Below are 144,179 nucleotides of genomic sequence, written 5' to 3' on the forward strand. Positions count from 1 at the left end.
TCTGGGTTGAAAAAAATAAAACCTCCAACTCGTTTGACGTGTTCTGGTATAATTTCTTTGCAATGGTTATTTTAAATTTACAATATTTTGCCTAAGTGTTTTTAGAATAAAAGGAGTCAAAATACATAACGGAGTGACTATGTTGTTCAGAAGCATACCATATATGTAGTAAAACTTTATGAGGAACAATTTTGTGGAACATTTTAACTCGTTAGTTTTTTCCCGAAAGGATCGTTTTGTCCCCCTTTTTCGAAAGTCCTAATAAAATGGCCTGATGAGCGATGGTTAAAGTGTTTTAGAAAATTTTTTGAAACAAAATTTCACTATGAGTCCCTCAGACAAAATCTTTGCAGAAAAAAATCCTTGTGTCCATAGAAAATAAAATACAAACAAAAATAGGAAAAAGAAAATAAAAAAACCATCATCCCCTTGAAATATGCAAAAAAATTCGTATTCTCTACAGTACACAAGATATATTGTCCATAAATGTATATAACTGTAAATTATTCCAATTAAAAAAGCAGTGCAGTAGAGGGGAAAACGTACCGGATATAATTCTTTCGAAAATTTGTTGGTGGAGTTATGCATGCTTTACGATAATGATCATGAAGAAGATAAAGATGAAGATGAAGTTGAAGATGAAGATGAAGATGAAGATGAAGATGAAGAAGATGGTCAAGAAGGAGTAGTAGAGGCAACGTTAGAATCACACGTGGATATTATGTATGACTCAGTGGATGGATGTGTATTTGTTGATGATGACCGAACGATGACTGAGTTACGGTGGGATTAGCCATGCCGTACTGCTGATGAAGTTCATGAGGTTTTTAATATCAATGCCATTTATATCAGCAAGCGTAGCAAAGAGATGAGATCTAAGATATTTAAATCGTAGCCCCGCGAAAGCAGGCGAGTTGAGGAGAAGGTTCTGAAATGATTTCATCTCATCCTCCGTGCATGTTACCTGACGCTAAAACGATGCGAAGTGATGCCGAGTTCACAGCATGATGTCTCGCGGTTAATGGTCTGTAAGCGCACCCACGAAACTCGAGAGCTAACATTTTTTAACCTCAGGAGATGTTTCGAGCGCCACCGATCCACTCAGGGCCAGAAAGATTTGGCGACCATACAAGTTTGAGTACTTGCCCGGTGCTCGTCGAGTTAATGCGAGGCCCACATCTCCAGAAGCGGACCGGAGGTAGTCAACGGGATTTAAATCCTCTTTTTTCGCGGGGAAGTTACCTCACAGGTCCCCTGTCTAGCCAGCTCATCCGCTGTTTCCTGCAAAGTCGCAGTGACCAGGTATCCAAATGATGACAGTTTTAAAGTATTCGAATGCGGTCGAAAGTGAAGTCAGGCATCCCCCAACCAGTTTCAAGTGCACCATCATCGAGCTCAAGGCCCTGATTGGCTGTTGATTTTACTGTGTTTTGCGTTTTGGGCGCAAAATGCATATAAAAGGCAGTCCTCGTACTTATTATTTCCTTTTTGTGACAGCAAGTTTAACGAAAAGCTATACTTTTTTAACAAAATATAAATATTTTAATAATTTTTTACTGTAATAATGTAAATAATAACTTTACGTTTAATAAAGAAAATATTTATAAGTTTGTGCTTCATTAAAATTCAATAAAAATAACTAAATAAAATGTATTAAATATAAGTTAATTGAATTAAATAGGCCATACCAGTTTTGCTTAATGTCCCCACTGGGGTTGTAAAAAAATAGAAATATTACAATGAAATAAAACATACATATACAAGGTGTCACAAAATTAATTAATTTATTGGAGAATTCATTATTTCTATAAATGGCGTCGTGTATCAATCATATTGGACTCTTGTAACTAGACTTCAGCAATTTATAAACAGACAAGCAATGGAGCGCGTAAAGGTCAAAATAAAGATTTCCATCCCTCAAACTCATTTTTGTTTTTATTTAGTAAAAAATTGTTAACATAATTGGGTGATTAATTTTGTGCCACCTTGTATTTTGAGTCTCCGCATAGTCCAATTAATCATTGTGTACACATGTATGTACATATATTTCCTATCAATTACTTCTCACTGGCATAATAACTTTTGTACGAATAGTTTTTTTCTTTCTTTTTATTTAGATACACACTGCTAAGCAACATTAATTATTGTATTGTAGTATAATTACTATCATTGGAAGCAATCAATGTCTGTATCAATCAATATTCACCTAATTACACGTACATATATTTTCCTAATAAATACACACTCATCAAAACGTTTAATTTTATATATTGTACATAATTCAATACTTTCATTAGCAATGCTTTTGTTGAACTTCTTAGAAAATTTAATTCGTATCGGGTGTTTTTTTAAGAGCTTGAGAATTTAAAATGATAATGCGAAAAAAATATTGTTAGAAAAAAATATTGTAGATAATTTTATTTTTGAAATATGATATCCCGCATGTGTTCGCCGCGGCTATGAGTTACAAAGCCCGTTCGATCAGTCTAATTCTTTACTACTTTTTCCAATAAATCGGAATAATAAATCTAAATGAGCCCAATCAGCAAAAATGCGACTCAAACGATAGACATTCGGCTCCAGTTATTGCACGAACTGTATTTGATTGGCAAGTAAGCTAAGATCTTTACGTAGAATTTTCCTTGTAGTCGAAAGACAAAAGCCTAAGAGTGGAAAATGACGACTAATCGACATTTCGGCGTCTTCTTCAACACTTCGCTCTATGAACTTCGTGAACAGATTTTTTTAAGTAAAGGTGCAGACCCAATGCAGGCTGGTTTTGCATGCTTGGCTTCGGTAACTGTCAAAAATGAATAGAACAATACTGAAATATATGGGATGAGACCAAATGGAAGCTTTGCTTGAAGCGCTTGAAGTACAGCGAAGTTTGAAATAGCTCAATGTTCTATTTGCAGCGCTTTTGGCATTAGGAATTGAACACCTCTGTATGTCATTTAATTTGATTTGGTTTAGCTTCTTTTGTGAATTTTATGTTGCAGACAGAGTGGAAGCGAAGCCGAAGATGAAAATAAAGACGTTTCGTGACGGGTAGTAACTCGAGTAGTAGTCAAAAAAAAATTTTAGTTGGAGTAGTAATAAAGAACTTGAAATCGGCCGGATCGCTAATTCGGAGATTATTCACGTGTACGAAATTTAACGGGTAACAGGCGAATGATAAAGCGAAAACAACAAGGGATAGGAACTCTTGAAAATGCAGACTAGCGACACTGGAAAGATCTAAAGAAATGTTTAGTTTATACAAATAATGACGTAATTAGTGCAGCTGTTACTTGCCCTAAATCTTTCCCTATGATCAGAAAGTACCGGAAATGTTTAATTTAAACGAACCGCGCACGTGGGAACCGGTCCATATTTTTTCTTGTGTTGGTAGGACTATAAGATACATATCTGCCAATTTTTAGCGCCATCGGATCATTAGTGTCTGCCTGGCCGACCGGAAATGTGGGCATCTTGGATTTTGCATTATGATAACACGCCATCGCACCGAGCTCAAGTTGTGCCGGATTATTTGACCAAACACCAAGTAAATACCATCGTGCAAGCACCGTATTTACCTGATAGGCCCCGTGCGACTTTGTTTTGTTTCCCATGTTGAAGTTACCACTTCGTAGAAGGAGATTTCAGTCGGTAGAGGAGATCAAAGAGAATGCGTGGAAGGAGCTGAAGGCCATCCCTTCGTCGGCCTACCAGGAGTGCATGGAGGAATGTGTTAAAGTTGGCACAAGTGTGTTTCTTCAGACGGGTCATATTTTGAAGGAGATAAAAAAAAATTTGCTTTAAATTTAACTCAGTTTTGTTTTATTTAAACATTCCCGGTACTTTTAGATCATAGGGTATATAAAAAAGGAAAAAGGTTGAAAATCACTGTGATTGAAGTCTTATTTTATACATTTTTGCTATTAAAATAAAAACTCCCAATATGTTTTCCCAGCTTCTATTTTACGCGTTATTGAATTTGGCTAACATCTCTGCTTCCTTTTTCCTTTTACGAATTATCCGATTGCGATGACAGCGGTCAAAGCGTTCATTTGGCCATACAAGTTTTCAAAGCCAAGCAAAACAAGTACGAGTACAGCAAGCAAAACCAGCCACCAAAAGGAGAGCAACTTGAATTTCTATAATTTGGAAGCGTTGGTCTGGCCATTACCATTTGTTTGCCATTATCAGCTATCAAACCATAGTTATCAATATGGATAGTTCTTAAGCAGCTAAAAAAAATCCCGATACATATGTTTGTACATACATATTTAATGTATAATAATGATTTTTATGCTTTTTTTTTGAGCTTCTTTCTAATACTTGCATGTTTCTTTAAAACTCAAACCAACATAGCCGTTAAATAATCAGCTGAGAACATGAAACATATAGCTGTTAAATAAATTATTAAAGTCTAAAATTACTTAACGAATATACATAGAAATAATACTTATTTACTGTAAAATACAACAGATTCGCACACAATTGTGCTCAAATATGCACGCACATATGAGTATGTAAGTATAATGGATGTTAACACACTTTCTTCAGTACCTGTATCTATTCGACAGCGTGTATGCGAGTATAAAACTTGATGTATGTATTTACATTGTACGAATTGTGGTCATTTTCACACACATGCGCATATATATATTTGAATGTATTATTTCATATTTTTGCCAACAATTTGTAGTTGTTTTCTTTTATACTTTTCTATATAAATATTTTCTTATTCTTTTATATTCCATTATGTTCCTAACATTTTTCTAGTTTTTCCGATGTGGAATTTTTTATTTATTCATGACTTGGTTTCATTCTCTTACAACAAAGATATGTTTAACATGCATGTACGATATACGTATGTATGTGTTTTATTTTTCAATCATTCATTTTGAATGTGAAAGCATTTTGCTATGATTTTGTTATACCTTTCACGCAATAAGTAGCTTAGTTTATTTAAAAGAAATTCAAGCTTTGTTCAAAAATTAGATCCGCCAGAAAATTAACAAATTCAAAAGATCACAATACGAGTTTTTCGGGCATCAATAAGAAGTAAAAGTTGCAATATAATCGTTTTGAAACTGTGTAGTCCGGTTGATAGCTACAAGGTGGCACAAAATGAATCACCTTATCGGAAGATTTATAATTTTAGTAAATGGCGTCGTACGTCATTCATATTTGACACTTGTGAATTAGGCAGCTGCAGTATACAAACAGACTAGCAATGGAGCACGTAAAAGTCAAAATAAAGATTTCCATCGCTTAAAATATTTTTTTTTCGTTTAGTAAAAAAGTTATTTAAAAACAAATTTTTTTATTAACGGTCCTTACACATTTGTTCGAAGCGTTGTAACAATTGCCGCTAATAATACAATATATACGTTGATAATTTATCATAATGGATGATTAATATTGCGCCACTTTGCACAACTACTGCAATATTTAAGAATGCAGAATACAAAGCAAAATTCAAATGCTGTGCAATATCAAACGTTATATACCCAAAACAAGTTTTCAATGAAATATTGTATTAAGTAAAGAGATAAAATTGTAGAAGAACTACATTTCTAACTTATAGATTTTTTTTATGTGTAGTAGCAAGCAAAACTGAGTGCAATACATAAGGGCATGAGGCATCCGCGTGGACACAGATCAAGAATGTCAGAAAAGACTTGGCTATTGGTCAATGATCGTTCCGAATTGAAAGCTCAATTGACTACCGCTGCAGCTGCACACCAAAGAAGGAAGCTGCTATCTCTATAACGTGAGTGCACGATGATCTTCTTTTAATATTTTTTTATTATATATACATTTTTTTTTTGGTAATATTGTTTATTCTTTAACCAAAACTATGTAAATTAAGCTTTCCCACTTTTTAACAAATTTTGAAAGATGCAACAAATTTTCATCTATATTTTAAATTTTTTAATTTGAATTTTTTGAAAATCGTCTAGTATGCATTTTTATACGTCATTGAAACGTTTTATTCTTTTTAATAAAAAAATACTAATATATATAAAGGGATTGCACAACAAAGTGATAGTTTTAGGCGGCTAAAAAATCCTGTCGATTATTGATTATGAAAAAAATTATTTGGTGACTACGCTTGTGACTTTTTTAATATAACAAGCGCAATTTATAAAAAATGGAGTTGATTATTTGTAATTTATTTTTGGAAACGGTCGCGCGCATTTTCTTCTAAGCAGAAAATATATTATTAAAAATCCAAGTGATTTTTTCACCGCCTAAAATGTGCACCTTATTCCCCCAAATTTCAATGCTCTTTAAAAATGCATACTCGAAAACTCAGATTAAAAAGTTTAAAATGTGGGTGAAGATTTATTGAATTTTCTTAAATTTTTCTTACAGTTTGAAGGTTGGATTTATATAGGTTTGATTAAAGAATGAACGATGTTTAAACAGAAGCAAAACAAAAATAAAAAAAAAAAAATTACATAACCATATTATAACTCGAAACACACGTAAATATTGAAAAAAAAAAATGTTTCATGCGCAGTACTGTACATACTTGGAGTTGTTTTTAACTTTTATTATTTCCAAATAATGGAAATACTTATTTCGTTTGTTACAAAAATTTGTATTTGCGCTAAAAATTGAATAAAAAAATTGGTTTCTGCATAAAAATTCTGCCACATAAACTCCACACACAATAATGCTCCATATTTTTGGAAAAATGCTCTCCGCGCCTGAAGGTATCTTAGAAAATTATTATACAATAATAATTTTTTTTGTATTGTTTTTTATTACAGCTTTCACTGATAGCTAACTCGTTTTGTGTGGTTCCCAAAGTTGAGTTGATTCCGTTCTGAAAGAGAGTTTATGAGCTTTGATACAACAACAATACCATACGATTTTGACAATTACATAACATTATAGAGGGAAGAAAAGAGATTCATGAGAGTGGGTATTTTTCGAAGAAAATACAAGAAAAGCTAATAAGCGACCGAGTATAAAAAGTGTATTCCCAGCTTGGTAAAAAGGCTGCGGTACCACGAAGTATTTCGAAATATAATTCAGACTCGTTTGATAAATGCTTTTAAATAATTATCATAAATAGATTTTGTTTTCTGCAGAAATGACAAAAATTTTAGGAAAAACAAAAATTAGTGTACAAATTAATAAGTGAAATAATTTCAATTTGCATTTGCATTCAATATCTATCAAGGACATAGAACATAAAAATAATAGCCTAATTCTTTTTAACAGCTGTAACTAATAATTTAAATTTTTTTTTTTGTTTGGTATCATTTATTCATTTTTTTTATTTAATTAACAATTTATTGGTACAATGAGTTCATAAACTAGAAGTGTATGAATATCCGTAAAACAAGTGGACAAAGAATGATAATACAATGGGACTGTATACTAAACTAGGATATAAGAAGATGGCAATACGCATATTGCAATATTGTGTATAAGTTAACGAAAAAATTAATACAGTAGTTGCTCTTACTACGAATTGAAGCTAGAACTGAGCTCCAGATACGGGTAGTCTTGACGAGAAACAGTCTTGTAGAGGGTAGATAATTGCATTTAGGTACAGCATCCAAACGCACTTGCAAACGATAAAAGCATTTTGTATACCAATTGGTAGTGTGGAATAGAGATCTATCGAAACCTTTGCTGGACTTTGCGTCCGACACCCGGTTTCAATGCAACTCTCCATCGAACCAAAATGGCTCTACCGGCGCTTGTATGTTAATCCATAACAACACTAAATTCCCGAAGGCCGTTTTCGCGAACCGATCCGAGCGTACTCCGAGATCTCCTGTTCTCCATGGCACCGGTCAGTCAGGGTAAAAAATACCTCATACACGGGATAAAAAATACAACCCTTAATAACAGAACTAATATCAACTAACACAACTACTAATAAACTGAATGCCTAAAATATATTCGCCATCTAAACACTTCACGCGCGTACTGATCTAACATTTCAACATTCCGACATGTGGAGAATACACCACTCACATAATATCGTTTATTGGTCCAATTAGTTGCCACACCCGTACGATTCCTAATGTCTGAGAACATATATGGTATATGTATATATATACATCTAATTGGCGCATACACCCTTTTTGGGTGTTTGGCCGTGCTCCTCTACCTATTTCTGGTGTGCGGCTTGATGTTGTTCCACAAATGGAGGGGCCTACAGTTTCATGCTGACTCCAAATGGCAGACATTTTTTTTATGTGGAGCTTTTTCATGACAGAAATACACTCGGAGGTTTGCCATTGCCTGCCGAGGGGCGGCCGCTTTTAGAAAAAACTATTTCTTCATTTTGGTGTTTCACCGAGATTGGAATCTACGTTCTCTATGAATTCCGAATGATAGTCCCGCACCAACCCATTCGGCTACGGCGGCTGCAAATAAATAGAATATCAATTTTGTGAGCTTATTGAGTATCCATTCGACTGTAGACTAACATAGTTCGGGATAATGGATTCTTGGCAATATAACTTGTATGGCAAGTTTTCGTCTAATACCAATTGGTAAGCAACAAAAAATGTCTAAGTTTCTTATAAAAAGTTTCCTGGTAAACGCTCCGTTGTACGTGAAATAAAAACAAAGAAAAAATTAACTAACAAATACAGACCTCGTCTTCAATCATACCCCAATGTATTGGTCTCTACTCATGTCGCCGTTGCGTGTCTTTTTAAGGTTGAAAAGGAAAACACCGAACCAGCTTATTTAAGAGCGACCTAAAGGATATTTCACAGCATATTTACATGTATAAAAAGAATATTTATTTATATTTAATATAACTTTATTACTGAAATCAATGCCACTTTTTAAATGAATTCAAATATTTGGAGAATATTGAACTACAAGTATAGACAGAATTTAAAATAAAGTTTAATTAAAAAAAACTCCTATAAGGACAGCATATCACAGATATAAAAGCAAGGACTGGCAGGTAAGATGCAATTTTTAATGTTACACCCAACTCCGTAAAAAGTGTTGATTTTGCTTACTCAAAAACAAAAATACAAAACACTGTCCGGCTTTATGAATCAGCTGACTTCTAAGTATACGAATACTCGCCAATAACAAATTAATTCGCGCGTGTAGTATAATAATAAAACCATATACTTGTAAATAAATATATAAAACCCAAACTGCAGCGAAATAGCAACTGATACGTTGAATGAACAAGTTTGAATTAATAGACCTGTTATTTATTACGAGCGAACTTCCGTCGTGAACGGAACTCCCGTCACGAATTCGGTAGATATGCATTGAAATAGTAATTTCCTAGTTAGTTATTTTGAAAAGATAATTAAATAAAAGGACGATATACATATAAAAAGATATTAAAATGGATTACATTGCTGCATTAGCTTTATTGGCAGAAGAGAACTTTTCATTGATTTTTATTAATTTGGAAGATCACGCGTAAGTCGTTATAAAAACATAACAATATCCAATTCACGTTTTTTTTTGTTTGTTTAATTGTAGGTTTAAACCCGTATTTAATCTGGTGGGTGATGCAGTTGGTCCCAACCATAAAAGTGGTGACGGCACTTCCCTCGCTGTGAGTACTCTGCGATTTCTAGCAGAGGTAGAAATTAATCTCATAATTTCTTTTTTGTGGCGTGCTGCTTGATGTTGTTCCACAAATGAAGGAATCTACAGTTTAAAGCCTAGTCCGAACGGCAAATGATTTTTTAAAATCAGCTTTTTTATGGCAGAAACACACTCGGAGGTTTGCCATTGTCTGCCAAGGAGCACTTCTTCTATCATTTTGCTGTTTCATGCAAGGAGATTCGAACTTACTCACTCCCGAATGGTAGTCACGCACCAACCTATTCAGCTACGGCGGCTATTCTGACCCTAGCCAGCCGCGTATTAGTCAACCTCTCGTATTGATAGCGGTGTGGAGGTGACCGCGACTTATTAAGAAATTTAATAACATAAATTGCTTAGAGGCAAAAAACCGTCAACGTAAAACCGTCACGGATATGGAAACTATGTAGGCATTTTGTGATCACGTCGTAATTGATAATAGTATTTTTTCGACGTCGACACGTTGAGATTTCCGACGGAATTAATAATCGACCTATAAATTCACCAAACATGCGCTGATCAAAAGGATATGTCAAATTATATACGAGTATGTATCTATTTTTAACTGGCACACATATAATTTAATAATATTATTCTTTTAAGTAATCAGCTAATTTTCAGGCCAATCAACGCCCCTGACAAATCTTGGCAAGGGAGAGAAATTGCCTCCCTTGTCTTACCTTGGTGTGGCATTTTAACTTATTTTAGAAGCGAACACGAAAAAAGGAGAGAACAATAAAAAAGTAATATTATTTCACAGTAACGAAATCGGCACAAGGAAACTAAGAAATTACTACAGCGTGGAGAAACAATGAAATATTCTTAACATAGAGCGCACAGGTGTGGTTTACTGATGGGTCCAAAATGGAAGTCGGTAGTGCCGGGGCTGGAGTTGTCAGACCACATTTCAAAAAAGCAATTGCAATGGGAAAACTCACTTCCAGCTTCAAAAGTGCTTTTCTGCGTAAGCAGGAACAACGAGGCCTCCTTACTGGAGGGCATGCAGCAACCGAAAAGATTTATAGATCCAGAACGGATAGAGGCAGAAGCAATCCTTAACCTAAGCAGAAAGGGCATAAAACTGTACACTGAACTACTAACAGGGCACTGTAAACTTAATTATCACATGAAAAAGAAGGTGCGATAGAAATCAGTTCCTGTATACTCTGCAAAGAGGCACAAAAAACAACAGAACACGTTCTATGCCCAGCAGTGGCACGACGCAGACCAGGGAAATGGGGCTATAGCTCCAAACCTCCTGGTAGAAATTAAGCCTACTGCAGTTTTAGGATTTATTTGTAGCCTAAAACTGTTCGAGTAGGCTACATGGCTGCACAATAGATGTATTCAGGCCGCAGTGTACAAACAGCCAATCAATAATAATAAATAAATAAATAAGAAATTACTAAGGTATTGCTAAGGATATCAACCTTGATTCAAGATAATAGGAAGATGAATTCTTCGCTCATGCACTTTCATGACATTTCTATATATATAAAAAATAAGCCGAAAAAAAGTGTGCGTTTGTCCGTGGTAATCTCAGCAACGCGTGTAAGGAACACAATGAAAGTTTCACTCATTGTTGGTGTTGCTTTGGCAAGATATCTGTGAAGTTTGGTTGAAATCCAATAACGCGTGTGTGTGCGGTGCGTCGGTTAAATGAGTGTGTTTTTGCTATTTGCCGCACGTATTTTTTGTACCGCACATAGCATTCTTTAGAATTGAATACATTTTGGTCGTATGTGTCTGGGGCGATTATTATGAAATTTGGTATATATATATATTTTTCCACCGAGAAGGTTAGTATAATATGCTTATTGATTCCACTCGCCACCAGGTGGCGCTGCCGAAGGCCAAAACGAGGACCCGGGTAACCCTAGGATGTGTTTTTACATTGTGGGTATCAAACCAAAACTACTGATGAGTGCTTTAATACAGAGTATTTTTTAGATCTCTGAGTGACCAGGGTCTCGAGATATAGCCGAAAAGGTGGACCAAGGTACCCTTGGATGTGTTTGTACAATATGGGTATCAGATGGAAGCTGTTGATGAAAGCTTTTAAGTGAAGTAATTTTTACTGCCCGTTTCCGGGATAAAGAAAGGAGATGGAGCTGGAGATGGAAGAGGAAAAGGAATAGCTACAGGAAGAGGAAGAGGAAGACCACTTATTATTAAAAATTAAAAAAAAAATTCTAAAAAAATTTTAAAATGTTACATATACGCTTATTATATAAACGTTAAACTGAAGTCAGTTATACTGAAAAATTCATTGTATCATTTCCGGCGTGATTGGTGATCGTTTCCTTAATTTTTTGCAGAAAGGTTATGCTAATATGAGATATTACCTATATCATTCATATATTTACGTATTACCTGTGTACTCACAAATATACGGTTGAAGCAAATATATGTCAGTTTTTTTACTTCGCCTGGAAAAGTTTATATAAATTTAAGAAGAGTAAATAGAACTTTTTTTATATCAGACTCCACGTAAAAAAGTCATTTGCACCTGAACACATAGCTGGGTTAAAGCGGAGGGGAATAGAACAGTTCTCTTCTCCTCCTCCACTTTTTCGTACACATGCTAAGCTTGAAAATAGGAGCACCGATTATTATGTTGAGAAACATAAATCAACCACGACTATGTAATGGCACTCGATTAACAGTTAAGAGATTGATGAGTAACGTCATTGAAGCTTTATGTTTCATGCCCAAGAGTTGGTAAGCCATCGGTATTGTTCATTTATTCAACAACGCATGGAAAAACGAAGAATATTGTATACCAAAGAGCATTACAATAAAAAAAGTAATAAAGTAAATCACATCAAACGTTTTTTAATTGCTACTACTATTCAAAACTTCTTTCATTACTATTCATTCGCGAGAATTTTTACAAAAAACACACAGTATTTTTTGGCTTAATTTAATTAATTAATCTAGATTTTTTTAAAGACGGAACGGGCGGGTTTTCGCTAGTAGATGTATAAAAGGGAGGTTGTATCATCTACTTGTGATTGGGCATACAAATTTAATTTTGCAACAGCTTAAATGACTTTTTTTATAAGAGTACAGTAAAATCACATTCCGTTGGAAAAATGATATTCAAATATATACATGAGACGACTTTTTACAGTTAAGCTTAATAGATTTTCAGAAATACGTACATATTTATTTATATTATATACATACGTGCGAGCACTACTTTTTCTGTACCTACATATGTACATACATAGTTAAATACAAGAATTTTTGCAGGTAATTATTTTATATATTACTTATATTTCAAGGCTTTATCAATTCTGTGGGATTGTCGCGATGTTTTGTAGCTTAAACTGCTGTCTCGTATTCTCGTGAGCTCACTGTGAGCTCCAATACTCATTTCAAATTTACTTAAGCTACTTTTGTTTTTCCTTCTTTTTTTGTTTTGCTTATGACTTACATCTTACCTACTTAATTAATTTATAATTTCCTATTAGCTAAGCTCTAATAGAATAACAGCTACAGGCTTACCTAGGTACTTATTTCTAATAACAAACTACATACATACATACTAGCACATACATATACAAGTATATAATATTTATTATTGTTTATTTTTCGAGCTCCTTTGGTTGCTATTTTTGTTTGGCTGAGTTGACTGGGTTGCTGGCTTTCATCCCTCACATGTACAGGTTCGTACTTTTTATTTCATTTTATTGGATTTGTTCCTTCATCGCCTCTATATCACCATGAACAGGAATGTTTGCTATTGCTAATACTTGTGCTTGAATATTTCTCTTTTGTTTAATTTTGATAGAGCGTTTGCAGCTGATTCGATGACGATGTGGCATATTGACGTGTACGTATAATGTTCATATGTATTTCAGAGGAGGCGGTCGAATTGATGTATGGCGGTAAGTCAGCGCCCGCGCTGACATGACAATTTATGAGGTCGTATGGACAGCAGGACTGCAAAAAACAACAAAGTATTAGAGTACCAAGTGACATTATTTAAAGAGAGCTAAGGCAGGACTGGCGATTGTATGCCAGTAGGTTACCACACTTGTGTTGGTGTCTTACAAGTAAAGGTACACGCATACAAAGCGTAGTATCCCTGCAGGGAAATCCCAAATTTATGAGTCAAAATATTGATGTTGAGCTGTGAGTAACTAATATCATTTCGTACTGATGTTACTTGTAGAGATTGCGCTCTTTAGTGTTTGAACGCGTCAAAGCCACAAAAGGAATGCAAACAAATGCAATTATCTAACATGAGAACCATAATGTCATGTAGTGGCTCTTTTCACATCACCATCACATAAAGGGTATTTCAAAAGTGACGCCTCCTTGCCAGTAGTGAATAATTCCTAGACGGTGCAGATGTACAATTTTAACCATGGACACATAGACGATACCACGCGTTAAGATTGTTGAAAATTATTATGAAAATGGTGGATCTTTAAGAGCAACATATCGCAACATATCGCAACATATCGCAACATATCGCAAAATTCGTGATTTTGTTTGGTGCAAATAATTGTCCGAATAAGTCGAGAATGTAAAGTTTGGTGAAAAAATTTGAAGAAACTGGTTTTGTCGAGAAAAGAAAAAGTACTGGAGGACCAAAAACTGGACTTTCTGTTGTTGCTGCTGCTACTGTAGCGTAAATTCTTGCTGAACAACCTTCAACATCGATATCTCGACGTTGTCAGCATTCATGAATCGACTGTTTGTCGAATTTGACCTGTAGACTTGATCTTGGTGAACATTTGTATAAATGATGTGATTTTTAACAAATACTTGGTAATAGCCGTATTTTGAATAGGAATGATGAAACTGGAAAGAATCTCAACTTTTATATGCTTTATTTTAAAGCAATAGGCACCTTCAATTCGCCACTTCTCTTCTTGCTATCTCTGGGCCGAAATTTTTGGTAGCTCTTTTCCAGCGCTACCAAGATATGGTTATTTATACCAATTGCTGCATCTATTCGTCACTTGTTAACGATTGGCGAAACGAAGAGACATATTATCTGGGCGCGTCTTTGGAAAGACCTTTGTCAAATAGCACGTCAAGAAAAGCAGCGGTGGCAATTTACATTTTCTAATATATCACTGCAAACATCTCCTTATGCTTATATGGAAAATTTAAAGAATGCGAACTGGTCATTGTTTTTAACCCACTAGGGGCGCAAAAATTTCGTACTAGCGGATTTCCCTGCAGGGTATTTATAGAAATTTCATCGGATACTTGTAAGTAAATATTTAGACTTTTATTATGTGTAATAAATCAACATCGAATATTAAATGTACACAAGAATTATATTTTACTGAAGCAGTCGAAACAAACACGTAAGCACATATGTTATATACACACTTGCATGTAGACAACACACATATAAATATTAAAGTAAACTTTGAAAGGATGTATAGAGTAGAATAAAATACAGAAATGCGTCGTTTCCCTTACATATTGTTGGAATTAAGCATAAAATCGAAAGATAAAAAGTTTGACTTGAAAACTATTGAAAGTAACACACATTTATAAATACATACATATGTAAATAAATGTATATTTGCTTGCACATACCCAGCAAACATTTAAGTTTGATATACAAGTAAAATAATATAGAATAATTTGAAATCAAAGCAGTTTCCCAAATGTTAAGCGCTAAAAACGATTTGATGCCGGTTACAATATCCGCAAAAAAATAAGAGTTCGTTCTCCAAGTGAGAAAATTGTTGTTTCTTAGATCTTTCTCAAAGGTTACACTAGAAGAATACGATGATTGCTGTTTAGGGTATCTACAAGACTCATCCCAAACGTTAACGACCATGCATGGTAGTCGAATTCTAGTGGAAAAAGTTTTTCAATTTTTTAAGACTTATTTTACTTGAATTACTTATTAATGGATCTCAAATATATTCAATTCCTGTCTTCAGTGACCCATGATGCAATTCAGCGTGCGTGTAGTGCACTCGTTTTTGATACCTATCTTCCACTTGTTCCCATTGTATTATTGACTCTTTTTTATGAGAAGTTTTATGAGAACCATATAAAAAAGTACTGTGAGAGAGTTAAAATCTTCTTCCAAAATTGTATACAGAAAATTTGATTAGGGTCAGGCCTCCTTATAAAAAAAAGATAAATAATAAGTTAAAAAACGTCTACCGATGATAGAAGATGAGATACCAACTTTTGTAATTGGCTTGGCTGTGGCTCCAAAATGGCTATACCGCTGTGAGTATTATTTGTCAAATGTTCTCACATGTGGAACAATTCATAAAAAAAATATATCGCGACGAAAAAATTTTAAAAATGAATTTTAATAACTGATAAACTAATCAAATTATGAGTATAATTTTCGATCTAAGAATGATGTGAGAATAATCTTAGATATCGAAAAGCGAAACCGATTTATTTCGAAAGTTTCTTAAATTTTGTGTGCTGGGTATTGGATGTCCTAGACCGCCCACTTTCAGCTTAGCGCCATTTTATTTCATGTACGCTCATTTCGTTCGTTGTTTTTTGTGCAAATCTTCAGGTTAACGCAAGAAGCGAAAAGCGAAAATTTACTACTGTAATTGTAAGAGTTTGTGCAGATAGTTCGAAAATGCCGCGACGATGTGAGCTAGTGAGAGGTTCATGCAAGTTTACGTACTAAGATTTTTTTGCTTTAGTTTTTGAAATAAAATAATCCAAAAACCATTACTGAGCTGAAAAAAAAAATTTTAACGCACTACTTGCGAGTTAAGCATAGTACTAAGTCCGCGTTTCACGTGAAATGGCTGTCAAAATACATACAAATTGCATTGCCTTGAAATATGCGTGAATTTTCATATGTATGTATCTCACACCAAAGTAATACTCAGTTCACGCCATGAAAAAACTGCGCAACATGCCGGCAACATTTTTTCAAACCTATTTAAAATGCATTTAAAATTGAGTGAACACTGACAGTTCATTTGCGATTGAATTGTCTGAGTTCGAATACTCCGAAAATATGGCATTTTTAAGCGAAACGTCTTTGCAAAGAGTGTAAGTAGATATTCTTAATTTTTTTTCTTGCTAGCAACATTTCACAGCAAGCCAAGTGCATGTTGCTGGAGAAATTTATTACGGCTGAGAAGTTAGTACTAGACTTTAGTGTAGACATCATGCCAAAATCTCACCGAACAATCGGATATTATATTTTATACATAACCACCAAAAATAATTTTTTTTAATAAATACTTCTTCTTCTTAATTGGCGCGATAACCGCTTACGCTATTTTGGCCAAGTTTAACAAAATACTGTAAGGTCTCGCTTTATGCGGTGGATACGCTCTACAGAAAAGTGCATATAAAAAATTCGCATTAAAAAGACTTTATTTGCCTTGAAAAAGCAAGGATACGTTCCATAATTTTCTAAAATCGCATAAAACCAAAACAACGAGTGAAAATTAACATAAAACCACATAAAAAAGTTTGCAGAATTCAAAAGAAATAGATTACTTTGACCTTTGCACGTTGGCAACGGCGAATATCGCAGACGATGGAACGATGAGCTGTATGAGCTTTACGACGACATAGGCATAGCGCAGCGAATAAAGATCCAGCGGCTTCGTTGGCTGGGTCATGTCGTCCGAATGGATACAAACGCTCCGGCTTTGAAAGTATTCGATGCGGTACCAGCTGGTGGTAGCAGAGGAAGAGGAAGGCCTCCTCTGCGTTGGAAAGATCAGGTGGAGAAGGACTTGGCTTCACTTGGTGTGTCCAATTGGCGCCGGTTAGCACGAGAAAGAAACGACTGGCGCGCTTTGTTAATCTCGGCCAAAATCGCGTAAGCGGTTATCGCGCCAATTAAGAAGAAGAAGATTACTTCGAATGTCCGAAAGAAATTCATATATGTAGAAGCTTTAACATGTGTTCAAACTTAGTTCTACATTTTTTAATCATTACCGCTATCTGATAATGGTTTGCATTATCGCTATCTGATAGTAGTTCCAAATCACCTTCGTCATCAGAGGAGACTGAATTTGCAATATCTATTTGCGGTAAGGGCGATGGATTTTCACAAACTTCATTCTCTTTCTTTTTTGACAATGTATTCAGTAATTAAGCTTTGCGATGAAGAAATTTTTGGATGAAATACAAACCGCATAACTTCAAAAATCGTATAAAAATAATCCGCTTAAAACGAGGCCGTACAGTACGAACAATAAATACTGCATTTATTAAAAAGAGGCGGTCATAATGGACAAGATATAGAAAACTTCTGTGTATCCAAATACACTTGTGCTCACTTACTTAAGTCCCTTTCACATAGTTCACTGTATATAAAAAATCTTATAAATCTAAGTTCCAAACATTGTTCAAAATTCCCAAAAATATACAATAACAAATTTCTAAAAATTTTTACCAACATTTTCAACTTTTTAAGCAGAGTCTTTAAAAAACTTCTGGGCATGCAGTTTTATAGCCCCTTCAATTTTACTGTAAGTTTGAAAGAGCTCGAACATCGCCTTAAGTTTTGAAAATTTTGTTTCACACGAAATTTTTTCCTATGAAACATACAATAAAAAAACTTTTAGGAAAAGATGTTTGCATAATTATGTGAGTGCAAGTGTACGTTATGTATCTCCCCTTATACTAATTGACACATAAATGTTAACGAATGTGCTTAAAATACAAAAAGCAAAAAACGACAATCAATGCAAAGCAAACAGCATTACGGCAGACACACATACATATTGTACATTCAAGTATATAGGAAATATGCAGTTACAAGAAAATTTGATATGCTTATGTAAAGGTGGTTTAGGGTTTTAAGGCTAAGGTGAGAGTAAAAATAAAAGGACGAGTAGTATTGAAGAGTATTAAATATTTCTGTTTGAAATTAAACACGTATTTGTAGGTATGAAATATGTTTTAAATTGTTTGCATACCCATCCATTCATTTGAAAAGTTTAGTTGTTGTGTTTAGCATTTGGATGGTGTGAGACAACGTATCAGAAATGTGAATGCCAGCTGCGTGTTAGAAAATTTTGATGAGTTTAGACTTCTGATATTTTTTGTTTAAGATATTTTTTTTAATTTTATATATGTATATTATGTATGTATATGTATTTTTATTAAGGATTTTGTTGCATTTCTATTAAGGATTTTATTCTAAGTAGTGCGCAAGCAATGAAATTTCAAGTACACTTTCAATTTGATAAACCAAAATTCAAGAAAGTAGCCATGTTCGGTTCGGGTTTCGACTAAATACTTTTCAAAAGAGCGAATAATACCTCATGCTAAATAAATATTTTTTTTTGCATTTTTGTAAGAAAATTTCTTACAGAATTTAATACAAAAGGGCCTTTCAAAAGTGACGCCTAGATGTCAGTAGCGCATAATTCCTAGACGGTGCCTTTTTGGTCTCTTCTTTGACATTTGTTAAGTAGATATATGTAGAATTTCACACGATAGAACGCGTTAAAATTATTAAAACTTATTATAGAAATAGTAGATCTTTAAGAACAAAAAATCGCGCAAAAAATTGCAAAATTCGTGATTTTTTTGGTGAAAAGAATCGTCCGAATGAGTCGACAATTCAAAAGTTGGTGAAAAAATTTAAAGAAACTGGTTTTGTCGAGAAAAGAAAAAGGACCAGCAGAACAAAAGCTGCACGTTCTGTTGAGAATATTGCTGCTGCTATAGCGTAAAGTGCTGCTGAAAAACTTCCAACATCGATATCTCGACGTTCTCAACAATCGAATGTTTGACGGATTTTAAACAAAGATTTGCATTTCACATAATGGTGTCATAAACTGGCCACCTAAATCATGCGATCTAACTCCTCTAACTCTTTTTGTGATGCATAAACCCATACAACAATTGGATCGAGATTGCGATAATGAGTGAACGAATCCTACAAAATTTTAATTCTCGTATGACAGCCTGGAAACGTGCTCATGGTGGACATTTAAACATTTGATTCATTATCATTTAATCATTTGATGTTATTTTTCACTCATAATTGTTAAGTGCCGTATTTTGAATATAAATAGTGAAAGCTAAAAGCTCTAAATTTTTACAAGTTTAATTTTTTAACAACATCTAGGCGCGTCTTTTCAAAGACTATTTATACTCGTACCACTGCGAAATAAACGGAATGAATGGAATTTTTATAATATGTACCAATAATTATCACAAATCTATCATTATTATCTAAATATTTTACGTCACCATCGACCTTTAATATCCGACGCCAGCAATTTATGCTCTACTCCTACTCGACCAACATATCTAAAATTAACTTTTTCAAACCGAATAACTTTTTACATTAATACTGACATGCTGCTCCAATTGAAGAATTATCTTCATATTACCATTGTTCATATAAGTTATAATAGGTGGTTTAGATTCGCCACTGCTCTGCTCGCTTGATGAAAAATTTGCCTGTGAAAGCAACAACAAAGTTATCGAACAAGATTGGCCGCTAGCAAGTATGGTTATACTTCATAAAACTGGCATAGCTCACTATTTTACAAACAAATGCAATTTTAGGCAGGTTTATTCCAGCGTTACCAAAATATGTTCATTTATACCAGTTGCTTCTTCAATTCACCTCTTGCTAACGCTTGGCGAAAAGGAGAGGCCCTATACCTCATGAAACTGGTATAACTCTTTATTTTAAATGCTGCCAACTCACTTCCAAAAAAGTTTCATTCGGCCACAGTTTGCTGTTTCAACTTGTCGAATTCTCAACTCCGTTGTTTGCTATTGTTTTAGTTTTTAGTCTGCAGTCAACACCAACATTGGGAAGAGCGGGAACACAAACGGTGTTCGCAGAACACGAGCATCACAAGTAACGAGTTGAAGCAACGAACGTGTATTTGTAGTAGTATTATTTATTGCTAATAAAAGTAAAATATACAAAATTTTGATAATTACCTATTCTAGTATAAAGAAAATAAATAAATATTTAGAACAATTTATCGACAATGGCATGAACCGTCTGTCGATTTATTTATCGTGTTAAACAATTATTTGGTTTTCGGTTTATAAAACCAGTTAAACTCTTCTATTAAGTAATCTCTGTATATGAAGGCATATTTAATAAAACGCAAAAGTTTATCCCGATGATCATTTTCCTCATTGAGAATCTCAATCAGTTGTGGATCATTCAGAGCAAATCTTCCGAAAATAAGCTTTTCTATATTCTCTTAATATTGGGCAGCGCACCAGGAAATGTGCTATGTTTTCAAGCTCGCCGAAATTATGCATGATATCTTCTGTTGTTATCTAAAATTACCATATCACCTCTAGCACTAATTATCCACATGCTTGATTCTAACTCATATTTTTTTTTAATAAACCTACTAGTACTTAAGGATTTTTGTTCATTCACCCTTGTCATGTGTGGTGTTATAAACGAGGTCTTACTAATACTCTTCAATTGCTTCCAAACAAAAATCGCCTTCAAAATAGGCTCCATTCGAAGTAATACACATATGCCAACGATTAGTCCAGTCATCGAAGCACCTTTTAAAAGCGTTTGAAAAGATCTTCTTCAGCACCTTCAGCGAATTCTCCTCATTGGCCTCTATCGACTCAAAGCGGCGTACGCGGAGTGGCAATTTAAGTTTTGGGAAGAGGAAAAAGTCACAGGGGCTAAATCCGGAGAATACGGTGGTTGTTCGATGATATTTGTCGATTTGTCGAGTTTTTGGTCAGAAAAGTGTTCCCAATATGAGCCTTGTGAGATAGTGCGTTATCATGGTGCAAGATCCATGAGTTTTCTTCCCACACATTGAGCTGTTTCCTATGCACATTCTCCCTCAAACGTCACATAACTTCAAAATAATATTCTTTATTTACTGTAGAATCATTTGGAATGAACTCCGAGTTCATAACACCATGATAATCAAAGAAAACGAGTAGCACCACTTTTGACTGACTTTTACATGATCTTTTGGGTTTCGGCTCATGTGGATAGCGCCATTCAGCCGCCTGTTGACTTCTTTGCATGCCAAATTTATGCCCCGTCTCATCACTTGTTCTGATGCGCTGGATAAATCTTGGGTCCGAATTCATTTGCTCAAGCATGTCTTCAGCCACCTTCTCCCTATGAATTTTTTGAAAGAAATTCAACGAGTCGAGCAAACACGCGTTTCATGCGCAATTGGTGGTGTAACATGTTAGGAATTGAATCGTGATACACGCTAAGATCACGAGCTACCTCCCTCATACTTAAATGATGGTTTTCCAGCACCATTTCCTTGACTTTGTCGACGTTTTCATCCGTTGAAGCCGTTGATGGGCGATCAGATCGGAGCAAAACTTCTACGAATTCTCGGCCCTCTGCAAAAGTCTAATACCACTCGTAGACCCGTGTTTTTAATAAAGCACACTCGCCATAGGCTTTCTGCAACATTTTCAACGATTTTTTGTTCGATATTTTTATCCATAGCGAAAATCGCAGAGCACACCTGCGGTTGACTGATATAATTAAATGCCAAAAACAAGCTAATTGACAGATCACACTCAAACTCTGCGACACTATAGACAGTTGTACTAACATTCCAGCAAAAAAAAATTTAGACAATTCCCGATATTCTTTGGACAGAATGTATTTATTCAATTACCGTTAAAACATTATTCATAATTATATTTCTAATAGATAAATAAATCAAATTTTTTACTAAGGATCTTATAGATTTATTTAAAGGCCAGCCATCATTGTGGAAAAATAAGAGCGACCAATATAAAGACAGAAATATTAAATTAAAACCATGGAAATTTTTAAAAATAGTATAATATATAAAAAAAAAAATAATATAATTAAAAAAAAATAAAAAAGTAGACAAAAGCGTTAATATAGAAAGTGGGAACAAATCTTTCTCTCCCCTTTCTTTTTAATTACAAATAAATACCATACATGACAACAATTTTTTTCCTGCATTCCATATTCACGCAGCAACGAAAAGCATGGAAATAAAATCGACAACAAATCCCCAGGCGTGTGGCGATTGCTTCGATTTGTTTTCCGTCTGTGGCCAATATAAGGAGCGAAATTCTTCTGTTGGTTTATAATTTGTTTTATAATGCAATTAAAAAGAAAAAGAAGTGAGAATCCGGGGATACTCTAAAATAGAGCTGTGCATTTCATATACACTTGAGCCAACATTTTTTCTTTTTTTCATACGTATACGACTGCGTACTTTCACTAATGCCCTAGCATACTTTATAAAGCGGTGAAGCGAACGCTTATTAGCCAAAAAATCGCCGAACACGCAAAATATGATACTTGTCCTTTTTATGCCTCTCTAAACAAGCTAAGCAAGCTATTGTATATTGCTAAAACAATGAACATATCTTCGAGACGAGTGTAGCAACATAAACAAAAAATTTGCAAAATTTGAAAATTCGCCTTTTTGCTTGAACACACCTCGATAATTACGTACGAGTATATAATTCAAAAAATAATAATAATTTAATTACCTCAAAAATGATCTTTTTTAGTATAATTTCAAACTTTTACTTTTTTACGTTCGCTTATTTACTTTATACGCTTTTCTGGAGTTTTTTGTTTGGAAATAATTGCAAGAAGACCTAGAAAACAGCCTACATCTCGAAAACGGGTCTTTGAGAAAATAAATGAAACTTGTTTTCGTGTCCAGCGACCCAAAATTATGTGTTAACGAGGTACCAATTTTTAAGAAAATACATAATTGTTACTAGTGTAATTTGAAGATATTCCCTTGCTCAGATTTACAGAATTTTTTTGATCAAACAAAATATCTACTAGGTGGCAGCTTGATTTTATGCCTGTGTGGCTAGTATTGTTCAGTGGTTAGAAACATCAGAGTTGTAGAAAAATTACAGATCAATGGGTACAAATTAAAGCAAACAAAGTAGAGCATAGAGTGCGGAATAATATATTTATATGTGAATGTAGTAGGAAAATTTGTCATTCCGTGGTGAGGTCAAAATGTTTGTTATTGTATCATAGTATAGAGAAAAGAGTTTAAAGAATTTCAGTTTTGTTCCAAACACTTCTGTTGTTCTAGAAACAAGCAAAAAATATTACTATCTAAAAATTGTCTAATAGTTTATACAAAATTAAAGCAATGAAATTAAAAACTAAGCGCTACTACTATTTCAAGGAAAAGCATTGCATTCCAACTGTAAGGCCTACAATTTATGCATTCAAATGCTTTCACACTATATTGTTATTCCTTGCATGACTAGAAGAATGCCGTTAAGTGGTGCACTGGTCTAAAAATCAATATTTACAATATTTTCAATCACAAGCATTGCCTACTGAGCGTTCAAGTATGATATACCTATGTATGTGTATGTAAAAGTTCATTCGTATTCAATACGCACCATTTGTCGATTTGAAATTTCATTACTTGACGATACTTATTGGAGCGTACAAGAAAATGCAATTTTATACTTTTTAATGTCATATAAATATATAGATATTTCTTTATAAATAAAATTTGTATTCCAATTATGTAAAACCAATTATTTTGCTAAAATGTGGAAACGTATTTTTTAGAGTATTCATAAATTTATTGTTTTTGGTGTGTATAGATAGTGTATTTATACAACTACTGTTATAATACATTTTTGCGTATAATATTTTAGTTAACGATTTCTGGTTATTTGAAATGGAGTGATTTGGCTAGTGATGGACTTTCTCCTGGGTATTGCGCCATCCCAAGTGCGAGACTTTCATAAAATAGTGAAATAGGCTCTGAAATACGAGGGGTGCCTTTTATATGTCGGGATTTGGCAACCCTGGTGTTGCAATCTGGCAACTGACAGCTGGATCGCAAAGTTTGACACATTTTGGCTTTTACGTACTCAGAACGTTTTGAAATACCAGTGCTATTTGTGTTGTTTACAGTAACTTAAAAGATTCATCTCGGTCCAAAAAAGGAATTCAATCGTCCACATTTTCGTGCGATTATTTTTTACAACTTTCGACGTGGATTAACTCAGCAACATTGCATGGATGAACTTAATTCATTTTTTGGCAATGAAGCTCCATCAAGGACCAGTGTTTATCGATGGTATGGTGAATTCAATCGTGGTCGTAGTTCACTCCAAGACGAATTTCGTGAAGGTCGTCCAAAATCAGTTGTTGTTCCGAAAACCATTGATGCTGTGCGCGAACTGATATTGCAAGATCGTCATGTGACCTATCGTGAGATTGAGACACTCTTAGTCATTAGTGGGACCAGCATACATTCAATATTGCATAAACATTTGACTGTCCCACACATTTTGTCAATCGCTCAAAAAAAGGCTCGTGTCGATTGGTCGAAGGAAATGCTCAAAAAATACGATCGCGGGGCTTCGAAACACGTCTACGACATCGTGACAGGCGATGAATCATGGATTTACGCGTATGAGCCCGAAAGTAAACATCAGTCGACTGTATGGGTGTTTCAAGATGAGCCAAATCCAACAAAAGTTGTTCGCGCACGAAGCACTTCCAAGCAAATGGTCGCCTGTTTTTTCGGAAAACCTGGACATGTCCCAACCGTACCACTAGAACAACGCAGAACAGTAAATTCTGAGAGGTACACAACCATTTGATTGCCAGTTGTCTTCCAAGAAATTAGGAAAACCAATCGCCAAAGACGGACCACTCTTCACCAGGACAATGCAAGCTCTCACACATCGGCTCAAACAACTGGATTTTTGAGCACCCAAAACATCGAATTAATGGGTCATGCGCCGTATAGTCCTGACTTGGCACCGAATGACTTCTTTTTATTCCCGTACGTAAAAAACAAACTGAGAGGTCAACGTTTTTCGACACCTGAAGAAGCGGTTGCGGCATTCAGAATGCATGTTTTGGAGGTACCTCATTCAGAGTGGCAAAAGTGCTTCAACAATTGGTTCAAACGCATGCAAAAGTGTCTAGATCTTCATGGAGAATATTTTGAAAAACAATAAAGTGATTTTCGATGATTAAAATTTGTTTTTGTTCTCTAATCCCGAAATATAAAAGGCACCCCTCGTAGCAGCACTATATTAAAAGTCATTGAAGAAGTGACTCTCAAAGGAAGACTTCCGCATATCTAGAAGCACTCCAAATTAAATGAAGCAAGTAGCTTTAAGATACCTTATTGAGAGCTGCTTGCTAACTCTATACATACTAAATTTTTCCTTTTTCAAGATGAGCATACTAAGAGTTCTGGTATTGCTTATACGAGGGTTTGCAAAGAGTCAAATATTTTGTGCTGGATACTTTAGAAGTAGCAACTGTAGCAGTTTCACAAAATTAGACCTGACAGGCGGAAGTGAGCCTCTAGTTAATGCAATATAAAACAGAGGCAGTGTTAATAAGCAGCAGAAATCGTCTCAAAAACTGATCACAAATATGTGGGTATTATGTTTGATTGTATTGAGTATGTCGTAGAGAAAGCTGAAAAAGTGGCAGCCGCGCTATCTCGGCTCACGGGGAACTCAGAAGACCCCAGACAGCAATACAGGTTGTACACAAGCGTGGTAAGAAGTGTTCTTCTGTATGGTGAACCTATCTTCTCCGTTGCTATGATAAAATCTCATACGCACGCGAAATGAGGTCCTTGTACCGGCGGTATAAAAATATGTAATATTTGTGCTTTCCCCAATTGACACTTTGGTGAGGGAAATGGCTGAATCCTCAAAAAATAGGTAGGCAGGTAGGTAGGTCTGGTGGCTGCCAAAAATGGCACACTTAGACCTATCATAGGTCCATTGTGATACCACTAGAACTTTTTCCCTATACTATGGGATCCCTTTAAAACCATCCTGTGGCTTTTATAAAAGAGCTTAACTCCGTTAATTTAAGATGCGCAATGTCCGCTACATCTGTTACCAAACGTGTGAAGTCTTCTTCTAGCTAATCTTTCACACTCACAAAGGAGGTGTTTAATAGTTTCTACTTCTTCTGTATTGTAGCAGTTTGAACAATAATCATAGTATGGAACTCCCAGCCTTCTTGCATGGTTACCTATTGACCAGTTGTTACACCTACCAATGACCAGTTATTACACCGATCAATGTTCTTGTATTCTCTCTATTGAATTTTAGCAGGCATTGAGATTTATTGGTATTTAATGCATCTGTAGACGGAGACATGTAAAATTTTGATTACTAAATATGTTCAGATCTGGTTGTATGAAAGTACACAGCAATTAAAAGGCATAGAAAGAATATATATACAGGGTGGTGCATAGAGTGGTTTATTTCCCAAAATTCAAAAACTAAAAAAATAAATTTGTTTCGGTATATTATTGGTTTATTCAAAAGAGCAAACATTCCCATTATTTATGGCACACGATTTCATTAATGTAGCAGCCTCAGCTGGCTTCCCCTTAGCAGCATATTAACCGAGTTTTCCAGGACCTTGCTGATAATTTCTTGCTCTACCCCATGGGCAAGTCACCTTAAGGGACTGAACAGTTAGTGGATATTCGCATAACATTGGTGGTTTACAGTATTCCACAAAAAAATCTAACGGCGAGCTCAGCTCCGTGTTGACCAATTGATATCCCCGAGACGGCTGATGACACGATTACCGAGCTTATTGCCCAAGAGATCAATTGCAGCATGGTACGCCCTGTCTTAAATTTTCTGTCTCAAAAAACACGGTTATCATGCCTTGGTAGGGCTCGGTGTTGACCGAAATAGCGTTTCCAGCAGCATTAAAAAAAGGTCATTGATGCCATCGCTTCAAAATTTACATCAAACTGTTACTCTTTGAGGATTCATTGGCTTGTTGATGACCACTTACGGGTTTCCGATTCTGAGAGGAAAATGCGCTTCGTTAGAATAGATGGTTTTCACTTATTTTCAATAAACGTACTGTTGGGTCCAGACAACATTGATTCTGGAAATAAGTTTGCAATATTTCCCAACTCTGCTCAAGCGTAAAACGATTAATTTCGTTCCGCGGATATATGATATTGACTTGATATGATATTGAATTGACTTGACTGCCAAAATAGCATAAATATATGGACCACCCTATATATGTGTGAAAGAAGTGGGAGTTGTAATGGCAGTAGTGAGTTTTAAGTAAAGTTTGAGTAAAGTTTTTAGAAGAAGCCGTGTTAATTATAAACTTTTCTTCTTGTATTTAAATCAAAAAGTGCATTTTGTCCTGACAAGCAGCAAGCGGCAAATAATTACACTGCAAACTAAAAAAAAACATGAAATTCTCAACTTACCTTCAATGTTTTCTTAAAAGCGCCGCGAAAATCACGATTGAAGTAAGCGTAAATGATGGGATTCAAGGCTGAATTAAAGTAGCCAATCCAAAAGAGTAGACCAACAACAATGCGTGGTGTGGTGCAGCTATTGCAAAGTGTGGACGTTAAATACCTGAAAATGGAAAAATAGAAAAAAATCGCAACAAAAAAAAGTATAATAAATCAAAATTTATTTATTAATAACTAGTAGATGGACGAGCTACTAATACTTTAAAACGGATGTATGTTACTAAAGCCGGAAGAAGGCGAAATGGCGAAGGCTATGATGATGAGAAGTGGGTGAATGGGCGCGTATTAAGCAGAGTATTTAAAGTTGAAGTAAATATTCAGCATTAAGGGTAGAAAGTATTTATATATATGTATATGTATGTAAAATGGGTTAGTTGTGTTGTTGTATAAATATATGAAGCATGCTTATATATATTATATTATATATTTATACGTATATAATCTTTTTGTTTCACTTACCATAGGAAGAAAGGCGCCCAGCATAGTAGAAACGCGCTCATTATAATTCCAAGCGTGCGTGCGGCTTTACGCTCTCTACGCATTGTTGTTATGGTGGACTGTTCGACTTGAATGCTAGGACGCGGTTTGGGTATTTGGCTAATCTGCAAATGTTTGTCCAGTAGCAGGGCCGCGACTTTGGATCTGAAAGCAGAAAATGGTAATAAAAAGATATTAATAGAAAGGGAATTCCGATAGTGTAGAAATTCAATTACGCATGGCCAACAACTGTTTTTCTTGGGGGTTAGATACAGAGAGTAAGACTCAGTAGTGTAAAAAATGAAATCAACAAAATGAAGTAAGGAAAAGTATGTATGTATAAGCACTCCTATAGTTAAGTAATTAAAGGCAACCAAAAATTATCACTGTAAATATATAGGCGGTGTATGAGCAAATGAAATATAGACTACACCAAAGAGCTTAAACACTGAACTTTGTCTAGGGCGCACGAAATTTTCAATTTTTTTATATACGGCTAAGTTTTCATCTAAGAATTTATGCGCATTTGTATAAAGGAGTTTTCACCTTTGTTCTTTAATTAAGTGTGTAGCACTGTAGAAATTGTAGTCAAATGTTCTCGTACTTCCAAAATACTCGGAATGCTTAAAAATCCGAAAAATTTAAATAAGCACAGATAGAGAATACAATTGTAAGAGTTTTCCAAAAAACAGGTGTTATTTAAATATATAAAAGGCTATCGAGAGATGATTAACGATTTTTATGTCCGGAATTGGATGGTATTGATCTGGACAACGTTTATTTTCAACAAGACGACGCTACGTGCTACACAAGCAACGAAACCATTGATCTTTTACCGGAAAAGTTTCCGTACCGTGTTATCTCTCGAAGAGGTGATCACAATTGGCCACCGAGGTCTTGTGATTTAACCCATTGTGACTTTTTTCTTTGGGGCCACGGGAAAGAGAGCCCAGGGCCGATTTAAGACCTTCAAGATGGAATTCGTGAGGCTATCGAGGACATAGGGCAGCCACTTTGCAATTCGGTTATGGAAAATTTCATGAAAAGGATATTGTTCTGCAAGCGTGGTCGTGGTGATCATTTGCCTGATGTTATTTTCCACTATTAACGGCATACCTTCCTCTCTATAATGAAATAAACATCCGATCATTTATATTAAAGAATAGCATTTTTCTTTGAATATCAAAATAACACCTCTTATTGGAAAACCCTATAGTTCGCATCGCAGTAATTTAGTGTTTTCATTTCCGCTTTCATTTCATTTATTTCAAGTCTAAAACATAATTATAGCTTTTACAGATCACCTAGAGCTACTATGTGCTTAATTTACTACAGATAGTTCAATAAATAAATAAAAAAAAACGGTAAGGAATTGATAGAGGTCATTCTTTGACACCGAAATGTCAAGCGGAATAGAACTTAAGATCCCATTAAATTATCTGATATGCTACTTGTGACTTCTACCTATTCGGAAAAATGCATTTGCCCATGAAAGTAAAACGTTTTGCGTCCTTTCTGAAAAGGTAGTAAAAAATTGAAAAAGGGTCGATATGAGTAGAATAATTGATGTTATATTATGAATGGTATTTAATTATTCATATTTTCAACTATTCCCGAGGATTTGTCCAAATTCAATTTCAAATTCAATTTCAGCAACTTTCGGTACATTTTACAAAAGCTTTGACAACCTATTTCTTAAAAACGACTATGTAGGTTCCCACAAAAGAAATATTTTTCCGATTCTCAGAAGGTCTATGTATGTTAATCCATGTACGAAATTTGGATATTTACTGTGCCACAACGTCCCAAGCGCAATGAATTGTTTTGGCCTCTTAACTTTTTAATCTGCCCCTCCGAAAGTATTTAGCTGACGTTGGATTTGAATTTATTCAGTTTCCGAAGTCGTTTCTTAAGACGAGTCAATTCTTGTTCCAGATGAAGTATTCCACAATCAGTATGTGATCTAAATCAAAATCCGTTTAAATAAAACCACTATATAGGATATATAAGAAAAGAGTTATAAAAAAGCGCCCACTAAAGGATGGGTCGTCTCGGGCTCATTCTAGCCATTTCAAATTTTGATAGGCATCGAAAGAGCATCACTAGACAACTTCGTCCTCTTCCGACCTCGAAATCCGTTGTCGAAAAGTGATGCAGCAAACATTTTCGCCTGGTTTCAATGAAGTGCCACACGGTTCAACCCAATCTTTTCTTTTCATGTTGTCTTTTGGAACATGAACAAACTTAACGCCCTCTTTTGCTCACGTTTTGTGGCACAACAAAAACAGTATTGCCTGACACGCTTGAACTCGACAATATGCGTCAATCCGTGCGTAGGAGAGGCAGCCCGTGAACTTCCATAAACTATTGTGCATAAAATATTGAAGAAGGATCTTAGACTTCAGTCTTCAAAATTGAAATCGTACAAGCGTTTTAGCTTAACGAACACAATTTGCGTGAAAATTTCTGTGAAACAATGTTGAAGCAATTTCTTACGGTAAGCACAAACTTTGGGGGGACGAAGTCCATTTTTATAAATGGGACACCTAAGTGACAGAACTAGTGGGTTCGAGACGTCAACAGCCACTTCACAGTCCCCTGATAAGCCTTTTCAGTGATTTTTAAGATTTAGTAAAGTAAACTCCATGAAGCAAGCCTAGCAACCATCTCCGCATTAAAAGAAAATATCTTTCGCGATTTTAGTGGCATCCCAACATCACTTCTTCAGCGAGTGTCACGGAGTATGGAGAATCAGAGTATCAGATTCCAAGAGTCTATTTGACGTGACGGTCAATATTTAGAGGAAATAATTAAAAAAATGAGATCCGAACTTGTCTTCTTTGTAATAGTTATTGGAATAAACTTTTATCACTAGCAATTATTTTTAAAAGACACTTAACATCTGTAAAGGAAACATACATGCATATATAATTAAGATAGGGGAGAGATACATATAAAATTAAGAAAAAAGGGTGCAGCTATAAATGATAAATATATTTTGAAAATGAAGTATTTAAGAAAAGGATTCACAGGAAATTTTAGCAATATTTATTATTATTATTATTTATTAGATATATCAAAATGCTTATATCTAAATATAAAGGAGTACTAGCTGCCAGGGCTTACGACTCTTTCTTTAAGAATATAATACCTGAGTTGATTTAGTTCTAATTATGGAGTTTAAATAATCTTTATTGACTTACATTGATTCAGAAAGTTATAAATTTTATGAATGTTTTCAGAGGAAGTTTTTTCAAGAAGTGCGGAGGGTTTAATGTCGCCAAATATTTTGATCCTGTGGCTTCGGAGATTGTGGCATTCATCTAGTAAGTGGTCGACCGTGGAAAGTGATCCACACCAAGGACATGTGTTTTTGGGTTTCCCTGTGAGGAGGTGTTCGTGTGTCAAGAGGATGTGCCCAATGCGTAACCGTATAAAGGTAGTGGTTTGGCTCCGAGTGTTATTATTTGGAAAGTGGGGCTTTTGTCCTGATGGGTTAAATTTGCTGTACCAGGATGGAAATTTAGCAATATTTATATTATCATTTTGGCATCCAAAACGGATGCATTGATTTTGTATTATTTCTTCCTTAGAAATGAATTTCCCGTCTGAATTTCATTTTCAAGCCTGAAACTTCAATTTCGTAATTTCCGATACACACGGCTGATTAAGAAAAAATTAAAAAAAAAGCCTAATAGCACGAGTCTCATCACGAGTGGTCAGCTATTCTTGTTTACAATCGTAATAGAACGTGCCGCAAAATTAATGACTTATCATTAATCATTCAATTTTGTGTTTGAATAACTTTTTTAATAAATACAAAAAAAAATATTTTGAGTACTGGAAACCTTTATTTTGACTTTTACGCTCTCCATTACTTGTCCGTTTGTATACTGCAGCTGTATTTGCGCCACCTTGTACAATCGCCCACGTAATCTGTTATAAGTAAATCATTTATTGTATTCTTCTTACCTGTAAACGAGTCGTTCCTGGCGAACAGCCTCTTGATAAATGCGGTAATACATAAAAACCATAACGAAACCGGGTATCCAGAAGCTCATTGATGAACTAACAATAGCGTACGCTTTATTAACTTTGAATTCACAAATCTGCAAAGGAAGGAAGAAAAATCGGATTTAAAAGAAATCATTACCACAAAATACACTAAAAACACGGCAAAAAGAAAATGTATAAAAATGCAAAAAAAGCAAAAAACATTAATCAAAGTTTTAATCACGACCCCCTTAAATAATTAAAATGGTAATTCAAATGGAGGGCACTTAATTAAAAGTTCCCTATCAACACTTACCCACACTAACCACCCACCTTAAGAATAAAAATCAAAACCTCCTAAACAAATATTAGTAGGTAATTGAAAGTGAATGAAGAAAAAGCAGAGAAAGATTCGCAGTGCTATAAAAAAATGCGTAAAATTTTCAAAGTTGGCATTGGCTGACACAGCATGTTGTGAAAACGACTCTGACCATTGCAAGCGTGGACAGTCGATTTTAATTACTTTCAAGATGTTCCGTAAAGTTTGAGTTGCATTAAGCGCTGAACTTGTGGTTGGCTGTGATTTTGGGTTAACAAGTTTTCTTAAATGCGGCACCACTTGCGCGCTTTCGCCCGTTTGTTGTTCATACCTCCATTCTCTATTTGAAGGCGTTTGAATGAATTAAGGCGAGCTGATTTGTTAAAATGGACAGATTATTTAATTTCTTCAACGGCGCTGCTTTGTGTGTTTTATTTACTTTTATGTTTTTCTGTTTTTGGTTTTTTGTAGTTATTATTTTAGCCCAGTACACTAAATTGCTTGTAAATACTCGAAGTGAATACTAAAACTCAGAGAGAGAGCGAGCGTTTAATCCATAGGTGGCGTGAGTCTCATCTCTTCACTATTTATTTGTCTTTCTTTGCTGATTTTAGTCTTCAACAAATTTTAGTTTCAAAATAATTGTAAAAGAATTTTCAAATATAGGACTATGAATAAGTTCGTGCGGTTTTTTTTCGAAATTTGAAACTGTATTGACGTAAAATGGTTACAAATTTAATATTCAAAATATTGTCCATCGCTTACTACTACTTTTTCCCATCTTTCTGGCAATTCACGGATTCCCTTTGTGAAAAATTCGGTCGGTTTTGCCGCAATCCACGAATCGATCCATTTTTTGACTTCATCGTAATTACGGAAGTGCTGGTCAGCCAGGCCATGTTGCATCGATCGGAAGAGATAGTAATCGGATGGCGCAAGGTCTGGACTATACGGCGGGTGGGGTAGGACATCCCATTTGAGCGTTTCTAAGTATGTTTTGACCACTTGTGCAACATGTGGCCGAGCATTGTCATGTTGCAAAATAACTTTGTCGTGTCTATCGGCGTATTGCGGCCGTTTTTCTCGCAGTGCTCGGCTCAAACGCATCAATTGTCGTCGGTAGACATCCCCCGTAATCGTTTCATTCGGTTTCAGTAGCTCATAATACACAACACCCAGCTGGTCCCACCAGATACACAGCATAACCTTCAGGCCATGAATATTCTGCGCCGACGTCGATGTTGAAGCATGGCCAGGGTATCCATACGTTGCCCGACGTTTTGGATTGTCGTAATGGACCCACTTTTCATCGCCAGTCACAATTCGATGCAAAAAACCCTTTCTTTTGTGCCGTTGAAGCAGTTGTTCGCATGCCATAAAACGGCGTTCAACGTCTCTTGGCTTCAATTCATACGGCACCCAATGGCCTACCTTTCGGATCATTCCCATGGCTTTTAAACGTTTGGAAATGGTTGATTGATCAACTCCCAAAGTTTTTGCAACCTCTTCTTGCGTTTGAGCCGGATCTTGATCGAGCAATTCCTCCAATTCGGTATCCATGAACTTTGGCGGCGCACCCTCGCGTTCTTCGTCTTCCAAGCCAAAATCACCACTTTTAAAGCGTGCAAACCACTTCTGGCACGTTCGCTCAGATAGAGCATGCTCACCATAAACTTCCACCAAGATACGATGACTTTCGGCTGCTTTTTTCTTCATATTAAAATAATGAAGAAGAATTCCCCGCAAAAACACATTATTTGGCACGAAATTCGACATTTTCAAGTGTGGTAAAAATATTGTTGTTTACGCTTCAAATAAAAAACTTATACTGACGTTTGTGCCTTACGACAGTAGCTCTCCAATGAATGTTTGGAAATGTGGATCGATGGAATAATAATCAAGTTACGCCATCTGTTGTAAAACCGTAACGAACTTATTCATAGTCCTATAAAAAAAACGAAATAAATATAAATACTTATATAAATCAAGGCACATTCAACTTGTCGATTCAGTAGAGCAGCTGACTTCATTTTATCTATTAACTAGCAACCCGCCCAGCTTCGCACGGGTATAAAATATATACCCTATGTCACTCACTGAAAAAATGATTAAAATCGATCCAGTAGTTTTGGCTTATTCATTACTGCCCGTGGCCCGCACGCGTTAAATTTGGAGTAAAACAATTCCCCTTTCTTTATAGCATGAAGATTTCCTGCTATCTTTGGGATATCTAAATTCATACCCTACATTTTTGCATATTAACTTTTTGTATTTTTACATATGTATTTATTTTATTTTTACAACAATTACTATATTACAGAATGTCTTTATATACAACGTTCATAGCCTTCTTGTCATTAGACAATACAAACATGTTTTCTCTAGAGGTTACTCTTGAAAGAGCGACATACAGTTGGCCATGTGAAAAACAGTCAACACTCAAATCTAAGCCTGCAACGTTGAAGGTTTGACCCTGAGATTTATTAATGGTCATTGCAAAAGATGTCTTTACCGGAAATTGTAAGCGTTTAAATTGGAATGGTAGATCCGATGGTATCAGAGGGATTCGGGGAATCAATACATCTTCTCCGGTACCACATCCTGTGAGTATTGTGCACTCTATTATGAAAGCTTTCAGTGATTATACCAGCAAACGCGTGCCATTGCAAAGTTTAGGTGGACTTAGGTTTCTTAATAAAATAACAGGACAACCTATTTTCAGCTCCATTTTGTGAGGAGGGAGTCCAGACGGTTTCAAAGAATTTAGAAATTCTGCAGGAAATTGAACAGCTTCTTCCAAATCGAGAACAGTATCGACCGAGTAGTATATTTTCGTCGGCGCATCAATCTTTGAAATAATCAAGTTATTTACTTTATCTACTTGTTCGTTAGTTGGTGACAGAATAGCTCTTTCTTTAAACCAAGATATTGTCTTATAACTTATGTTATCAATGTCTGGATAGACATTGTTGACTAACTCTTGGATGTTGTCTATCAAAACACAAAGGTTTTCTAGGTTAATCCTTCCCTCACTTTGTGTTAATTCTCCATTGCCAACTTTTAGCAGCATCTCTGGAAATAGCCTGTTCTCACGTGAAGATGACGAAATCCTCATATTAGTTTTAAGCTCTAATTTATTGACATACGACTAAAGGTGGGATCTTTTTAGCGAAGCATTTATTTCGTCAGCACGTGTTCCTCGAGTCACAACTGGTAGGATTTGACGGAAATCTCCTGAGAACAGAATTGTACATCCACCCATAGGTGCATTTTTGTTGCGCAAATCGCGCATTGTCCTATCCAGTGCTTCCACAGACGTCTTGTTTGACATGGTAGCTTCGTCCCAGACTATTAATGAGCAGTCACGCATCAATTTTCCTGTATTGCTCTGTCTAGAAACACTACAGAAGCTGTTATCATCATCGGTGGCGATTTTCAGCGGGTGCGTCATTGTAGAGTGTGTGGTTCGGCCTCTTTCCAAAAGACTCTTTCCAAAAGAGTTGCGGCAATGCCGGATGACGCAACAGCTAACGCAATTTTTCCGGTAGATCTCAATTACTAATTACTGTTGTAATATCTTGAAAAATATTGTTTTTAATTATATGCTGTAAAGAGCCATATACATAGATCTATATGAAAACAACAATGTATTTAAGGTATTTAATTGGATGAGGATTAATGTTGTACCCATTTGTTGAAATCGCTTCGAAAATAAGCTATTAGTTGTCGTAAAAAGTAAATGACAAAAAATGTTATTGTATGGAATCGATAGCAAACTAAACGCGCTCCGAATCAATAAAAACTATTCAAAAACTGTATTTTAATTATGTGCGATTTACTAATATAGAACGTGAAAATAGCGTTTTATTTCGCTGTAAAATTGTATGTACATATAATTACATGGAATTCAGTACATACATAGATACATATGTACATACGTCCGAAATGAAATAATGCGAGCGATTCGTAAATACATACATACATACGTCACCATACGATGTAATTCAACATTAATGAGGTGTGGTGGTGAGATTATCGCTTAACGCCTGTTGCTTCATTCGGTTGACAGCGAACAAACAAACAAACACCTTTTTTTGGAAAAAGAGCTGCTTTTGTTTAAACAATTTTGGTTAAATAACAAATAAATCAATTATTTTTTTTGATACAGAATGAAAGTAAATATTTCAAAGTTAAACTTCAAGAAAGTTTCATTTTAATTGGTTGATTCGTTTATGATTTATGGCCGTGAAAACAAAAAATTTATGTTTTTTTGCCACATTTTGACCGATTGCCACGCCCCCTTTATATATTTCTTCACATTATATAGATATAAACCTTCCTCTTCAATCAATCTATCTTTAAAAAAAACCGTATCAAAATCCGTTGCGTAGTTTTAAAGATTTAAGCGTATAAGGGGACATAGGGACAGAAAAAGCGACTTTGTTTTATAATATGTAGTGATTTGGTCTCTAAAATGTCGAAATGTATTTAAGTTGCTTTAAAGTTTAAACTATCAATGTTTGTTTACAGATTTAGACATTTTACGGACCAAAAGCAAAACTAAAATACACTGCTCTTGTTGTTTTTTGCTCCACTGCTACTCCTGTTCAATGTGTCTTGATATAAATATAAAAATAAGAAATAAAGCAAAGTAAAAGTCTAAGAAGATGTTACCATTATCTCTTATATGATTATCTCTTAGTATTCTACCCTATGATCAGAAAGCACCGAGAATGTTAAAATAAAACAAAACAGAGTTAAATTTCAGGCAAATTTATTTTATCTCCTTAAAAATATGACCCGTCTGAAGGAACACACAGGTGCCAACGTTTAACCCAGTCCTCCATGCCCCCTGGTAGGCTAACGAAGGGATGGCCTTCAGCTCCTTCGTCGCATTCTCTTTGATCTCCTCTACCGACTGAAATCTCCTCCCACGAAGTGATAACTTCAACTTGGGAAACAAAAAGAAGTCGCACGAGTCCATATCAGGTGAATACTGTGCATGCACGATGGTATTTACTTGGTGTTTGGTCAAATAATCCAGCACAATTTGGGCTCATGCGATGGCGCGTTATCATCATGCAAAATCCAAAAATTGTTTGCCCACATTTCCGGCCGTTTGCGACGTACAGCATCTTTCAAACGCTTCAAAACGGATAAATAATATTCTTTATTGACTGTCTGACCCGATGGAAGGTACTCATGGTGCACTACGCCTTGCCAATCGAAGAAAACAGCTAACATCACCTTCCCGGTACTTTTTGATCATAGGGCTTAATATAAATAACTATTTATATACAATAAATTATTGTAGACTTTGAATGATAGCTAAATCGTATGCTAAACATGACTAAGCAATTTTGTCCTTTTCTAAAAGTAGGCAGTAAATGTTTTGCCTTTTCAACGCATCTAGAAAATGAATTTTGAAATGCCTGCTGGAACTTGAAATTATACCAGTTTCCACATATGTAGTCCTAGCAGAAATCCTTATGGTATGCTACCATCCAGTTCTGTATTACCCTACAGATCTTGATTGCGAAATATCGAAAAGTAAGAGAATATGCCAAATTTTCCAATGAAGTGAGAAAACATGGAAATTTGGTGTCTCATTCAGTTTAACGTAACAAACATTATTTTCATATGCACTCCTGTGTTAGTGCTAAGAAGATGAATGAAAGCAGCTATGGCTTAATCAGCTCCAAAAAATTGTTTATTCATCTTTCAGAAACTTTGGATTCTCAAGTTGAGATCTAGCACCATTTTGCCTTTGCAGATTTTCAAACTGTGATAAACTAATATTGTAATTCTCATGTTTATATCTCAGGCCGTTCTATAATCCATATGTAAGATTTTTTTTGCAATTCGGGATAAATTTGAGAATAATATAATTTTCTCATATACCCATATTATTTAAATATACGAAAAATATAGAAATGATAGATAGGTAGATGAACTATTCCGGGAAAGATTTACTCATTTATTGGAGTTTTAGAAATGAAGCAGTCGAGACACTTAGATGTTAAATTAATTCTAATAGTTTTTCCAATTCAATTTGTTTTTTGCTAAAGGTATAATAAATAAAAATATAAGTGCATATTCGTCCTGCATTTTCAATTGAATCGCTGTAGTTTCAATTGAACGACTCTTGCAACTATTGGGCCTGCCTGGAACCGCCAAATGGCGAACTTAGCGTACGAGTTCGGTCTTTAAGTCTTACAAGGCTCGATTGGTACAGGATGTGCATTAGTAAGCAGATTCACGGATTTTTTGTTGTTATTATAGCAGCAAAAATATACTCTACACATGAGTGGGGAATAATGTTGAAGTGACAGTCATTGGCCGGATATCTATTCCGGTCGTTCTGACAACATAAAATTGACTGTCGTGGGAATGGTTGTTGTAGCTTCACAAGCAGTTTCCATACAAGTGATAGTCCTTGGCCGGATATATGCAAATATGGGACAGCAGTGGTTCGCTTTGAAAAGTAAAGAAAAAATCTACAATTTGAAATGACCAAAAACTTTTCTGAAAATTTTTAGATAAAAAATTAAGTATTTTCAAAGGAAATTTTTTTAAATTCTATTTTACCCAAAAAAATTAAAATATAAAAAACAAAATGTTAAAAAGAACTGGGGAAATAATTAATAATTTATATGACTCTGAATCTCCATACCAAATTTTCAACATTGAAGGGTTATATACGTCCAGAATTTTCCAAAAAAATTTCAATATTTCGAAAGTATATTATTTTAAGAATAAACTGTGAAGTTTTTATACGGGAATTCCCAATATTATATCTTCTACAGCCCATTAACTAGGTAGAGAGCGGTTCGTGCGCTCCTGTACCTCAAACCTTAAACTCATTTATGTCGAAACTATGTTTTCTGGCCCGGTCTGCATGATAACTCATACAGTTTTTAATATTTTTTGATGCGGGTTTTTTTAAATATTTGAAAGTGTTTTCTCTATAAGTTTGATTTTTAATACTTTTATTAAAACATTTTATAAACATAGTTAAAGTGAGACATTTATGACGTAAAACGCAAACTTTTTTTTAAAATGCCGTAAATTACAAAATTTAATTTTTATTTAACAAGAATTGTTTTACTTTTTACAGATCCATCAAAATTTTAAGGAGAAATGATGCAGACCGTGGAGCAACTTTTTTTCATTGTACTTTAGGCCACGTGATTTTTATATACTACTTTTCGTAAAGAAAAATTAAAATAAATTGTTTTATAAAGTTTAAGAACTAATAAACAATGCATACAATTTTTTTATATTTATTTCTATTGTTATCCCTTCAAAAAACAATTCTTCTTCTAGCGAATTTTTGACTCTGCTGGACATTTGTAACCCCTTGAATAATTCTCAAAATCAAAAAATTTGTTTCACAATATGTTCAGTTTACTTTTTAGTAAATTCGAGATGGCAAATAAATCACTTTTCAAAAAAATTGAAGACCATGGTCGAAATACTTAGCTCACCTGAGATGGAACTGCGCATGGACGACATTAAAAACATTTGGTTTGAAGTTTTGACACCTAGTCAATAAAACAATGAATTTGTTGCAAGCGAAATTCTCGGAAGAATGATTTCACACCAATTGCCTCTGAACGGTCTGAATAGAGTTTATGTGACTGAGCTATAAAGTAGAAAATTGGTGCTTCAAAAGATAAAATTGTGCGAAATAGTCGAGATTCCAGATTCTGTATTCCGGAAATGTGTAGATAATGGGATTTTTATTGATTCGTAGAAACTCTGCTCGATTGAGCCTTTCTACAATTCGGGCAACCGGAATGATGTCTGCAACTACAGATCTAGCAATATACTATAGCAAAAATATTCGATTCAATTATTCATGCGAAGTTATTCAAACTTTTTAAAAAGTTTATTTAAGTGTCAACATGGTTTCCTGGCTGGAATATCAGCTTGATCTAGTCTAGTTCTAACCTCTAATAAAATAATGAATGCTTTTAATAACCATGCCCAGCTAGATTTTATATTCCATATACAAACTCCTCAAAGGCTTTTGACAGAGTTGATCATTCAATTATTTCATAAAAGTTCAAGCATGATGGCATCAGGGGAAAACTCTCCGATTTCTTTGCCAGCTTTCTAAATAACAGACAATTATTTGTGAAAGTCGGTTATATTGTCTCTAAAACTTTAATTGAGATTTATTCAGGTCTTTAACAAGGCACTCACAGTGGCCCATTCTTATTGATTATTTTTATAAATGACTTACCGATTCATTTTAAATTTGCCAACTGCCTAATGTTTGCGGATGCTGTAAACTCCTACTTCAAGTACGCAAACCATCTGACAGCAATAGTCTGTAGTCAGATATATGTGCGTGCAACGGTGTACACTAAACCATTTATATCTCACTGTAAAAAAATTTGTTGAGATAACATTTACCGGCAAATTAAACGTTTATTTATTTAATTACCATTTAAATCACTGTGCACTAAATCGCCTTTACTAAATGAAAGATCAGGGTGTTATATATTTTTGATGTCAAGTGGTCATTCTCAAATATGAAGCCCACACATCGGGGCTCATTCCAAAAAATCGAAAGAGCTCAAAAAATATTTACCAAATTCACTTCGAACAAGATTGATTGGCCAAATCGGCAGACAGACTTTGTCATTGTGTGGGAGAAGAATTTATTTCGTACTAGTTTTAGTTCACAATGTTATCAATGGCAGCATTAACCGCAATGGTTTTGCAAATCGCTGTCAAGCTCCTAACTCGCTCCATAGTCTTTGAAATATTCGTTTATGCGTTCATTCAACAAACAAAACCATTTACTCAAAGAATGAACCAATTATTCATGGGATGTACGCGATTCTGTAATAATAACAGCAATATTATAGATTTTGATGTTAATATTTCAAGATTTAAACTGAATATTTTTGTAACTTTTAACTAATAGTATTGGTCTGTAGACTGAAAATAAATTAATACATAAGAAAACATGTCTGCTTGAATCTAAAAAATAAATACATTCATACTTGGGAAGCCCTGTATTTTTGTGCGAGAGAACGAAATAGTAAAATAAAGATGTATTAATAATGCAATTAAAAAATGAAACAAATTATAGTGAGGAGAGAAACAAGAAAATAGGAACGAAAACGGTTGAGCGAAAGTGTATCTGCGTTGCAGAGAGTTTAATGATACTTAGATTTTCGAAGTTAAGCAATTAGAAGTTTGGCATTGCTTGCGAGGTATCCTTAAAAACATACTGGCATGGAGGAACTATTTGAATGAAGTTGAAACTTCTAAATTTTGATTTGATTTGAAAGGATACAAAATATTTATTATAACACTGAAGCCAGAAGAAAAAAAAATCAGTTTTCAGAAAATTTTAAGACCACGTCCAAAATACTAGGAGTACTTGGCATGAAGTCGCACTTAAATTTGTATAGAAATCTACCATATTTTGAGCCCATTTACTCGGTTTTCATTTTAAACAGTTTAAATTTGAAGATATTCAACAAATTCCTTTATCACTTATCGCTTCGCCTAACTTTATTGTAGTTCACCTTTCGCCTTCATTAAAAAAAGGAATGCATTCTGGGTTATTAATTTTAACTCGGTTGGGAAGAGTGGATAATTCGTTTGAGTGACCTTAAATGGCAATTATAGTAAACGTTGAGGCATTGTATATTTTCTCAGCTGCTGCTGCTAGGACGATCCACGACTCAAATGAGCAGAATAGCAGGAGCTGAGGTATTCGTTAAACCTTAAATAAAGAGCAAAAATAATAATAAGTAAGTAAACGAACATAACAGACTGAATAACAACGCTGTAGGCAAGCATCAGAAAAGCCTGAAAGAGCTGAAATTAAATTGTAGTACTTCACAAATTTTCATTCATTACCATTTTTTCTCAGTTTCGAATGAAAAAACCTGGAGAGGCTTTTGTTTTGTTTTTGTTTACAGCAAAAGTTTCTGCTTACATTTCGTGTTTATTTCGGTTTCCTTCTCTGCTCTTATTGTATCTTTCGGCACCGAGTTGTTGGCGTTTGATAAAGTTTTTGCCATCAATTTAATCATTCCATTAAATGGTGAGATAAAAATTGAAAACGAAAACGTGAGACCAGTGAGTCTGCCTCACTTGACAGTGAGGAATGTGGTATTAACACATAACACTCTTTACCCTCCATGAAAATAGTTCAGAGAAAGTTGCCAAAACTCTGCGAAGCCCTACGGGTACGACAAGTCTAACTTTGCTTTTAACTTATGTATATTCGAAAGGTTTAAACGAGTTGTTGGGTTGTCTGGTTGCGCGCAAAACTCCAGTACGAGGTGTGGCAATTTAGTTCCGAATTTAGTTATACTTAATACGAGAACTGGTAATACCATGTCGTTAATATTATTGGAAAGGAGAATTTATTAGTTCAAATTGAAGTTTTGTTTGTGTTTAATGATTTTTTTGCGAAAGTAATTTTTTGAATAGCGCAAATCATTCATTACATCAGTTTGACTCAGTGATTGATCTTCAATTCATAAACCATTTATATTTTCAGTAATTGAATATACCTAAAAATGCCTCTTCGCTGAAATGAGGTATTTCCATGATCTAAATGAGAGTTAATGAATATTTTTAATTCAAAACACTACAACATTTTTGTAGAAAACAGTATTTCGAAGTTTTTAACCAATTAATTGCGTCACTTAAAAGTCAATCGAAGCGCCAGCGTATACTCGTCCGTTTCATGTGCGGTATTTTTCACTAGTTAGCTGTAAATATTTGTATATAACTCGAAAAGGTAATGGAATCTTAATATGAATCTCTCAGCGATTAAAGAAAAATAAGTTTTGTATAAGTATTTTTTTACAAATAACGAAGAAAAATCTTTTCCAAAAGGAAACATTTTTTAAGTATATTTGATCTTAAAAAATAAAAATTTATAAAATTATTAAAACAAAAATCAGAACTGGGGCTAAAATATGATAAAATATATACAGAAGCATATTGTGGCCTTGAAAAGGTAACTCCTACTTTCTTATTCAAGAAGTAGAGGAAAAGCAAAAAAGATCATATTGGGCCAATCTACCGAGCTTACGCAATGAAAAAAAAATGATAGGGAGCTTTAATTTAAACCGATTTAAGGATTGTATAGAATTAAATAAGAATAATTTTAGAATTATCACAGAAATTCTAGATTTTGAAACATCACAGGGAATTGTAGATTGCATTATCATCTTACTAACCAGCTAAAATACACCAAAGGCTCATTTAGGTTATGTAGAGAGGAAGTTGAAACCGCCAAACATGTGCAGGCATCGAACTCAGCACTGATGCGTTAATGGGATAAACACCTGGGTAAACATATTTTACAGTAGGAGGAAATAAAACTCAATAAAATAGAACAAATATTAAAATATATTGAGGAAGTTGGGCTCAGAGAAATACTCTCAACCCATGATAGATATTTTAGGCTGCAGTGCTAAATCTCTTCATAATAATAATAATATAATATTAAAACTAATCGAAGGCATTAAACAACTTCATACCAAAATTTTCAACATTGGATATGTCAGGTTAGGTTAGGTTGACCAGGCTGGCTGAAAACCATCACGCTCTGAAAATCAAACCCGAGATATATTCCAACCTTGGATAAGTATTTGATATAATACTGGAGCCTATAAATATGTTAAACCAATTTTCAAACGAACTTAAGACCATGTGCAAAATACTTGGCTCTCTTGTCACGGAATTGGTTCGCTTTGAGAACGACTAAGCGATATTTTAGTCATGAGAATGACTCGCTGTGGGAGACTGCAGTGATATCGACTCCATGATAATCTTCTGTAAAGACTTGGACAGAGAGTTAGAGATCGTTGAAAGAGTTCGCGGGCTTGCTGAAAAAATATTCAAGCCTCATTAAAGAATTTGTGCCGCTCTTAAGACTGTCTTAAGATGCATCCCAGGGCACTAATTATACAAAATCGGCTAAACTATATAAAAATGTTACATAAATGTCAGATAAATGAGAAAAAGTGAATTTATATATTTTATTAAATCGAAATATAAGGAAATGCTACAAAAATAGCGCATTTTTCGATTCAAACAAAGAATTGCAGAATGAAATAAATATACAAAGCACTTAACAGAAAGCGTGTTTAGTACCACTACCTGAGGGTTTCGTTTTTCGGTAGATGAACTACACACACACGGTTAGCCCAAACTGCCGGTCTTGGTCAACACTATGGGAAATATGAGAGGAGCGGTCTGCCAAAAAGATGCCCAAGCTGCGACTACAGGCAATGTTAATCGGGTTTTTCGATATCCGCGGCATCATTCATCGTGAATCTGTACCTGCTGAGCAAATAGTAACTCGAGAGTTCTATGATGATATTTTGGTGTTCTGAAGTATCTGGGAGTAAGAATCTCAAGTGTGCAGTCCGAACTCGCTGCGAACAGCTGAATCTTACTCACAAGCACATGCCAGCCTATTTCTCATCCTTTAGAGTTTTTGATGAAAAAAGGTATTGAAACTTTGTCACACACGCCCTATAGCTCCACTATTGCCTATGCGACATTTTCTTATTCCCCAAGATGGAGTCGCACCTTAAGGGAACTCAGAATTCAGCATAGCCCCTGCATATCTTATGCAGGAAGCTAATTACTACCGTCGGTGCTTCCAATCGTGGCAGAAATTTTTGCATAGAGATGGAAGGAGACTACTTTAAAGGTCAATAATAACCTTAATTATTTATTTAATTTAAATATATTTATAAATCATCATATTACATAACCAGGGAAAGGGAGTAACAATGGCTCTTGACCCAATAGCCAAGTTTTGCTCGTAACTTAGTTTGTATGTATTTTATTCACAAATTCCTAAAACTTAATTATCACACCTCGTATGTATGAGTATATGAGCAGATGCTCATGAGTATAAGTTGGCAAGTTTGGCTCTTTGATGTCGGGAAACATGCGTTTATGGAAGGCACACTTAACATAATACTACTCCCCAATTATTTGAATTTATATGTTTTTAAACATATGAGATAAGTACGTACTCGTATATACGAGTATGTACTCATATCAATAAGCGCACATAATTCCATGTATTGTGGCTTTAATAATGTTTGCCAATACTCCTAAAAGTTTGGAACTTTGTCATTTGTTAGAATAGTCGACATCCGATAATGTTATGGAAATTATGTATTTAAATATGCGCATACATTATGGTGGATAAATTTATATAACTTTTTTTTCGACGTTGCTCCTAGCAGATTCGGATTCTACATACAATTATAAGAAGAGAAGCCCATTAAATCAAAGCTCTGAAGTCTATTTCGAGCCCTTCAAATTTTAAAAGAAGCAGTTTGTTTATACGATAGTAAAGATAAGAAAGTAGAGGAAATACACCACGTATTGAATCTTAATAGTATCTAAAGCCAAAATAATTGTGAATACGTTATTAATTGTAAAAAAATTAATGATTGGAAAAAAGGACTGTTTTTTTTTCTGCAAATTTTAATTTAATTTGGCTAGTATAGACGTAAACAACCTTATAAGGTTTCTCAACAGACTGGATATAGCCGTGTGAGAATGAACTGTATAACTTGTTGGTTGCTGTGGCAACAAAATGGTGCGGAAGTGCTAATTGGATCTTGAATAATCACCACTTAAACCAAACAACCAACCGACCATCTTGTGATTTATTAAATAAGAAATAGATATTAAAAATTTATTTTTAGTACCAAAAACCCAAAAAGTACAAGTTTGTATTGAGAAACAAAATAAAATTCTAGTGCTTATGTAAATATTATCATTCATATTAACTTCGTATTAATTAAAGATTGTTTTGTTTTAATGCTTTCTTATAATTTTACGTAGAATCCGAGTCTGTTAGGAATAATGTTGAACAAAATGTTTCCACCCTAATACGCAGACGTTTATATGTAAGTATGTATTCGTGTATTTAAGAACTCTATTACGCGGGAAATATTAACGGCTCCAGAATGGGAAAAACTACTTTGGCGTGCAGATAGCCAGAAATAATTGTAAATCACTCATAATAAGATTGAATTTTGGAGTAACTGCTTTCATTGAAAGTAACTCTAACTTATTTACAGAAATATAAAAATTTTCTAACAAATTAATATTTAATTTTTTTTTAGTGTTTTTTTTTTTTTTGAAAAATCCTAGAAACTCTCTTATACAAGTATCAAAATTGTTATAAATATTTACAATAAAACACATATCACTCAATTACATATAACTTTTTATAACATCTAACTATCTTAAATGTTCCAAGTTAATAACGTGGCATCTCTGAAGAGAAAGGAGCAGCGCATAGGGAACTGCACTGAGACAATCTAGCAGGCTTAAAGCACACCAAGGTACTGCTAAGTTATAACCGAACATGAGCTTATCTTGGAACAACTTAAGAAATATTCCGGGAATTCTGACAGAACATTATATACTGAACTTCACCAAGCTACACTGGGAATTTATTCATACATATGAAATCGACATATTGTGCCAATAGGGAATGAAACACCCAGGCACCTACTCAAACATTATTTTGTATTCATATATAAAAGCAAAAATATCCGGGGTAATCATTTAGGAACGGACGGTATTTCAATAGCTTAGGGTTCATACCATATACCCACTTGGAAGTGCGATTCAACGACATTCTCTGATTTCTTGAGAGCTACAAAATATATAGGGGGATTATCTTGGCGGGAACTCCCTTTCTACTTAGTGCCAGCCATATTTCGTCTCGTTTGATAGTGTCGAAGCGCCATTCAACTGATTGTTCTACTATAATCCGAAATGTGTTGACTTGGTCAACACAGCTCCGGTGGGGGCGAAAACCAGCTTGCTCGTCTCTTAAGGAGCGTTCGATATCTTTGGGCCTGCTTTGTATGATCACGGCTATAATTTGGTAGACGATGCTAAGTAGGGTTATTCCTCGCCAGTTGCCGCAGTCATGCAGGTCTTTCTTGGGCAGCTTCACGATGAAGCCTAGAAAATTACGTATAAGCCCCACAACAATGCATATACTCCTACATAACACTTGTGTACATATACCTCCACAATAAATAAACCGAAACGGAATATAAACACGGTCTTTTGAAAAATCTCGAACTCAATTACTGCCACGTACTGGATTAAAACTCATAAATCTTCGCAGGAAGACTCACAAAAACGTGAAAAAGTGAATAAGGAACTATGCCTCCGAACTATATTACTACACAAGTATTTATAAGTAATACAAAATGGCAGAAATTAATCATCCAGAGTGGTTTTTATTATACATAACTTTTTTATGATATAAAAAGAAAAAGGTATTGTAAGCTATGGAAATCTTAATTTTTACCTTTACACACTCCATTGATTGTCTGTTTGTATACTGAACTACGACGCCATTTGTTAGGTTAGGCTATACTGGCTGGCATCTCTCAAGATGCGCGCACTGTGCGCGAATTTTAGGAGTCACTCAAGCTCCAGTTCAGGGATAGATTCTAGCCTTTCAAAACTGAAAGCACCCAGGAAGCAAAGTCTAATTTTCGAGTGAGCCGGTCAGTAGCGTAGAAGACTTTCCAGGGTTTCTTTTGTACCCGGTTCATTACATCTTCCAATGATAAATTTAGATGAATATTATTTATTTTTTTATTTATTTAAAAGTAAGGGGAAATCAAAGTTATTTCTTTAAAAAGAAAAGTCAAATTGAGTAAACTTTGTAATATAATATAGCAATCTAGCGGAACCCTATGTTCCAATTTGGAACGACACTAAGTTGTAACGCATAATTTTTTTTAATACATTTTATTGTCAATGAAAATAAAATTAGCGTAGAGTTTTGGACAAAATAAACATCAAAAATTCATTTTTCCCACCCAAAAGTATATAATGGAAAGAATAAATAAGGAAAGAAAATTAAAAACAATGATTGGGGATTAATAACCAAAATTAAAAATAAGGAGGCTCGAAATCCGTCTTAGATCTATACTTCAATAGACTTTTCCGTTCAACATTGCTAGTACAAGTCCTCAGTCGCCGAAACAAAGTCGGTTATATTTTTTAAAAAGTAATTTACCCACCCTTATGTATGTATTTCTCAGTTAGATCGATAGCCTTAGTAGCGACAATATAACTATTTATACTTATTAATTATTTATAATTATATTTCTTGTAAATAAATAAATAGAAATACATATTTATGCCCACATAAATCAATTGCCGTGCGTTAGCATCACAGGAACTCCGGAATACCACAGGAACTCAGAAAACCTCAAAGAAACAATCGAAAAAGTCTATAAATGCTTTGGTTTCGTGAATACTCGATAATGACTTAACCCCAAAGAAAAGCAAAAAAATCAAAAAATTCTAAATTAATGTAAATTTCAGTGCGCTGGAGCCACAAAAATTGCTGTGACGAACTACAGCTGGTTCCCATAGTAACTAAATTGAGGAATTGACTTATTATGATTTGTTTTGATTAGGAAAAATACAGAGGAAAAGCGGGTAATTCTGAGAAATCGAAAGTTGTGTCAATTCGCGAGTTTGGGATAAGACGATACGGGTAGCTTAAAAACAAAGAAAATTATGAGAGGTTAATCAACAACAATCAGCCTTGACTATGCAATGGGACGAGACTGACTGTGAAAAAGTGTATAAGCACCATCATCCAGGCGATAATTATCAAGGAAAAGCACAAAGGAACGGGTGTTTGATTCCACGCATCCCAATGATTCCCGTGAAGTTACCAATAATTCAAACGGCTGCAATTTCAAGTGCGTCTGGCTACCAATAACAAATCACAAGCCCGTCGTTAGAAGTTTGCGTTTTCATGTTTCGCGGAAGAAAAATTGTATGCTGCGTATTCGCGAGCCGACAAGCCATCAGCTTTGTTTACGCACGCGCCGGAAAACAAAACGAAAAAGGTAATTTGCCATAAAGCTTTGCATTAATTCTTAGCAGCATCGCTTTTTCATACAAATAAAAGATATTCAATGATGAGCGGGTTTCATTTAATCACAAAACAAAAGCTGGAATAAGAAGACAGACTGAGACGCATAAAGGCTTTTGAAAATTTTCCCTTAAATCAGTTTAAATGATAAAAAGTTCAGCCGATATTAACAGTTATTTACATACATATGTATATATGAAAGCATAACTAAACATAGAATGAATGCGCTTTAATATTCGCTACACATACCAGGAGTCATCTTTCAACTCAGCAGATTTTTAGAATTTATATTGATTTTAGTTTATTTAAAAAAATGCAAGAAATTGAATAGAAGATCAAAATATTGTATTTCCAGATTTAAATTACGGCTCGCTAACAATTTTAGAGCTCTCGCGACACATAAAACGTAATTCAAGTCATTTATTGCATGTATAAATCGATAGAATCCATTCCTTCAAAGCTCAACTAGCATTATTTCGTAGTCAATACAATAGCATTACCATACCATGCCAGTCTCGTTTTTACTGCACTTCAGTTTGCCATTTACGAGCACTTCATACTCAGGAACAGCGAAGGTACGCCTTCAGCGACACTGCCAATTTCCGTTGGCAATAAAACTTGTATTTAAATTACAATGCAATGCAAAATTCGAACAAGCGTTGGAAATTGTTTGAAATATAGGGTGGTCCACGGGTACGAGCTATTTTAAAGTTTGAAGAAAGTTAAATTTAGTTGAAAAGTAGAAATAATTTTTATTGTGTTAGAGTGTGTAGATACAAACTGAATGAATCTCTCAAACTCAAAACCAATTGTTTCAGGGCTGGTTGCAGATTGCGAAAGGTTACATTTAGTGGACGGTTTTATAAACGTCAATTCCATTTACTTGAGATCCATTTTATGGATAAAAGGGTGTACTATGCATAGATTGTCCTAAAAATCTATGCCACGGGGAATCATTGGCATAATTTTTCAATTTATTTGTTTTTCGTTTACTTAAAATATTTTCTATTTAACAAATATATAATTTATTCTCCACCATGATTCAATAATAAAAGGTTTGCTCAATAAGCAGCTTTCTCGTTCCCTCTTGACAAATCAGCTCCCTTAGCAAGACACTGGGTTGCTAGCTCTAGAAATTTTGAGTAAAAGCGGAGGAAAAGTAAAATTTATACAAAAACATTTCATTTTCAAAATAGTCTGCTTACGAGCAACAACCCGCTAAAGAGTTTTTATCGGTATGTCAAGGACTATGATAGTATGACATGGAATACATACCGCTTAAGTCAGGACATGATAGTGTAATTGAGGCAATCCGAGATCGATAAAAGGAGAATTTAAAAAGCTTTATTTCTTATTATGTGGTGATTTAGAAGGAATTCATGTTTTGAAAAGAGCATTTCCCAAAGAGCTACGACAGGGAGAATAATGGGATAGTGCCGACGGAATCGATAACATTAGAGACCTGATTATAAGAAAGTTGATATTGACGGAACTTGTTTTCAATGGATGGATGAAGTGTCCAGAAGAGGCTTAGCGTAGTACTGCCGTTCGGATTCAGCTTAAAACTGTAGGTCTCTCCATTTGTGGAACAACATTAAGACGCATGTCACAAATAGGAGGAGGATCTCGGCCAAACCCCTGACAGAATTGAACCCGCCAATTATTTATTTATTTTTAATGAAATAGTTTCATATTGGCGAAACTTTACAACTTCGCTATCGGTTTTAAATTTAAAAATTAATTCACAAAATAAAATCTTGGATTTAGTGAAATAATTTCTTGTTTTAATATCAGATTTGGCAATTTCCGCTAATGGCTTCTATTTGTACCATTATGTAAATTCAAATATTAATTAAAATTTATTTTTTAAACCGTTCGTTGTTTGCTTCCATTAAAGTAAAAAAATACTTTTTTGCTACCATTTTTACCAAAAACTATTTAATTTGTTCCCCTTTATTCACCTTCTTAAATACAACCTTTTGTAAGGGAGTGTCAAAAAACGAATGTCACTAGTGAGCAAACCTTTAATAATTGAATCATGATTCTCCACGTAAAATCATATACACAAATTTTCAAACTGTATTCAAACACAAAAAAAAAAAACTCAGCAAACTTTCATCAAAAATTCAAACTTTTTAATCACAAATTTTAGAAAAACGAAAGCAGTTTTATGTATGCAGTTTTTCAATTTTGTGATAATATATTAAACATATTAAGTATTCTGCTCTATTGGATTTTTCTTCACTATAAAAAAAATATCGAGCATTCGTTATATGGATAAAATGCGCAAGACCTCCAGCAAGAAAAAAATTGTCTAAGGTCAACGTTACTTTTAGCCGTTACAAACTTGCACTTTATCACATCGAAATTTAATAGGCTATAAAACTGCGTACTGCGTAATTTTTCTGATTAATAATTTTGAAAAAAGTGCTGGACTTTTTTCTTTTAATTTGCATATAGTTTGAAACTAGGATTTTTATGAGGATATACATTTTTTCATAAAAAAGGTTACTAAAATAAGCCCCTACGCTATAGTTTTTTAGCACAGTGTGTATTCAAAATAAATTAATTTCATAAAAAATGTATATGAGTACATTTTTAATTTAAAAGACTTATTGCATTAAACAAATCAGTGCAAATTACATACTTTGATTGGAACGGACACATTATCATGAAATAAAAACAAATAACTCTTTTTAAATCATCAGAAACTTGAATCGCTCTAAAAACACAAACAAAAAGTAGTTTTGTTTAATTTGATATAATACATTATTCTTCTCTCTCTCTCTCTCTCTCTCTCTATCTATACAAGGCGGTTGCATTTATTGGATAGTTCCATTTTTGGATAGTTGTTTTTTAAGAGATTCAAGTGTATTGAGGTATTATTGAATAGCATGAGGAGCCATTGAATGGTTTTTTGGCTGAAATATTCCATGATATTTTGGCAAACTATCAGCAATCAATTGATGAAATATTCCAGCACATTTCGCTATAGTTAAAAAGTTTTCTAGATCAACTGACTTGCAAAAAGCCGCCAACGTAAAATTTTAAGTGGCTACTGTACGATACATATAACGGCATTGACGGATCATAAATAGTATCCGTAGTAAGCGCAGTATTTCGGTCAACTATAAAAATAGTAAAACAATTATGTTCTGTTCATTGCAATATAAAAAAAATTTAACTGTAAGTGCAGTTAGCCTTTTAAGTAAGTCTATTCCGTCTTTGAAGAACTATGTATAATATTAAAATTATATTAAAGTTCAACAGCTTTTGGTGTATCATTATTTTTATATTGATTCTAATACTAACGTAAATATTCACAATTTTTTCTACGATGTGGTCAAAATTCATTTCATAGTGCAAACCACATTCGTCCACTTTCCTTCATATTGGGCCGTGTACATAAAAAGATAGTTCAAGCAAATGCTAGCGAAGTTTATTAAATAATAATTTGAAGTTTAAACTAGTTTTGAGGTTGATAAAAATGTCAGCTAAACCTAATGATTTTCGCTTATAAGTAGTAACTAGTTCTTCCGTTGAATTTCACAAATATGTACACCTAATAATTGCAGCGCGGAATATTACAAAGAATATACAAAGCGCGGAATATTACTAATTTACTTATTTTTTATATTGTATAATTTCGCTTTTATTTAATTTTATTTTTTATAACTTTCAAACTTTGGTAAAGAAAGAAATATATACAATGTTTTCAATAAAAAACTTATTATATGTTAAAAGTTCAAAAATAATTGAAAACAATTGGCAATTCAACTGTAGCTGCAGAATGTAAAATGTTGAGTTATATAGTACATGATAAAGTAGTTAGGCATATCATATAAATTTTGTGAATTTTTTACAAAGTTTGGAGCCTTGATGTAGAGAGTTTTTGTTGTACAATGCGTTACGCTTTTATAAAAATATAAAGAATAAAACTCAAATATAAATTTAATCACCCTATGGGCAGATTCGACACATTCATCATACTTGTCACTTGTGAGCTGGACAGCCGATACATAAAGGTCCAGAAAAAGATTTCCATCATTTCATCATTGATTTTTTTTATTTAGTAAAAAAGTTATTCGAAAACAGAATTGATGATTAATTTTGCGTCACTTTGTCCATTAAAAGTAGTTTTATCTTGATAATTTGTCGCGCTACTATTATTTTGAATAGACTTGTGAACCTTTCTTGCTCTTTTATTAATGAAAATAAATTACTTACTTACTTAGGTGGCCATAACAACCCGTTACCGAGTTACGGCCGACCTCACTAGCTCTCCCCAGGCGCCTCTGCTCCGCGCGCGCCTTCTCCAATTCTGTATACCAAGCGAGCATAGGGTTTCCTCCACTTGGTCTTTCCACCGGAGCAATGGTCTTCCTCTTCGTCGGCTCCCTTGGACTTCGCCCTCGAACACCTTCTTTGCTGGAGCTTCTTCATCCATACGCACGACATGCCCTAGCCAACGCAGGCATTGGATGGCGATGCGTTGAACTACGTCAATGTCGGCGTAGAGCTCATACAGCTCGTGGTTCATTCTTGAAGGGTAGTTTTCGCCAACGCGCACAGGACCGAAGATCTTACGAAGAACTTTTCTCTCGAACACCCCAAGAGCGGCTGCATCGCTTTGTGACACTACCCATGCCTCTGCGCCATAGAGCAACACGGGTATGATGAGCGTCTTGTAAAGTGTCAGTTTGGTCATGCGAGAGAGGGCTCGACTACTCAATTGCTTACTTAGCCCATAGTAACACCTATTAGCAAGAGTGATTCTCCATTTGATCTCCAGGCTGATATCGTTGTTGCTGTTAACGGCGGTGCCAAAATAAACAAACTCTGGCACAACTTCGAAAGTATAGTTGTCCGCAATGACGTGCGTTCCTACACGCCGTGTGTTCCGCGTTGTAGACAACATATACTTCGTTTTACCCTCGTTCACTGCCAGACCCACTCGTGATGATTCCTTCTCGATAGCAGAAAACGCAGCCGTGACATCTCGCTTACAGCGGCGGACATTATAATGTCATCGGCGTACGCAAGGAGCTGGACACATTTGTAAAAAATAGTGCCATTACGATGCACACCTGCTTTTCGGAGCACCCCTTCCATTACGAAGTTGAAGAGGTTGCATGACAGTGGATCGCCTTGTCTGAAACCTCGAACGGTACTGAATGGCTCGGAGAGGTTATTTCCTACCTTGACGGAGCTGGTTGTGTTGCTCAACGTCATTCTGCAAAGCCGTATGAGCTTCGCTGGTATACCGAACTCAGACATGGTGGCGTACAGGCAATCCCTTATCGGGCTATCGAACGCGGGTGTCGACTTGCTTCTCATGGGTCTTTTCCAGGATTTGGCGTAATGTGAAAATCTGGTCGATGGCGGACTTACCACTTCTGATCAGTCTTATCAGTCCCGATCAGTGTGTTGGCAAACGGCTTAAGTCTTCCACATAGGACGCCAGACAGGACCTTGTAGGCGATGGTTAGAAGACTGATGCCCCGGTAGTTGGTGCAGATCGTCGGGTCACCCTTCTTCAGTACAGGACAAAGGACACTGAGATTCCAATCGTCGGGCATGCTTTCTGCTAGCCATATTTTGCAGATGAGCTGATGCATGCTCCCTATCAGCCCATCGCCGCCAGTCTTGAACAATTCAGCGGGCAAGCCGTCAGCGCCAGCCGCTTTGTTATTCTTGAGCCGCTGAATGGCAACTCTGCCTTCGGCATGACTAGGTGGTGGAACGTCCAAATTATCGTCGATTGGCGGTATCGGGCCATCTTCTACTGGGTCGGAATTGCGTGCGTCATCGCCAGCAAGTAAATTGCAGAAGTTTTCCCTCTATATGCCCAGTGTGGACTGTGTATCCATAACCAGATTTCCGTTTTTATCTTTGCAGGCTGATGCTGCGGTCTTGAAACCTTGTGTCAGACGCTTGACTTGTTGATAGAATTTTCGAGCATCATTCCTGCCCCTGTACTCCTCTAGCAGCTCACGCTCACGCTTCTCCTGTTCTCGTTTCTTGCGTCTGAAGAGGCGCCTCTCTTCCGATCTCTTTTCCCTGTAGTTATCTCGCACGGCCCGCGTTGCAGCTGACTGCAGAGTTCTTTTGTAAGCTGCATTCTTCGCTGCAGTAGCTTCACGACACTCTTCGTCGTACCATTGGTTTCGTTTAGGTGGGCGTTGAAACCTAATGGTTTTTTCAGCGGCAGCTCGCATAGAGCGGGATATATGTGCCCAAAGTCCGCCTGCGTCTGCAGGTAGAGAATCGTGGAGGAGCAACTCCGAGAGGTGAGCGGAATAAGTTTCGGCAGTCCATTGTGATAGCAGCTTAGCGACGTCTAGCTTTCGTTGCGTAGTGGGGCGCACGTTCTTCGCATTGCATAACCGCATGCGTATCTTGGCTGCGACAAGATAGTGGTCAGAGTCGATGTTCACTCCACGGAACGTTCGCACATCCTGCACACATGAAGGATGCCTTCCGTCGATCACAACATGATCAATTTGGTTGCACGTTCTTTGATCAGGGGACAGCCCGGTGGCCTTATGGATGTTGAGGTGTTGGAATCTGGTGCTACTAACTAGCATGTTTCGCGCCGCAGCGAAGTCGATCAACCTTAGACCATTGTTCGATGAAGTCTCGTGGAGGCTGAACTGACCGACGGTGGGATCGAAGACAGATTCTCGCCCAACCTTTGCGTTGAAGTCCCCGAGTACGATCTTCACGTCGTGGGCTGGGCAGCGGTCATATACTTGCTCGAGTCTCGCATAGAAATTGTCTTTGATGGCATCGTCCTTTTCCTCCGTTGGGGCGTGCGCGCAAATCAGGCTTATGTTGAAGAACCGTGCCTTGATACGGATTGTGGCTAGCCTATCGCTCACAGGTGTGAACCTAGAGACGTGGGACCGAAGCCTCCCGCTTACAACAAATCCGCATCCTAATTCGCGCCGCTCCGCAATGCAGCTGTAGTAGATATCGCAGCCTGCTTGCTTAGAGCAGCCTTGTCCTGTCCATCTTATCTCCTGAATGGCGGTGATATCAGCCTTAATATTTTTCGAGGGCTTCCGCCAACTGGATAGAGGTACCTTCCCTATTTAGGGTTCGGACATTCCAGGTGCATATCCGTAAATCGTAGTCCGGTTTTCGTTTGCGATGGTCGTCAACGTTGAGGGGTTCATTATCCGAGGCTATTGCGGTCTTCACTGGTTGTGTTTTGTTTTCCGTGGCGGGTCCCAAACCCAGCGCACAACCCAAATTTAATGTCTTGGGGGGACATTCGTCTCACACATTCGTCCACTGCCCGGCGGGTGCTCAGCAGCTATCCAGGATGGCCAAGGAAAAGACAGGATCAAATCCAGGGGGCTGTGTGTCAGCTTGGATAAAGCAAGTGACAAGGATAGGTCCCTGGAGTTTGCCATGTTAAACCCAGTCAAGGCCGTTGCCTTGTATTACTAAATCCCATGCATCCCTGCTAAACCCAGTCAAGGCCGTTGCCTTGTATTGCTAAATCCCATACATGATGAAAATAAATATTGGATTTTATTTGTTTGCTTATTTATTACAAAATCAAAAACAAGAAATGTACCATTCTCCATTCTCATTCCAAGACTCACCTTTGACACATTCTTCAAGACGAGCATACCGTCAAGATTAAAGTGGCAAACACCAAGGCCATGGAGAAAGAGGGGATTCAATTTCTATAGAGATGGCTCTAAGCTAAGTGATAGCATTGGTTATGTAGTATTTACGAAGGTATTAAGACTGGGGCTATCCGTTCAACTACCAGACTACTGCAGAACTTATCAGGCAGAAGTCTAGCTATAAAATAAGTGACTTTGTATCTAACTACTTATGCCGTAAAAAAACTGCTATAAATATTATATATTGTCGGATAGCCAGACGGCCATTAAATCAATGAATGCGGTTCTACTAAGATCGAAGGTTGCACGGGAATGTCGGGACACAGAGATATTGAGGGAAATTGTAAAGCAAATGAGCTAGCCAGGAAAGGTGCTATTCCTCAACTGCTTTGTGATAAAAGTACCATTGGGATACGTACGGCCACGAGCAAACTAATAATTAAAAACAACATTATCCAAGAGGCCAATAGATCATGGAGAGACGAAGACACATGCGTAACAGTTTTCATAAGAGTCACAAAATGGTTTCACGAAGAAAAATAAATGAGGTTCCCGTGTCGCACAGCGCTATCACAACAGACCTGTAAGTGAGTTGGTCGTATAGACCGCTTACACCATAACCTAACCTATGTAAGGTTTTCCAATAACAGGTGTTACAGGTGAATGGATTGCGCTATCGAGACATGATTAACGATTTTTATGGACAGAATTGGATGGTATTGTTCTGGACAACGTTTATTTTCAACAAGACGGCGCTACGTGCCACACAAGCAACGAAAACATTGATCTTTTACCGGAAAAGTTTCCGTACCGTGTTATCTCTCGAAGAGGTGATCACAATTGGCCACCGAGAACTTGAGATTTAACACCTTGTGACTTTTTTCTTTGGGGCCACGTGAACTGCCCAGGGGATTCGGGAGGCTATCGAGGTTATGGAAAATTTCATGAAAATGATATTGTGCTGTAAGCGTGGTCGTGGTGGTCATTTGCCTGATGTTATTTTCCATAATAAATAATAAACATCCGATCATTTATATTAAAAAATAGCATTTTTCTTTGAATATCAAAATAACACCTCTTATTGGAAAACCCTTTATTACATTGGCCCTGGAAAACGTGCGGCTTGGTTTCAGTTCGGTCTTAAATATTGATGTTCAGTTGTAAGTTAATTTCTCCATCGAAATAAAGTGAAAAAAGTTTGAGAACTTTTTACTTCACCTAATACCTGTATTGTTAAATGTCAGTCATTCTTCTTGATGTTCATGTAGTTTTGCGCTGCAATTGTAGTTGTATTTGTAGTTCTAGTAATAGTTGTGCGTTGTCAATTGTCGTCTAGCTTCAGCTTGTTTGACTTATTTTCTTCATACTATATCTTCTTCCCATTATAAGTTCCTTCAGCAATTCTTTACGTCGTTATTGTATTTGCGCAGTAAATTGAATTGAAAAAACGGTACCGAAATCGTTTTGCATGCGACGGTAATGGGTAAGTGGAAAATAGCGGCACATTTAAAGAGTGAGGGAAATTCAGTTGGTGTAGATGTTGAATAGCACCATCAGAGCATTTTGTTGAAGTGCAGTCGAAAATTTCGTGCTCACAGGAAGAATGCGACAAAGGTAGAAGGAAGGAAGCACTTAAGCGAAAGTCGTCATAACTTAGGTAGCTACACTTTTTTCTATTTTAATTCGTCACTTTTTCATATTTTTATTCCAGTTTACATTTTTGTTTTGAAATTTGCAAAGTTTCGCTCTCAACTACTTTCTTATGATATCCACAACTTTGTAATTCCAAGTATTTCAACTATTTAATGTTCTTATTTCTATTTATGTACTTGGAATGCTTTGGTTGTATTTTGCCATGTATAGTGCAATGTCAAAAAAAAAAAAAAACAAGAAAAAACAAGACATAAGTGCTAAAGAAGAAATATAAAAGAAAATACAAAATAAAGTTGAAAGCGTGAAACTTTTTGTTGCGCTACACAACGGACTAGTTAAAATGATACTTAATGTTGCCTCTAATTGTGTTAGGAGTTAAATTACCACTTAGCGCGACGACTATTTTCCATTTCTGCTAACCATTAACCTTAGACGGTTTAGATGGTGCGTACTAAGACATTGTGCAAACGACAAGCGACTTAATTTTTCTTGCTACAAAATTGTTAAGCCGTCAAAGTTTTAATTGTAAACTCAAGAACTCACAGTGGGCAAAATTGGTGTGGCTAATTTTTGAATGTTCGAATACCAATATCATTTTGACTTATGATAGCACTTTGAACAATTTTGACTAATATTTTCTTCCTTAAATGTTTATTACTTATTTATAACAACAAGCATTATCAAAATATCACAAACTTGACATCCCAATTCCACGGTTTTTAATTAGATTTTTGGCATGCAGTTTTATAGCTTATTATGTTTTAGTACAATAGAGTGCAAGTTTGCAGTTGCTAAAAACACATCTTAAACAATTTTGAATGCTCGGAGGAAGAAAACACCCGATACTGTCAGCGATAAAAATATATATAAAAAAACGCGATTTTTTAGCAACTGCAAGATTTCATTTTGTTGAACCTAGATTTTATGAGTTAAAAAATCCTATACCTAAAATTTTTCTCTTCTCTAAAGATTTTTCTAAAATCTCGAAATATTGATGGAAACTTGTTGAACTTTTTTTTAACTTGCGCAAAGTTTTAAGTTTGTATTAAATGGTGTTTATAGTATAATGAACTAAATTTTCATAAAAAACTATTAAAATTAAGTAAGATGCAAAAGATGCAGCCAAAACTTGTCTAAAAGTTCCTGTGATGTAGGAATATATTATGGAATTGACTCTATGTATGTATATGTATATTTATATGTCTGCATGTATAAGGAGAATTGAGGTGTGGTGAGATTAAGTTAGATTAGATGACGTGTGGCATTTGAAGCCTTTCGATCTGCAAAAAAAAAATGAAACTCATAAACTAATTTTCAAATAATGCGTTTTAATATGGATCAAAATAATAGCACCCAAAAATTATAATTGTTAGTTATAGTAGTTATGGTTCTTATGTTCTTTATATTAAAAAGATAATTATATGTATAGAATTCGTGCTTATAACTAGAAGAACATTGATATGTTGTCAGTCGAAACAATTTAAGATAACTATATGTATCAGTACGTATCAGTACGCACAAAATATTATTATTTAAATTTATGAAAATTCATTAAAATCATTTTCCTATAGTTGAGACAACAGGACAATGTATCGCATTTGGGTTAAGAAGACTTCCTCTTCCACGAAAAATTAAGCTAATAGTGTAGGTAAGACCACCACCACTAAAACATTTCATATTTTTAAGTGCTAAATTGGCATAGAAATCGCGTGTGCTCGATTTAACAGCAGGGTCCAGAAAATTCGAAAGTTTTTTATTCTTAAGATTATCGAAAAACGAAGGTCTGAACACAGCGAAGGACTCACAAGTAAAAGCATTAAGAGTCTCCATACTTAATATTTGCGAGATATCTTTTCACTTTTTTACCCAATGAGCGCCCAGGCTCCTCAGCAAGGACAATTGTTTTTGATGAAAAATTTGAAACTCAAACCCTAATAAATATCTATTTTATTTATTTATTTATGATAATTTCAGCGCAAAAAAAAAGAGCACTCGATAAATAAATTTTATGTTTGATCAAAAAATATAACTCATGTATGAGTTGTGTTTTCTGAGCGATTTCCTACTCTATTCCTACCCAGGTGTTATTTTTTATTTCAAGTTTTTATTCCTAAGTCACACTTGTTGTTTCATTGTCAAATCTATACTATCTATGCTATGCTAGCTTTCATTCACTATTTTAGATCCATATACGTTGAAGCTCTTGTATACGCCCCTAGTTCGATCCAAACTGGAATATGCATTCTTTATTTGGAGCCCTTTTTTTGAATTAAAAAATTATAAGACTTGGCATATCCAAAGTGTATTTGCTCGCTTTGCCCTCGATCTCTGAATTCTGTGGACCCAATCCCATCGTATAGGGCCAGATGTAAGCTAACCAACTTAAAATCAATAAACTGAAATGAGATTTTTAATAATATTTTTATTGATATCACTCCACGCTATAAGCCAAATACTCACACGACATATTCCCGTCTTCCCGTTTTTGTTGATGTAATTTAAAAATTTGAATGCAAACTACCAATTCTTGCTTTCTCTTTTAAATTACCGCACCAAAATTGTTGTCGTTTAGTTTACGATAATCGACATGTTAACCGAACAGCTGATTTTATTTTATCGATTATGGTTATGAAATGGATTGCCGAATAGCGAATCATTAAAATTGTGGTTAAGGAAAGATAACAACGTAAATTTCATTAAAATCCGTTAGTGAATCGCACTACTGCTTATGAATTTTAAATAAAAATTAAAAAATTAATCTTTTTCAAATATGCGACTGCGTATCCACGAGCAAATAAATGCAGTTGTAACAAACTCGAAATATTGTAAAGACAGATTTGAATGGAAATATAACGCAGAGTGGTCTGACTAGCCGGGCATTGGCCAAAGGAAGAAAAACAGTTGATATATTAATTTTAATGCCGCTAGATTGATCGTTTCGCCCACTGTGCAAGGAGCATAACTACAGAGTTTACCAAGCTAACTAAAGCTCTAGATACTCGTACATATGTATGTGCGCTTATGTAAATCGCGATATCATCCACTCAACAGCTGCTGATACAATGGGTGCGATTGACAAATTGTTCACACTCAAAGCAAACAGTTCGATAAACCACACTAAGTTGGTGTGTGCATAGGCTGTTAACGCGCTTATATACGTAGTGTGCGACATGGCGTATGAGTTATTTCAAATTTTCATTATACAATTATTATGTAATTAAACATAACCCCGATTAATCGCCTTCGCGATAATTTCATTTTGGTTATGCTTTATCGTTATTTTGCCACGAGAGCATACGGGGCATATATGCAATGTTGAATTAATTAAAATTTAATTTCACTAAGCGGCGTTACATAGGACAAGGGGGAAAATCACTCTTACATGAAACCACACGTGATGCGTGCAAATGTTTTCATAACCGAGTTTAAGCGAGTGAAAACTTGTAAGTCTTGTAATCCTTTTGCCACTCATGCCAGCCTGAGAATTAATTTAAATTTAAAACTTAGAAATAATAAATTCTTTTTTAAGTAACGACAACAGTTTTAAGCTTCTCAATAATGCCTCTTGAACTTAAAATATATTATATCACAGAATATTTAGTGGGGTTATATATGGGGATAATACATATATATATGTAAATATAAGTATATCTGATTACGCAACGGATACAATATTCAATAAAATGTGCAAAGGAACTTTTTGGTCTTCTTGATGTTAAATTAACGATTGTTCAGTGCGGCAAACTATTAAATATATTATATAATATATATTTACTTAATAATATACGTATACTACAAAATATTTCCCGGAATACTACCAAAGAGAATTAGCACGGTAGCGGAGCAGGTCTTGGGCGAGTATCAATGTGGCCTCAGACCTGCAAAATCCGTAATATTCCAAGTGTTTGCCCTCAAACAGAATGTACAGGAATGCTATGAATACGATATGGACGTTCATATGCTGTTCATAGATTTTGAGCAAGCTTGTTGTCTAGAAGCATTGAGACACAAAACATAACACTAAGTCGATCCACTTTTGAAGGTGTTGATAAATTCAGGTATTTGGGAGTTGTAATCAGAAACGCGCTAAAAAGTGCATTCAGGACCAAATAATTTGTGCAAATAAAACATACTTGGGCTATATGCACCTATTTGCAAACTGTGTATATATAAAGCAGTGCAACCGACAGCAACCGAAGAATAATCTCTCAGAGCTCTTGAGAGAAAGATACTCAGTACGATATATGGCACCAAGTTAAATGAAAGAAGTGGCAAAGAGGAATTGGACATGTTTCTATGAATGGAAGACAAGCGTGCTCAAAAACTAATAATGCAGCACAAACCTATGATAACTGTTGAAATATTTGTATATTTTAGTTACATGGCAACTTTATTTTGTTTGTTTAGACCTTCTGTCGAAATTCACTCCTACAGACTCTTTTTCAAGCTTCTACAATACTTGTAAGCAGGCATTGTGGATGCATTTGCGTTTATTCTTATAAATAGAAATTAAATTGGCTTTATCACACGATGGACGCCCGCGTAAACGACTAATAGAGTGCATAGAAGAAGTCCTACAAACGCTCGTATTAGCCAACTGGGAATATCTAGCAAGAGACAGAAACGCCTGGAGGAATATCGTAGAGAAGGCTAAAACTTATACTGGATTGTAAAGCTAAATGATGATAATTTAAGGGGGGAGCCTGGTTTATGAGGTCTAAAAATTGCATCTCTTTGCGATTTTTTGTTTTTAAGGAAAAAATTAATTTAGCACTGCAAAGTTTTTTCTATCTTTTAATGAACATTTAAAAAGTATAAAAAATTGTTGTACTGGTTAAAATAAGTTGAAAAAAATTTTTAACATAGAAATTAGTAGAGCGCTGCAACGCTGGAGTTTCCAACTGGCGTACAAGATACAGCTCGTAATTATTATTTAAAGCAAAAAATTCAAATGGATTTCTAATTATCATGATTTTTTATTCTAGATGAACTGAGAGAAATTCCAAAATTTCAACTTTTTGGAGCTTTTAAAGAAAAAAATGCCTTTCTATAAAAAAAAATTCACTTCAACTTGGTATAAAAATCTTGAAAATTGTTTTTTATCAATTTTGTTAATTCAAATAGAAGAGAATTTAATACTGAAGGGAACAAGTTATGATTCATTTCAAAAGGCTCATTAGTTTTTTTTTCATTCATGTACTCCAATTCAAAGAAATCATAAAAATGAAAAGTCGAGAAAAGAAGATAAAGTTTGTACTATAGCTGTCCGGTCACAGCGTAATTACCTAACGCTCGCCTACCTTTGGCTTTGTATCTACGGAAATATTGAGAATTAGGCTCTGTAGCTTTAAGTGAATATTCTGAAATATATTAGGAATCGCTTAAAACGAAAAAAAAAAATGATTTTTTTGACCTTATAAACCAGGATCCCCCCTTAATAATGCATAATAATAACTACTTGCTGTGTTCATTTTCTCTTTCATTCATATGCATCGGACTTATCCAAAACCGGGCACAAGTTAAAAAGCAAAAACTAATCAAATCATATGGATAACTACCATAAATGCAAGTTCATTCATATTTATATATATGTTCTGTAAACTTGTAAGTAGGACTCAGTAGAAAAAGGTATTAACTAATTTATTTACTAATATATTTTACTATATATAATATTGAACACACATCAACTAATTGCCATTTATACTCATGAATTTTATGAAAATGACAATATGTAAAGATTTATAAAAATATTTTATTTTTTATAAATTTGTATACTGACCAGTATTGTTATAAGTTTTTTTATCAAATATCCTCACGCATCCAAATAAAAACACCACCTTTTTCTTACGCTCATATATTTTTCCCTGCAAAATTACCTACATTTCGTTTTTGACCCATTTCGTTCTTATACTTATTTGATTAAAAATGTTGTTGTGATAATTTTACTACATATAAGAGTACTAAGGTTAGGCACATATTTAAAAAAATTCAAGATTTTTGAGTACAAAAATGAGAAGACTTTTACATTATTTTAAGAAATACATACAAACGTTTTATTCAAATAATTCATTTATATGCTTACGTACGGGTAAATATTTACACGCGTATATAAATGTAAATATTTTTAATAATTATCTATCGATTTCCTTGTGCCACTCGTAAATAAATAACGTTAAGTTGCGTTATTGTTGCACAGATTCGGTTATTTTCATAAAGTGTAGTTTTGCGTGGCCATTAGATTAGGTACATGCGAATAACTCCTGCATTTTAACTAATTAAGTTGAAAATATTGAATGTAAGGTACGAATTACGTAGTTCATTTAATAACTAATAATTAACATAAATTTCTTTCAAGGGTGGATCGTGCGCAGCATTGCACAGTTGAGGAGTGGCGGTTTGGTATCAATCTTAGAAAAAAAACACATACAAATTTATCGCTTAGTTACTTAGACGGCTTATTGTAAATGGTCTTAAGCCCAAAAAATCAACAGAACGACGTGGGGACACCTACTACTGATAATTAAATTGTGACTCTTTCTAAGAGGGATTCTATTAAATCTTTGCAGCTGATATCAGTAACGTACTATCAGCGAGAACTGTATAGCGACGATTCTACAACAAAACCTGCCAGACAAAATACGTCGTAAAGTTCATCTGTTGGAACTAGCAAATTTAAGGAAGAGAAAAAGTTTTGCTTTAGCACACTAGTCATGGGGTGGGCCAGAGTGTATGAAAAAATGGTATAACATACTTTGGAGCGATGAAAAGAAGAACAATTAAGAGATGATACGTCCTAAAAGACTAGAGTTAAATTCAAGGTGGCTTTTTATGTAAGATAATGGCCCAAAACACCCCTCACTGTTAGTACGTGAATGTTCACTTGACCTAAACCTTATTTAAATCCTTTGGGGAGTTCAAAAAAGCGAATCGAGAGGGAAACATTCAAAAATAAGAAGGATTTGTGGTAAAAACTAAATGAACTATGGTATTCCAATCAACAGAAACCTGCCGTAAGATTATCAATTATATGCCAAATCGATTGAAAATTCATTTACAATCATGGTGGTTATTGATTAAACTTAAACTTAAAATAAACATTATTTTAATAAAATCACTAAGTTCTGTTTGTATCGTATCTATTTCTATTTAGTACCTATTTTAATGAATATTTCCTTTTTGTTCCTATTGTCACAAGTTGAAGTTTTAAAATAACCCTGAATTATTATTTATATTTTTTATATTAATCTATGAAATAAAATCCACATTTAATGGAAAATCTGTTATTATTAATAAAAAAAACTTGCGTGTTCCGTGTGAACGTAGAGAGTACCGATTTTAATGACCATGTGTGTATATAATGCATATTTATTATATATTTGCACATATTTATGTAAAAGATCTTTACACTCATAATAAAATTCAATTCTGTTTAAAACAAGTCCAGCATTTGTATCTAACTGAGATCACGTTTGAATAGTCTCTATGAGTAAAACTATTAAAAAGAAGTTCTTCCCGTTTGAAGGAACCTAATATAACTTATAAAGATATTAGTGAACAAATTGTAAGATTTTTGACATATGTATATTAAAAAAGTCAAATATTTATATGATGGGCATACCATTCTGACGCAAGCATTTTTTTGTAATGTGACTCTTTACACTGAAAAGAGCAGTTTCGGTTTCCGTTTTGCAATTTGGAGCCCATGACACAAATGGAGGTCAAATTTTCGTGACTGAGTTTTTTTTTTTGTACGTACTCGTACATACATCGGTGATGTCGAAAAAAATTCTTTCCGGGTCTGCGTTGGCATGTGGCAGAGCCAAAACAAACTCTTACTTATTAGAAAGAAAAAATCCTCAATTAAGAAACCAAATACACGAAGCAAATGCTACATACGTTTTTTTATGGAACGCCTTTAATGTCGCCACAATAAGACCAGCATAAGAATATTGTCACAAAAGCCGGCGGATTTAAACTTTCAGTGGAAATAAACATTTTTTAACCTCTAGAAACCTTTTGTAATGGGTAAAAAATCCCCTACATTTCAAGCTTTTTTAAAAATCTTTCCTCTTTTCCCTACAGCCATTTTTTTCCAGCAATAATCCTTACGGCGAACAACACTGATACTAAGGCCATTTAATTAAAATTTCAAATTTGTGATTTCAAAAATTGAGTAAATTAAATGTAATACTTTATCGCAAAAAAGTACCCAAATTAATATTGAAGACAACTGCGTTCAGCCCATATACAAGTGTAGGTATTCATTAGAACATCTTAGAAATTGCACACAGAAAATTTTAAATTAAAGCACCACACTTTAAGTTTGAATCAAATGTATACTATTTATTCCCACACGAATAAACAGCCGCCGTAGCCGAATGCGGTGGTGCACGACTATCATTCGGAAGTGCGTAGTTACGAATCTCCGCGAATGAAACACGAAATGATAGAGAGAATTTTGATTGGGGTACAATTTTCCCAAAATCACTTTCCCAAAAAAATTTTTTCCCAAATTTTTTTTTCCCAAAAAATAATTTTCCCAATGCCATTTTTCCCAAACTAAAAATTTCCCAATAAATTTTCCCATAAAATATTTTTCCCAAAATATCGTTCGTCTGTAAAATATCGCATATACATTTGCAATGAATGGGCGAGTACATTTTTTATTATTTGAAAAGAAATGATTTTTTGCATTCAATTAATTCCGCCATAATTAGAAATTTTGACTTTAGGCAGCAAATTTTGGCTCATGAAATTTTGACACGAAAAGAATGACGTGAAAAAACTTGTTTATATGAGTGAAGTTGGATACATTCGTTACCTTGTCTTTTTATCCGAATTGAAAAATGTATATTGAAAAACTTTTTCGAATCTTTTTCGATTACTTAAGTATAAGATTTTTGATTATTATATACACTCATATTGTCGGAATCGTCGAAAAATGTGAAATAGTAGAATAATAAAAATTAATTTCAGTAGTATTTGTTCGGGAAAGCTATCTATTGGAAAAAAGTTATTTTGGGAAAACATGCATTCGGGAAAAAATAATAAAGCGGGAAAAAATATTTTTGGGAAAAAAAATATTGGGAAAATTATTTTTTGGGAAAAAAAAATTTGGGAAAAAATTTTTTTGGGAAAGTGATTTTGGGAAAAATGACCCCCCACCGAGAAATTTTTTCTAATAGCGGTAGCCCTTCGACAGGCAACTTCCAACCTTTAAGCGTATTTCTGCCATGAAAAAGGCAGATATAATATATATATTCACAAAAGATCGAAAGAGTTCAACGCAGCTTTGTCGAGTTTGCTTTGCAAAGTCTTCATTTTAATGAGACATGCCCGTATTGTGGCTCTCTCTGTAAAAATTTAAAATTATTATCTGTTATCTGTTATTTATCTGTGACATTGTTTGTGATATCATTTATTATTTAGATCCACTGGAGCAGATCTACACCTCAATATTCCCCAAAGAGCTTTGCGCTTTTACTCTCCGTTAATTAATTGGTAACATTTTAAATCAATCCAAGATTTCCGTTTTTATTTTAGTTGTAATCAAATGACATTTAATTCTTATCTCTTTAAGTCATTTGGTACCTCTAGTTTGTAGAGGTATTGCAACTACAGACATAATAAATGGAATGAAATGAAATTAGATAAATTTTTGTGAATTTTGGACAAAGTTCGGAACTTTAATTTAAATGTTTCTTTTTTGTTATATAGTAGGGGGGCCAACCTGCGGCTCGCGACCCATATGCGGCTCTTATAAGGATTATTTGTGGCTCTCAATAAACGTACCAAAGTTTGCCTTTCTTTTTTACTTAATTTTTTTCTGAATGCTTTTTAAATTAATATTTTTCTGTTTGCAATATATAGGAATTATGATCAAAAAAGCATCTGGAGAATTAGAATTAATAGAGATGCAAGAAGATCAAGCTCTACTATTGAAATATAATCGAAGTATCCTGAATTATGGGGTTAGGTGTAGTCAGAGGCCCGAAAAAATGGTGATTTTCAATATTTTTTTTTTTTTGCTAGTCAGTAGCTTTATTTTAAAAAAATAAAAAAAAAATGAATACATCATGTTTCGACTTGACTTTAGCAAAATTTCAAAAAAAAAAAATTAATGATTGCAAAAATTATCGCTGTTTGTGCGGAGCCCGTTTTTCCAGAAGTCCTTTGCCTTGATCATCACAAGTCCTTGGAGATTCATCTAAACTCAATCGGACATGAACTAGTTTTATTAATAGATAATATTGTGCCTGATCAAAGCTTTTTTTTTCAATTGTTAATTGTTAAATAACTCGAAAGGTATGTCTCGGATTCACTTCAAATTTTCACACAATATTTTTAAGATATTATACTTTAAGAAAATGATACTTTTTTGAAAAATTCTGACTACCCATAGCCCCTTAAAAAAGGCTGGTTGTCGAATTATTTCAATATTCGGAACAACATACGTATGCGAATCAATTTATTCCACTTTAAAGTTCGTGAAATTAAAAGGGTATCAAAGAATTACAGAGAAACTCTGTCATCAATTCTTCACCAACTTTTAAATGCATTACATTATGTGTACTTTTTTTATATGTTCTGAATCAATATAATTTCTGTAAATATTTTTTCTAATACCTTTCTGCATACTTTTCAAATACGCTTTTACTTGCGGCTCGGATCATCGGATCTTGGCCACCCGTCTTATATAGGAAAAATACTGCTAATATTGTAGAAAGATGAAGTAACTTAATTATGTGACCACAAATGTATATATGTATATACAATATATATATGTAATATTTGCGTAATGCAATTTATTATTATTTCCCACAATATCGACAAAAATTACAATGCCAACAATACTAAAAGCAAATTGTTGTAGCATGAAGAACCCGCCACTACCGCTGCAACAAAAACCTACTTATGGCTCCACTTTATGCTAATATATGCAAAACACTTTAGCTCACAAGCACGCATACACACAAAAGTGCATATATGAAGCAATGTAACCAATGCGCTGATATCTGACATACTGGCTCCGTGTAACGGCAGCGTCAGTGACCGCGGTAGAAAAACTGCGAAGATTTCCTACAATAACGCAGTAGGTCGCTAGTAATGTGGTTTTTCGATTTCAATGATTGTAAGTTGTAACGCGGCTCATGAATTTATATGTATATGTATATATAAACTAACTATTCTTATTCTTTTTTGGAAGCGTTATTATATTATACAGGTATATGAGAGGATATGAATAGAATAAGCAATTTTCATTTGATAATTTATAAATTATTATTAGATAAGTAAAAACAAAAAATTAAAGAAACGTTTTTAGACTCGAAAAAAAAGTTGATGTAAAATATAAATATTTATAAGTTAAAAATTAAAATTAAATTAATTCTAATGTTTTGTGCTTTAGTACGTCGTGTGGTACTGAATAATCATTTATTTTGAATAGTCATTCTCATTCCATTTTCTATGCCACTTACTGAATTTAAACACATTTTTTAGTATCTTAATCAGTGTCCCATACGTTATCTAAATATTTTGGTTGTTAGCTGCCTTTCACGAGTGATTTATTTTTTCTTGGACTTCGAATGGTATCAGCACGCAAATTTTAAGTGCGCTTATTGCTAGAACTATCTCCGGACTATTATAGAATATACTATAAACTATATAATTATTATTTTCAAAATGTCTTGCCAACATCCTATCCTTATTACAGGAAGTCTCGCCACATATAAAAATTAAATTTTGATCAAGAAAGTAGGTCTGACAAGGTAGTGAGAGATGAGTTCAGATGATATTAGGCACTTTTATGCGTTAATATTGTAGCATAATACCGTATATCAAAACAAAAGTGAGTTGCTTAGTAGGCCGCGACATTGTTCATCATAGTGTATTACGTATACATACATGGAACAATTGCTTTTCCGATGGTCAATTCAAAATTGACCAAATACGGGCCTAGATGTTGTTTTAAAATAAAACATGTAAACATTTAACTCTTTCAGGTTACACTATTTTTATTAAAAATACGGCTCCTAAAAATTATATGTGCAAAATCACATCATTCAAATGTCCACTATAAGCACGTCCACAGGTAAAATGCGCCAAACAGTCGATTCATGAATGCCTAATTCTTGAGAACGTCGAGTTATCGGTGTTGTTCACCGACTCTTTGCGCTACAACAGCAGCAGCAATATTCTCAACCGAACATTCAGTTTTTGGACTGGCAGTCCCTTTTCTCTCCTCGACACAACCAGTTTCTTGAAATTTTTTCACCAACCTTTGAATTGTCGACTCACTCGGATTATTATTTCCACAAAAAAAGTCACGAATTTTCCGATATGTTACTCTTAAAGGTCGATCATTTTTATAAAAAATTTCAGTAACTTCAGTAACGGGTTGTTCTAAAGTGTAAAATTGTACATTTGTCTACTTGATAAATATGGCATAAAAAAGGTACCGTCAAGGAATTATGACATCTAGGCATCCATTTAGAAGGACCCTTTATAAATTGTATGCCTTTCTGAATAAATATTTTTAAACAATGGGTCACACAAAGCTGTTAGAACCTGCAATGAGCACTTTTAACAATAAAATATTGCTTACGAACTCAATAGTGCAAAAGTAACTGTTCAACTCCAATTATTTACAAAATTACTCTCAATGCCTTTTGTCCGATTGTCTAACTGTCATTTTAGCACTTTTCGTGACCATTGCTTTTCCAGATTTTCTTTTTATTATATACACATTTTTTATATAAAATTTTTAGTCAGATTTAATAGAAGTTCGGAGCAAGGATTGTTTATACAGTGGATAAAAATCAATTTTTTTCGATATATTTTTGATTTATTCACAAGAGCAAACATTCCCATTATGTATCGAACACTATTTTATTCATATGGCTGTCTCAGCTGGCTTCGCATTAGTACAGTCTATCAACCCAATTTTGCAAGACCTTGGTGACGCTTTCTCATTCTATCTCACGTAAGGCTTCCTCGATATTCACTTTAAGAGCCTGAATCGTTAATCGGTTAGTCGCATTGCATCAGTCCTTGACGGCATCCAACAAAAAGTCTCACTTCATCAAATAGCAGCTCCAAGTTGATATCGCCGATTATTGAACTCATGTCGTAAAAAATCCGCACCAAACCGTTCCTCTCTGTAAAGATTTCTAGCAGGGTCAGCTCCTGTTAAAATAACATATGATTAAAACCACAACCACATACATATATGGATCGCTCTGTCCCAAATATGGGTCAGTTTTTTTTAAGGAAAAAGGGCATTTATGAAAAAAGGGCTGTGGCACCACTCTTGCGCCGTATTTCTTTGCCTTGGTTCATCATTTGTACCAAATTTATGGAATTTTGCTTTTTTAAAGAAGAGATATCTTTTTTTTGTACTTGACAATGTATTTGACAATGTAGTTACAGTTATAGTTGATGGCCGATTTCACCCATTTTCAAAATAAAATAAAATATTATTATGCTTAGTGGGCCATACTGTACTGCGGACCTCTGTTGTGTTCTATTGCGCTTCCCCGCAAGCTCGAAATTTGAGACTTCTGATGCATTTGAGTACCTCCTCAGGCCTTCCGTTCCATATCGCTAATGGATTTAGAGTAATAGCACCTACGTGTACGAACATTCGTCTTGCAAGAGCTGCGCATTCGCAGGGAATGCGCTCTGGAAATTCATCATCCAGATTGCCCTATTTGCAACGAAGACTACAATATTTCGTGTGTTATCCGATGAGAAACTCCCTGTTTAGCCTGCCTCTGCCCGAGACTCTCCCAAGGATACATCCGCAAACTTCGACCCATCTATGTACCAGATTTCCAAATTTAATGTATGTGTTACCTGCCTCCTAAGGTGCCCGATCTAAAATAGTTTCCTTGAAATTGCTGCACATTTGGTCAGAAATATTATTAAGTTTAGCCCTCTTGAAGTGGATTCAATTACTATCATGATAGGACAAACTACCTAGGATATTGAGTAATATATTTATTCCAGTGAACTGTGGAAAATACAGTCAATTCAAAATGGATTACAAAATTCTGCAGAGGTGTTGAAAGCATTAAAGAGAAGACAGGAAAAGGAAGAAGAGGAAAGAAAACGCAAGAGAAAAGGGGTTTCTCATCCTCTTACGAAGTAGTTCTGCACTAGTTTTAAATTAGTTCGATTTAGTGCTAAGTTTTCACTTGTCAGTGCAAGCGCATACACAGAAACAACTTCACGGCAGACACAAACAAACAGGATGCGATATCGAGTTTGACGCGGTGCGGAAGTCGGTTAAGCTAATTATAATTTCACAATGCCATTTGCAATTACGATGTGTGCACAACAGATATGTAAGTAGGTATGCAAGTACGAGTATCTGCCAAAGCGCAAGTCGCGGTAGTGTGGGGCAATCAATTTGCACTGCAGCAACAACAACCACGACAGTTCAATTTCAGCTATGTATGTACAACTTGGCGTAAGTGTCAGTGCTATGCGCTTTATAATACTAAATACATGCATACATACACACATATACGAGTACATAAACAAATAAATACCACAAAGGACTATATGATATTGTGTCTACAAATGTGTGTTTGTTTGTTTGTTTGTGTGTAACGCGCAATTGAGTTTAGAGGCACTTACAGACCTCCGTTATAGCCGACAGGACACCTGATAAGTGGAATTCAAGGTAACTGCATTAGTCTGATTGCAGCTCTGCACTCTTTTAGTTTTATAGAATTTTCTCTAATGCAATATAAATTAATTTTCAAACTACATCAAACAAACTAATTTTCATTGATAAATTCTATTACAAAAGAAAATGAGAACCACTTTTTAGGAAATCAAATTTGCATACATTGAATCAAACTGTAACGTTGCCACAATTCACTCCCATTGCAAAACTATAAAACTTAGCAAATAAATATATGTAGATAAATGTGGGCGCACAGGGTAAACCAACTAGACTGAAATGCCTTAAAATTCTGTGTTTATATGTATGTATATCGCCTAATGACAGTTCATTTTATCTCCAGTATGCATAGACAGGCGTGTGAAAGCATTTGCTACTCAGTTCTTGTAGAATAAATTTGTATGCGCAGGACTCAAACGTAGTAGCAAAGAAAGAGTATTAAGTTGAGTAAAAGATGGTTGTGAACATTGAAAGTAGGGAGCAAATTTGAGATTGGTTCACAAATTGAGTTAATACATGGTTATACCTATTGTATGCAAAAGAGTTATTAATTGATCAATTGATTATTGCTATTATTATGAATTTAGGCACTCACACTCACACAATTACAGTCGAATCTCTGCATATATGCAGTCTTTTAGAGCTCCCAAATTTTCATCGTTGTCGAGTATAGCCTGGCAAGCATCTTCATGCTTTGAACCAGCTTTACTGCGTAGCTCGTCGACAAAGAGGACTAGATTTTGCGAACTTGACTGGACTGGCCTTCCGGCAAGATACGTTTTCACACATTTTGAATGGGGTTGGCGTCCAATACTGTCACTGTTTTGTTGTTCGATGTGTTTTTCTGATGTTTTAATGTGTTCTTCTAATGTTGGATATGTTCGCCTCCTGCAGTCGACGTTCGATGATGTTGATACTCACATCTATTCCCTTTTTAGCAAGAACTGATCATGCTTGGCGTAGTCATAAAGAACGGACGATCACTTTATCCTGCTTTTTTGTCGTCACTCTCTTCAAGTTGCGCTCAGAAAAGTCATCAACATTTCTGTACACCTTACACCTCTTTTGTTTTCATTTAAAATCCAGTAAGGAATATTTCTTCCGTATATCTTTTCGACGTCTGGGTGAGTTTTAATTGTGTTTGAAGCAATAAATGGTAGCATTTTTGAAAATTCTTGTGAGCAATAAAAATATTTTGAAATTATTGTTCGCTTCCAAAACTTCAAAAACATCAATATGCATAGAATACACGCATACTAAGCCACATTTGATGGCAGCTCTAATATTTTTATATAATATAAGTACATATATGTATAAGGCGGCGTAAAATTAATCACACTATCAGTAGAGATATATTTTTTGCCGTCGATACATCCAGCCTGAATTTGGTGAAAGTCGTTCGAAAATGGTTGTTGTAGCAGAATAGATAACGCAAGCTCGTCATCTGACATATCGCGAGAAAGAGATATTTTGCGCATTTGTGGCGCTATAGACAATCAATACTGCATGAATATCGTCAAAAAAAATTGTAGTCGCTCTCTCGCATCCACTTTTGAGTGGCAAAAGTGCCTTGAAACAAGAATGATAGAAAAAAGATTGCGCCCATCAGAGAGTACGTGACGTCACGTTTTTCTAAGTTGTGCAGTATTGCCAACTATTTGCTCTTCGCAATAAATTTAGTGCTTTTTTATACCGAAAATGCGAAAATTTTGCAGTTTCGTGTTTATTTCTTTTTTTTTTTAATTTAAAGCTACCGAAACTTTAAGTTAAAAAAAAAACTGTATTATTGTACAAAAGAAGGTTGAAAAAAGCCACTCTGAGAAGATTTTAGTGATAATGAAAAGTAGTTGGTTCTTTTAAAATTTGATATTTTGAAAGTGTGAATTTAATTTTTTGCTCCTTTTAAGGTTATGCAAAATTATTAAATGCCCCTCTCTCAACTCTTCTTAAGGTTAAAACTTTTTTACACATTTTGAAAGGCGTTTGAATTTACCGAATATGTATTAAAACCATAGAGGTGTAATCGTTCCTCCCGGCCATCAATCCTTAGTGGAACATAGAGCATCAAGAAGTGTATTCATTTTAAAAATAAGCCACAAAATACCAGAAAATACTAAAGAAACCATACTGACGTTTTTAAAAAAAGAGTACCTTATCTAGTTACATAACCTTAAGTATAGCAAATAAGTCGTTCCCTTAATAAAAGTGTCTCGCTTAACAAAAAAAACTCATAAATTAAATTGTACATTAGCATAACACATTTATTTAAAAACAAAACGCATATTTTAAAGACAATTTGTCACGCATACAAAGTTCTTTAAGTGATTCAATAAAAATTTGGTGTTTATTTGGGCATTTTAGTGCGTTTTTTATATCCAAAGCTAAGCAACACTGGAGCAGCGAGAGAGAGATTTGACTACCGAAAGCATAAGAACACCAATAATACCTGCAATCGCGGGCAATGCCCTCAGATGTTAAAAAAAGTAAAGCTAAATAAAACTTAGTGAATTATTTAAATAATTATTAAAAAATGTATATTTTACAAAATTATAAACATTACATTTTAATTAGAACAGGCTAGAAAAATCTAATGAAGAAAGAACTAAAACTCTGAGACTAAATAAAAAAAAAAAAAAAAATGCTAAATCACGTTACGAAAATGGTAATCTGGCCATACTGGAGCTAAAATCACGTAACTCTTTGTCAAATTCGCTGAGAGCAAAGTAACGGGACCACGATAGGCGACATCTCATTATTCTTTCCATCATGGCCTTGAAAATTAATTCAAGTGAATACAGAAGTGTATTGACTTCGAAGGAGAAAATTTTGAAAAACAATAATTACTGTGTTTCCATTTTTTATATTTATTTTTGTAATACTTATTTATTCATTACTCATCACCATCATCATTGATTCAAATTCGTATTTTCAGTGTAGGGAACTCGAAAAATTCACGAAGGCCAAGTCCGTTGAATATTGTGACTGAGCCATAAATAACCGTGATGTCATCGACCAAAAATGCACCAGGAAGAAATCGTTTGTGAGCTGGCTGGGAAGAAAATAGCGAGCAAAGCCCCCATATTAAACCGAATTCAGCTTTCTTTTTTAGGTATTGACTCTTTTGCTCTGGGTTATCGCATTCAGTAGCGAGTGGTTTTTGGTCAACATTTTGTCAAAAAGTACCAAGCACTCCAAAATACGTCTAACCTTTGTATCTGTTAAAAACGAAAAAAAAAAAACAAATAAATAAAAATAAAAAAGAAAACTGCAAACGAATACGGAAAGCATTGTCATTATTTATATGCATTCTCATTCGTATATGCGCAACCAATCAACCCAAATTTCCAAGACCCTGTTTACATTATATGTAGATATATTTCATCAGTGGCATGGACGATATTCCCCTTAACGACCTGCCTTATTTCTGGATTATCCGCTTTATGCCGATCTTCAACGATACCTCATACTAAATTTTAGCACAAAATCTAGAGGCGATGCTTTCCATTTCAATTCAACCGGGCTATTCGGGGCATGTCCTTCGATTTCTATGTAACTTAAATATAATATGTTGTTCTCTGGTCAAAATAATGAGACACGTATTTTTTTGTTCACCCGAAAAAATTTTTTTTCAAGAGTTATCGGCAATTTTGTTTTTCGGCTCAAAATCGATTTTTTTTAATTATATATTATAAGAAAATTTTTTTTTAAATGCCCATAACTTAGTCAAAAATGAGCCGATTTTAATGACTCTGGGTTCAAACTGATCGTCATTACTTACACCAACGACTTCATGTAGAAACAATTGCAAAAAAGGAGTTGAAAATTTTTTATTAAGCAAAAAAGAAAAAAAATTGAAATTTTTTCGAAATTCAATATTGCAAAAAGTGTATTTTTTTTCTTTTTATAACTTTTTCCAAATCAAGACGACACCTCAAACTTCAATTGAGCTGAATGCCCAGTAGCTAAAATGAGTTGTTTTTGAGTAATGAATTTTTGAGTAAAAAACCTGTTTCGCACCTTTTGTTTTTTGGTAAATAAAAACATGTCAACTACTTTTTTGCAATTGTTTCTGCATGAAGTCGCTTGTGTAAGTAATTACGATTATTTTGAACCCAGAATCCTTCAAATCGGCTTATTTTTGACTAAGTTATGGGCATTTAAAAAAAAATTTTCTTATATAATTAAAAAAAATCGATTTTGAGCCGAAAAACAAAATTGCCGATAACTCTTGAAAAAAATTTTTTTCGGGTGAACAAAAAAATACGTGTCTCATTATTTTGACTGGAGAGCCACATATTTGAGTTACATGGAAATCGAAGAACATGACCCGAATAGCCCGGTTGAATTGAAATGGAAAGCATCAGGCGCAAACGACAGAGATGCGTACCATAGAACGCTGTTATGCTGAAACGAAGTATCGTTAATTTCAATTCACAAAAAGGCGGTGGTAATGAATCTGCCGCGGTCAAGCGTGGTGTCAACAATGGTGTTTCCAGCAGCATTTTCTGTCGCTCACACCAGCAACATTTTTATCGATATACTTCGTGCGACGACGGGAACTGTGAGTGTTATCCATCCGAGTCTCATGAACTGAACGCTTAATATCGGTAAAGACTTATTTCTAGTAAATGCACGATTTGGAAAATTCTGCACTCACTTTGGAAATAAGCTTGAAATACAGGATATTCCATTTACACGCGACATAGAAGAACTATGAATAACTAAATTAATTTTGATTTCCTACGATTAAAATTTTATTTCATATAACACACTCTAATGGGTCAAAAACCGTAAATAATATCGAGAAGATGGTCACTAATTAATTTCCCAACGAATATTGAGGTGAAGAATATATCTTCAGAGAACCAAGTGTTTGAAGTTTATTACCTTTCCCCTTCAAGAAATCTCACAGGTAAAAGTACACCGCTGTCAAAACGTCGAGTGAGTGGAATATTGTCTTGAGTAAATGAATTGTATGCCGGACCGTATGTGCCATCCAGCTGGAACTAATAATCCTCCCTCTGTTTTTCCTCGAAGAATGTGTGCAAAAATTCGGTTGTTAAGGAGCAATATGTATTACCAGTGACAGTTACGATACGGCTTTCGACATCCTCGAAAAAGAATGGTCCGATAGAGCGTACGCCACACCATACAATGTCTTGAACATCATGCAGAAGTTGATCATAGACGATTGTTAGTGCCTTAGAACTGTCAAGATTTTTTATTTAGCTATCCGCTTAGAATGAAATTTGACGCACCCTAACGCACGATGAGTTTAGATTTTCAAAGAGTTATTTTCAAATATATTTTTATGGTTTCAGCATGTTTTGTAGCTGTGCTCCGTTCCATGGTTAAAACAGCACTGCACAGATGTTTCTAAAACGCATTTACTGCTACAACTATTCAAAATTCTCTTGTATCAAGTATATATAGAACATCCTGCATTTCTAAACGCCATTTTTCTAGTTATGAGGCACAAAATATCACCCTGTATACTATAGCTAAACGCAGCTTACCTGTGCAACCAGGCAAGTGATTGCCATTCCGGTTGAGCAGCATTAAAATCTCGATGTTAAAATGGAGGTTTTTAAAAGCAAAGATTATAATGCATGTGCGTATAAATACTTTTCAAGCTAAAAGCCATAATATCGTTGACGAATAATGTAAGTAAATGCACGCAGCAACATCCATCAACATTCATAACGCAATATGCAAAGTATGGCACTGCTGCGGCATGGCAAGTTGACAATAAATCGCATTTGGGGGGAAACACAGCAAATTGACAGTAAGTAACTTACTGTAAGAAGTTGAAAGCATGTAGCGAGTAAATGTGCATACAGTTTTGTACTCATACGCCATTATTTATTAGAGTCGCAAGTTTGTTGTACATTTGAATATATGCATATTGCGGTGGACCAATTTCTATGGAATGACTTTTTCTCGACATGATACATAGTATATTAAAACAAAGTCATTTTCGAGCCTTCCAAATTTTGAAAAGCTATCTTTACTTCATTCAAATATTTAGAGGAAATTACGGCAATGAAGATGTGTTAGATTGAACTGCTTGACTTGCAGTCACTCATAGACCGATTCGAAAGATATTATAGAAAGTGTAAAATTTAGAACTCCTGTTGAAAGTAAAAGCGATCTAAAACCAAAATAATTGTATTGTACATAAGTTAATAAATGGTAAACATAAAATTATGAATAGAAAATTATTACAATAATTTTTTGAAATATTGTAAAATTTAATTTAAAAATTACATGACGCTTATTGTGTATTTATTTTATTGATTATACGTACAGTCTGTCTAACAAAAGCGTAGCCGCGATAACTTAGAAAATTGTTGACCAATTCAATGCAAGCAAACTGAATTGTATGGACTTATAATATTTATAATGCGCAATATATTCAATAAAATGTGTATGGAGTCATCCTTGAGTCATACTTTGTGTTAATTTCTGCGCACGTTGTGGACGTAATCGGCTCCACACCGGCTGAGTTTGCTTTGATAACTGTTTGAGCGTACATATTTGTTTGTCTCTGTGTTTTTGTTTAACTTTTGCCTAAACATTTTCAATAGGGTTAACATCAGGCAACCGTTAAAGCCAATCCAACATTTCGATCCCATTTTATTGTTTCCACTGTGTACACCTTTAGCTTCGATACTGGGGATCGTTGTTCTCTTGTAAAATAAAGGGTTTTGCAATAACAGGTGTTAGGTGTTCAACAGTAGATATGATTAACGATTTTTTATGGCCGAAATTGAATAGTATTGATCTGGACAACGTTTTTTTTCAACAAGTCGGCGCTACGTGCCACACATGCAACGAAACCATTGATATTTTACCGGAAAAGTTTCCGGACCGTGTTATCTCTCGAAGAACTGATCACAATTGGCCACCGAAATCTTGTGATTTAACACCCTGTGACTGTTTTCTTTGGGGCCACGTGAAAGAGAAGGTCTACGCCAACAGCCCAGGGCCGATTCAAGACCTTCAAGATGGAATTCGTGAGGCTATCGAGGACATAGGGCAGCCACTTTGCAATTCGGTTATGGAAAATTTCATGAAAAGGATATTGTCCTGTAAGCGTGGTCGTGGTGATCATTTGCCTGATGTTATTTTCCACTATTAATGGCATACCTTCCTCTTTATAATGAAACAAACATCCTATCATTTATATTAAAAAATAACATTTTTCTTTGAATATCAAAATAGCACCTTATTTTGGGAAACCTTTTACAAGGTTGGCTAGTTCTTTCAAATATCTTTGCAGCTGATGGTAATGATCGTTTTCGGTAAATTTTATTCATCAAAACTGCATTCAAAGTGGCGGTAAACACAAATACACGACCTTTCGGAGAAGCAGCCTTAAACGTGAATCTTAACCCGATGTTCAACAGTTTGTTGAAGTTGTCGATTATCAGTAGGATACCCATACCATCGCATGCAACTAATCGCCCAAAAGAAAGATTCCCCTGTGAATATTACGTTCCGAAGTTGCCTTAGCCCATCCAAGTCTATCTTCAATGTGTGATAAGGAGGGCAGCGATATTTCAATGTGCTCCGGAATTCGAGGTCATCTGTACGTAAGCATCGTCGAATCATAGCTTTGGATACATTAACACCTCTTTTCCTTAAAACTGTTTAAACTTTACCCAACAATAAGTTCAGCTTTGTTACAAACAAATCAATGATCTTCTGATTTTGCTTTGAATAGGTATAGTTTTTGGACTTCATCCCACGAAGTAGTCAACGTTTTTAAATTCGGTATACCGTTTATGATCGTTTTCGCCTTGTTCCAATATTTTGATGAACTTTTAGGGTGTGTACATAGGAACACTGATTTAAATAATTTTTTTCGTGCGCTTAACTCACTTTCTAAAAACAACGTACGCTTTCTAAATTTCTCACAAAACTAACAAATTGCACAACACGTATTGCCAAAAGGATACCTCTACTTGTATTTAGCAGCAATTAAATTTTTTTTAGAATTTTGTTGGTGACGCTTTTGTTAGACAGACTATATATAATTGATGGAAACAACTTTGTTAAGTGTTAGGCTTCTCCTCCAATTTGTGAAATGCGTCTCTATGTAGGTTGAAGCGATTGTCCACTATGGGACACACTCAGGCTCATAGCCCATTGTGATGCCGCATGGGGAACTTGTCCTTATCTCTCCTAAAACCAGTGTGTACTTTTCAAAAATTTTATAAGATTCTTGATTCTGACAGAGCGGAGATCTTCCAATTCATTAAAGGAGAGATACCCAAAAGGGTGAGTCTACGTCTGGATGTGTCTCTATGTTAAAATACAATTACAGTTTATACCGCCGCCGAACGGCAGATAGTTTTTATAGTAAGCTTTTTCAATGGAAGTTTTTTAAACTTTATTACAATATGAAAAAAATAAATATATATAAGTTGCTTTGCCGCACCATCATGGGGTTCTTTAAATTAAAATTAAATAACAAAAATATATTGTTCTTAGTAAAAAATACCCAATTATAAATTATGTATTAGAAAGAAAATATAATTCATAATACCTTGGTCCATTTTAATCTTTATATAAAGTTCGTATAGATTAACGACTGTTTCTTTGAAAATTTGGAAGGCTCGAAATTGACTTTAGAGCTATGCTCTAATGTACTCTTTTTCATACAGTTTCATGTAGAATACGAATCTGCTTGGAACGAAGTCGAAGAAAATTTACCTCCCTAATGTATATACATATTGTATATATATATATATATATGCACGCATTTTCGGAGCAAATATAGTTTTATGTATTAGAGTCAGTAAGTTCCGCTTTTACTGCAACATTTGCGAAGATAGCAGCGTGAAATATGCATAGCAAGATTAATTTAAATCATTTCATTTCGGTCACCATACACAGTCACACGCATCTTCTCCTGCATATGACTGTACGTGTAATGTAATGCCCATAAATGCATCGCCCAGAGCTGTTATGCAGCACAACTTTGCTTTCTGCTAGACTATGGCTTTGGCTCTTTTTATTTGCTATAAACCTTCCATCGAAACTTCGTCCTTATGATACACTTAAGGCTCTTTCAATATGGTGTTTTTTTTATTTTCCTTGGAAATTAGACATGAACAAAGTTGAGCGAATATGATTTCGTTAAATAAACTAAAAAGCAATTCAAATAATATAGGGCTCTAATAAATACTAGCCATACTCAGCATCCGTCGCTAGAGTTCACATTTTCTTTTATTAATAGTGCGGAATTGTGTTTCCTATTTAAAGTTTCGCTTATTTGGAATAAATATTTGCTATACTATTCAGCATATTCCAGTTATTATCCAGCATGAGTGGCTTCAAAGCTTTCACATTATATTATAATTGCGAACAAGTTCACTTTTTTGTGAATAATTGAAGTAAACCTGCCAAAATATCATAACTTCATTTTATATGGCATTTTCCTATACAATATATACTCATATATATATCATAAGTAAATATATATCACAAGGTGGATTCAGTGGGAGGAAACCGAAGTTAGAAGGGTAGAATATCTCGATCGCTTGGTAAGTGCATTGGCCCATATAAATTATTAGAAGGCAGATGTACAATAAATTTAAATGAAATGAATAAATTTAAAAACCTTTTTAGTACACTGATAATTATAGAAAAGACATTTGACCGTTTTTGGAGATTCAAACTATAAAGACAACAATCAAAATAGTTATTAAATACCTCAAAAGGTTAGTTTATTTTCAAAATTATTAGTCCGTTATAAAAATAGCTCGACGGGACAGCAATGGGCACTTGCCATTATTTAATAAGAACTACGATCACCCGTGCGTCGAAATTTCGGCGTTATTCGACGTTATATAAATACGGATAGCAAAATTTAGGCATACCTTTTTTATTATTTATAGTCATAGAAAAAAGTTTAAACGTGTATAAATGGATAGCTTATGTTGAATCATTTTACATGATATATGTGAAAATTATCCCATTTTACCTATATTAACCGATCCTATATTTGTGTATTTCAAATATCATAATTTTATTCATGAATTGGAAACATTTAATTTCGTTTATTACGGAAAAAAAAATTATTTTGTTTTGAAAAACCATAATAAAAAACAATCATTAACTAATCTATGACCATCACAATTTCTGAATCAAATTTATAATTATTTATAATAATAATATATTATTAATTCACAGTATATATGTTTCCAGTGGTTTCATCAACTTTTATATCATGATACATATTATAACATGATATATCTTAATACAGGTAAAATAGTGCGAATAATTGTACCTGCACCTTTTCACTTATGTATCTATTTTAATAATTTTTGCAAATGTTAGCGATGATGTTAGTGTTAGTGCTGTTTAGCGAACATAGAGATCGTGCGACATCTTCATGTTGGCATATGCTGTGTGGGCGGTACCACCACATAGTTTTCTCTTGCTGCAACAAACCACATACGAGGTGTGTGAATTTTGAATTTTCGCAGGTTACGTATATTCGGATTTCGATTGTTTTGTGGCGATATGTTGGTACTCATACCTCTCACTCATGCCGACGAGTTCGGCCATTTTGAATGTTCAGTTAATTGTTGGTATTGGCCAATCGTCGAATAACCGTTAGAGAATTTTGTGAGGACCTAGACATATCGATTGGCTCATGCCACTCAATTTTTTCAATGATTTGGGCATGAGACGGGTCGCCGCAAAATTCGTACCAAAACTGCTCAATTTCGAGCAAAAGCAGCATCGCATGAACATTGCTAATGAAATGTTGGAATTTGCTCCAGAGGGTCATAACTGGTGACCAATCGTGGGCTTATGGTTATGACATGGAAACCAAAGCTCAATCATCCTAATGGAAGCTGCCGCACGAACCAAGACCGAAACAAGCGCGCCAAGTTCGGACGAATGTAAAAGTTTTGCTTACCGTTTTCTTCGATTGCAGGGGCGTTGTGCATCATGAGTTCTTGCCACAGGTTAAAATGATCAAAAAGGAATATTACGAAGCAATCCGCAAGAAACGCCCGGATTTGTGGAAGAACAAAAATTGGCTCATGCATCACGATAACGCCCTTGCTCACACACTGCTGCTTGTGCACGAATTTTTTGCCAAAAACAACATATTAATGATGCCACAGCCACCGTATTTCCCAGATCTGGCCCGCTACGATTGACGAGATAAAAACGACATCGAAGGAGGAGCTGAACAAGATTGGAAAAAACGTGAAATGCTTTTAGCTTGTTTATAGGCTTATTGAATTTTTTACTGGAGTTTAAGAAAGGTAAGTGCCGCGACGTATACCGGTTTCTCTAGAATCAACAGCAACCGATAATATTAACATTTCTTTAGCGGCCTCGGTAGTCTAGCGTAAGTGCACTAGTTTGTCATCCCAGACGTTGTGGGAACGAATCCACGTAAACCACGGTCCTCAGACTTTTTCAAAGTTACCTACTTTCCCTATTTCTAACAAAAAAAAAATCTCATTCCTCAAACCTAAAAACTTATCCTTTCCATCCTTACTCCCGCACAATAGTCAGCGCTTTATTTGCATTGTGGCTTCTAAAACAAGCAAACAATAAAGGAAAACACTCAGTTACACATTGCATCAGTGGCGCCAGCAAGAGAAAGCGGGCAGCCACGGTAATAGCGCAGACACACCAAATTTAGCGAAGTCCTCAACCCTCTGTGTGATTCTTCTGGCAGAAAAATGTGAAACACAGATGGCACTCCAAACAGTAAGAAGGCGTTGTTCCTAAGCAACGGCAGGTGGGCATTCCCACTACTTAGGACTCCTAGCGGCAGACTAATCACCTACTCTGTCAAAAATCAAATATATTAACGAAACCAACGTAAGACTGAGTCTTGTCGAGGCCCTATTCTCCCGAGTGGAGTGAACAAGGAAAAAAAATTGTTATTCTATTAATATATTGTTTATATTAGCACTAAGGTACTTTTGTGTTTTTTGACTAAAATTTAAATAAAAATCGAAAAATTTTCATAATTATCTTACGAGTAGATTATAACGTACTTCCGAATGTAGCTTTAAGTATCGGTATGAGCTCTTTTGAGATTAGAAATAATAGGTGTTATTTTGGCAAACAGTAACCGCAACACACCAACTCATTTTTCCAGTACTAACATGCGTTATTACAATACAGCTGAATGTGTGATGATTGGTCTGCATAAGGCCAACTTTTTCGCCTCGAAATACCGAAAGGTTAAGAATCTTCTTTTTTTCTTCCTCGATTTCGTTTGGTCTGTTTTATTTTCATTTTTAACTTTACAGTAGCACTTTACAAATAATAGGGTAAATCTCCTTTTAGTGTCTCGACTAGCAATACTCGCTTTTAAGTGCTTCACACAAATATTATATCACATAGGTACATACCTATTTACTTATGTAGCTACTTACATTTTGTATATTTTTCCTTAGATTGTATCACATAGGTACATACCTATTTACTTATGTAGCTACTTACATTTTGTATATTTTTCCTTATATGCGCGGCTATATTTGCATATGTGCACTTGATGAGCTGAGAGTGTTTGCAAAAAAATCAAACTCATAAATCAAAATGCCACGTTCTGGTTGCATACGGAGCAGCTGCTTTAATGCTTCTTCTATAACCCATACGTTCAGCGGTTGACATCAAGCAGCTGCAACATTATACCACCGACAAGCTTTTGTTGCATTTTCCATTTTAATGGCACATTTCACATTCGCATTTTTTTCCTGATTTCTACTGATATTGCCTTTTGCCACATTTTATGAATGCACTTTACACAAACAGTGTTCAATGTAACACCCTACCACTTCTTACATCATATGGACATACTGGCAAACGATTTGCATACCCACTGTCGTGCTTCGATATTTATGTTCATATGTATGTATGTATGTGTAATATATGAGTCTACTTACATGTGGATTGGTTTTCAAATATTTCCAATTTTCCGCCGTCGTATACCATCCAGAGCAGATGGGCAAAAATGAAAGTAGCGCAGGCAATAGCCAAACCATCATCAGCATAAAGAAAACACGTCGATGTGTCATAATCAGCGGATAATCGAGCGGTTGCACAATTGCATAGTATCTGCAGAAAAAAAAAATAAACAACAACAAAATAAACTTTTTAATAAGTGCTTCCAATTATCACAAAATGAAGCTATCAGCACATAAATTTGCAAATAAATTATTTGCTTTACATTTTTCCGATGGCGCATTTCTATTCAATTTACCAGTTTTATCACTTACCTATCCACTGATATGCAGCACAGGTGCATGATGCTCGCCGTTGAAAAGTAGACATCGAAGCTATTCCATATATCACACATCACTGTACCGAACATCCATTTGCCGGTAATCTCCACAGAAGCGTTGAATGTCATCGCGCAAAGGGCGACCAACATATCGGCCACAGCCAATGAAACCACAAAGTAATTCGTGATGATGCTTTTGGTTTGGGGAGATAAAAAAAAGCAAAAGCAACAATAAAGAATAACACGAATAAATCAATAAATTATTTTATATGAAAACTGCGAAAAAATGTAAAAATTGTCAGTCATGAAAAAATATTAATAACATCCACAGTTTACAATACGCACAAGCGGAAATATTTTCTTGCTTGTTTGATAGCAGCGGGTCATATGAGTGACATGGTGAGACTGATTGAGCAGCGCCAGAAATGCGAAAGCATTGCAAAGGAATATGAATACGCTCAACGAGCAGTAAAAAAGTAATAAAAACTTGCGACTTAACGGAAAAATATTCAGAATTGCAGAGTAATGAAAAATAAATCTGCTTTAATTCCATGTGAATACGAATCTACTTCTTTGGAATTTTCATGTGATCGTTAAGTAAATTATCACATAAAATGCTTGTAAATTATTTATCATAATTTTTTTACTTTTTTTATGATCAAATGCGTATTCGACATTAAAAATTTAGTGTATTTATATAATATCTGAAACTTATAAATCTATATATATCTATATATGAATAAAATTTCATATTAAATAACACGGACAAGCAAGAAATTTTGGAAATTGAAGTAGAGTACAAACAGTATTAAAAAGGTTTTCGACGTACTTCCATGGTGGCTTAGGTTTCTGAGATATTTTAGCACAAGGATGTACAAACCAAAAAAAAACGAGGTTCTCGCTGTATTTTAAAGCACTAGCTTTCTTATTTCGAATGTCATTCAATTTGCTCTAGTTCATTTTTTTTTTTTATTTTGTCGAGCAATTCAATTTAAAAAAACTCTAACTGCATGAATGATTTTTGAGTATTGAGCTCGAAACCCTTGGGCGAAGTAAACTCGGATTTTGGGTAAAATAAATATCAAATTTTGCGTCTAATACTCCTTTAAACCTACCATTTTCATATTTATTAATTGTGATTTTTTTTATTGTTATTTTGAAATTACTCTAAAATATTTACGGCAGACTAAAGAATTCATTGTAGGTATAGATCCAAAATACATACAATAGATGCTGCCAACGCTAAATGCTTGTCAAAATATCAGATCCGAAATACCCGTTTGTAAGTTAAAGAACTGCGTCAAATGACTATTTTTTGTGCGTCAACATTTGCGCCAAATAAATGTCATTCACAGGAAGTGTAGATTTTTTCTACAAACAAAACTCTGCATCTGTGACACTTTGTATGCAAATTCATCGAAATTTGGAGTGAGGCCTTTGTTGATGAACTGATGTACTGAGAATGGTTTCAATGCTATAAAAGTGGTTATTTCAATGAGCGTTAATGAAGAATGACTTCACTGGGAAGTCCACTTCATTGGGAAGTCTTACCTTATCACACATTCCGTACAATAATGAATGACTTTATTACGATAACGGACGGGAAGATAGAAAAACAAAGCGTAATCGATTCGTTATTACAAACAACTGATAAGTAAACAAAGCTATAACAACCTCGCCCCCATTCACTAGTGTGGGTGATACATTTAAATATAAGGCATGAAAATTCCTTCGCTTATGTACGTACGTATGTACTTGTGCATATATTAAACTTTGTTGATGTATACCTTGTTATACCGGCACAGTAAATTTTGATCAGGCTTATTTCATTTAGACTTTTTTATCTTACATGTTATATAAACGAGAAGCCGAAGAAGAAGCCCGCGCAGAAACGAGAGGCCGAAATACGTGAGTTCGACGAGCTTGAGATGCTGGCCAACAGGAACAACGCCCGAAAAATCTACCAGAAAATTCGGCGGCTTTCAGAAGGTTTCAAGACAGCGGTGATTTACTGTAAGAACAAAGGCGGCGTTCTGGTGACTGACGTACAGAGCATACTTCAATTAACACTTCTCAAATCTATTAAATAGTAACAGCTGCACATGCCACAGAGAATGTGGAGATCCCGATACCCCAATCGTGGCCGACGGAATTGTAGTTCGCTACCCGACCATGACGAGGTGAGAATAGTGATAACGCGGCTAAAGAACAACAAAGCCGCGGGAGCCGGCGGACTGCCGGCTGAGCTATTCAAACAAGGCGGCAAGGAGCTGGTAAGGTGCATGCATCAGCTTCTATGCAAAATATGGTCGCGTGAAAGCATGCCTGCCGATCGGATTTAACAGGGCTCTGCCCAATCCATAAGAAGGGTGGATCCTGCGATCTGTGCCGATTACCGCGGGATTAGTCTTCTAAATATCGCCTATAAGGTTCTAGCGAGCGTATTGTTTGAAAGGCTGAAGCCCACCGTCAACCAACTTATTGGACCTTATCAGTGTGGCTTTAGACCTGGAAAGTCTACCATCGACCAAATAATTACAATACGCCAAATCTTGGAAAAGACCCATGAAAGTAGAATCGACACACACCATCTTTTCGTCGATTTCAAAGCTGCATTCGACAGTACGAAAAAGAGTTACTGGTATGCCGAAATGTCTGAATTTGGTATCCCCACAAAACTAATACGGCTATGCAAGATGACGTTACTCAACACCAGCACCACCGTCAGAATTGGAACCTCTCAGGGCCGTTTGACACTAAACGATGTTTCAGACAGAGTGAGTCGCTGTGGTGTGACTTCTTTAACCTGATGTTGAAAAGGATCGTACGAGCAGCAGAACTTAATCGCTCAGACACAATATTTTATATGAGCGTACAATTGTTGGCGTATGACGATGATATTGATATCATTCTGCGATAGATTTTTGGACCTTTGCACGTTTTCAACAGCGAGTATCGGAGGAATGGAACATTAAGCTATATGAGCTTTACGACGACATAGACATAGCGCAGCGACTAAAGATCCAGCGGTTACTTTGGCTGGGTAATGTCGCCCGAATGAATTCAAGAATACCAAAGCTCTGGACGGCATCATGACATTTTCACTAAAGGCCAACTCTCGCACCCCTCTATATAAGATGTAGTTCCAGAAAAAAAAAACAGAAAGTTTGTCAAAGGTAACATTTATTTTCTTGTATGAAAATTTACTGTTTCGTGAAAAAGTTCACTGCATAAATATTCTTTCAAATCACTCGCAAGCATCCGTAGGAAATTCACGAGTATTTGTCAACTGTTTGTGTGATGAAATTGCTGAATTTTTCAAATTATTGTCTAAAATTTAAAATTTGGATTTATCCGGCTTTTGTTAAGAAATGGGCTATGCGTTTATACAAAAATTATCACAAAAACAGAAAACGTTAAAAAAGTTGAAGCTGGTAAAAACATTAGTGCTATTGTTTCTCGCGGGCTGTACATGCAACTGGCGAAATTAATTATTTTATTATTTTTTGTTTTTGCAGCACTAAAGTAATTTTGTTTCAGTTTTATAAAGCATTTATAAGCATTTCAAATTTGATTTTTAGTGTATATTTTAGGTTGTCCTAGCCATAATTATTTTCTTACTAAACGAAAAACGAAAACCTTAAATAGCAAATAAAACTTCCCTCCGCTTTGTTATGAAAAAGCGTTTGATGTTGCGTTCGTATTTTGTTCCATTCCCTATAGGGGGAGCTGCTTATATGTACTAGCAGAGAAGAAGAGAAAATGATAAGAAATTTCTCTTCCTTCTTGTCTTTATTGCTCATGCCTTTTTTTTAACATTTTATACATATTTTTGTGTCATGTTTGCTGTTTTAGTGTCACCTCTTTCATATTTTGCCTTTGTAAGTATATACGAGCAGTAGTATGTATAGCTTTGTATGAGTGGACGAGTGTTTTTTGCCATTTGTTCAAACCCCTTTCACACTGTTCTTCTTTGGCAACTCATCATCTTAAATTGATAATAAAAAGATACTTGTGGCAAATTTAATGTGCACAAAAATTTAATGTTTTACAAACATTTGCCTTAATTTTGAATCTCTGCAACAGTTACATATTAACTTACTACGCTACATTGTCCAAAGATGTTGTTTGCACTGATATCTGGTAAAATCTGTCGTCGTCGGTCCAAGGTCGGTTGAGAAATTCGCAACGGAATCATTAGAGGTCTCTTTTTTTGTTTTTTTTTTTGTTTCTTGAAGAGGAGCTTAGCGCCTTCGTCAATATCAAATCAATTGGTAAAACTCATTTCAGCACATAGAGACTGCAGTACCCTTGAATCCAAAAAGTAGTTCCCAGACACTGCGTAGTATAAAAAGCACCACAGGCTGCAACGAAAGATGATGCACGTCGTAGAGCCAGAAAAGGCGAGAGAGACAGAAACGAAATGCTACGCCGAGCTCAAGATTGATTCCGAGAGTTGAATAGCTGAAAATGGTTTCAACGCTTTGATAAGTTGCATACCAACAAGCATCCCATCAGGGGACCTTTGGAAGTAGCAACTGATACATCAAAGCTGTTATTCCGCAGATACTTCACTGTGGCATGCATGGCTAGCCATTTTTCACACCAAGTGTACAAGCATAAAAACTGAGAGAGAAATATTATAAATCTACTTATGTATGATATATATAGTATATAATTTCTTTTAACTCCGGTTGGAGCGAGGGTATGGTAACTGGTGATGAGGTAAAAGTATCTGCGTTAAGTATCGAAGTAAATGAATCTGAGAGCGATAAGACGGTAAGGTTGAGGAAGACCATCGAAGCTAATAACAATCCACATAGCACAATTTTACTAAAAGGTAGAATGTAAAGTCTGCCTACCGGCTAGTGGCGGGTACAGCAGGCATCTTTCTGGCATCCAGCGGCTGGCTATAAACATACATAAGCGTCCATCAATGGTATGTCCAAGAGCCAATTAGTAGCAATATGCTATCAAATGTAGCAGTTCTACCATTGCTCTAAGTAACCTGAACTAATCTTCCATCTTTTCGAAATAAATTGAGTACTGAAACGAGCGTGAGAAAAAATTATGAAAATCGAAAGGGCATTGATGGCAATTGTAGAGAAAATCAAGAATGTCGCCGAGCATTTTGGGATTGACGCCAAAAACTTTCCACTCATTCACAAGAAAACAAGAAACTACTTATCTGATTGGTGGATGAACCATGCACAGACTTACGTGCTTCCCATAGTAACATTTTTTCTCTAAAACACACACGCTGCATGTGCTCGTTTGCCTTCAGATTTTGTAATAATGTGATTAGCTAATCAGGCGCTTTCAATTCGTCTCCTTCTACACTATATAAAGACGTATATACTCAAAGAATAGATCTGATGATGAAAGAGAGCATATGGTACGAACCCATCCAACATTAAAGGTATTCGATGTCTACTTCCCGTCTGTAGCAAAGGAAAACAACCTTTTTTGCGTTGGAAAGATCAAATGAGAAAAGACTTAGCTTCCCTTGGTCTATCCACTCGGCCAAACAAAATCGCTCAGATGGTTATTACTTCCCCGGATCCCGTAATTAGTCCCGGGGCTAAATATTCATTATTTCAAAACAACTTAAGGTGGTCTAGAAATTTCAAAAAATCGATTTTTTGTGTTTTCGATATTTCGAAAGTAGATTATTTTAAGAGTAAACTGTGAAATTTCCATGCAGAAATTCCCTATATTATAGCTTCTACAGCCCACTAACCAGGTAGAGAGCAGTCCGCGTGCTCCCGTTCTTTAAATTATAAACTCATTTATCTCGAAACGAATTTTTTCGGCTTGGTGTTGTAAAAAAAAACTCTTTTTTTGTCGAAATTTTTTTATTTTCCACCGGGGCATACCTACACATACAGTTATCCTGATTAATGATTTTTTTGGGTTTTGTGTTTCAGATAAATAGAAGAGCCAAAATGGACAACACCGTCTAGATCCAATTTTTCGGAACGGACAACTTCAGCGCCATTTTTAAACTTATTAAAATTAAACACAAACATTTTTTTTTCATTTTTGTGTGTAAAAGAAGTTAAACACAAAGCCAAACAAATTTAAATATCGTTTTTGATTTTTTATTGTAAACAAAAATCCTGAAAATATCCTAAATTTTAAAGCTATAGACCAACGGGACCCCTTACTGCGAAAAATTACAATCCATATATTACAATAAAAGAAATATATATATATTAAGGGGGAAGTCTACTGTGAATTTTTCAAAAAATCGATTTTTTTTTATTAGCTTAAAAAATACTTTGAACCCTCTTCAATAAGGTACAATATGTGTTACAGCTGGCTAAATTTTTCTTCGTTGAAATTTCGACCTTTTCCCGAAGCGCTCCAAAGCGCGTACCTGCTATACTGAAACTTTAAACGCATTTTTCTCGAAACTAAGTTTTTGTATACGGTGTACACGATATCTCGAGTTCTGATAAATGAATCAGCTTAAAAATTTAATTATATATTCTCTGTAATAGTGTCTCTCGTCTGACATAGGATTTTTTTGATATCGTTATTTGTTAAATTGTTATAAACAATAGTAACATCAATTTTAGGGGAAAAAAAAGAAAAAAATTTCAAGAATTTTTTTTTCAACGCCAAAATTTTTTATCGACATAATCCTACGTCAGACGAGAGTCAATACTATGTATATGATAACAATATTTTGTTTTTTTGTTTTAGATCACCGAAACGTAAGATTTCATGTACACCGTTTAGGCACCTAAGAAAAGCGGACCTGCGCTTGCAGAAGTGCCACAGCGGCCATTTTGAATATTTTGACTTAAAATTTTTTTTTCAAAAACTTAAATATATAATAAAGATAAGAGTTTAAATAGATTTTATGTACGAGCAATATTTTGTTAGAAATAAAATCCGGAAAATAAGCCTGTTTTTTCCCTTGTCACAGTAGACTTCCCCCTTAAATAAAGGGGTTTTAAAAGTATTTTACTTCTTAAGAAATTAGGTTAGGCTAGGTTAGCCTGGTTGGCAATAAACCACGCCACGCATAGACCTTTTGGTCCCTAGCGATACCAGATGATGAAGTAGACATCATGCAGGATGTCAGCGCTTTTGGCGAATCTAAGCAGAGCTGCGAGATCTGCTTTTGACCCTCAAACAATGGGGTTCCCAGGCATTTCAAACGCGTTTTTAATAATGCCCCTGCTCCGTCGAACGTCGTAGGAAATTAAAAACCCCTACAAATTATTTGGCTACACCAATAAAAGCACCAAAATCCCGTGATCTCGGGATTGACATTCCTAGTACGTAGTCAGAAAGCGCAGTAAACATTTATTATTAAATATTTATTGTTTTTCGTTGTAGCGAAGACTAATGGAATCATTTAATGAAGCCAAATATGTTTTCACTAAGTCAATGACAAGACTTAGCTAACGGAGAGGCTGGTGTTCATCTTCATGGTGCTTTGAAATCTCATATATAGGTACATATATTCACTGCCCAGTTTCAAACTTTGGGCAAACTTAAAAAAAACTTCGAAATTTTGATACAAATTTCCAGAAATATTTCGAATAGCTAATTTTATAACCAACAAAATTTTTGTATAATAAACGGAAAGTTTAAAGGGTCTCAAAAGTTATATTGATTTTTCACAAATTAATTTTTATTCCTGTAGGCGATGTTAGGTGTTTTCTTCACTTTAAACAAAAATATCTGAGATTCGTTAAATGGAGAAAATGCGCAAAGCCACCAGCCATAAAAAAAGAATCAACGCGATTTTTGAGCCTTTTCAAATTTGCACTTTTTTATACCGAAATTCAAATACACGAAATTATTCCAATGATTTTGGTTAAAAAGTTTGAAATTTGGATTTGTATGGTTTTTGTAGGGGAATGAACTACGCTTAAAAAAATTGTAAAAATTTAAAGAGAATAAAATCAATTGTCAATACTTATCAACAAGTCTTGTTACTAACATCATTGGTTAGTGCTTTTTTATTTCCTCTAAAGACGTTGGTGGCATCTATGTGACAAGTTTTGCTATTCACAAGGAATCAAAGAACAAGAACTTCATCCAAGAAAGTAATATTTCCCAGAACTTTTCATTAAACCAAGATCAAGCTGTATTTCGATGGTTTTCTAGAAAAGGAGAGACCTAAAGTTTTATGCCACCTCCGAACAGCAGACACCTCTTTTATGAGGAGTTCACATATTTATAATTTCGTCAGAAGCTGTATTTTTCGCTGCCAAACCCTAAATGCTCCTTTTCATCTGTATGTATATTGCGTGGAGCTATTGTACATTGCAAAGTTCCATTCATTTGATGTGGTCATTGCATTTTTAGTACTCGGTCCAAGGTAAATGGCTTACTCTGCTATCGGTCAGTCCATAAGTTCGTGGCTTTTTTAAATGTAGCTTTAAAATTAATAAAAAATATGTTTAAAGTATTTATTAATCAATAATGTATTTTCCTTCATTATTTACAATGTCTTCCCACCGTTTAGGCAAACTTTTAATTCCCTGCTCAAAAAATTGTTTGTCCTTGGAGCCAAAACACGCTTCGATATCCCTTTTCATAGTTTCTTTTGAGGAGTAGTTCTTGTTACTCATATGGGATTGAAGTCCACGGAAAAGGTGATCATCACAAGGTATAATATCCGGAGAGTATAGTGGATGGGGCATTAGCTCCTATCCGAGCTCGTTCAGCTTGCCTAATGTTTGCCTTGCGGTATGAGGTCTTGCGTTGTCGTGGTGAAACAAAACTTTGCGTCTTTTCACTAAAGGCAGTCGATTTTTGTTAAGTGTCTCATTCAGGTTTAATAGCTGATGGGAATAATAATCAGCAGTTATCGTTTGGTTTGGTTCCAGAAGTTTATACATAATAAAAAATACCAGCCACATCCCACCAAATAGACAGGGGAATCTTCTTGGGGTGAAGCACATCTCTAGGGGTCGGTTCTGGTGTTTCATCTTTATCTAACCATTGGAGTTTGCGAACAGGATTTTTGTAAAGGACCCATTTTTTCATCACCAGTAACGATACGGTTCAAAAAACTTTAAGTTTCAAGACGTTGCAGCAACTGAGAACACACAATCACTATCTGCTGAAGGTTGGCGACGGAAAGTCTATGCGGAACCCACTTTTATAAAAAAAACACAAAATATGCCTCTTATACGCGTTCGAAGATTCCATTTTATTTTTAACAACACGTGTTTTTATCCGCGCTTAAAATAACTTGTTGAATGCGCAATATAACAAAGAAAATATAAATAGTTCCATTATATTCCGCGAATAATTTTTTGTATGCAAAAATCGTACAAAAGTGAAATTGTGGGTAAAATACGTACGAACTTATGGACTGACCTGATACTTCTAAATTGCAACCGTCCAACATTCCGTTAAGTCTAATACACTGACTCTATGGGTAATGACGGAAAGAACACTCTCTAATCTTCATTTACCATCAAATCAGGTATATTAACTTTACTTCCTTAGCTTATTTAAAAAGGGAATAATCGAAAAAGAATCAATATCAGAACAACAATCTTTTTTATTTACCCAGGCGTATTTTATTAAAGCATTTATGTGTATACATATTTACTTACTTTATTTTGTGCCATGCCGTGCTACTAGAAAGCTGATAAAACACCATTTAATGCGCAAATGCCCAATCAATTACCAGATTTGTGAGCACGAATAGACGGAGTGGATCAAGGAAACTCAAAAGCATGGAGATGAAGGCAAAGTTGTTGACCTACATAAGTGTCAATAATTCAGATGATGACGAACACACAAAGGGAATTGAAAATTGAAATTTTTCGTAACATGCAAACGGCATCCGAGCTTGTAGAGCGTGTAAAATTTAACAGCAAAAACAAAAAATATCATTCTAAATCATCCATTATCTAATATTTCACTTCCCGCCGACTTTTGAATGTTCATTTGACGCCAAATTGAGGCATTGTTTGAAGAAGTCATTAAGCCGGCTGAAGCTGTCATTTATTGATTGCTGTTTCTCATTTTTTGTTATTGTTGTCAAAGTTACTGTCATTGCCAGCACGTGCAGTCACTTTTGTGCGCTATTAAATAACTGCTATTTGTAACGCAATTTTCGAATTACGCAGCCCTTAATTTCACTCTTCTTTTCCCTTTCAGCTCTTTCTTATTAAATGCACTTCTTAGCAGGCGTTATATCCGAGTATACTCAAGCCAAATGGCGACTAGTACAATGAGAATATATAATATAAATGTGTAAGAATACACATAAATATTTAAGTACTTATATATACATACGAATGATAAACTTTATTTTGCATGGAGAAGATGCACTAGACCACCAGCAAAAAAAAATTGGCTAAAATCAACGCAATTTTTGAGTTACTTTGAACTTGCAATTTCTTCACTTAAATTGAATGAATACAAAACTGCATACTCGAATTTTTTTATGAAATTCTAATTAAAAAATTATCAATTTTGAGGGGAATTCGTTGAATTTTTTAAAAGTTTGTACTAAGTTTTAAATTTTAAATTATATAGTTTTTGTTGTGGCATAAACTGTATTTTCATAAAAAATAAAGAAAATTAAATAAAAAAGAAGCAAAAAGGTAAAACATTTCAATATGCAAAAAAAAATATCGTGTCAGTCGTTTCTTTCTCAAGCTAACCGGCGCTAGTTGGAAAAACCAAGTGAAGCCAATTAAGTCTTCATCTGATATTTCTATGCAGAGGAGGCCTTGCTCTTCTCCTGCTACCACCAGCAGGTACCGCATAGAACACTTTTCGATTCAGTGCGCCTAAAATTCAAGCTTCCACTTCATTTATGCTGTAAGCCTTGACATTTTCCCATAGAGAGTGAACTCTTCTAGTGTAGATACTATACTTAAGTAAATTTAACTTAAATACGATCGAGGTCAGAGAAATGCACTTGAACCTGAAAACTCAGAAGTCCTAAACTGACAGAATGAATAATCTACATTAAAGGAAAATACATAAAAAACGTCCTAACTTCGCTCAAATTTGTTACCGTGTTTTTTTAGATTAGCAATAAATTATGCAATTTTAGTCAGAATACACACATGTAAATATGTAAATGCAGGTATATACTCGCATATTTGCGTATTTACTAAATTTGTGTGCATGTAGTTGTAGGTATACACACATATATATTCATTAGTGCGAACACCTGGTTCGTTTTTTTCTCTTTCGGCACGTACTCAAACAAGTTTACGTAATTACAGGCTTAAATATATAGCTTTTGCCATACTCCGTGCTGCTAAAGATTGCTGGCCTACTACTAGGTTACTCATACGCACCGGTGGATACCTATGGGACTACGCTTTGTCACGTCATTTTCAGCAATTTTATTTTTATTTTGTTTTATTAACTTTTCTGGCTGAAGGTACATAAGCAATTTGTCAATGTTGTGAATTAATATTAAAATCAAGCCAAACAACAACAAAAAAAGATTAGGCAGATGCATACGCAAATAAAAAGGACGAATAAACGCAATGAAGCAGAAAAGCAAAGAAGTAAAATTGGTATTTATTTGCTACGACTAAGCACTCTTTCCCTTGCAGCCAGTTGATGTTGGCTTAGTGTTGTTCTTTTTCTTAGTTTTTAATTCATACATACCTAGCTTGAGGGCGTACAAATCTTAGCACACCTGAAAAGTTATTCCAAAGCTGACAGGAAAATGAAAAGATAGCATACTTTTAGAGGCACTAATTACACCCTCGGGTAGGTGCACCACATGCCGCCGTAGCAGGTGCGCAGTGGGCGTGCGAACCATAGTGTTAAGTACAATAGTCACTACAGTCCCAAAAGGGAGTTGCGGCTGAGTTAAAGAAGACGAGTCGTTAAACTTGCTTAGCGACATTTGACATTGCGACATTTGAATACACATTGAATGTGTCATTGGGAATTGGCGGGCAGCAGGCATGTCGAGCGCAGAAGAACACGACAGTAAGCAAACAAGCAAATAAGTCAAAAGCTAGAGGCAGACAGAAAAATAAGAGCTAGCAGCCAAAATATTATTGTTCTTTGCATGACATTGAAACAGACAATTCGACCACGGTCAGTAGTATGCAAATCAAGGCAAAAACAAGCAAAATGTCGACTTTTATGGCTTATCCCGTTAGTTAAAAAAATGTGTGTAGTACACTAATTTTGCTGTGCTACACGTTAATTCTTACCATACCTACTTAAGTGGTTGTTTTTATAATAATATTAGACTTTGCTTTAGCATTTTGCGTTGATGTGATACGAGTCAGTGCAGCAAGAAAAACACCAGCACGCAGAAATGGGAAATTAAGCTAAATGAGTGTACAAACGCACATATATGAAAATGGATATGTGTACTTTTGTGTCTACATGCTAATGCACGTAGGAAAAAAGGTCATTAATAAGTGAATGAATGGGAAAGTAATGGTGCAATATTAAATAATTTACGACTTCACTGAAGCAAGGCAATTAGCATTTATCCTATTTCCTTCAACCACAGAAGAGCTCTAAAGTGGCGTTCACCTTTTTGAATGGCATGCCAAGTGTAAACTAAGGCTAATGTGCACAAACTTTCACATAGAACCATACTTTTTTTATGTGTGAGGGATTATTTCTCATGGTTATCTGCACTTAATTGTAAGAAATTTGTCAAAAGCAAATTTTTTATTAGCCTGGGCAGGTGCATAATTTATATTAATATGGCTTGACTTTCACGAAAACTTGCAAATTACTAAATAATCTCGTTTTTTGTTTTTTTATTTTATGGGTTTTGCCTTATTTGGGTTGAAAATGAGCGTAACAGTTAGGCTTGAAAACAAATTGAGCTCAATTAATATTTATGTTCAACAAAAGGTGACCCTAATCAAGGCAAATCAGGTTCAATTCTATTTACTATTTCCGTTTTATTTTGTTTGTGCTCTGCAAAATGTCAAAGAAAGCAATATTTAGATTTTGAAAAACAAAAAAAAAGTTTAAAAGTAAAGGTTTGAGCTCATCAAATTGGCGTTGGGATGGAGCAAATGTCTTTAATGACCCCCAAAAGATATTGGACGTACTACACTTTTGCTACTAAATTACATATTAGAACTTAATAGCTCTAGTGGCTTGTTAGGGGCCGTCAATGTAATGCTGCTTACAATCATTCAGCTGCAAATTTGTAGTATTAGTCTTGAAAAGTTTTGCTGTTATGGGGAAAATCATAATACACAGAGTTTGGTTGTAGGTTATTGTAAGCGAGAATGATTACCTGGTACGGCGAAAAACAAATTGTGATAGTAACTTGTACTACCACGTCACCGGGTACTAGACAGCCGAATTCTGCCCGCTCATTTCACACGTATTCACACTAGTATTTCAACTCAGTCAGACGTCGTTCAGACCAAAGGTGACTAGATGTGAAACTCTTTTTTTCGTGAGAGCACTGTCAAAATATGCATTTTTATAACATTCGTTAGTAATGCCATACCGGGAGAAAAATATAATGGGCATTTTTTAAACAAAAATTGAAAAATTTCAATTTGCACATCCCCATTCACGTGATTATTATTTAGTGCGCAGAAGGCTTATGTACCCCGTATACAGGCGTAGGTTAATAAAAAATAAGCACAATCAGTATCAAATACGCAAATAAGCAAAATATTCAAAAGCTGTTGCTAAATGCTAAAGCTAAATGAAATTATTCAAAATTGAAATACAAAAGTAATGAAGTAATGAACACGAAAAACATAAGTGTGGGTAACATAAAAAGTGGGTAACAGAAAAAATTGTGTAACAACGAACAGAATAAGTTAAAGCAGATAACCTTAATTTCTTAAAAATTAAAAATAGTTAACAAAAGTATGGTTGTAAAATATCTCACACTCAAATTCAATTCCCTTATCTACATTCTTAGTGGCACTCACTAAAGTGTAAATATAAATATTTACATATATACAAATGTACATACATAAATCAACACCCAGTTTTCAATCAAGTTTACTCTATGTAAAAAATATTCATATATGTACAATACTTAAGTCGAATTAAACGTAGAAGCCGAAAAAAATATAAGTGGCATTGGAAAATTCTAAAACACACTTTAATTTAAATTTTTACGTTACAATTGAATTTATTTTGAAACAAATAATTCTAATTATTTAAATCGAGACATGTTCCCTTTAACACAAAAACGAACTGGTTTCGTCAATTATTTTATGGTGCCTTACTTCTGGCAGCCCGCCATTTCGACAATCAGCTGTTCATCAGCTTAGGGTTGGCAATGCTGTCAAACATTGAAATGAGTTTCTGAGCGTGCTCTCATACAAAATAAAAGAATTTCGCATCTTATTACCTATGGTTCAGACGGCACCGAAGCAGCATGAGGGGAGACTGCGTTAATTTTTTTCGTATATCATCAGACACGTCAGCTAGCTGATTTTTTTTCAAAATCGCTGAGAGTCGGTTAATGGTCTGATATCTGATGTCTCTGAATTTTTTGCTCCATGATTGTATGCACGTAGAATGTGTTGATAAATAATTTGAATGTCGCAGATAAATGTTAGGGCATGTGAATGAAGTAAAAACGCAACTTTTTGGATCGCACTCGAAAGGAATAAGAACATTTTTTGAAGTTAAGGAAATATACAAATTTCGTTTTCTGTAACACTCAAAACGTTGTTAGTAATAATAATTCTTTAATGTGTTTGTTAATAAAAACCAAATGTAACTTAAGCTGAGGCAATAATTAAAAATAATATTAATAATTAGCGTGTATACGACTATTGCGGTCGCCAGTTGGGACAACATTCCTATATAAAATGAGCACTAGCAAAAAAATTGTTAAAAATTTACGCGATTTTGGAGCCACTTTAAATTTGCACTCTACAGTACTAAAATATACTGACCAACAAACCTGCATACTTGAAAATTTTCTAAATATTCTGATTAAAAGTGTTACATTTTTATGCAAATATCGTGGTACTTCTCTTAAATTCTTACAAAGTTTACACTCATATGGTTTTTGACGTGATAACGTCTTATAATTCGATTTAACAGGCTGCACGCACGAAAAAATGTGTCGTTACCTTGCTCATTAGTGTTACCTTGCTCATATGTAGTTACCTTGCTCATTAGTGTTACCTTGCTCTTTAGTGTTACCTTGCTCTTTAGTGTTACCTTGCTCATATGTAGTTACCTTGCTCATTAGTGTTACCTTGCTCATTGCCGTTACCTTGCTCATTTGTCGTTACCTTGCTCATTGCATTGAATGAACTGCAAGCGAAAGCGCGGAACGAACGACAAAGCAAACAAAGCAAACGAACGGCAACGTTCGACATCTTGCTCTCTCCTACTTAAGTGAGCGTATATACATATGTATATGCGCATATGTACATATATAAATTCACGTATTTGTATTGGCATATGCCTTCTTATTGATTATTATTAATTTGATTTACTTGAAGAATTTAAAATAAAACCAAGTTTGTTAATAATACCTGTTGTTTTAATGTTATTATTATTATTTTTTTATTATATATGAAGGAAAAAATGTATGGTAATATTTACCATATCTATACTAATATTATAAAGAGGAAAACTTTGTTTGTTTGGTTGTAATGAATAAGCTCAAAAACTACTGGACCGATTTTAAAAATTCTTTCACCATTCGAAAGCTACATCACGAGTAACATGGATTATATTTTATTTTGGAAATAGGGCTCGAGATATAGGTCAAAACGTGGACCCGGGTAACCTTCGGATGTGTATGTACAATATGGGTATCAAATGAAAGCTGTTGATAAGTGCTTTAATACGGGGTAATTTTCATACCTATTGATGACTAGGGTCTGGAAATATATGCCAAAACGTGGACCCGCCGTGTCTTTGCACCGAATTAAACCAAACTTCCACACATTGTTAAGGAGGTATTGAAGATGGTTTCCGTATAGTTTGGGTACTTATTGGTAGATATGGTCTCGAGATATAGGTCAAAACGTGGACCCGGGTAACCTTCGGATGTGTATGTACGATATGGGTATCAAATGGAAGCTGTTGGTGAATGCTTTAGTTCAGAGTATTTCCATCCGCTCCGTGACCAGGATCTCGAGATAGAGACCAAAACGTGGACCTTAGAATGTGTTTGTACAATATGGATATCAAATGAGAGCTGTTGATAAGTGCTTTAATACGGGGTAATTTTCATACCTATTGATGACTAGGGTCTCGAAATATATGCCAAAACGTGGACCCGCCGTGTCTTTGAACCGAATTAAACCAAACTTACACACATTGTTAAGGAGGTATTGAAGAAGGTTTCCGTATAGTTTGGATACCTATTGGTAGATAGGGTCTCGAGATATAGGTCAAAACGTGGACCCGGGTAACCTTCGGACGTGTATGTACAATATGGGTATCAAATGAAAGCTGTTGGTGAATGCTTTAGTTCAGAGTATTTCCATCCGCTCCGTGACCAGGATCTCGAGATAGAGACCAAAACGTGGACCTTAGAATGTGTTTGTACAATATGGATATCAAATGAGAGCTGTTGATAAGTGCTTTAATACGGGGTAATTTTCATACCTATTGATGACTAGGGTCTCGAAATATATGCCAAAACGTGGACCCGCCGTGTCTTTGAACCGAATTAAACCAAACTTACACACATTGTTAAGGAGGTATTGAAGAAGGTTTCCGTATAGTTTGGATACCTATTGGTAGATAGGGTCTCGAGATATAGGTCAAAACGTGGACCCGGGTAACCTTCGGACGTGTATGTACAATATGGGTATCAAATGAAAGCTGTTGGTGAATGCTTTAGTACAAAGTATTTTTCATACCGCTCCGTGACTGGGGTCTCGAGATATAGGTCAAAACGTGGACTCGGGTAACCTTTGGTTGTGTATGTACAATATGGGTATCAAATGAAAGCTGTTGACAAGTGCTTTAATACGGGGTACTTTGTTATGTTATGTTATGTTATGTTATGTTATGTTATGTTATGTTATGTTATGTTATGTTATGTTATGTTGTGTTATGTTATGTTATGTTATGTTATGTTATGTTATGTTATGTTATGTTATGTTATGTTATGTTATGTTATGTTATGTTATGTTATGTTATGTTATGTTATGTTATGTTATGTTATGTTATGTTATGTTATGTTATGTTATGTTATGTTATGTTATGTTATGTTATGTTATGTTATGTTATGTTATGTTATGTTATGTTATGTTATGTTATGTTATGTTATGTTATGTTATGTTATGTTATGTTATGTTATGTTATGTTATGTTATGTTATGTTATGTTATGTTATGTTATGTTATGTTATGTTATGTTATGTTATGTTATGTTATGTTATGTTATGTTATGTTATGTTATGTTATGTTATGTTATGTTATGTTATGTTATGTTATGTTATGTTATGTTATGTTATGTTATGTTATGTTATGTTATGTTATGTTATGTTATGTTATGTTAAGTTATGTTAAGTTATGTTATGTTATGTTATGTTATGTTATGTTATGTTATGTTATGTTATGTTATGTTATGTTATGTTATGTCATGTTATGTTATGTTATGTTATGTTATGTTATGTTATGTTATGTTATGTTATGTTATGTTATGTTATGTTATGTTATGTTATGTTATGTTATGTTATGTTATGTTATGCTATGTTATGTTATGTTATGTTATGTTATGTTATGTTATGTTATGCTATTTTAATGTTATGTTATGTTATGTTATGTTAAGTTATGTTATGTTATGTTATGTTATGTTATGTTATGTTATGTTATGTTATGTTATGTTATGTTATGTTATGTTATGTTATGTTATGTTATGTTATGTTATGTTATGTTATGTTATGTTATGTTATGTTATGTTATGTTATGTTATGTTATGTTATGTTATGTTATGTTATGTTATGTTATGTTATGTTATGTTATGTTATGTTATGTTATGTTATGTTATGTTATGTTATGTTATGTTATGTTATGTTATGTTATGTTATGTTATGTTATGTTATGTTATGTTATGTTATGTTATGTTATGTTATGTTATGTTATGTTATGTTATGTTATGTTATGTTATGTTATGTTATGTTATGTTATGTTATGTTATGTTATGTTATGTTATGTTATGTTATGTTATGTTATGTTATGTTATGTTATGTTATGTTATGTTATGTTGTGTTATGTTGTGTTATGTTGTGTTATGTTATGTTATGTTATGTTAAAGTATATTATGTTATGTTAATGTTAACTCATTCTCTATATCCATACAAAATATCTATCAAACAAATAAAATTAAAATTTTCTTTTGAAAAATGCAACCATTCAATCAGTATTTTCTTATGACGTTATCACGTTAAACTATCGTCAGTAAACCGACTTTACAGACAACCTCTTTTTTTTAGTAGAATAAACTATATTTCCATAAAAAGAAAAATTATTAAACTTAAATTTAAAAAAATGAATTAGCAAAACTTGCCAATAAGGGTCTGTGATGTAGTTAAGAAATGCACTTTATTTGAAATGCGCAATATTGAATTTTATTGAATATAATTACACTGTGGAACAAATTCAGGTTAGCAAAAATTAGGTCCATTCTGAGAGTGGCGGGTGAAAATAGAGGCGAAATTAGAAGACCCGTATCGCGCCGTTTTTTTATGTTAGTTCGAATTTTTTTTTAATCGGCCTTCGAAGTTTGCAGTCAAATGCCGATTTTCAGTATATTGTTTCATAAGTACCACAAAAATTTTCGAAATCAATTTTCTCAAAAATTGTAATTGTTGCACAGGTCTCTAGCAATAATTTGGCTTTTACAGATTGAAAAAATATCAATTAGTCGACGAGTTATAGCCAAAAAACCATATAAACAATTTTGCTCCGATCTCGAACTTCGAAGGCCGATTAAAAAAAAATTCGAACTAACATAAAAAAACGGCGCGATACGGGTCTTCTAATTTCGCCTCTATTTTCACCCGCCACTCTCAGAATGGACCTAATTTTTGATAACCTGAATTTGTTCCACAGTGTTTTTCATATTTTCGAAAGTAAATTGACTTAAAAATTTTGATTTTGATATAATTAATCTAGCGTTTGACATTCTAGATTGCAATTCCTTTTTTACGGGGATTGAATTTGGTAATTGTTATGATGTTTTTAAGCTTAAGATAAATCGTATCTGTAAAAAAATATAATATAGCTATGACAAAAACGACTAGTTATAGAATGCCTTGACATACTAAGGAGCTGAGAAAACTTAAAAATTTGAGAAACAAATATTTCAAAATGTTTATGTTTTGTTCAAACTCCATCATAAAGATATATATTTCTAGGCAACTAAAATCTTTGGATAGGATTTTAAAGCGAAAATATTTTCTTAAGTTCGAATCGCACATAAAATTTAATCCTAGTTCCTTCTGGTGATATGCTAAATCCAGAAAATCATGCTTATGTATTCCTTCCGCTGTTTATTATAATGAAACTCAAAATATTCTTCTATAATTGCAGCTAATCAACTTTAAAAGTAGACTCAGATTTGATTCATGAGTGCCATGAACATGTCTTGAACATGAATTCCTCAGTTAATATTGGTTCGCCAACCTTAAGGGATTATATACAGCTACAATTTCAAAAAAATCGAGTTTTTTTCCTTAATGTAAATATATTTAAGAATACACACAGAAAATTCAATATTGTTCCGGTGAATACTTTCGTTACGCGCAAATTTGAAAAGGCGTTTCAGAGTGCTGGTTAGGTACTTTTCAAACTTTAAGCGCGTTTTTCTCAAAATGGTGTCTTCAAAGCCGGTGGCCAACATTACTCGAAAACGGCTGAACCGATTAGTCTCAAATTTTAACACCAACTTCTTAAATATATTTCTTAGTAATTAATAGAAGACTTTTTCTCACCGATAAATATTTTTTCATAAACAATTTAAGTCCAAAATTTTGGTAAAAAATCGTTTTTTTTTAAGAAACCGCCATATATGGACGCCTTAATGCGGCCGCCGTAGGGCGCGTGACTACCATTTGGAGTTCGGAGAGAACGTAGGTTCAAATCGCCGTGAAACACCGAATTGAAGAAAACAGTTTTTTTAATAGCGGTCGCCCGTCGACAGGCAATGGTAAACCTCCGAGTGTATTTCTGCCGTTCGGAGTTGGCTTGAAACTGTAGGTCCCTCCATTTGCGGCACACCACAATTAGGAGCAGAAGGTCGGCCCAACACCCAAAAAGAGTTTAAGGGCCAATTATATATTAAAGGATGATTTTTTAAGAGCTATAGGAAAGTTTTTCAAAAAAAACACAAATTTTTATTTAAATCGATAGTGCAGTCCATATAATTTAATGTTTGAAGATTATTTCATGCAAATGTTGACCGCGACTGCGCTTCAAATGGTCCATCCGCTTAGTCCAATTCTTGCATACTCTTTCCAATGTTTTGGCCGGTATCTCACATATATGTAAATGTTTTAATGTTGTCTTCCAATGCGTTCATTGAAGCAGGTTTGTCTGAATAGACATGAGCGTTAACATAGCCCCACAAAAAATAATCTAAAGGCGATATCGCACGATCTGGGTGGCCAATTGGCAGGTCCCGAACGTGAAATAAAATTTTCACCGAACTCGCCTCTCAACAAGTCCATTGTTACACGTGCTGTGTGACATGTGGCTCCGTCTTGCTGAAATCACATGTCATGTAAGTCAATCTCTTGCATTTTGGGCAAAAAAAAGTTGCATATCATTTCACGGTAGCGCTCACCATTCACAGTTACGTTACGATTCGCAGCATCTTTGAAGAAGTACGGACCAATACCTCCAGCCCATAAACCGCACCAAACTGTGACCTTTTCTGGATACATTGGAAGCTCTTGCAATTCTTCTGGCTGATCTTCACTCCAAAATCGACAATTCTGCTTATTTACGTACCCACTGATCCAAAAATGAGCTTCATCACTGAACACAATTTTTCGTTAAAAAAGTGGATCTTCGGCCAACTTTCCAAGAGCCCATTCACCAAAAATTCTGCGTTACGGTAGGTTGTTCGACTTCAATTCTTGCACCAGCTGTATTTTGAAAGGCTGCACACCTAAATCCTTTCGCAAGATTTCCCACGTTGTTGAGTAACAGAGGCCCAATTGCTGCGAACGGCGACGAATCGATAATTGATGGTCATCATTAACACTGGCCGATACAGCTACGATATTTTCTTCAGTTCGCACTCTACGTAAGCGTGTTGGTAGTTTGATGTCCAATAATGTAAATTTGGTTCTAAATTAAGTCACAATAGCTCGAATAGCCGCTTCAGTGGGTCGATTAAACTGACCATAAAGTGGAAGAAGCGCGCAATAAAATTTCTTAACAGAACACGAATCTTTATAACAAAATTCAATGATTTGCAAGGGTTGTTCGCTTGTAAGACGATTCATGGTTAAATTATAGACCAAACTGAAGATGTTTGACAGTGAAACAAAACACGAAACGTGCGTTATATATATTATATATAGGTACATATAACCCTAATGCTTTCTGCTGTTGAAGATGGAGTTCGGCAACTGAAGGCATCAACAAAATCTGACGTAGCTTTTTAAAAACTGTTTTGGAATTACCTATCCACTTTTGTTAATGTTCAACAATCCCTTGAGCGGAGGATACCTTGTTCATGGATGCTTGGAAAGTAACAACTAAAAAATCAAATATTCAAAAGTGGACAAATATCCAAATTATCTGAAGGCCAATATCGTTTCAACTGTTTCAAAACCTGCAGTGTTTTTTGAATTTTGTATATCAGCTCTTCTAAGTAAAATTCAAGTTGACACAAAAACATTTTACAAAATTAATCACACGGTTTTAATTTCCAAAGTGAGGAGTATTGGATTTTACTGCACTCTTTTAAAATGGATTAAAGCCTCGTTCTGCTCTCGAAATTGTGTTGCTGATGTTGAAGGAGCGTCATCTATTTATTTTATTACATCTCCTGGTGCACCCCAGAGAAGTACACTGGGGCACATACTATTTACAATATTTGCTAATGACATTTCCAATTGTTTTAATAACGCAAATCTTTTGTATGCTGATGGTTTAAAGATATACTCGGAGATATCGAGTACAGCAGACTCTCTAAATCTACAACCTGATTTAGACAACGTCGTTGATTGGTGTAAAAGAAATAAGTTAAATTTAAATATAAGCAAGTGTTCTTATGCCTCTTCTTCTAAATCTCGTTCTCTTATACCTACTTCCTACCTTCCTAGTGATGGTTCTAGATTATGCAATCTAAATTATTGGTCTTGTTGTGGTATTTGCTCCAGATTCTCATCCCAAAGGCATTTAAATTACAACATTGCAAAGTCATGTACTTGCTTTTGTTCGACGTTTTAGTTCGGACTTTGTTGAATATGGAATATGCCGCCTTTATTTGGAGGTCATATTATACTTGTCATATTAGTAGGCTTGAACAGGTCCAGAAAGTTATTGCCGGTTATGCTTCGCACTCTTTGCCTTTCACTGATCCAATTTGATCCTCTTAAAGTTGGTGCTTGCTCAATAATCTAAAAACACTAGATATTATTTATTCTCTATTCTATCTCTTTCATTTTCAATTTGATAAGTGGGGCGATTGACAACGCTATTCGAGAAAATTAATTTCAATATTACTCAACGAAGCTTACAAAATCATTATGCTTCCAATGATCCGATTTCTAGAACTTTGAGATAATTTAATACGTTTTCAAACCATATTGGCCTAGATTTTTCTTTCACAAAGTACCACTTCAAAATGAACTGTGTAACCAGATTCTAAGTATTCTTTCTGAATAAACTGTAAGAAATGTTACATTTTCTTCATTAAAAAAATAGTAAATAGTAAGTTTAACCTTTCATAGTCTCTAAGAAATAATTCATGTTTAGTTTAGTAAATAAATAAATAAACAAATAAGTTCTATTCACTTCTGTCAAACATTACATAAACAAATTTTTAATACTGCCACAACGTACGTAAAAATCCACAGCGCAAAACTGGTTCCAAATTGTGAAATGAAAATGTCTAATTTTATCTATGCATTTTTATGAAATTTCAGCGGAAAAGTAAAAACTTTGAATTGTAATAACCAAACAACCAATTTGCTTGTGGGGAAGAGTAATCAGTCAATTACGGCAACGCTGATAAGTTGATTTGTTATTGCGTTGTTCACTACTTTTCGTATGTGTACAATTTGTATAAAGGGTGGAGCAGCGCATGCTGGTTAATCTACATATAAAGTAGTTTCATCCTTATTCAATTCATCCTTAATTTAAGAGATTATTTCACGGGAAGGGATCTTGGAATTATATTATATTATTAATAACACCTTTTCTTGAAAGTTAATGAGTTCATGTGCCTTCATAACCATTTATACTGGCGTCTGTATAAAAGAGTCTCCGTATGGGTCTTTTTATTACTGTCATGTGCAAGGAAGTTCTAAAAGTATCGCACGTATTCAAAGCTTGAGGTTCTTAATTAAATATGAAATGTTCATTTGTATGTAAGTAAGTAAACATATTAAGAGGATATTTGTAAGCGCTAATGGATTAGAAAGTTAATGAAATGAGAAAATCTATTACCAAGATAAATGTAACAATAAATAATATTTATATGCCTATCACATAATATATTATATATGTAAGCATGCATGAATAGCAAAGGTGTTGGGCCGAGCTTCTACCCCAATTTTGAGTGTGCGCGCGTGAGGCGCTTTAATAAGCAAACAGTCCAGATTGCCATTTGTAGCACCATCGTCCGTAGACTTATCTATATTTTCTCATCGATTAAAGCATCAGATAGTGGCGCACGAAAACCGATCTGTCATTCTCGTACATCTCTCTTCTTATTTCTCTTTTTCCTGACGCTACCGAATAAGACAGGTTTTTCACCAAAATGAAATCCGAAAAATTTAAAGTTATTGTTAGGCATTACAGGGCCATCATTACGGCAATTCTGTCAGGCTTTTTCGAGGTACAATTTCCAACAACATGAACCAAGCGCTGGTCCTCAGACTGATCAGACTGGCATAGGGCCTAAGAATTATCCATTAATCCTAGCAAGACAATCTTTGTTCCTTTCACAAACAAATTAAAGTTGGACCTTCGTACAAGAAGCGTGGAAGGATATAGTAACTCAAAGAAGTGAAATATATATAAATAAGATAACCGTCTAAACTGGAACTCTCATCTCAAAACGGTGATAGAAAACACCATTAGAAGCATGTGAGGCTGTCAAAGCTGCCATGAAGGCTAGACTCCACAATGATTCATTGCATGTATACCATGTTGACTAGACCGATCATCACCTACGCCTCCCTTTTTTTGATGGCCGATAGCCAAATAACCAATAAAGGACTACTTTGTAGTTTCCAAAGCAAACCTGATTGGTGAACAGATGTCCCAGTGTTGCACTAGAAGTAATAGTAGGACTATATCCACATCATATTTTCCCCTAAAAACGTACAGCCGAAAGTCCATTCAAAATGCAAATCTTACTTGGGAAAGATCTTCCGGCCTTTGGTCACACAAGTATCATAGCAGAGATACGAGATCAGAATGTAATATACTCATATGACTCTAAAATGTGTTTTGACCCATAGTTTCAAAGTCATAATCTCAGACTGCGATGAATGGGAACTAGGAGAACCTAGGTTCGATCTCAGAAGTCACGAATGATTCGAAAGCAAATACTGGAGTCGGTGCGAAAATCTTTGATCCAAATATAAAAATCTTCGAACCAATGGACAAATAACCTAGCGCCTACCGGTTGAAATTCATGAAATTTCAATCTGTGCCAAAGTAAATCATATGAGGAGCAACAAGGATGCACACATAGGTATATACTCTGACAGCTAAGGTACATTCAAGGTACTAGCTTCACATTCTGTGGAATCGAAACTATAAGTAGTGTACGAATGTTAAGGCACCTAAACAAACTCAGTGCAATAAACAAAATTGTACTTTGCTGGGTTCCGGGTCACTCTGGAATAAAAGGTAATGAAATTGCTGATGAACTCATAAGTACGAAATCAGCAGTAGATTTTCACGATCCAGAATCATTCTGTGGTATCAACTGAACAGAAGCTAAATGCAGTGTAAATAGTTAGGAGAATACTCACAGAATTACCTATTGGGAAGTCCCACACGAACTCCGTCAAGCCAAAAAGCTTATACGACCTTTTACCAACAATAGGGACCTGCATAACAATCGTAACATAGACATAAAGAAAAAAGTTGGTTTTTTATCAGGTTACTATTACTTATATTATCACCTGTCAAAAATTCATATTGAGAATGAGACAGAGTGTAGACTATATCCCGAGGATGTTGAAACTACAGAGCACCTCTCGGTCAACTGTATTGCCTTGGTAAAGACAAGGCTGTACATCTTTCAATGAGAACAAATGGATCCGAATGAAATCGAAAATGCTCTTGTTGCTGATATTTTGAAATCTGTACACAAGGTGGGACAAACTGGCTGCCAAGCAATTCCCAACCTGAGGCAGTGAACATCTAGGTTAAGTAGAGTCTGATGTAATACATTTTTGAGGTAGTAGTGTCAGGCCAAGACACTATTAGATGCCATAAGTAAAAATTTTGCGCTATTAAAAGGAAAAATGGAAAATTTAAATCCAAACTTTAGACAAAAAGGAGGACTGATAAATGTACTAGGAAAAGGACTTAAGTTTATTGCAGGTACTATGGACAACGACGATGAACTAGAAATAACCAACTCACTGAAATCATTATATAAAAACGAAGAATCCTTGACAAACAAAATTAACAACCTCACCTACGTCAACCACCTCATATCCTCCATTAAATACTCCTAAAAAAGTGTTGTAGGACACAAAAGATCTTTTAGGTCGAAGTGCCGGCCATTGAACACACTACAGACACTAACTTATTATTAATAACGTTAGCACTCCCACATTATCCTACAAATAGAGTAGCTTACTGTATTATGTCATTTCAAAAAAATAAATGATTTTTAAACGAATTTTTTCATATGAAGTTTGCTATTGGCTGACGGATAATTTCCACTGTTAGAAAAATTGTTAGCTATTGTGCACGCCCCTATTTATAATTCATCGTCGCCGCCCCTGTACTTCCAATTCCCGTTACAGCTATCAAATTTACATTAACACTCTCTCATCACTGCCGTTGTTGTTGTCGTCGCTAACGTCGCTATTGTCTTCGCTGGAGCTCCCGTTTACTTACTTCCACTATCTTCGCACCTTTCTTTATGCATGTTTTTGCCCAATAAATTACCGCATAAGCATAAGTTTGTCGAAATAATATATTTTCGCTCATTGTATTTTTTTCCTGCTATTTCAGAAAATCATACGATATGTGACCTTCATATTGTAACAGGTGAAATAGCAGGACCTTTCTAATATACCATAAACGTCTTGGCTTATGCATATATTTAATTAAGTATTAAGAATCAGTCTATTGTCAAAGCTCAATAAATAAACGACGTGAAATTTTTGAGCGCTTGTTTTTTTTTTAATATTTAAAATCGTGAAAAAGGTTTCACGATTCACAAGCTATCATTTCACATGTCACGTTAATACTGGGCACTGAACCTAGACATAACCTACTAGTAGATGCTCACAAATTCACTGACTATTCACTGCAAACATTCAGCGGTGGTCTGAGAATGAGAAATTCTATTTTAGCCAACATTTCCAAAGCCACTTATGCACAACCGCAAATCCACTCAACGCCCGCTGCGTACACGTATGTTTGTTTACATTTTAGCACAACATATGCAAAAACCCATGTAAGTAGCAACATAAAAACCGATACCAGCACACGAATATCACTTAATAATCATAATCTTAACCAAAATCACAAGCACAGCCGGCATGGCGCATACGCAACCTAATGACTCATAACTACTTATATACATATGTACAGTTATGTACATTTATACATTCATCTATGCTCACATCCATTGCTCCTTTTCATGTTCAACATTTTGCGAAGACTATTATTGCGCAGCAACACTTACCGCAATTTCCTATGGCGCATAACGGACACAATCACCAGCACGTTGCCAAGTATGGCGGCGAGTATAATGAGAACAATAATGAAACATTTGATTATGACAAATGCCAAGTGCAATGACATTTCTGATGTTGATGGTGACGTTGACGCAGATGTTGATACTACCGCAGACGCTAACGAATCATTGAATGTTTTTGCCGTAACAGAAGCTGCGATAGCTGCCGCCGATTTGATAGGAACTAAATTGCTGCCACTACTGCTACTTCCAAGGGCACCGCCAATGCTACTGCTATCAGTGCCCTTACCACTACCATTGCCCCCTTCGCCATTAAGCAGCACATTCCCCACGAAACTTAAGTATTTTGGTTGATTTGCCTTCACAACTGACGTGGATGTCGGATGAGCGGCAGCTACACCCAAGGAACTGTTGACACTGTTTGTTGTTGGGATTGTATGTTTTTCCATAATCGTCGCAGCTATTGTGGCTGCTTCCCCGATGGAGTCCCCAACATCAACCGCTCTAAGGTGTGAGACGCTAGTATTGCTAGGCGCCGCCGCTGCCAGAGTCCCTGAGAAGGCCACAAACAATGCGGCAATGAGTACTACTATTGTTGTAGTTGCTGTTCTAACTACTACCGCACTACAAGCTGTTGTTGCGGTAAGCGCTGCTGCCGCCATCGTCATTATGCTCTCTTTTATTTGTGCGTTCTTGATGGGGCCTGTTGTGGCTAATGATGGTGGCATTACGACTGTTGGCGTTGATTACATTGATGGCCGGTTCTCGCCTCTTTTAGTGTTTGTATTTGCTATTTTTGTTTTGGTTGGCATTGACGGCACACATACCTGTTTATGAGCGATATTTAAAAGGAGTCCATAGGAAACCTTACTTCCATTTCTTTTGAAACCTAGTACGTTTGGCTAGCGGCAGCAAAGGCGGTCGGCCTGTGCGCCAATGCATCGTTGCGACAAAATAAAGGCGCGATTACTTCAGCAGTTGTTACGCAACAATTTTACTTGCTATTTTAAGCTGAGATGCTATAACTTAAAATTATTATTGTTGCCTGTTGCCTGGTTTGTGATTGTTTCGGTTGCTCTGGCTATTCATAAGTCGGTTTAACGGTGGTTGTATACCAATTTGAAGCGTAACTAAAACGAAAAAAAATATAATTACAATTAAGAAACATGTCATCTTTTTTAAGTATGCGAAATTTTATAAATTTTTAAGTATGAAATATTTAACTAGTAAATGTATTTGTCAAACTACATATCACTCGAATAAATACTAAATGATATCGGGTATTTGGTTTTTTTGTTTTAGCTGCATGAGAACTACCAACATCGATAACTATGGTTTAACAGCTGAAAATGGCAAACTGTGTTTACCTTTCTTTTCAGTAAAATTTGGCAATTCATCATAAATCATTTAACGTGAGAACAACGTTTCGAAATTGTGGAAATTTACTTTGAAAACAAAAATATAAATCTGTCCGCGAAGTTCATAGAGCACGTGCAGCATCATCTTTTATTTCTTTCGAAATAAGGAATCATCTGTCATTCCAATGAATGGCGAGCGCTATGTTGCTTCCAAAATTTTATCAGCTAATTCTCGACGACATTTGGTTCCAACAGGACGGCACAATTTGCCACACTGCGCACTTAACAATCGATTTATTGCAATATTCAAGCCACTGCCGTCATACGGCCAGATTTATTGAAAAAAGTAGTCAAAAATTGGACTAATCGATTGGGTCATGTAACTCGTAGGCGCGTCGGACATATGCCGGATATCTTATTCAAAAAATAAATGCCATGAAATTATGTATCAGATTTCAAGCTCTTGAAAAAACACCCTGTGCGTATTCATGCAACAATGGACTCCACTCGAATTCAAAGTCACGTACGAAATTGATAAAATAGACATGAGCTAAATATATCCGCATCCTGGCTGAAATTAAAGCAATTATTTTTGGCTCTAAAACTGAAACTCACCACATTGCGGTGCGCAGCAGCGAATAGTAAATTTTCGACACAGCACACTTTGTACCAAATATGGCCGATTGTGTGGTTATGCCAATGGCATAACATCACGCAGTGAACTCAGTAATTGGACCAAAGCCAGATGAGTTTTCCAAGAACTTAAAAACAAACATTTGATGATACATTTCAATCCGAGAAAGTAGTTTGCGAGAACATCTGATCAAATTCACTGGCCTTGACCCTTATAATATTGACACCAAGTCCAATAGAAACTTCGTGGCCAAATTTTAAGTAAAGCGTTTTCTAATAGGAAAGAATTGATGTTGATGGGCTGTGACAGGCGGCCACGTTATTTTGCCGGTGTATGTCAAATCGGTTTTTTTATTATTCAGTTACTGATGCCAAATTACAATGGCAAGTACAATACACTTTATTATTCAGGATAGTCTCTGGCTATGACTTCCATCTGGACATGAATCGTTTCGGAGTCGAACAACCAGGTTCACACCACTCGTTAGCCTCTTGTTTTGATTTAGGATCATGATGATAGACCCAAGTCTCATTCATAGGGATGGATCGAAGCGCAGAATCTACTTTATCCTTTCGACAACGGTCGAAATGTTGCTGAGAATGTTGCGTTCGAAAGTGTTTTTGTTCCCATGTTAGCCAATGCGGCACCCGTTAGGCACACAGCTCTCTGAAACCCAATACTTCCGTCTAAATATTGCTTACACTGCCCAATGGGGTGCCTAGGGCTTCTAATAAATCTCTTGCAGTCACTTGACGACTTTCCAATACGATATCCTGTATTTTTTCTACCATTTCTGGTGTTGTTGGTGTTTTTGGGCGTCCTTGACATGGATCGCCTTCAAGGCTTGTATGACCACGTTTAAATTGAGCAACCCATCATTCTACTGTACTAATTGATAGCGAAAAGTACTTATACACTTTCAGCATTCGTTTATAAATTTCCTTAGCTTTTAAACCTTCCAAAAATGAAAATTCAATCGATACTTATATGGGTTATAAAAAAATACATGATAAACAAAGATGCTAAACACGTCGATACTAAATGGGTTGTAAGCAAATAATGAATTGGCAGATAAAAATCAAACTTCACATACGTTCCTATGAAGAGTGTAAGAAAATGTTGGCTAGTGGCAAGGTCCTCTCTTATCGAACCGCAAAACCTATTAAGCAACCTATCAACTTGAGGGAAGGAAAATTGTGAGAGTCCCATCGGCTGCCACGTCACCAAGTATTTGGTGGCAGAATTCTGCCCTCTCAATTCACATGTATTCCCACACTCGTCCAATCAGTCGTTGTTCAGACGACAGTGCAGTAACATAGTTATAGAAAACTGGACTTCCCCGATTTTGGCCAACATACGAAGCCGGGCAAACATTTAAATAGTTTTAAATTCCATTCAAAAAGTGGGTTTAATGATTTGTTTTATTCTGTATTGATCTACGCTATAGAAAAACCCTGCATAGAGTTGTTGATACTAAAATCTTCATTTATATATATTATGTAAACTAGTGTCTCGCATACCGACTTTAAAATGTGGCATGGAACAAACAATACAGTTTTTTTTTCAAGGATACAATTTTACGATTTCTGTAACACTGAACGATAAATAGTTGGACTTGTATACCACTCTTAGATTCGTTTATTTGCAATCTAGGCTGTAGATTATTAAAACATAAGGATACACTATGTATAGAATGTGGCCAACCTGAAGCCGTTATTCGACTCCCAAGAAAATCAGCTGACTTTCCGAAGTAACCCCTGTCATAGGGCGACAGCGATTTGTTTACGACAGAGATCGGCGAAAACTGAGATTATGTTGGTGATATACGAAAAATGCAACGCAACCACTATTCATGAGAATTCGTTGCCATGAGAATTCGTTGCCCTGTGAGCGAGCAAAACGTCTGAACAAAAAATAAATGAAAGAGCGTAAGGGGGCGTCCATAAATTACGTGAGGTGTTTTTTTCAATTTTTTGAGGTGAGATGTCGTGAGATTTTATTCAACCCCCTCCCCCATCCCCCAATCTCACGTGAGATTTTTCAAAATGTGGGTTTCTTATGTAAGCGCGTTGGATTGTTATTGTAAAAAGAAAAAAAAATTGCTTCGTGCTTTTATTTACGTCTAATTAAGACTAGTAATCAATATTGCTGAGAGTTATAAGTGTAATAAAAATTTAACAATAGTTAAGTCTTCTATCGTAACTACTGTGATTAAAAAAAGAATATCTACTCTAATTCAGTCCATGGAGAATCATGCGCGGTTTCAAGAGAGACTATTGGGACCAACATGTCCATATGATTTTCAGTAAAATCATGTGCTCCTTCAACTTCGTTCTAATCTAGCCACTCTAAGCCGTTGACGCTTGCGCACAGTAACTCATTAGCTCGTCTTATAACAATCCGTGAGAGTCGCACTTTGCGGAACATACGCGCTTGCTTAGCTGGTGCAATGTGAGCTGCTCGCCTGTCCTTTGCAGCTCTTGTGATAGATGCGAAGTAAACACCGCATGTACTGTATCATATTTTCTCTAAATCATCACGTATACTTGGGCAATAGAGATCAATAGGCGTGCTGATGAAGGCATTCTGCGGTTCAATCGGTACGCGTATTAGAAATGGAGCAAATTATTTTCCGTCATGTTCTTTAAAGTCCGGAATTGTCAAACGTCAACCTGAGTGATAGGGCGTTCGGCTCATAGTGGCGCGAAAACAACCGACGGGCTACACTGTACCGCAAATTCAGATTAAATTGAGCTATTTGGTATAAAACAAATATGGAGGTTTGACAGTAGTAATGTATAACGTCGAAGTATGAATGAAATTATTTTCTTTTGAACGAATTAGTGAATGATCTTAATCATACTACGATTACGCTTGAGATTAAATCTTAAGCATGTACAATTTTTTTGTTTCAATCAGAAAAAAATTGCGTGATATTTGCCGAGACCCCCCTCTCTCCAACGTAAGATTAGATGAGATTTTACTCGTCGACAGTTTGCAACCAAAACGTTCTTTTATCTTAAGGCAAAGTGGGTTTACAACTACCATTGAGGGAAGAGAAATTTTTAGCAATCACTTTTCTTAGAACTTAATTTTTTTTTTTGTTTGTTTGACGACTCTGAAAGAAGTTTCATACAAAACCAAATTAAACTATTTGGTCTTAAACAAGAGAGAGGAAGTATATTTAAGAAGAGTGGCATCGCAAGAGTGCTTGAATGGGGCAGCACATCTTTAAATCTAACCAGACTTAAACTCCCACGGCAGAAAGAGTTTTAGAAAAATTGCACAAAGGATAAGTCGAAACCAAATTACCTATTTTTTATTTTACCACCCAGCAGTGGTTAAAAAACAATTCTCCTGGGTGCATTTGCGACGTACCTTAATACTTTATTCTGAAATCTTTGAATTTGCATTACATTGCTGGAACTTGAGCAACCCCAAAGTGATATTCCATATGTACATACAGCTTTCAGAATTTGCTTGTACAGCAGGAATTTGTTGAATATTGATAACTTGCCCATGAGTCAATAGAAATTTCTTATTTTATTTCAAGTTCTTCTCTTTCTTCTAATGTGTTCGTTCCCCTTAAGCTTAGCATCTTAAGTCATACTATTTCGTATTTAAATGACATTTACGCTCTTTATCCATACAGATGGTTGCCGTCTCGAAGTTTCAAGTGATTTTTATGTTTTTTAAGTGAGAAAATACACTTGAATTGTTCTTCTGCCTGTTAAATGTCTAAGCTGTAGAGCAAGAGGCACTGCCAATATATCACGCAGAAGCACACTCGAGAGAGGATATTAAGAGTCTCCTGAGGTCTGCCGCTTCTAGAATGGAGCTAATTGATTTCCGTTGGGGGCTTTCAACTTAGAAATAATTATACAAAATACCAAATTTAAAAATTCCCTCTAGCGGCTGCAGGTAAAACGAGTGGCATATTAAAGCAAGTGCACACCAAGACCCGCCAACGCAAAATAAATATTATTTATTCACTACCTTTTCCGATAGTGCACATCATTATTTATTAATGCTGTAACGTCAAGAACACCCACTGCTACGAAACTCCCACACATCATTTTACAGTCCATAATTCTCACATAATATTTATTTTGTAATTTTATTCCATTTGGTTTATTGGCTTACCGTTAAGTTCCTCTGTTGCCAACGCCAAACGAATACACAAACGTTTCACTGGAAATATTTAATATTTATTAAGACTGCTTTGCCCACGCTTAAGTTAAAGGTCATGGGGAATTGGCCTTTAAAGTTTGAAAATCTGGTCGCGGAAAGTGAAACCTTTCTATATTGATTTTAGCATAAAATTAGTCAATGGAATACATGTATCTTGGTAAATATTTAGCGATGCCTACAAACGGGCATGCACTAAGTAAACGAACAAACTTCGCCCGTAATAGAAATTGCCAGAATCCGTCACTTTAACATATGGAAACCCCAATGTATAAGTATAAGTAAGAAACAAAACTGGGAAGCACAAACTGAAACTAAACTGCCCTTCACCTTAGACTTGCAAAGTGCACCTGAAGCGTTTTTATTGAAAAACAAAACCTGTTTAGGGCCACCCTTCTTCACGTATCTACATTTCTTCTGTTGTGGTGTAGTAAATTCAAGTCTACGAATAGGTAATATGTACATATCCACGCCCTGTGTGTCTAAACGCACCTATGCATCTAAATCACCTTGCTTTCAATCCGACCGTTGGCAGCATCCCAATGTACCCTACATGCATACTTGCGGCCAATGGTTGCCTAAAAAGAATATGCCTTAAATCAATAAACGGACGCTCTTGTCATTGCCCTTGACAACGGTTACTGCTAATCGCAATGGCAGTGGCAATGGCCAGCATGATTTTGGCAACCACCTAAGCAAGTAATTCGTGTTGATTTATAGCAAAAAGCAGCTGGTACGAAGGGGACTTTGTGGCGAGCATATGTAAAGTATGTGGAATGAAGCTCCATAGGCATGACTCCGGGAGTCTGCAAATCTACAAAAGGTCTGTGCAAACACTTCAACAATGTGCGCTCAGTTAAGTAGCGGGTGTTTTTTTGGGCCTATATAAATTGAAACTGCAAATGAGAATATAATTTTTGGTATTGCAGTGTGGTATGCTCAGTACTGCCATAAGCTCTGTTACAAGCTTTTCCATTTTAAATTTTATTTGTTTTATATTATTCCTAATTAAATTCAAACAAGTTCGTTTTTCTTTCACGTAATTCACTTGGAGTGGGATGAAAAAAAAATCGCATCTCGCTGCCTGCATGGCAAAAGTGCGGAAACAGCACTATTCAGATATTCGCTTTGCAGGGTATATCGAGAATATTTGTTTATGGTAACATTAATCGATTCCTAGAATCTTCTCAAGTGGAGAACAAGACCGGCACCGAACGTGTTTGCGTTGTACGGGCGAGTGGGGTCATAAACTTGTGCGGGATTCAAATTCAAAATTCCTTGAGGAAGCATAAAATCCGCACTAGAAAACTGGACGTGTCTTCCAAATATATGTCACAATTAATCTTCGATGACCTCCACATAAAAGCATTTCGCAGGCGTACTGGTCATCTTTAAATCAAATAAGATTAATAGGAAAGATGCAAGAAATGCTTGCCCTGGTACGCAGGTAACACTCATGAAAATACAATTGTTACAGGCGAAAGTCAAAAGGTGAAAAATAATGGGGTCTCAGAGAGGTCATCAGCCAGCATACGTCATGGTTTGATAGGAAGTGCTCTATAAAGGCGTCACTTGTTTGCCTTTGCGAAAAGGGCATAAAAGCTGCACGAATAGAATACCAAGAAAAGATATCTTCTTGCTTGGTGAAGAGTTTAACAAGAACTCTCTTTATTAGAGGATGCTCGATCTTTCAACAAGACGGTGCACCGGACTTTAAAACTAAAACAGCCCAAGAGTGACTGCAGACCATTCCAGCTTTTTTTTCTTTTGCTGAAAAGTAGCCCTCGGGTAGCCCAGCTTGAAACTGTCTTGAATACAAAGTTTACCCGGAGTTAGATCATAGAACCTGACATTTTCGTCACTGCAATTCGTAGAATCTCAAGCAATCATTTATTGCAGCAGCTTATTTGAACGCAACTCAAGTTATGGGGATACCGATAAGAAACTTGCAGGTGTTACTGAGCGTAGTCTCAGCTTTTTATAAAACAAGTAAGAAACAAATCAGAGAGGATGTTTTTCTAAAATTAATGGAAAATGTTCAACAAAAAAATTCCCCCAAAAAATCTTTTTAATATGTATATTTTCTTAGAGCTCCAGATACTCGGGTATTGAGAAATGTGATTAGCGCGATACTCGCTTGAAACTACAATAGTTCATGGCTCAACTACTCAAATGTTTGTTAGAAATTTCTAATATTTTGGATAATTTGAGCAGCTAAACTAAAATTTTATTTAACAGCATTTTTTTAGGTTCCTAACGACGTTAGCCAAATGTATAAATAATTTGTAAAACTTGAACATAGCTAAAATAATCGAAAAATATGCCCAATAGCTCGATATACCCGAGCACTTTCCAGTAATAAGCATCTTTGCTCATTTCCTCGGAATGTTTGAAAATGTGTATAAAATCGAGAGTTCTATATTTTATACTAAGAAATTAAAAAACGAAATTAAAAAAATGTTAAAAAGGACCGAAGATTTTTCACCAAAACTTCATACTAAAACTTTCAACATTAAATAAAACTCAAAATAATTAAATTACTTTTTAAATTTTTTCAATTCACTTCTTCTTATACTCATACCTACAAATAATCCAATTTGTAAAAGAATTTACGATTATGTCCAATATACTTGGATTACTTGGCATGGAGTCACTCACCGCTAAGTGTCCAATGTCCCCTATTTGAAAGCCAATTCAAAATTTGGAATACATAGTTTTTCTATTTGACGTTACAATTCGCATCCACGTCACTGGATCTTCAGCTTTTCTTTTGACTCAGGTATGTCCCTTGTTCTTATGTCTTCTTCTATGCCATCTCTCTATATTTTTTGGCCAACCATTTCTTCCATGGCTTCGCGGATTTATTTAGAAAAAAATTTGGGAATGAGACAGAATGCAGACTCTATATTGCCTTGGCAAATACAAGAGTGCACAAATCAAAATCAAGAATGCAGATATTCTGTAACTCGTCCGAAAAGTGGACAATTTTTTCTCGTCCTAACCGCATCGAATACTTTCAGAGCCGGAGCGTTTGTATTCATTCGGACGACATGGCCAGCTAACGTAGCTCCAGAATTTTTATTCGCTGCACTATGTCTATGTCGTCGTAAAGCTCATACAGCTCATCGTTCTATCGCCTTCAATACTTCCCGTTATCAACTTGAAAAGGTCCAAAGATTTTGCGCAAAATCTTTCTCTCAAAAACTCCAAGGGACGTCCCATCGGATATTGTCATCGTCCAAGCTTTTGCGCCATACGTTAGGACGGGAATGACAAGAACCTTATAGAGTAATAGTTTTGTTCGTCGAGAGAGGACTTTACTACTCAATTGCCTACTTAGTCCAAAGTAGCACTTGTTGGCCAAAAAGATTCTCCGTTGGATTTCAAGACTGGCATGACTAGACGACGTAAAAAAAAATGTATATTATGCAGTGTAATTATTAATTTTAAAAAATTCATATTTTCAAATGATTCATCATTTTCCTGTTTTACGTAATTGCTATAACAAAGGGTACATTTTCTATTTGATATGGAAAAAATTATAAAATGTATCTCCAGAAAAGATGACTCTTCACAATTTTTTCTATGACTGTTTGAAGTCATTGCTCTGCGCAAAACAGAAAATTACCATTACAGTCTTGAAAAAAAAAACATTAGATGAGGCTTCAAATTACCGATAAAAAGGTGAGTGTTGGTGCCACAGGATGCCGTACCTCAAGCGATCCCATACTGGCTTTTCTGTTGGGAATAATTTTTTTACTACCGGGTAATTTTTTAGCTATTATCTTTTTAAACAGTTGGTTTAAACAGCTGACGCACGTTTCGTATTTTGTTTCACTGTCAAACATCTTTAGTTTGGTCTATGATTTAACCATGAATTTTATTATAAAAATGCCTGTTCTGTTAAGAAATTTTATTGCGCGCTTCTTCCATTTTATGGTCAGTTTAATCGACCCACTGAAGCGGCTATTCGAACTAGAGTGACTAAATTTAGAACCAAATTTACATTATTGGACATCAAACCACCAACACGCTTACGTAGAGTGCGAACTGAAGAAAATATCGCAGCTGTATCGGCCAGTGTTAATGATGACCATCAATTAGCGATTCGTCGCCGTTCGCAGCAATTGGGCCTCTGTTACTCAACAACGTGGGAAATTTTGCGAAAGGATTTAAGTGTAAAGCCTTTCAAAATACAGCTGGTGCAAGAATTGAAGCCGAACGACCTACCGCAACGAAGAATTTTTGGTGAATGGTCTCTTGGAAAGTTGGCCGAAGATCCACTTTTTAATCGAAAAATTGTGTTCAGCGACGAAGCTCATTTTTGGATCAATGGGTACGTAAATAAGCAGAATTGTCGATTTTGGAGTGAAGATCAGCCAGAAGAATTGCAAGAGCTATCAATGTATCCATTTTATTTCACGTTCGGGACCTGTCAATTGGCCACCCAGATCGTGCGATATACCGCCTTTAGATTATTTTTTGTGGTGCTATGTTAAAGCTCATGTCTATTCAGACAAACCTGCTTCAATTAACGCATTGGAAGACAACATTAAAGCACTTATATGTGAGATATCGGCCGAAACAGTGGAAAGAGTATGCCAAAATTGGACTAAGCGGATGGACCATTTGAAGCGCAGTCGCGGTCAACATTTGCATGAAATAATCTTCAAACATTAAATTATATGGACTGTACTATCGATTTAAATAAAAATTTCATGCATTTTTCTGATTTTTTTTCCTATAGCTTTTAAAAAATCACACTTTATTAATGACTAGAGAAAAAAAATCTCATTTCCCTAGCACTTGCGTTATTACTTCAATTTATAATCACACTCCTCTTAATATACACCCTTTATGTGGGTACATCAATACTCGTAGTACATATTTTCCCTTTAATTGTAAAATAGTGTAGGGTTAATCGAGAGGTGGTCGAAAATTTGTTTTGCAATAATAAGAATTTTTTTCAACCATGTCTCTCAAAACATTGCATTTTCAGGTCGCATTTTTTGTCCGATTTGAAACGGATTGGCGCAATAGCATTTCTTTAAAAGTTCATGCTAGACCGCCTTTTCTTTTGGGTAGTTATTTCAAATCGTTTAAGGGGTTATACGCAGTTATGACTTTCTAAAAAATCGATTTTTTTTATTGCATTTTTGTAATGTACATATATTCAAAAGTATACGCACGAAGTTTGAAGTAGATCTAAGCAATACTTTCGGAGTTATACCTAAATATGTAGAGATGCCTCGGCACGTTTTAAGGTAGGTATTGAAACTTTAAACGTGTTTTTTTCAAAACGGCATTTTTCAAGTCGGTGTACACGATATCTCGAAAACGGCTTGTTTGATCGGTCAACCGTTTTAACTCAATCTTTAAAGATACATTTTTTAGTAATTAATCGTTCCTTTTGTAAATCTGATACTTATTTTCCATTTTATAATCAATTTACGGCCAAATTTTAACGTAAAAATCGAAATCATTTCTTTTAAAAGCTGCCATTTTGTGAAAATTCACTATTTTGATTAGCCGAACGATTAATTACTAGATAATCTAATATATTAACAAAATTTGTTTGGTTTTTTGATTTCAGATAATCCAATCCTGAGTTACGATGTACACCGTAAATCGTCTTTTTTTAAAGGAGGTTCCAGAAATCGCCTGCAGCGCGCTCTATAATCAACATTTTCATAAATAAAAAATTTTGTTACGTTCTTGAAGGATGCTTTTATAACCGCCAAAAATTTTCAAATTAAAATATTCTGAAGTTTCTTCAGGATAAATCCTTGACAACCCGTCTTTTATTTGCTTCATAACTGCGTATAACCCCTTAATAAAAATCAATATTTGCAAGCTAACACATTAAATTGCTTATTCATTTAATACATTGTTATTCGAAAAAAATGCTCTCTAAAAATAAACACCCGTTAAAGGCATTCATAAGAGACAGCAAGATTAGTTTTTCCCCAGTGATGTGTAAGGCACTCAATCCTATTTGCCCCACTTGGGTATTACTATTTTATATCACATAAATTTAATTTTTTGTATGAAGCCTTTTTGCTGGAGCATGGGTATACAAATATTAGAATTCCATTAAGGTTTTTGCTTAGTATTGTTAAATTGGTTTTTAAAATATGTCATTTTATTTCTATTTACATGTACTTAATCTATTTCAAGAATTTATGTAATTTACGAACAAGTAGGGATTTAGTCTAAGGCCACTTCAATGACCACTTATTTCGCTTAAGCTTTCACGATGAGGTTTTAAATGGATTTATCGTTTTTGTGTTTATTGTGGAAATACATAAACGAAATATACAAATACAAGCAAGTGTATGCTAGGAATTTCGGCTTCATGTAAAGAAAGACAATTAAACAGTATTTTTGGTGTTTGGCCGAGCTCCTCCTCCTTCTTGTGATGCGCGTCTTCATGTTGTTCCACAAATAGAGGAGCCTAGAGTTTTAAGCCGACTCGGTACGGCAAATGTTTTTAATGCGCAGAGTTTTCATGGCAGAAATACACTCGGTGAAGTGCCATTGCTTACAGAGGGGCGACCGCTATTGCAAAAAACTGTTTCTATCATTTTGGTGCATCATGCACAGAGATTCGACCTACGCACTTCCGAATGGTAGTTACGCACCAACCCATTCAGCTACGGCGGCCGCGTATTTATTAAATAAAAATATATATTTACACAAAATGCATATCACTTCTGGTTGAAAAAAACTAACTACACGAGGCTGCTGTAAACACATGGCATCCTAACATAATATTAAAAATAAATCCCATATTTTCGCGGTAGATGGCTATAGTGATCGATATCTCGTAAAGTATCGATCAAACAATTCAAAGTTCATGCTCGTTGTCAAGGCGACATTTCACACTAAAAAATCAGTTTGCTGTTTTTTCTTTGTTCCATATAGTTGTGAGTTACAGGGTTTTAACAATGGAAGTCAACAAAGAGAAAATTCGATACATTTACATTTTTTCTTTGATAAAGGCGAAAATACAAGCCAGGCCGTTGAAATTGTGAATCAGACGTTTCTGATGTGAAAGAAATGTCGAAAATGTTGAAAATGTCGATAAAATCACAGAAATAATCGAAGTTCACTGAAGTTTGTAGCAGTTTTAAACATTCGCGAAAAAATGTTACATTAAAAAATGGATTTCTTTTTCACCAAGCTAATATAATATGTATTGCAACTATAGGCAGTTGTCAACGTTGTGTGACGTAGTTGTGACTTATATATCCGCATGCTGTCGCAACCTTCCGCCACTGTAACATATTCAAGCGCACGCCCTTTAAGAGGTTAATACAATTAAATAGAACCTTATATACGGTCATAAAAAATAAAGTTTTTTGGAAAAAATTTTAATGGGGTGTCCACCATGTTTTTATTACATACATTTTGTAAGTTAAAATATCGAGTGTTTTTGTAAGAGATTGAGAACTTAAAATGATAATGCAAAACAGAGATTTTGTTGGAATGAATTTTTTATTCTAATCTGGCATTTATTTTTTGAATATGAAATCCGGCATATGTTCGTCGTGAATACAAGTTACATGGTCCATTCAAGCAGTCCGTTTTTTAATTATTTGTTCCAGAAAAGCTCTCCGTATAGTTTCAAAGGTTATCGATTGTTAAGCGCGCTGTAGGACAAGTTGCATCGTAACAGCAGCTCCTTCCTAATTTTGAAAGAAATAAAGGCCGATGATGCCGCCTGTGTTTTTTCAATTTCGAGAACAGATTTATTTATTTTTTTTTTGTTTTCAAAATAAATTTTCACAATTTGGAAACGTTATTCTGGTGTTGAACGATTCATAATGATTTTTCAAAGCTTACTGAATAGAAATGTCAACACAGTTTGCCATTCTCAGCTGCCAAGCCATAGTTATCGAAATCGACAGTTCCCACGCAGCTAAAAAACACCCGATACGTACTTGTAGTGCAAAAGTTAAATATTAAACACAAACTTCAATTGCAATATAATTGTAAATTTTTTGTTGCAAAATTTAAGTTAGTTAAGAAAAAAATGGCGGCTGCCGTAGCCGAACGGGTTGGTGCGTGACTACCATTCGGAAGACGTAGACTCGAATCTCGGTGAAAGAACAAAATGGAAAAAACATTTTTCTAATAACGGTCGCCCCTCGGCAGGTAATGGTAAACCTCAGAGTGTATTTCTGCCATGGAAAAATGTCTGCCGTTCGGAGTCGGCTTGAAACTGTAGGTCCCTCCATTTGTGGAACAACATTAAGACGCTTGCCACAAATAGCAGCAGGAGCTCGGCCAAACATCCAAAACGGGTGTACGCGCCAATTATATCACTACATATTATAAAACAAAGTCGCTTTTTCTGTCCCTATGTCCCCTTATACGCTTAAATCTTTAAAACTACGCAACGGATTTTGATGCGGTTTTTTTTTAAAGATAGATTGATTGAAGAGGAAGGTTTATATCTATATAATGTGAAGAAATATATAAAGGGGGCGTGGCAATCGGTCAAAATGTGGCAAAAAAACATAATTTTTTTGTTTTCACGGCCATAAATCATAAACGAATCAACCAATTAAAATGAAACTTTCTTGAAGTTTAACTTTGAAATATTTACTTTCGTTCTGCATCAAAAAAAATAATTGATTTATTTGTTATTTAACCAAAATTGTTTAAACAAAAGCAGCTCTTTTTCCAAAAAAAGGTGTTTGTGTGTGTGTTCGCTGTCAACCGAATGAAGCAATAGGCGTTAAGCGATAATCTCACCACACCTCATTAATGTTGAATTACATCGTATGGTGACGTATGTATGTATGTATTTACGAATCGCTCGCATTATTTCATTTCGGACGTATGTACATATGTATCTATGTATGTACTGAATTCCATGTAATTATATGTAGTACATACAATTTTACAGCGAAATAAAACGCTATTTTCACGTTCTATATTAGTAAATCGCACATAATTAAAATACAGTTTTTGAATAGTTTTTATTGATTCGGAGCGCGTTTAGTTTGCTATCAATTCCATACAATAACATTTTTTGTCATTTACTTTTTACGACAACTAATAGCTTATTTTCGAAGCGATTTCAACAAATGGGTACAACATTAATCCTTATCCAATTAAATACCTTAAATACATTGTTGTTTTCATATAGATCTATGTATATGGCTCTTTACAGCATATAATTAAAAACAATATTTTTCAAGATATTACAACAGTAATTAGTAATTGAGATCTACCGAAAAAATTGCGTTAGCTGTTGCGTCATCCGGCATTGCCGCTACTCTTTTGGAAAGAGGCCGAACCACACACTCTACAATGAAGCACCCGCTGAAAATCGCCACCGATGATGATAACAGCGTCTGTAGTGTTTCTAGACAGAGCAATACAGGAAAATTGATGCGTGACTGCTCATTAATAGTCTGGGACGAAGCTACCATGTCAAACAAGACGTCTGTGGAAGCACTGGATAGGACAATGCGCGATTTGCGCAACAAAAATGCACCTATGGGTGGATGTACAATTCTGTTCTCAGGAGATTTCCGTCAAATCCTACCAGTTGTGACTCGAGGAACACGTGCTGACGAAATAAATGCTTCGCTAAAAAGATCCCACCTTTAGTCGTATGTCAATAAATTAGAGCTTAAAACTAATATGAGGATTTCGTCATCTTCACGTGAGAACAGGCTATTTCCAGAGATGCTGCTAAAAGTTGGCAATGGAGAATTAACACAAAGTGAGGGAAGGATTAACCTAGAAAACCTTTGTGTTTTGATAGACAACATCCAAGAGTTAGTCAACAATGTCTATCCAGACATTGATAACATAAGTTATAAGACAATATCTTGGTTTAAAGAAAGAGCTATTCTGTCACCAACTAACGAACAAGTAGATAAAGTAAATAACTTGATTATTTCAAAGATTGATGCGCCGGCGAAAATATACTACTCGGTCGATACTGTTCTCGATTTGGAAGAAGCTGTTCAATTTCCTACAGAATTTCTAAATTCTTTGAAACCGTCTGGACTCCCTCCTCACAAAATGGAGCTGAAAATAGGTTGTCCTGTTATTTTATTAAGAAACCTAAGTCCACCTAAACTTTGCAATGGCACGCGTTTGCTGGTAAAATCACTGAAAACTTTCATAATAGAGTGCACAATACTCACAGGATGTGGTACCGGAGAAGATGTATTGATTCCCCGAATCCCTCTGATACCATCGGATCTACCATTCCAATTTAAACGCTTACAATTTCCGGTAAAGACATCTTTTGCAATGACCATTAATAAATCTCAGGGTCAAACCTTCAACGTTGCAGGCTTAGATTTGAGTGTTGACTGTTTTTCACATGGCCAACTGTATGTCGCTCTTTCAAGAGTAACCTCTAGAGAAAACATGTTTGTATTGTCTAATGACAAGAAGGCTATGAACGTTGTATAAGCTAACGCAAGAGTTCACACACCTCAACCAAAATATGATAGTAACCCAACACCCCACATGCGCAACGTTTTAACTAATGCAACAGTTCACACACCTCAACCAAAGTATGACGGTAACCCAACACTCCACACGCGCAACGCTTTTGAAGAGATACCAGAGCAGCGATTGGCGTTTCCGTGGGAAACGCCTATTCAGCAAAGAATGGGTCACGTTGCTGGCACACGGGCTTAGCTTTAGTATTAGAACTAAGAATAATTTTTAAGTCAGTTGTAAATTAAGTTTCAACAAATAAAGACCGTTCACCGGATAAAAATTGTTTTTTTAAAACAACCGTGACCGGGTAAATTAACTGGCGCCCAACGTGGGGCCCAGTCGCAAGTGCTAAAACGAAGGAAAATTTCCAAGGCCCCTAAGTAGTGGCGGAATATCCTTCGACGCGAGTGAAAAAAAGAATACAGTTCTAAAGGCCCCTCAAGCAGTGGTGGAACAATCTTCAACACTTCAGCACCAAAAATAGCAGTAGGCGACTGGGCAGCCACAACCTGGAGGAACGCTTCAGTCGGTGGACACAAAGCGTGTGCGGATACAGGACCCGGAGTCATCGCGGGAAGAACCCTCAGAACAAAACGGATAAGTCCTGCCCGTCACCTCACAGGATGGAGATCTATTTATTTGTGTAAGTCTTTAAGTTCAATATAGTTTGTAAGTTTAAGAAAATCAATGTAGTTAAACAACAAGTGAAGAAAAATCAAGAGAAATTTCATATAAGAAAAAAAAAATTCCAAAAAGAGAAATTTTTTAAGAAAATCAATGTAGTTAAACAAAAAGTGAAGAAAAATCAAGAGAAATTTCATATAAGAAAAAAATTCCAAAAAGAGAAATTTTTTAAGAAAATCAATGTAGTTAAACAAAAAGTGAAGAAAAAATCAAGAGAAATTTTATATAAGAAAAAAATTCCAAAAAGAGAAATTTTGTAAGAAAATTAACGCAACAAAAGTGAAGAAAAAATCAAGAGAAACTTTATATAAGGAAAAAATTCTAAAAAGAGAAATTTTGTAAGAAAATTAACGCAACTAAACAAAAAGAAAAAAAAAAAAAAACAAGAGAAATTTTATTTAAAAAAAAGAAATCCAAAATGCCTGACGACAACATATCTTCGATACTCCGACCTTCCGTGCTGAACACTGGCACCGCGGCCAGCAGCAGTGCAATGACAGGATTAGAAGAGACAATCCGTAGGGTAGTAAAAAATATTTTTGAAAGTGAAGGACAGAAGCTAGTGAACAATATAGTGAACCCTAACTATGAATTCCTTAATTTGAGGGACGAACCCGTAGTTGCACAAGGAACCACAGATTCGGACCGTGTCCCAGAAATAGCTAGGACAATAAGAGAATTTTCAGGAAATCCAAGTGAGTTTAGCTCCTGGAAAAAAAGTATAGAGAGACTTTTAGAGTACTATGGTCAGTATCAGGGGACTCCGAGATATTTCGGGATACTTATGACAATAAGGAACAAAATTGTAGGTCATGCAGACGAAGTTTTGGAATCTTACAATATTCCATTAAATTGGACGGCTATTCGCTCCTGTTTAACTTGGCACTATGCTGATAAACGAGATCTAAAAACTCTCGAGTACCAACTTTGTAGTTTGGTTCAGGGACGTTTACAGATTCGGGATTTTTATCAACTAGTTTATTCCCACCTGTCCTTGATATTGAACAAAATATCTTGTATGGAGGAGAGCCCAGAAGCTATAAGAGTCTTAACGAACATGTATAGAGAAAAAGCTCGAGATGCCTTCATAAATGGACTCAACGGCGATATGCCAAGGCTTCTAGCGGTAAAGGAACCAAAGGACCTCCCACATTCACTCCATCTATGTGAAATCCTCGAAAACCAAGTAAACTTTTCCCCGCATAATAGGTCAAACAGACAGGCACCTCCAACACCTGTAAAGTTAAATGGACAAAGGAATATGCCTCTAAATACGCGAGCATCCTACCATGTTCCTCGACCATATTACCCACAACAAACCCCTCCACCTCTAGCACCCAGAAATATGTCACAGTACTACCAAAGGACTTCTCCTGTTCAATTTGGTTGGAATACACAACGAACTTCTCAACAGTATCCTACATCCTTTCAACCGCCAACTCAACCATGGCTTTCTCAACCTTACCCTCAGGTCAGAAATACATTCACACCCCCTCGCCCAATAGCTCCAAAACCATTACCGAGACCGGAACCCATGGAAATTGATCGTTCCATGCAATCTAAGGCAATTAATTACATGAATAGACCAGGACCAAGTAAACCAGCTGAAAAGAGGCCATCCAACACTTCTCATCAAATACCATACAAGTTTCAGAGGAACTTTCATATTGAAAGTGAACGGCAACAACAGGAAGTCCAACAGGAAGGATACGAACAAGAATGTATACCTACAATGGACGAATATGAGACGGCATTGAATCATGGATATAATCCGCAGTTGTCTCAGGAACATGAAACCTCAGCTGACTTTACGGATATACATTTTTTAGAATGACGTGTTCTTCGTTACCGTACATAGAGTGTCGGACGAAGAACGGAAAAATCATTAAGATATTACTAGATACTGGTTCTAGTAAGAATTATATTCAGCCAAATCTTGTTTTAAAGCCTCTTCTTAATGAACAACCCTTCTTCGCAAACTCCATAGCCGGAAAAATAGAAATCACCCATCACACCTTGGTAAATCTTTTCGGGAAAAATGATACAAATTTAAAATTCTTCCTACTCCCAACATTAAATTCTTTCCACGGAATTCTTGGTAACGATAGTCTAAGAGACTTGTCTGCTATTATAAATATCCACGATAATACACTAAAAATTGGTAACAATACAGTTATTAAAATTAAACAAAAATTCTCAGCGGACGTTAATAAAATTGATATTAGGACTGAACACATGACATTGCAGCAGAAAAATGACATAAATTATTTAACAAGAAAATATTCCAAATTATTTTCGGAACCCAATGCAAAGCTTACCTATACCACCACAGTAGTTGGGGAAATTAAAACTCTTTCGGACAGCCCAATTTATTCCAAATATTATCCCTATCCTTTAGCTATGAGAGACTTTGTAACCCAAGAGATTGAAACCTTACTAAGAGATGGAATCATTAGACGATCAAGATCTGCATACAATTCACCTATTTGGGTAGTACCCAAAAAACTAGACGCCTCCGGACAGAAAAAATATAGACTTGTTATCGATTACCGAAAATTGAACGCAGTGACAGTAGCGGACAAATACCCTATACCTGAAATAAATGAAATAATCTCGCAACTAGGAAGTAGCCAATTTTTCTCTGTTCTCGACCTCAAAAGCGGCTTCCACCAAATTCCTTTGAAGGAATCCGACATGGAAAAGACAGCTTTTTCAGTCAATAATGGGAAGTATGAATTTACAAGACTCCCATTCGGCTTGAAAAATGCACCAGCCATTTTCCAGCGTGCCCTTGATGACATACTTAGGGATCACATTGGAAAAATCTGTTATGTCTATATAGACGACATAATAGTACTTGGTAAGGACGAACGTAGCCACTTAGAGAACTTAGAAACCATTTTCCGAACACTCGAAAACGCTCGAATGAAAGTACAGTTGGATAAGTGTGAATTTTTTAAGGACGAAGTAGAGTTTCTAGGAGTAGTAATATCACGTAGTGGTATTAAGACAAATCCTAATAAAGTAAAAGCCATCCAGGATTTCCCTTACCCCAGGACGTTGAAAGATCTGAGATAATTTCTTGGATTATCAGGTTACTACCGACGATTTATACGAGACTACGCTAAATTAGCAAGACCACTGACTTCACTCCTTAGAGGAGAAGACGGACGAGCTTCAAAAACTAGCTCCAGTAAAAAGTTAATCACGCTGAATAATAATGCCAAGCAAGCTTTCCACCAAATTAAAACTTCATTAATATCTGAGGAAGTTATACTCACATACCCAGATTTCAAAAAGGAATTCCATCTGACAACCGACGCATCAAACTACGCGTTAGGTGCTGTTTTAGAACAATCCGGTAAACCTATTACGTTCATATCTAGATCCTTATCAAAGACAGAAGAGAATTACGCCGCCAATGAGAAGGAAATGTTGGCGATAATTTGGGCATTGAACACGCTACGGAATTATCTCTACGGTTCAGCCAAAGTAATAATTTACACCGACCACCAACCCCTTACGTTTGCTTTAAGCAATAAAAATCATAACGCAAAAATGAAAAGATGGAAATGCATTTTAGAAGAGTATAACTATGAAATCTACTATAAACCTGGCAAAACTAATGTCGTTGCAGACGCTCTTTCAAGACCACCTAAATCTGAGGTAAATACCCTCACGACAACCGACCATAGTGACGAAAGCTCTGCTCATATCCTCATACCTGCTACAGAAGCCCCAATAAACGCATTTAAGAATCAGTTATTTTTATTAATCGGACATGAAAACAACTACACTTTTGAACTGCCTTTCCCCAGTTTTCACAGACATACTATAACCAAAACTCACTATTCCACCCAGGACTTAATAGACATTTTTAAACAACGTTTAGACCCAGCTCTTGTTAACGGACTCTACACAACAGAAAATATTATGGGTAAAATTCAAGAAATGTATCCACTACATTTCAGAAACATTAAAATCCGTTTTACACAAACTTTATTACAGGATATCACAAACGAAACCGAACAAAAAGAAATAATACTAACTGAGCACCAACGAGCTCATAGAAATAGCCGTGAGAATAAAACTCAAATTCTAAAAAAATACTATTTCCCTAGCATGAACTCCAAAATAGAGAAAAAGGTCAAACAGTGCTCAACTTGCCTTCAGCAAAAATACGATAGACACCCCCCAAAGCCAGAAATCCAAGCCACCCCGATTCCACAAAACCCTGGAGAAATCGTCCATATAGACATTTACTCCACAGAAAAAAGGTTCATTCTCACTTCTGTTGACAAATATTCCAAATACGCACAAGTAAAAATAATCCCATCCCGAGCAGTAGAGCACATAAAGGATCCAATACGTGAGCTAATGATTGCATTTGGAATTCCCAAACTTGTTGTAATTGACAATGAGAAATCACTGAACTCCGCCTCAATTTCATCACTATTGAAGGATCAAATGAACATCGAAGTATATGTTACACCGCCTTACGCTAGCACGACAAACGGACAAGTGGAGAGATTTCACTCTACTCTCTCTGAAATTATGAGGTGCTTAAAATCCGACAACAATAGTCTGACTTTCGAGGAACTACTTTTTAAATCTGTTAAAGAATACAACTCGACAATTCATTCAACCACCAAGAAAAAACCCTTAGAAACATTTTTCGGTACCAGAGTTACCACAGACCCCCAAGAGTTAGAAAGACATAGACAACAAAATATAGAATTACTTACAAAGAAGCAAATAAAGGACCTTGGCTATCACAATAAAAACAGGAAAAAAACGAAAGATTACTCCGTAGGTGAAGAGATATTTGTCAAAATAAATAAAAGATTAGGCTCTAAACTACCATCAAGATACAAGAAGGAAATAGTTGCAGAAAATAATAGGACTACAGTCAAAACCCAATCAGGCCGAACTGTTCACAAAAGTAATATTAGAAGTTAGCCTTACCACCCAAAGCGTACTTGGTTCACCAGGCTTCATAACAAGAAGAAAAATCACCAAAAGAAAAAAAACAGGAAAAAAAAAAAAAGAAAAAGAAAAAGAAAAGGACAAAGGAAAAAATATATTTTAATTATAGAAAATTAAAGCTTGAACTGAATTTCTTCATATTAATTTAAATTCCCATCCATCGAATTAAATTAATTTCAAGAAATGAAACCAAATTTAGTTCTATTAAATTGAATTAATTTTGATACAATTAAAATCAAAGGAATTTTAATATGATTAGATTCAATTTGAAAATAATTAATGTAATCTTTAGTGAATAAGAAAATCGAGTAAAATGCCATAGGCGTTCGATCATTAGATAATAGGAAAAATCGAGTAAAATGCCATAGGCGTTCGATCATTAGATAATAGGAAAAATCGAGTAAAATGCCATAGGCGTTCGATCATTAGATAATAGGGAAAATCGAGTAAAATGCCATAGGCGTTCGATCATTAGATAATAAGAAAAATCGTTATAAATGCCATAGGCCAACGATACAAATTTAAAAATTAGATAAATAACTATAGGTCCATAATTACAACCTTTTTACAGTACCCTTGCCGCCATGGCTTACGCAGAAACACAAATCCTAGATTATACGAACGCACAGCTTATAACCTTGAAGGACGGAACAGCAAGAATACAGGAAGGAACATTTAAAATTATTCATATAATAGACACGAGACAGTACGACAACTTAACGAAAGAACTTGAAAATACTATCGCACAAAATATCCAAATCAACCATCCATTACATCCTTTCCTTAACCACGAGATAATCCAAATTCGCACACTTCTTTCAAAACTCACCCCTCGAATTAAAACTAAACGTTCATTAGACTTTATAGGCACAGCATGGAAATGGATTGCTGGTAACCCAGACCACCATGACTTAGAAATAATTAATAAAAATATTGGAAATCTACTAGAAAATAACGATAGACAAGTAATAATAAACAAAAAATTTTTAGATAAAATAAATGAAGCAAGTAATAACACAAATGAAATACTGAAAAGCTTAAAAAATAATGAAAATGTAAAATTAGAACTAGGTCTTAAAATTAAATATAAATTACAATTAATTAAGGAAGAGCTTATTAATATTGAATACGCCTTACATTGGGCAAAATCAAATATTGTTAATTCATTTATATTGTCGAATCTAGAAATAAGCACAATTGAAAAAATTATTGGAAAAGAAGAAATACCTTACATTAATATTGAAGAAGAACTAGAATTTACCGATATTAGAATAGCCTCAAATGGCACTTCTATAATTTATATTCTAAGCTTACCTACTACTAATAAAGAAACTTGTGAAAAAATAATACTCAAAGGAGTAAAAAAGGAAAATAAAATTAATAAAATTGATTATGAAAAAATAATAAAATGTAAAACGAAAATATACGGACTAAAAAAGGAATGTAGAGCATATAATAAAATAACAATTTGTAATGAAAAAGATTTTATAGAATAAATAATAATAGCTGTATTAGTAATCTTATAAATAGTAGACGCCCAAATTGCACGCTTATCAACGCTGACCACATTAGCAACCTAGAAGAAGTACAACCCGGAATACTATTTTTGAACAATTATAATGGTTTAATCGAAATAGATGGCAAATCAATAGAACTGAATGGAACATTTATAATCCAACACCACAACTCCACTATCAACGTGCAAAACAAAAAATTCTACGTACATGAAATGAGTAATTTACAACCTCTTCCACCTGTTCTACAAAAACGAAACCCGAAGACGCCATTCGAAGAAATATTATCCTTGCAGATGATGAAAGGTCTCCAAATACAAAATTTGAAGAAGCTGGAGACGATCAACAAAATCAATAAAGTGGGTTTAACCTCCAATACAGCACTCACAATATCCATAATAATAGCTGTCATACTAATCGCACTTAAAATTTCCGGAAAAAGAAAGCCGAAGGACTTTCAAAGGAATTGTAATAAACCAAACGCCCTTGGTACTCCTGAATCTACGGAGATGCGAACAGGGACGTCCGCACTTGAGGAGGGAGGAGCTAACGCAAGAGTTCACACACCTCAACCAAAATATGATAGTAACCCAACACCCCACATGCGCAACGTTTTAACTAATGCAACAGTTCACACACCTCAACCAAAGTATGACGGTAACCCAACACTCCACACGCGCAACGCTTTTGAAGAGATACCAGAGCAGCGATTGGCGTTTCCGTGGGAAACGCCTATTCAGCAAAGAATGGGTCACGTTGCTGGCACACGGGCTTAGCTTTAGTATTAGAACTAAGAATAATTTTTAAGTCAGTTGTAAATTAAGTTTCAACAAATAAAGACCGTTCACCGGATAAAAATTGTTTTTTTTAAAACAACCGTGACCGGGTAAATTAACTTATATAAAGACATTCTGTAATATAGTAATTGTTGTAAAAATAAAATAAATACATATGTAAAAATGCAAAAAGTTAATATGCAAAAATGTAGGGTATGAATTTAGATATCCCAAAGATAGCAGGAAATCTTCATGCTATAAAGAAAGGGGAATTGTTTTACTCCAAATTTAACGCGTGCGGGCCACGGGCAATAATGAATAAGCCAAAACTACTGGATCAATTTTAATCATTTTTTCAGTGAGTGACATAGGTTATATATTTTATACCCGTGCGAAGCTGGGCGGGTTGCTAGTAAATATATAAAGAAAAAGTGAAATATGATATTTTATTAATGTTTATCTTACAATATGGCAAAGTAACTCTCTTGAATTAGCAATTGATTTACTTGGCGGCTTCCCTGGCTGGGTCGTGTCGTACGAATGACTACAAATGCTCTAACATAGAAAGAATTTAATGCGGTAATGGAAAAAGAAGGCCCGTAGAGAGAACCATTTAAGTAGTTACTGCGCCAATAAAGACGAGGATGATAAATAAGCTCAAGAATATGATGAAAATCCTCAACCCACACCCAACCTACTTATAAGTATGTATACGCTTACATACATCCTTGGATGCTATTTTTAACCGACTCCACTTCTTAAATATTAAATACAATTTGCGGTGCAAGTATATTGACTCGCATACAGTGTACTCTCTCTTAAGCGGACACCTAAGGGTCTGACAAATTTGTCCGTTTATGAGAAATATCCGGTTATGAGAAAAATATAAAAAGAGTTCATAAAAATGTGTAAGACAGAGAAAGGATTTTGATAAAATTTTTTCAAAGAATTAAAAAACAAAATTTATTGTACAAGATATTCAAATTGATTTCACAAATTCAACAATTTTAGCTTGGCGAGTTTTACCTTTAATTTCAATATCTGGAAGATGTATTTGAAGATCAGTAAGCAATTCAACAGACTTAAGGTCGTTAAGGTTTAGAGAAAAAGCTTTTAATTTTCTTATAGCTAAAGAAGCCTCTTTATAGGAAGTTAACTTGTCGTCAATCTCATTTTCTATTTCATCTATTCTATTTCTATTTCAAACGAGATGGTCAACGATTCTTGGGAAACAGTTAATATTTCAGTATTGATATCATATTTTCTAAATCTTCATCATTAATGAATATTTCATTATCTAAATTAAATTGTCTTTCATGTCAACTTGAGTTTCGTTTTGAACTTGATTAATAACGTTTGAGAACTGAGCAAGTGCTGATAGCGGGAGCTCATCTCCTCCCACCGCTATCGTTATTGGGCATATCTGTTTTCCCAAACCCAGCTTTAATGAAACAATTTTGTATTGTCTGTGGACTTACTTGCTCCCACGCTTTGCGTATGAAATAAACATCAATTAAAAAATTATTGATTTTGACAACTCCATACCAGAACTTACCGAAACAAAATATGTTTTAAAAATAACAATTTATAAATGAACTTTAAGTTTTTTATAATGCTTTGGTCAAGGTGCTGACAAAATGCTGTTGGTTTTTGCTGGGCGAAAAATTACTTCAATATTTTTCAATTTTAGATCGCGAGGATGGGAAGCCAAGCCCTTTTTGTTTGATCGCCACGTAACGGGTACATTGTTCAGATTTATATTGCGAAATGCCCGAGGTCTTACTGATTTCCCAGTAACAAAAAGACGTTCTCTTTCTCCAACCAAATTGACGCAGTGTTAAATCGTGATCCTATCCTCAGCCATTTTCCCACCTGTGCATTTTTCACCTTTTAATTCAAATGTTTTATCGGGTAATGCTCGGAAAAACAAGCCAGTCTCATCTGCATTATAAATGTTTCACGAAACATATCCTTCAATCAAATATGGTACCTTTCTGATAAAACTTTTGACATCATCTTGATGGATGATGCACTAAAATCTTCAATCGTCATAATTGGGTATCGCTGAAATTTCTTTAGCTTTGCTCCTTTTAAGTGTGCCTGACAAAGGAATGCGTTTATTTCGAGCCTTCATAAACGATTCGGAGCACAATTTATCAATATTAAGACCTTTGGGCTTTAGCAGACTCCTTTTTCTCTCCGGATTCACATCAGTGTTCCACAAACGTAAAATTTGGTATTTGTTTTTGATGATGCAAGTACCTTGAGTTTTGCTAATCTTACATTTGCCAACTCGCGTGCACTAAGTTTTTCATTTGTATAAATTTCAATGACATTAACTTTGCCTTTAAACTCAACACTGCTTTAGGCATTGCGATCCACGTATGCATGCAATAATGTACAATATGTAAATACAAATTTATGTTTTTATTGCTTTAAAGGGGATTCCCCTCCAAGTGTTTGCCACAGCGATAGAGAGAAGACGTGAAAACAATGTTGAGGTGGAAAACAAGATTCCGAGTCCTGTTATGATAGAGGGTTGTTCGCTCAAAAGGGAAACATTTTCAAAAACCCTTAAGATTTTTTTAGTACTGAAAAAACTATCCGTTTATGGGAGGTGTCCATTAGGAGAGAGTACACTGTATACACTTTATATAGTACAAGCAGTCATGTCGTACTAATGGATACAAACGCACCGACTCTGAAAGTACTCGATACGATGCGTGAGGGTGATAGCAGAGAAAGAGGAAAGCCCTTTATCCACCCCTTCCATCCCTTCCATTACATTGGAAGAACTGAGAGGAAAGGGACTTAGCTTCATATGGAATTTCTAACTGGCGTTCGTTAGCATCTAAAAGAAACGACAGACGTGTCATCAATAAACCTAATCTAACTAGCCCGAGCTAAACGAACAATGCCTTTATAACTACGTATAAGTCACCATACCGGCCACCACAGCTCAGCTCAATATCTAAAAAAAGATGCATCCAATTATATACATACCTGTTTAAAGATGTGTATAAATAAATTTAAAACGAAATTCCCCGAATCATTTCTAACAGTTTTTAATGAATATTTCAATTGTTACATTTCCAACAAAGCGGTATTTCACCTCCACAGCACTCTCGACAGATGCCACATGAAGCTTTGCCTCCCAGATGCTTAAATATTTAAAAACAGAAAGCTTTTGTTTACAACTCCTCTCGTAAATGAATTACTAAGCAATTCAATTCAAATTTTCATTGCAAATTTTGTGAATATTTTGCGAAAATTTCCCCCACCAACTCTGCTTTACGCAGTGATGACGAATACGAGTTAAAATGTTTGCGTTAAAAATTGAATTAGCATTAATTGGCTAATATTTGCACAAAAACTCAAAAAGAGTGAGGGAAGAGAAAAAATGCTGAAAAGCCAAGTAAGCCAGAAATAACGGATGTGAGTAAATACACATGTATGTATATAGATAAAGAAGTGAATATGTGAGGTGGCGCAAAATCCCCAAAGGAACTGAATTTGCAATGTACATTTTTTAAAGAGGAAAACAGCTAAATATTTAAGTTTCTATGTATGTATGCAGAAATTCCACTTGCTTAGGCATCTAGATAGATATTTACTCGTACATGTAGAAACATAGCTTGCGTTAATGTACATAAAACATTCCGAATGGCCTTGTAGCGCAGTTTACGTCTCTGGCCAAAACCCAGGAGGCGTAACTGCACAGACGTATTTCTAACACAGCAGGACAGAAGTATAAGTAATTGTCTGCTAGTAAGTATTGGAATAACGAAATGCCTGCCAACTGAATGGAGCGAAAAAATGCTTACTCTTCTGTTTGTTCGGCTGATCAGTTGTGTAGCCGCTGAAAAAGTAATAATTCATTTAAATTGACTGACAATACGATGCAACCAACAAACGTTCACTCAGTTAGCCTAACTTCTGCGGTTGTGAGCTCGCCACGATAAGTCTAATAATAGCAAGAATATACCCTAAATGTATGCCTAATAAATAAGTAATCAATTATACGCACGCATATGTACTTAAACAGGGTTGCAGGGAAAGTCGTCTTAGATACTTAAGCGCATTATTATTTAAGTCATTTCTGTTTAATTCGATTATGAGGCATTATGGCCAAAACTTAACCGTTTCCGAGATTATCGATGTTAAAAATTATTAAAAAAAAAATAATAATAATAAAAAAATATTTTTGTTTTGCTTGCATGTCTACTTTTTGGGATAGCTAACCATACAGCGGTGGCTGTAACCGAATGGTATGCACCGCGACTTCCATTGGGTAGTGAAATTGTTCGAAACCTCGGGTAATAAACACCAAATAATAGAAAAAAAATTTTTCTAACAGCGGTCACCCCTCAGCAGGCAAAGGCAGGCCTCCCGGTGTATTTCTGCCATGAAAAATCTGCTAAAAAAAAACTCATCTGCCGTTCGGAAGTGGCATAAAAACTCTAGAATTCTCCATTGTAGAAAAACACAAAGGCGTACACCGAAATAGGAGAAGAAGCTCGGCCAACCGAGTAACAAAGAATCTAACTTCCAATATTGTATTATCATACAAGGTGGCGCAACTAATCCAATTCCAATTCGGTTTTTGAATCACTTTTTTACTAAATGAAAAATAAAAAAAAAATGTGAGAGATGGAAATCTTTATTATGACTTTTACGCGCTCCATTGCTGGTATGTTTGTATGTATACTGCAGCTGCCTGCTTCACAAGTGTCAAATATGATTGACGTACGACATGCACCACTTGCAAGAACTATAAATATTCCGATAGGTTCTTTAATATGGCGCCGCCTTTTATATATAACGAGACAGTTTATATTTGCTTCATATATAACACCTAATAGTGTAGAAAACCTTTATAAAGAATATGTTGGTAATATTACTTTACATCTTTTGTACTTAATAAGTTGGATAATATCTAGTCATAAATGAATTCTAGAAGATTTTCATCTTAGCGATATTAACTGGTGTCGTGCTCATACTTCCTCGGTTCTTGTGCTGACCAACTTATCTAAGTTCTCCAAAACATATTTCATAGCCAATATTTTAAGTTTAAATTTAATACAAACTAATAATTTCGCAAACAAGCTCGATAAAATATTATACTTTATTTTCCTGAGTGATAATATATTATTAATTTTAACTTTCTGAGTGTTATGCGCCAATCGGACCATCGGATATGCACCATACAACTCTTTTTCTTAAACTCGAGTTTTACGAATTCGGAGGTGTTCCTTCTGACAACACAGTCACTTTCAATTTTACTCGTTGTGATCTTTCCAGCCTAATCAAATTATTTCTGAGATAAACTGGTCTGCCTTGCTTTTTAACTCTGATTTGGAGACTGTTTTGAAAGTTTTAGGGCAACGTTGTTTGATTTGTGCTTACAGAATGTTAGAATTGTAAAAAGCCAACCATACAAATTGCCATGGCACACAAAGGGGTTAAAAAAGTACAAAAAATCGACGGAGCAAGTTTTACAAGAAATTTGTTCAGACCAATAGCCAGTCCTCCTATGATAAATACATCATTATATGAAGAAATTCAACTGTTTACAGTAACTAAATCGCTTATTTTGAATTAAGCATAAAGTTCAACCCTAAGACGTTTTGGAATTTCATAAGGAAAAGGAAAACATCGTGTTCATTGATTCCCTCATCTGATTTTTTTCAATAACAAATTTGCAAGCACTTCCAATCTGTTATCTGTTCGCAGACTTTT

At 35.1% G+C, this 144,179-nt stretch overlaps 1 protein-coding gene across 1 annotated transcript; it reads right to left on the reverse strand.

Moving 5' to 3' along the window:
* Positions 1-12,585: 12,585 nt before the first annotated feature.
* Positions 12,586-114,552, reverse strand: LOC128871465 (octopamine receptor beta-1R). The gene is made up of 7 exons (XM_054113342.1): positions 113,813-114,552; positions 86,803-87,000; positions 86,470-86,641; positions 32,271-32,407; positions 28,281-28,463; positions 27,771-27,924; positions 12,586-13,536 (listed from the first exon to the last, which is right to left on the reverse strand). The coding sequence occupies exons 1-7, from the start codon at positions 114,550-114,552 to the stop codon at positions 13,372-13,374; spliced, it is 1,749 nt and encodes a 582-aa protein (XP_053969317.1). The 3' UTR covers positions 12,586-13,371.
* Between the last annotated feature and the right edge of the window lie 29,627 nt (positions 114,553-144,179).

This window comes from Anastrepha ludens, chromosome 2, assembly GCF_028408465.1.
Source record: "Anastrepha ludens isolate Willacy chromosome 2, idAnaLude1.1, whole genome shotgun sequence".
In the NCBI taxonomy this organism is placed as follows: domain Eukaryota; kingdom Metazoa; phylum Arthropoda; class Insecta; order Diptera; family Tephritidae; genus Anastrepha; species Anastrepha ludens.

Bases quoted from the DNA above. Each gene is read 5' to 3' on its own strand.
- LOC128871465 (XM_054113342.1), bottom strand. From the start codon at position 114,552: ATGCCACCATCATTAGCCACAACAGGCCCCATCAAGAACGCACAAATA. The intron at 87,001-113,812 runs GTAAGTGTTGCT...CCAAACCAAAAG, and splicing joins ATGCGCCATAGGAAATTGCG to CATCATCACGAATTACTTTG. The intron at 86,642-86,802 runs GTAAGTGATAAA...TTTTTTCTGCAG, and splicing joins TGCTGCATATCAGTGGATAG to ATACTATGCAATTGTGCAAC.